The sequence below is a fragment of the Capricornis sumatraensis genome, chromosome 2, assembly GCF_032405125.1.
Source record: "Capricornis sumatraensis isolate serow.1 chromosome 2, serow.2, whole genome shotgun sequence".
Lineage (NCBI taxonomy): Eukaryota > Metazoa > Chordata > Mammalia > Artiodactyla > Bovidae > Capricornis > Capricornis sumatraensis.
In genome coordinates this window covers 37,552,316-37,694,523 of record NC_091070.1, presented here as the reverse complement: position 1 = coordinate 37,694,523, position 142,208 = coordinate 37,552,316, and the positions used below count along the sequence as shown (strand labels likewise).

The window sequence follows — 142,208 nt, the reverse complement described above, 5'->3', positions numbered from 1 at the left end:
GATCATACAGGATTGCAGGGTTCTGCCCCTCTTGGGCTCAAAAGTTTTCCCACGGAGGAATTATCCAGGCGCCTGTGGGTCAGGGAGAGTGTGGAGCAGGCCTGGTTGCCAGCATTCTCAGACTTGAGTGGCAGAAGGGGGCTGAGACATCACCATCTAACACTGACATTAACTTGGTTCCCATTTTCAGTACGGTATTCCTGTACTAGCTACGCTTTTTGTTTGTTTCACTCACACTCTCTCTTTCAGGGACATCTGGTACTGCCACCACCTAATCTTTCCTAGGGGTTCTAAAAATTGGCTTGTGAAACTTCCCTGGTTGTAAGAGTCCACCTGCCAATGAGAGGACACAGGTTCAACCCCCGGTCTGGGAAGATTCCACATGCCGCGGAGCAACAAAGCATATGTCGCAGCTACTGAGCCACGCTCTAGAGCCTGTGACCCACAAGGAACAGCAGCCCCGCCTCGCCACACCTAGAGAAAACCCGAGCGCAAGAATGAAGACCCAGCACAACCAAAACTTTTACATCTTAAATCTAAATAACTAAAATAAATGAATTAATTAAAATAAAAATTGGTTTACTATGGCTTCCTCCACTAATAGCTTAGGGGATCATTACTCTGCTAAGTCAGTTTCCACAAAATGTGGTTGCTGTCATCTGCTTACCCAGGTTCTTTGTCTTGTGGGTTTATACATTTTTAAGTTACTGTGCTTTCAGAAGACTTGGGATAGGCAGCAGAGATAAATGAATAGTGTTCATCCAACTCTGACTTCCCTGGTGGCCCAGATGGTAAAGCGTCTGTCTACAATGCGGGAGACCCAGGTTCAGTCCCTAGGTTGAGAAGATGATCTCCCTGGAGAAGGAAATGGCAATCCACTCCAGTACTATTGCCTGGAAAATCCCATGGACAGAGGAGCTTGGTAGGGTACAGTCCATGGGGTTGCGAAGAGTCTGACACGACCGAGCGACTTCACTCACTCACTCATTCAACTCCATTTAACTAGGAGTCTGCATTATATTCCTAAGGTCCCCTCCAACTCTAAATTCTATGATTTTTAGTACATTTTCATTAAAGCAAGAGTGAACATATTTGGGAATAATTCTGAAGCAAGAATAGCAGGATTCTCATGTCCAAATGTATTAGGAGAAGAGAGGGAAAAAACAAAAGAAGAGAGGGAATTTGTTTTGTTTTTTTTTTCCTTCCCAATAATCAATTTGGGAAGGCTTCATGGAAAAGGCAAAATTTATGGAACTATTTATATGATAAGAAATACACATTTTGACATGGAATAGATGAAAAAAACTTTAATAACTAAACCTGAAAACTTACTTATTTACACATTTTGAGAACAGCAGAAGTGAAATAAAAAAAGAAGTTGGGTGAGCCTACAGCAATCTTATTTTTTATCCAGAGTGCAACAAAATGAGGGAGGAAAACAACAACAACAAAAAAACCCAACAACAGAAATTGCTTAAAGAAATGGAAAAGCCAATCGTATAAAATTCATAGGGAAATGCAAGGAGCCTTGATCAGCCAAAACAATATTGAGAGAGAACAAAGTTGGAGATCTCACTCCCAATTTCCAAACTTACTATATGACTATGTGCTAAGTCACTTCAGTCATGTCTGATTCTGTGCGACACTATGGACTGTAGCCTGCCAGGCTCCTATGTCCATGGGATTCTCCAGGCAAGAATCCTGGAGTGGGTTGCCATTTCCTTCTCCAGGGGATCTTCCTGACCTAGGTATCCAACCTGCGTCTCTTGTATCTCCTGCACTGGCAGGTGGGTTCTTTACCACTAGCGCCACCTAATCTAAAACAGTGTGGCCCTGGCATAAGGACAGATGTATAGACCAACAATATAACTGAGAGACCAGAAATAAACCCATACATCTATGGCCAAAAGATGCCAAGACGATTCAACAAGGAAAGAATAATTTCTTTCATAAATAATGCTGGGACAACTGGATATACCCACACTCCTACTTTGTAAAATATCTCAAAAATTAATTCAAAATAAATCAACAGGCTAAATAAAGGAGCTAAAACTACGCTTCATGACTATCTCACACACATATACACATGTACAAGTTTCACACTGACCTCAACTCTAGCAATATCAAATACAAACACTTCATATTCTCTCATGATTCAGTACCATCTTGTATATTCCCTGCCCCACCCCTGGAATCAGCCATTTTTTTCAAGGACTCCTAGTATATTAGAGAAGGATGGTATTTCGAAAGCAAGATCTGGCTACTAGATGCGCTTATTGCTGCTACTAGGGCATCACTGCTTCCAGATTTTTTTCAGAAGACAGGGCTGGGACGTCTATGAATGTAAGTAGGTGTGTTTCTATGAATTCATACCAACACTTCCAACACCAATACAACACCTCGGGGTTCTTTTGAACCTTGCCTCTTTCCATGTTTCCTTCTCCAATGGTGAGAAATCTGGCTCTCATAATCCCAAATATATTATTTGCTCAATCGACTTTCTTATTTGCTCAATGTAAACAGCCTCCCAGCCCTGTTGTTTGCCTCCTCACCTTGCTCTTGGACATCACTAGGCACAACACCAAAGTGCTCTGCTCAGTGCCTTCCTCTCCAGTGTGTGTCCTGGGGTGCAGGACAGCTGCCACGTCACCACCATGCCACTTACTCCCACCATGCCTCCACCTCACTGCCTCCATGCTGGGGAGGAAAGCAAACGAAATGAAAGAGAAGATTGAGGGTTGGGGATTGAAAGAGAACAGCAGATGTTCTCTCATTAAAAAAAAAAAATATATATATATATATATATATATATATATATATATATATATGTAGCTCAGGACCTCCCTGGTGGTCCAGTGGCTAAGACTCCAAGTTCCCAATGCATGGGGTCCAGGTTCAATTCCTAGTCATGGAACTAGGTCCCACATTCCCCAACTAAGAGTTCATATTGATGCAACTAAAGATCCCACATGCCTCAACTAAAACCTGGTGCAGCCAAATAAATAAACTTATTTCTTTTGAAGAAAAGCTATGACAAACAAGACAGCATACTGAAAAGCAGAGACATTACTTTCCTGAAAAAGGTCTGTATAGTCAAAACCATGGTTTTTCTAGTAGTCATGTATGGATGTGAGAGCTGGACCATTAAGAAGGCTGACAGCCGAAGAATTGATGCTTTTGAACTTGAGAGTCCCTTGCACCACAAGAAGATCAAACCAGTCATTCCTAAAGGAAATCAGTCCTGCACATTCATTGGAAGGACTGATGCTGAAGCTGAAACTCCAATACTTTGGCCACTGATGTGAAGAACTGACTCATTGGAAAAGGCCCTGATGCTGAGAAAGATTGAAGGCAGGAGGAGAAGGGGACGACAGAGGATGAGATGGTTGGATGGCATCACGGACTCAATGGACATGAGTTTGAGCAAGCTCCCGGAGCTGGTGATGAACAGAGAAGCCTGGCATGCTGCAGTCCATGGGGCTGCAGAGTCAGACACCATTGAGTGACTAAACTGAACTGATTTCTTTTAAATTTCAGATAAACAGCAAAAAAGTCTTATTAGAATAAATACATCCCCAATAATTGCATGTGATATACTTTAACTCCTCAAATTGATTGTTCACCTAAAAACTGGGCACCTTGTATTTTTATTTGCTCAATCCACCAACCATATGACCATACTGTGAAAGGTTTTAATAAATATAAGAATTCAGACTTCATTCCATAGCTAACAAGGATCCATGAAGACTGTAGCACAAAGAAGTGGCCATAGTAAAATGGTATTTGAGACCAGCCAGAAGACATGATGGACATGAAATTTTAGCAAGCTCCGGGAGTTGGTGATGGACATGAGTTTGAGCAAGCTCCAGGAGTTGAAGATGGACATGAGTTTGAGCAAGCTCCAGGAGTTGGTGATGGACATGAAATTTTAGCAAGCTCCGGGAGTTGAAGATGGACATGAGTTTGAGCAAGCTCTGGGAGTTGGTGATGGACAGGGAAGCCTGGCATGCTGCAGTCCATGGGGTCGCAAAGAGTTGGACATGACTGAGCAACTGAACTGAACTGAACTAAGAAGACAACAGCAACTGTCCTGGTAGGAAATTCTGAGATATAAGACAAGGATGGTAGAAGGAAAGAAAAAGGGTAGGATCTTGTGACTAGTTACAAATAGGCAGATGAAGAATGAGGAGAAATCCAATGTGACAGATGTTTAGTCTGGATGTCTAAAAGAATGACAGCTACTGATGGAAAGAGACAGATCTGGAGGAGGAACTGCTTCGGGAAGAAACAAAACTAGGCTTTGAGATGATGCTTGTATATGTAAGTGAATGTTAAAACAGGAAAAAATAAGTTACCTCTTCTTCAGCACCTTCTCCCGGGCACTGCAAAGATGGGATGTTACTCCTTATCCTCACAGCCACCTTGCGGGGGAGGTATTATCACCACAGTTTTCTTATGGACAAAACCGATGTCACCGGCAGGCGGCAGAGTTAGGATTTAAAGTCCCAGGTCATCTAACTAAAGTCTGGGTTTATTTCCTCTACTCCACACTGCCTGGGATTAGAGATAGAGAAGCAGAACTCCAGAGTAGTCAAGTTCTCTTGCTCCATCAACAATGCCTTGTTTAGACCCTTGGCTATCACTTCCCCTCCCAGTACCCTCTGTGAAAATGTCCTTCCAATGATGCAGTCATTATTGATGGTGATCACTTAGACTTCCAATGGTGGTCTTTGGGGTCCAAAGACTACACAGAGGCAGAGAAGAAAGGGACAGAAAGAGTAACCTGTTCTTCAGCTCTACAGCTACATTTCCCCCTCAGTTTTGGAATATAGTCTCTTAAAGTTTTTCACGAATATGGAACTTTCTTTTCTAAAATCACACCTTTCTAAAGAAGCTCAAAACTTGATCATTGGTTCTAGCTGATGTATAAGCTTGTTGTTACCTCATTTTTCTCTTGCTCCCCATCCCTGACACCTTGGCCCCAAACTCCTCCCCAAACAGTGGAAGTCCTCTTGCATGTCATTTCACGTGTGAGGCTTACCAAAGTCATCCTGTTCCCACTGATTCTCTGAAGTGCCACTGACTTCTCTAGCAGGGCAGTGGTTAAGACTCCCTGCTCCCAACGCAGGGAGCACAGGTTTGATCCCTGGTCGGGAACTAAGATCCCATGTGCCATGTGGTGTGACCAAATGATTCTTAAAAATAAACAAAACAGTTCTAATATCAGTGCTTTTTAACATAGAGTCCTAAGAAAACAAAGCTTGAAGCAGAAGATTATGTACAGAAGCTTTGTTGATGGGTGGAATTCTAAGGAAGAAAGTGTAAGAGAAAAAAGAAGTGAGGTAGGGAAAAAGTGAAAACAACATAAAGGATGTGTTACCAAGATGGCCATAGCTTCACCGCAAAGCTGGCTGCTTGACCATGGCATCGTGTCTCCAGGGAAGGGGCACTTATGAAGCCATTATTTCTCAGAACAGCCCATCACACAGGAGGAGTGAGCAATGCTGACTCCGTTCATCTCCTGTCTCTCATGGGCTACGTTTTATCCATCCCCAGACAGAACTCCCCTACACTTCTGGACTGTATTACTCAACCCCCACCCCAACCCCTCCCAGGTAGCTTCTTGGGAAGCCAGAGCCTCTGCAGTCCATTCCAGCCAAACTCCAGGCTCTTTAGTTCTTCCTCCTGGTCAGTACTACCTGTGGGGAACCCTCAATTTGTGAGGGCTAGACGGGAGCAGGGGCTGTTGCTCTATGACTGTAGGATAACTGATAGGGTTTCTGTGAGAACTCAGTCAAGTAATACCCAGTGCCTGGCATTCAGTATGCACTCAGCAAATGTTAGCTACTCTTATTAATAGCAATTAAGTGAAACTTTTGTGTATGATCATCTTGTGATCCGTACACTGTTATGAACATCCTCCTCCAGTCCCTCCCCCTGCTCTAAGCCTTTGTTAGGCACCATGGGACTCAGTCCTCACTCTGATACAGACACATCTGAGTGGTTCAACAATGCCATGGGCAGTGGTCCACAGCAGCGGGGGACAGTCGAGCAGCCAAATGGATCTGCAACAAATTGACAACAGTGGTGGCCACTGGCCAGGCAACACACAGCTATGCAATGGAGCTGAGTATCTTACCTTTAAAATATACGTAACTAGCAATAATGCCTTTCATTGTTTCGCCACCTTAAAAAATTATTTTAAACATTTAACTTGTCTCTGAAATCCACTAAGGAAATAAATTGTTATTTTGTTGTTGTTGTTTATAAATCATAGCCATGTAGCTGAAGGATAATTTGCCCATTCATGGAGTCATAAATTTGTTTCTGAAACCATGAATACAGGAGACCTCAAATGTCAAATGAATATCTGAAGGATAATACTTTCTTTGGGAAATTTGCTACATGATCCTCTAAGTTTGGTTAATCATAAATAAATATCCTTCACTTAATGATTAATTCAAACCTTAGTCTTATCACTGTGGAAAAGAGGGCTCCCTTCTCTATGTTTTCTTTATGAGACAGTCACTGCCATGGACATAAGGCTTGCTTCCCTCAATGGAACAACAGCTCTTGACAAATGGAAATATGATTTCAGCAAAGAAATTGCTGTTCTATGTGTTAAAAATGGCTTCAATATTTTGTTTTGATTCCTGTTTAGAATATATGGAAAGGATTTTTATAGTCAAGGTAAATCTGTGTGATGAATGTGATAGACATGAGCCTTGAAACAGTCAAAAGTGAATTTGGGGCTTTCATAAAATATGCTTTTACTGTTCTGGATATAAGAGCTGAACTTTTAAAGATAAAAACTGATAGAAGTTATGATCTAATAAAAAAATATAAGTTGTAACCTGGGTGGTTTCTAGTGAATTTCCTAAATCATGCTTTTCTTAGTGATGATAACAAGTGTTTATCAAGAGTGTCTGGTACTTGTTTGAAACCTTTTGATGGCCTAGTTGCCCCTGTTCCTGGATCTACATCATCTCCATTACCTGAAAACAGCTTTGGCTCCGTCATTTCTGATCTTCGGTGTGGTACCTTAAATTTGGTACCCTCAGGCCACCCTCAGCAACTACCAGCCAGAACTAACCCAGTCCTTTGCCCCATCCTTCTGAGACTACCTTTGGCCTCAGGAGAGGAGTTGGGACATGCACAAGACATGAAGCCAGGTGCCACTGAAGCTGCAGAGAGATATAAGAATATGTGGTAGAGTTATGCAGAAAGTACTGAACTTAAAGTTGAAAGACAGGAAAGAGAAATAAAGTCAGGGAATCAAGGAGAGAACATTCCTTAAACATCTCTGTGTTTCGATGCCTTAAAGTTAGGAAATATAATCTCCACAACGACCCTTTAATGAAGTCATTAATCTTCATTAGTACGACTGTGAGAACAGCGGCTCTGAGAGGTTAGGTACCTCTTTCAAAGTCACTGAGCTATAGATTTCTTAGGAAAAGCCTGTAGATCTCTGTGGTCACTGTGTACATGGATGAGTGGCATGAGACAGTGGTAAGGAGACTGGATGAATTCCTACTCAACTATTTTTTAAAAAAATGAAAATTTGCCATTTGCAACAATGGACCTGGAGGGTATCATGCTTAGTGAAATATGTCTGATAGAGAAAGACAAATACTGAATGTTATCACTTACATGTGGACTCTAAAATATAAACTAGTGAATATAACAAAAAGAAAAGGACTCAGAGATACAGAGAATAAACTAGTAGGGGATCGGCCATTAAGAGGTACAAACTACTATTCATAAAGTGAATAAGCTACAAGGATATATCGTATACAAGGAATATAGCCAATATTTACTTGTTATTTATTGATTTTTTATTTTTGGCTGTGCTGGGTCTTTATGATGCCATGATCTTCGTTTTCTGAATGTTGAGCTTTAGGCCAACTTTTCACTCTCCAATTTCACTTTCATCAAGAGGCTTTTTAGCTCCTCTTCACTTTCTGCCATAAGGGTGGTGTCATCTGCATATCTGAGGTTATTGCTATTTCTCCCAGCAATCTTGATTCCAGCTTGTGTTTCTTCCAGTCCAGCATTTCTCATGAAGTACTCTGCATAGAAGTTAAATAAGCAGGGTGACAATATACAGCCTTGACGTACTCCTTCTCCTATTTGGAACCAGTCTGTCGTTTCATGTCCAGTTCTAACTGTTGCTTCCTGACCTGCATACAGATTTCTCAAGAGGCAGGTCAGGTGGTCTGGTATTCCCATCGCTTTCAAAATTTTCCACAGTTTATTGTGATCCACACAGTCAAAGGCTTTGGCATAGTCAATAAAGCAGAAATAGATGTTTTTCTGGAACTCTCTTGCTTTTTCCATGATCCAGCGGATGTTGGCAATTTGATCTCTGGTTCCTCTGCCTTTTCTAAAACCAGCTTGAACGTCAGGGAGTTCATGATTCACGTATTGCTGCAGCCTGGCTTGGAGAATTTTGAGCATTACTTTACTAGCATGTGAGATGAGTGAAACTGTGTGGTAGTTTGAGCATTCTTTGGCATTGCCTTCCTTTGGGATTGGAATGAAAACTAACTTTTTCCAGTCCTGTGGCCACTGCTCAGTTTTCCAAATTTGCTGGCATATTGAGTGCAGCACTTTCACAGCATCATCTTTCAGGATTTGAAGCAGCTCAACTGGAATTCCATCACCTCCACTAGCTTTGTTCGTAGTGATGCTTTCTAAGCCCCACTTGACTTCACATTCCAAGATGTCTGGTTCTAGATTAATGATCACATCATCATGACTATCTGGGTCATGAAGATCTTTTTTGTACAGTTCTTCCGTGTATTCTTGCCACCTCTTCTTAATATCTTCTGCTTCTGTTAGGTCCATAACACTTCTGTCCTTTACCGAGCCCATCTTTGCATGAAATGTTCCCTTGGTATCTCTAATTTTCTTGAAGAGATCTCTAGTCTTTCCCAATCTGTTGTTTTCCTCTATTTCTTTGCATTGATTGCTGAAGAAGGCTTTCTTATCTCTTCTTGCTATTCTTTGGAACTCTGCATTTAGATGCCTATATCTTTCCTTTTCTCCTTTGCTTTTCACCTCTCTTCTCTTCACAGCTATTTGTAAGCCCTCCCCAGACAGCCATTTTGCTTTTTTGCATTTCTTTTCCATGAAGATGGTCTTGATCCCTGTCTCCTGCACAATGTCACGAACTTCATTCCATAGTTCATCAGGCACTCTATCTATCAGATCTGGGCCCTTAAATCTATTTCTGATTTCCACTGTATAATCATAAGGGATTTGATTTAGGTCATACCTGAATGGTCTAGCAGTGTTCCCTACTTTCTTCAATTTGAGTCTGAATTTGGTAGTAAGGAGTTCATGCTCTGAGCCACAGTCAGCTCCTGGTCTTGTTTTTGTTGACTGTATAGAGCTTCTCCATCTTTGGCTGCATAGAATAGAATCAATCTGATTTTGGTGTTGACCATCTGGTGATGTCCATGTGTAAAGTCTTCTCTTGTGTTGTTGGAAGAGGGTGTTTGCTATGACCAGCGCATTTTCTTGGCAAAACTCTATTAGTCTTTGCCCTGCTTCATTCCGCATTCCAAGGCCAAATTTGCCTGTTACTCCAGGTGTTTCTTGACTTCCTACTTTTGCATTCCAGTCCCCTATAATGAAAAGGACATCTTTTTGGGGTTTTAGTTCTAAAAGGTCTTGTAGGTCTTCATAAAACCGTTCAACTTCAGCTTCTTCAGCATTACTGGTTGGGGCATAGACTTGGATAACTGTGATATTGAATGGTTTGCCTTGGAGATGAACAGAGATCATTCTGTCATGTTTGAGATTCCATCCAAGTACTGTATTTCGGACTCTTTTGTTGACCATGATGGCTACTCCATTTCTTCTGAGGGATTCCTGCCTGCAGTAGTAAATATAATGGTCATCTGAGTTAAATTCACCCATTCCAGTCCATTTTAGTTCACTGATTCCTAGAATGTCGACGTTCACCCTTGCCATCTCTTGTTTGACCACTTCCAATTTGCCTTGATTCATGGACCTGACATTCCAGGTTCCTATGCAATATTGCTGTTTACAGCATTGGATCTTGCTTCTATCACCAGTCACATCCACAACTGGGTATTGTTTTTGCTTTGGCTCCATCCCTTCGTTCCTTCTGTAGTTATTTCTCCTCTGATCTCCAGTAGCATATTGGGCAACTAATGACCTGGGGAGTTCCTCTTTTGGTATCCTATCATATTGCCTTTTCATACTGTTCATGGGGTTCTCAAGGCAAGCTCAACATTCAGAAAACGAAGATCATGGCATCCGGTCCCATCACTCCATTGGAAATAGATGGGGAAACAGTGGAAACAGTGTCAGACTTTATTTTGGGGGGCTCCAGAATCACTGCAGATGGTGACTGCAGCCATGAAATTAAAAGACGCTTACTCCTTGGAAGAAAAGTTATGACCAACCTAGATATCATATTCAAAAGCAGAGACATTACTTTGCCAACTAAGGTCCGTCTAGTCAAGGCTATGGTTTTTCCAGTAGTCATGTATGGATGTGAGAGTTGGACTGTGAAGAAGGCTGAGTGCCAAAGAATTGATGCTTTTGAACTGTGGTGTTGGAGAAGACTCTTGAGAGTCCCTTGGACTGCAAGGAGATCCAACCAGTCCATTCTGAAGGAGATCAACCCTGGGATTACTTTGGAGGGAATGATGCTAAAGCTGAAACTCCAGTACTCTGGCCACCTCATGAGAAGAGTTCACTCATTGGGAAAAACTCTGATGCTGGGAGGGATTGGGGGCAGGAGGAGAAGGGGACGACAGAGGATGAGATGGCTGGATGGCATCACGGACTCAATGGACGTGAGTCTGGGTGAACTCCAGGAGATGGTGATGGACAGGGAGGCCTGGTGTGCTGCGATTCATGGGGTCGCAAAGAGTTGGACATGACTGAGCGACTGAACTGAACTGAACTGAACTGGGTCTTTATTGCTACTCATGGTCTTTTGCCGGGGTCCAGCCCTGGTGGATCCAGGGAATTCGAAGCGGGGACGGCGTTGGCGTGAGAAAAACTTATTTATTTATTAATATAAGATTAGATTAGGAAGAAATAGTGTAGTAAGAAAATTAAGTGGACAGAAGAGGCTGATTAACTTGGGTTACGTGGAAAACCAATAAAGTTCCAGACAAGGAGCTTGCACCATCTATGTTCGGCCGCTGGTGCCCGTTTGAATATCGGAGAGTGCCCCGCCTTGGGCTCTCTCTCTTACGGATCTTAAAAGCCGGGACAAGTAAGTAGACATAGTGAGCCTCCACGCCCCAGATGGGAATTCAGCCTGAAATTAGAGTAAAGAGGAGACACGGGGGAAACCAATCCAGCGACTGGCTCTCCTTCTATTGTCCTTCAAGGCCTTTTATACTTTTGATTATACATAGAGATCAATGGGTAATACAAAATTATGTAGTGTTCCCAGCCCAGACTCTTTCTGTATATCTTTTCGCATACAAAAGGTCTCAGGTGATTTACATTATCTTCTGGCCAAGAGGCTTGTTAACACTTTTTGGCTCTCTTCCTTAATGAATGTTAATTTCGTTTCCCCTAAGTGTTTTTCTGTAATCTGCATCTCCTTAAAGTGCTTAAGTTACATCTCTATAGAACAAAGGTGCAGTGGGTTATAACAAAGAAGATACTTAACTCAAAGATCCAATGTTGCTAATACCAGGTCTACTACTTGTTTTTCTATATACCAACTATATCTAAAAATAAAGGATATGAAAATTTGGCAGCAAGTATTGGCTCAACAAATGAAACCTTTAATCAGTCCTATTCTAATGATTTTTGACTCCTCGGAAGCCCCTACATTCCTAGGATGTTTTAAGCTTCCTGTGCCTCCTGCAGTCAGGAGGCCTCAAACAATCACAGACGCAGCTGTATGAGTCCTGCAGGCAGGCTAGAAAGCCATCAGAGGGGTTTTTGGATTGAAACACTCTTTCAAATGCAGAAGACTAAAGCCCTGAATTGAGTTTTTCCAGAGAATGTCAGAAGAGTGGAAAAGCAGGCAGATTCTTATTTTTGGGGGGTGGATGCTCAGGAAATTCCAGGGGGAAAACCTGAGGTCTGATTAGCCTTGCCATCAGAGCTCTGCCGCATGACCTTGTCACGGGTGGAATTCCTCACACTGGCTCCCGGCAGTCTTTCTCTAGTTGTGCCAAGCAAGGGCTTACTCTCTAGTTGCAGTACCCAGGCTTCTTCTTATGGCGGCTTACTTATCTTGCTGTGGAGCACAGGCTTTAGGGAGCACAGGCTCAGTAGTTGCAGGATGTGGACTCAGTTGTCCTGCGGGACGTGGGATCTTAATTCCCAGACCAGAGATCAAACCCATGTCCCCTGCGTTGGCAGGCAGATTCTTAACCACTGGACCACAAGGGAAGTCCCACCCAATATTTTCTATTAACCATAAATGGAGTATAAAGTATAAAAATTTTGAATCACTGTTATATACCTAAAACACCTAAAATATAATATTGTAAATCAACTGTATCTCAATTTTTTTTAAAGACAGGAAAAAAAGAGATTGGAAAGTTAAATTTCACCCATATAGTGAAGAGTCTTATTACACTATGTCTTTTCACTAAACTATACTAGCTTAGGTACTTGCTAGCTCTGTAACCAAGGGCAAGTGGACTTATCCTCTCTGTGCCTGAGTTTCCTTGTTTTAAAATAGAAGGGAGAAGAGTGATGCCATCATACATACCACAAAAAGTTTTGTTAGTTCCAATGAACTCATGTTAAAAAAAGAAAAAAGAAAGAAAGAAATTCATTAGCAGAAAAATGCCATACAAACTCAACTCAGTTCTCCTCTCTAGATGCAAAATTTCACAGTCCAGCTGCGAAATTTCACAGTCCAGGAGGATACAACATAAACACAACTTACAGAAAATAACCACAGCAGTGTAACTAAAGGTTTAACTGTCTTGGTATATCAAAAGTCCTCCAGCCTACTGGAGAATACCCCAATTGCCACAATTTAACGGAAATGGTCTTGAACTCCCACCCTTTATAAAATGAGAAAAACCAGCATTGTTTTCAATGTTTCTGAACTTCCTTGGACTATTTCTCTCCTTATAATTTTTAGCTCTGTTTTACTCCTGATGATTGCTCTTTCTCTGCTGACTCAAATGCTTATAGCACACCATCTGTACTAGATACCATCTGGATTCTTGAAGTGATCAAAATACCACTGGTACCAGATCATATATAGAGCAGACTTTTACTACAGGTTTGGGGGCAAAGTTCATGGGGTTAAATATTAAGTATCCCTGTTCCTAAATGACCTTTGAACTTTTCTTCCTGTAAATTTCTCACTGGACATCTATTCACAAACTAACCAGCATCATTCTGCTCCTTTTTATTTTCTTTGGATTTCATTTTCTACCTGCTACCCATACCCTTGCCAAACCTATTATACATATGTAGCAATAATAATAACACTGTACCAGGCAGTATAAGTGCTTTATGTATGTTCTTTCATATAACAAACATTTTCTTTCCCTGTGTTTGGCCCCTAGGTATCCAGGCCAAAACCCTCAGAGCTTCATCTTTTTTGTCTCAACAAATATTAAATGCATTTTTTGCTTGCTTGTTTGTTTCATTTTGCTAGCACAGTGCTAGCTCCTAGAGCTTTGGTAACATATAAAACAGACTTAGTCTCTGACTAAGAACTCCATGGAACTATCATGGAACTCCATATTCAAAGAGATGATAAAAGTAAAGACAATTCTGTTTTAAGAGACTTGTCAAAAACCTTGAGGTTTTTATAATAATCATTTTTATACTTGCTGCAATAGATGACAACAAAAAGACAAATAGCAAAATAAGACAAAAATACAAAGGATGGCACACAGCGGGACATGATTGGCACACAAGTCTTTCAGAAATAATAAATATTAATACTTTAGAAGCTGCTGAGATCATCTGGATTAAACTGGTAGACCCTGAGGCACTAGATTAGAGAGGTAAGGAAGGTAGGGAGGGCTGGGATAGGATGAAAATAGACATAGTGTTTGAGACCCTGGGTCAAATCATGATTCTTTCACTTACTATGTGACTCTAGGGAGCAACTCAATCTCTCTAAGTGTATATTTCCTCCTTTGGAAAACTGTGATAACAATAGTAACTTTCTTAAAGGATTGTTTTAGGAATTAAATGGAGCCGGGGAGCAGGGGGAGGGTTTGGGGGAGGGTACACTCCAATCTCATTAAGCAATGCCAGAAGCCTGATAAATGCCAAGCAAATGTTCATGTATAAAGGAGCAAATGCTTGCATTTAAGATCCTTACACTTTCACTTATGTAGTTTTTTTCATATACATTATTATTATTTCAAAATTTCTAGCAATTTATAAAGTGGATATGATTATCATTATCTTCATTAAGCAGAATTGGAAGTTGGGCTTTTCAGATATTAAGAACTTGAATAGGGCTTGAAAGAGACTCAGGCCAGGCCTCTGAATCCAGATCTCCCAGCTCCTAATCTTTTCATTCCTGTCTTAAAAGTCAGTTATTCCCACAGAATATGGGAATATTTAAATGTTTAAATGTTTGACAACCGATACCTCAGGCAAAGACTCTCACCAAGAGTAGGTCAGGCATGAAAAGGAGAGTCAGAGTGGGAGTCAAACACAAACTGTCTACCTCAGCTCTTGTTCTGTTAGGTCACTAAGTCGTGGTCCTACTCAGTTAGGCCTTTAGAAATAATCCGTCAAATATAAGTCAACCTGGTGAAGGTGAAAGTCACTCAGTCGTGTCCAACTCTTTGTGACCCCATGGACTCTACAGTCCATGGAATTCTCCAGGCCAGAATACTAGAATGGGTAGCCTTTCCCTTTTCCAGGGGATCTTCCCAACCCAGGGATTGAACCCAGCTCTCCCATATTGCAGGCGGATTCTTTACCAGCTGAGCCACCAAGTCAACCTAAATGTGCACAAATAGGGGTACCTCCTTACATGGTATACCAGGTAGCCAAGAAAACGAATGAGGTAGGTCTATATGCACTGGTCTAGAAAGATGTACACACACAAAAACAAAAATGGCATGCAGTGGAACAATATACACGAAGGAGGCTTTACGGTGCAGTGTTTGAGAGAACAGATTCTACTCATTGGGTGACCCAGGCCACCACTCTCCTTTCCTTATTTCCACATCCTAACCAGCCTCTTCCATAACCTCCATTTCTCCTGGTCCTCCCGATCTTTTCTCTTGCCCACCCTTCCTCAGCCTCCTGTCTCCTCTCTGCCTGGGGCTCCTTAACTGGGGATGGAAACTGGGAGACGGTTGTGAAAGTCGCCAAGTGCGTGCTCTTGGGGTTGACCAGCACTTCACACACATCCTGGGCCCGCCCAGCCTGCTTCCACCTTCATCAGTTCAGTCCAGTCACTCAGTCGTGTCCAACTCTTTGTGACCCCTGGTCACTGCTGTGCTAGTGTGTGAGTGCCTCTTGGCCCCAGGAGGCAGCGTTGCATTTGTCCTGATCCCATTCAGTCTTCACTTTTCGTTCTTTCTGCTTGTGAGACTCTCCTGCTGATGGTGTTGTCACACTTACTGCTGTTACAGTGCGGTCCTCTTGTGTGCCAGAGTGTAGATCAGATTCACTTCAAACAGGAGACAGAATGAGAATGCCAGCCCTTACCCCTGAAAGAAGATAAGGAGAGCCCTCCATCCCATACCCTTCCTTGTGTGAACTAAATTTGGCACAGAACGCAGTAAATCCCTGGTTGTGAATTCAGCTCCTTAAATGGTAATGATAGTAGCCATGATCTTCGTTTTTTGAGTGTTGAGTTTTAAGCCAGATTTTTCACTCTCTTCTTTCACTCTCATCAAGAAGCTTTTTAGTTCCTCTTCACTTTCTGCCATTAGTGGTGTCATCTGCATATCTGAGGTTGTTGTTATTTCTCCCAGCAATCTTGATTCCAGCTTGTACTTCATCCAGCCCAGCATTTCTCATGATGTACTCTGCATAGAAGCTAAATAAGCAGAGTGACAATATACAGCTTTGTCATACTCCTCTCCCAATTTTGAACCAGTCCACTGTTCTATGTCCAGTTCTAACTGATGCTTCTTAACTCTCATACAGGTTTCTCAGGAGACAGGTAAGATGGTCTGGTACTTACCAAAAATAAGGAAGAGAAGATAGGAAAGGAGACAAGAAGGAAGGCCAAGAGGTTCTGAGCTCAGATAATTGTGAAGTGGAAGAAGGCAGATTCGCTAAGGGGACATACAAATAGTATTTTTATATATATATATATAATTTATTGAGGGGAAATTCACATAACATAAAATTATACATTTGAAAGTGAACAAACCAGTGACATTTAGTACATTCACAATGTTGTGTAACCACCATTTCTATCTAGTTCCAAAACATTTCCATCATTCCACAGTAAAACCACGTACTCATTAAGCAGTAACTCCCTACTCCTCCTCCCCAACACCTCCCCTTGGCAAGCACCAATCTGTGTTCTGTCTCCATGGATCTATCTATGCTGAATATTTCATATAAAGGGAATCATACAAAATAGAATCATATAATAATAAGCCTTTATGTCTGGCTTCTTTGTCTTAGCATAATGTTTTCTAGGTCCGTCCATGTAGGATATATCAATACTTCATGATTTTTATGACTGAATAAAATTCCATTGTATGTACATAACACTATTTTTTTATCCATTCAGCTACTGATAGACATTTGGACTGTTTCCACCTTTTGACTATTGTGAATAGTGCTACTATGGGCATGCATATACACATACTTGTTTCAACACCCGTGTTCTGTTCTTTTGGGTATACCAAGGAATAGAATTGTGGGGCCATATGGTTATTTTATAACTCTTTGAGGAGCTCCTACATTCTTTTGAAATTCTTCCTTAAGGTTATAATATTATAAATAATATTAGATATAAGAAATATTCTAAGTCAGAGTGTCTCAACTTGAGCACTGTTGACATTTGGGGCCAGAGAATTCTTTGTGGTGGAGGCTGACCGTGCACACTAGAATGTTTAGCAGCATTTCTGGCCTCTACTCAATAGAAGACATCAGTAGCATCCCCCAAGTTGTGACAGTTAATTATACCTCAAGACATTGACAAATGTCCTCTGGGAGGAAAAAGTGTCATCTCCCCTGAAAACCATCCTTTCAGAAGAGTCAGTAAACTTGAAGCAAAATGGCACTAAAGCAGAATACTAAAATAAAACAAGGGCCTCTAAGAAACAGACATTCCTTATAAGTCTGCATACAGGAAATATTAGTATGTAATGATTTTAAGGAGTTTTCAGGTTTACAAATGTGTGACAACCAGAAAAATCTTATCATTCAATACTCATATAATTTTCATGTATACCTTTAGTATCATAAACCCAGCTCATCCATAGAATTTCAAGAAATACAGCTTTTTTACCTCAGTACTCATTACATACCAAATCACATTTATAGCATACTACATCATATAATTCTCAAGATGGCAACTAGAAGCAAGGTTTGTAAGATATTTTTTGATGTGGTAATATTTATTATTTTGACTCTAAGCTCAAACAGAGCCCATAAGAAATTTCTTATTTGGTTCAGCCAAATAATGGAAAAATGAGTGCTAGTTTTCATTACTGACATATAGTGAACCAAAATGAAAATTTTATGTTTACTGGTAAAGATCAAAGTGCATTAGTTATAGGATGAGAACTCTGAGTACATAAATACCTTTGCCATCAAAAAGCCATCCAGATTAGGACTTTTATGGAAATGAACCAGCTTTAGACACAGACAGCACTGGTGTAGAGATCACAGCAGTTATCAAGGGCGATAGGACTGAATTCTTTATCTTCCCAGGGACCAGAAAAAGAAGGAGGGTTGTAGGTCCCATTCAAAGAAGTACTGAAATGAAAAACCAGAGAGACACACAGTGGGTCAGATAAAAACAATGCAACAAGATGTATCAGTAAGTTCTACCAAGCAGGTGAAAACAAAAACAGAAACCTATTAATAAATCCAATCACAATGACCAATAAAGTAGGACAGAATTAAGTGTATTTTTTCATTCATGCCCAAGATAGTACTAGCAAGAAACCCTATACAATGTGTCTGCTTCTGTGCCCAATTCCAATTCCTAACCATAGTCCTTTGCAAACATCACTGAAGCAAAATTTATGCTTTGTAATGTGATTTAGAATTGAATGTATTCAAAAAAGTGAGATGATATTCCAAAGCCACTTCCCTCTTAAGAAAGGAAAACACTGGGAAGGTCATGTATACACTGCTATATTTAAAATGCATAGCCAACAAAGACCTATTGTACAGCACATGGAACTCTGCTCAAAATTATGTACCAGTCTGGATGGGAGGAGGGTTTGGGAGAGAATGGATACATGTACATGTATGGCTGAGTCCTTTCTCTGTTCACCTGAAACTACCGCAACATTGTTAATAGGCTATACTCCAATACAAAATAAAAAGTTTAAAGTTTGGAAAAAGAGAAAACAGCTCAGGCTTGGTTGTATATGTATGTGTGTTTCAGCTTTACTGAGGTATAATTAACAAATAAAGTTGTAATATATAGAAAGTGTACAGTGTGATGAGTTGACATTTGCATATATTGTGAAAGAATTCCCAACATTGAGTTAATTAACACATCCATCACCTCACATATTTACTTTTGTGTGTGTATGATGAGAACACAAGTTCTACTCTCTTAGCAAATTTCAATTATATGATACAGTATTATTAACTATAGTCACCATGAGATACATTAAATTCTCAGATCTATTATCTTATATCTGAAAGTTTGTACTATTATACCAGCTTCTCCCTATCCCCCCAGCTGCTAGGCACAGGCAACCACCATTCTGTATGTCCAATTTTTATTTCTTTTTTTTATATTTCACATATAAGTGAGACCATGCAGTATTTGCCTTTTTCTGGCTTATTTTGCTTAGTGTAATTGTTCATCCACATTGTTGCAAATACCAGGATTTCTTTTTTTTTTTAAGGATGAATAACATTGCACTGTATACTTCTACAACATTTTATTTATCCATCCATCTGTTAGTGGACACATAGGTTGTTTCCATACCACAGCTATAACAGTAGCCATAATAATGCTGCAATGAACATGGGATTACAGATAATGACTTTGTTTCCTTTGGATATATATCCAGAAAGGAGATTTCTGGATAATATGGTATTTCTATTTTTAGTTTCCTCAGGAACCTCCAAGTGACTGTACCATTTTACATTTCCACACACTGTGTAAAAGGGTTTCCTTTTCTCCACATCCTTGCCAGCATTTGTTGTCACTTGTCTTCTTTATGACAGCCACCCTAATAGGTGTAAGGTGACACTTCATTTTGGTTTTTATTTGCATTTCCTTGCTAGTTGGTGATATCAAGCACCTTTTCATGTACCTGCTGGCCATTGACCATTTGGGTGACTTCTTTAGAAAAATGTCTGTTCAATTCCTCTGCTCACTTTTAAATTGGACTATTTGGGGGTGGTTGCTATTGATCTATATAAGTTCCTTGTATATTTTGTATATTAATTCCTTACTGGATATGTATTTTGCAAATATTTTCTCCCATTTCGTTAGTTGACTGTTCATCTTTTTTTTTTTTGCTGTGCAGAAGCTTTTTAGTTTGATGAAGTCCCAGTTGGCTCTTTTTTGTTTTTGTTGCTTTTGCTTTGAGTTTCAAATCCAAAAAAACCAAAAAATCATTATTAACAAAAACAGAAGTACAGATCAATGGAACAGGATAGAAAGCTCCAGAGATAAATCCACACACCTATGGTCACCTTATCTTTGACAAAGGAGGCAAGAAAATACAATGGAGAAAAGACAACCTCTTCAATAAATGGTGCTGGCAAAACTGGACAGCTACAAATAAAGGAATGAAATTATAACGCTTCCTAACGCCATTCTCAAAAATAAACTCAAAATGGATTAAAGACCTAAATGTAAGGCCAGATACTATAAAACTCTTACAGAAAACATAGGTAGAACACTCTTTGACATAAATCACTGCAAGATACTTTTTGACCCACCTCCTAGAATAATGAAAATAAAAACAGAAATAAATGGGAAATAATTAAACTGTTTATAAAAGCTTTGCACAGCAAAGGAAAACTATAAACAAGATGAAAAGACAACCCTCAGAATGGGAGAAAATATTTGCAAAAGAAACAACTGACAAAGGATTAATTTCCAAAATATACACACAGCTCATACAACTCAATATCAAAATAACAAACAACCCAATCAAAAAATGGATGAAAGATCTAAAGAGACATTTCTCCAAAGAAGATATACAAATGGCCAACAAACACATGAAGAGATGCTCAACATCACTAATTATTAGAGAAATACAAATCAAAACCACAGTGAGTTAACACCTCAAACTAGTCAGAATGGCCATCATCAAAAAATCTACAAACAATAAATGCTGAATAGTGTGTGGAGAAAAGGGAACCCTCTTGCACTGTTGGTGGGAACATAAATTGATATGGCCACTAAGGAGAACATGCAGAGGTTCCTTAAAAAAATTAAAAATAGAATAACCATATGACCCAACAATCCCACTACTAGGCATATACCCTGAGAAAACCATTAATTCAAAAAGATACATGTACCCCACTGCTCACTGAAGCACTGTTTACAAAAGCCAGGGCATGGAAGCAACCTAGACGTCCATCGACAGAAGATGGGATACATATACACAATGGAATACTGCTGCTGTTGTTTTGGTCGCGAAGTCATGTCTGACTCTTTTGTGAGCCCATGGACAGATTGAATCAGCGTTGCCTGTGGCTCCTGCATTGGCAGGCAGATTCTTTACCACACAGAGCCACCAAGGAAGCTCCCAGTGGAATATTACTCAGGCATAAAAAGGAACAAAGTTGGGTCATTTGTAGTTACATGGATGAACCTAGAGTCTGTTATACTGAGTGAAATCAGTCAGGAAAACAAATATCGTATATTAATCTAGAAAATGATACTGATGAACATATCTGCAGGGCAGGAATAGAGACAGAGACATAGAGAACAGACTTGTGGACACAGCAGGGAAAGGGGAGGGTGGGACTAATTGAGAGACATATATATGCTACATACACACATGTGTGAAATAGCTAGTGGGAAGCTGCTGTATAGCACAGGGAACTCAGATGAGTGCTCTGCAATGACCTAGAAGGGTGGGATTGGGGGTGGGGTGGGAGGGAGGTTTAAGATGGAGGAAATATATGTATGCATATAGCTGATTCACTTTGCTGTACAGCAGAAACTAACACAACATTGTAAAGCAAGTATATACTACAATTTAAAACTTTTATTTAAAAAAATCATTACTAAGACCAACGTCTAGGGCTGTCTATGTTTTCTGCAAGGATTTTCAACGTTTCAGGTCTCATGTTCAAGTCTTTAATCAATTTTGAGTTGACTTTTGTGTATGGTATAAGACAGGAGTTCAGTTTCATTCTCCTACATGGGTAAACATGAAGGGGTAGGGAGGTAGGCAGAGTGGAGCTTTAAACACTGGGGCCATAGATGTGTAGTCTAAACCCTTCACTGCTTAGGGGGAAGCTTAGAGTTGGGAGTTCCTTTCCATTACATGGTGCTCTGCCAGGGGTGGGGTATATATTGAGAGTATGTCTCGGCCTTTCCTACCCAGTTCAGTGTAGGTATTTTCTCAGTCATAGGAGTTATTCAGCTAGTTTCTTGATTTTTCTTAGAGGAAATTATTCCACATGTAGCTGTACACTTGGTGCATACATAGGAAAAGGGAAATTCAAGCCTCCTTTGTTGCCATCTTGGTCTGGAGTCACTCCAAAGATTTACTATGAATGAACTGGACAAAAACATTCTCTTTCAGATTCTAGATACTAATGATGGTCAGTAAGTGACTTTAGGCAAAAAGTCAGTTGCATTTCTGAGGGCAGAAATGAGCAGGAAAGAGTATTCTATTAATTCTTTAGTGAGGTTCAGTGATGTACTCATCATTAAACAAAAATTAGCAATTTTCACCTTATTCATTTACTTTAGATTATGCCTACAATGACATCTACTGAACTGCCACAAGAACAGAGGAATCATAACTATGCCAGAGCAATGATCTATCTAGATTATGATTCATCTTTATCAGTGCAGCCAAAAGATTATTTTTCAGAAGATATTGGTTGCCTTCTCTGGTGAAGGCAAACCCTCCAAACCCAGGAGGGTAATATCTGTCCACATGGCATAGTTACCTGTTAAGGAGCTAGTACCCAAGCCTCTACTTGTATAGTGGACATATGTAAGATCACATACTTAATGACAACTTCCAAATCTATCTCCAGTTCTTATTTCTCTCCTGAACTCCAGGCCTAAGTCACTTCACATGATGTTTCCACAGGTACTTCTAAGTCAACATATTTACCTGAATTAAGCCATAATCTCTCCCCTTTACTCCCATTCCCGGAATCAATCCCCTTCTTGTCAGTTAATATATGGCAGCCCTTAGATCTACTTGCCTGAGCCAGAAAGGGTACAGACATTTGAGAGTCCTTTCTCTTCCTTACCCTTTTCTTTCCTTCAATAAACAAACCTATTGATTCTCCTTGGTCTAATGTGTCTTCATCCTCACAACTACTTAGTATCAGCTCTCATCATCTCCTACTTGAGAGTATTATAGCAATGTGTTTATTGGTCTCCTCAACATCCAATTGGCTACCCAACATGATCTTTTGAAAAAACATCTCAGCATGTGTTCAGAATTCTGTAAGCCCAAATCTAAATTCCTTAGCACTTCATAGAAGGCCTTATAAGATCTTTTAGCCTCATCTTCCAGAACTCTCTTTATTCACCCATATATCAGTACAGGTACACACACCTTTTGCTTTTGCAGAACCAAACATTCTAGTTCCTCAGATCTTTCCTTTCTTTTAGGTTATGATATACTCCCCTTAGTTTTCAACTGACTTCTTTTGGTATTTTTTCTTCGTCTTTGATTTTCTATTGTTTGAAGATGATATGTTTAAGTATAGTTCTCTTGGCATTTATCCTGCTTGATGTTCTCTGAGCTTCCCAGATCTGTGATTTGGTGCCTGACATTAATTTGGGGAAATTTTCAGTCATAATTGTTTCAAATAGTTCTTCTTCTGCTTTTGGTATTCATAATACCTGTATGTTACACCTTTTGAAGTTGTCCCATAATCCTCGAATGTTCTATTTTAGGGTTTTTTCCGGTCTTTGCTCTCTTTGCTTTTCAGTTTTGATGATTTCTGCTGATATATCTTCAAGCTGGAAGTGCTTTTCTCAGATGTGCTTAGTCTACCAATAAGCTATTCAAAGGCATCCTTCACTTACGTTACAATGTTTTTGATCTGCAGCATTTCCTTCTGGTTCTTTCGTAGGATTCCTGTATCTCTGTACTTCCGTTGCTCATCTGTTCTTGCACGCTGCCTACTTTACCCATTAGAGCCCTTAGAGTAGTAATCATTGTTGTTTAGTCTCTAAGTCATGTCCAACTCGTTTGTGACCCCATGGACTGTGGCCCTGCAGGCTCCTCTCTCCATGGAATTTCCCAGGCAAGAATACTAGAGTAGGTTGGCATTTCCTTCTTCAGGAATCTTCCCGGTCCAGGGTTGGAACCCATGTCTCCTACATTGGCAGGTGGATTCTTTACCACTGAGCTACTAGGGAAGGTCCATATTAATCATAGCTGTTTAAAATTCCCACTCTGATAATCTGAAAATCTCTGCCATGTCTGGTTTTGATGCTTGCTCTGTCTCCTCAAATTGCGTTTTTTCCTTTTAGTGTATTTTGTAATTTCTTCTTGATAACTAGACATGACATACCCATAAAAGGAACAGCTGTATATAGACTTTAGGAATGTAGTGGTGAGATGTTGGGGAGGGAAGGCATTCTATTGTCCCGGGGTTAGGTCTCAGCCTTTTAGTTAGCCTGTGCCTCTGGACTCTGAACTTCACAAGTGTCTCTCAGTCTTTCCTCCTTCCTTGAATGGGACAGGATGGCTAGAGTGGGCTGAAGTTGGGTATTTCTCTTTTTCTAGGTGAGGTGGATTCTGATAATACCCCAGGTGGTTAGGCTTTGGTTAATTAGTTCTTCCTAAAGGCAGGTCTTGTTTAAAAGAACAGAGCGCTTTGGTGTATTTCAAAATAGTTCCTTTTCCCCTCCACCTGCCAGAAGCATGAGGGGGGTTTTGTCCGATATTTACTATGAGAACCTAGTCTAGTTCCAAGAGGTAAAACTTCCAAAAGTGTGGGGTTTCCCCTGAGAAGTGGGTCCCCTCAGAGTTTTGAACACTCAGCCTTGTCCTCCCTGAGGCTTCAGAAACTGCAGTTTCAGGTTTTCCTGCCCCTGCACAGGTTTCTGTGGCTCCAGTAAACCATGACTCCCTGTGTTTGCCTGTCGCTCCAATCTTGGGGTCAGCGGTTTGCCTTGTGTTTCTTACAGATTCAAGAAGAGTTACTGATTTTTTCAGACTGTTCAGCTTTTTTTCACTTTCATCTTAAGATGGAGTGGTGACCTCTGAGTTCCTTACTATTCTAATAATTTCCCACGAATTGGTAAACAAGTTCATTTTTACACTACCTGAATGCATCATGATTTTGTCAATTTCAACTTTATTTCTCTCAGTCTTCATTTCTGTCTGAAGAAGCTCTTAAGTTTTGGGCCACTCAGGACCATTGTCAACCTTCACCTACAACCTATCTATATTCAAATCACAATAAATACTTCATTTCTGATCAAGGAAACCACCCTCCCTTACTTCTTCTACTACCCCTCCACTTCTCTGTACTCCATCAATACAGGGTATTGTCATTTGTAAAACTGATGATTTGTCCATGCTAGAGCTAACAGTGAATATGCATCTAATAATAGAAAAGAAGAGAGATCTAGACCACCACAAATACCTATCCCCCTTCTTATATGCTCTCTTCAGTATCTATGTGATTACCCTCAAGACCTTACTTTTCCCCAATCCTAGAAATTCCTGAGTGAAAGAGCGCATAAAAGAGGAGACTCGAGCAGGGATCCAGTGCTCACTCACCTCTGAAAGAGCTCTCTGCAGCACATATAGGTCTCATAGGTTCGGTTGGTGAAACTCGTGTTTAGGAAGGAGACACAGTCAGTTTCTGCTCCCCTGGGGACATAGAGGATTCCTGGATAAAGGAGACAGAGATGCTAAGGGGAAGGTTTTACACATGTTCCTGAAGGCTCTTTATTCTCTGGGTATAAATTGAAAACACTGTACATTTGGAGCCTTTTCCATGCATATGTGAGACAGATGGTTAAATCAGGTATTCTGAGACTAAGCTGGGACACTTACCTGCCACACAGGCACTGATAAGGGATACACAGGCCCCTGTGAAGAGGGCACTGACCACAACCTTGGACAAGTCACTCTTCCGGTGGGGTACCATTGATGCTGCAGATAACAAGACAAAACAATTCAGTCTCTTCCCTACCAGGCAACTGGGTATACCCATGAGTCCTGATTAGAAGAATGCTGAGCATCAAAACAGCAGATGAATCGCATTCTTACTGCCAGCCACCAGATGCTTGCCAATGGGGTGCTTAGAAGTATATGTATTCCTAGGTCACTAACTTAGACACTCCCCAGGTCAAGGATGGTGTGTCTGACTCTAACTTCGGTGGTTCTGTGAACATTCCTAAGATGTATCTGAACCAAGAAAAGCTCTGCATTGCTCCAGACAGTGCAAATGCCTTGGGTGTTCACTAGAAATTGGCATGCTTAGGGTGGACAGAATTAGACAATTTTGAGCCAGAGAGATGAGACCGGCAACATTCATCTAAGCCTTAGTCATGTGATGCGTATTCTACCACTAGATGGCAATCTCACAATCAGGTGGTAATCGGGCATCAGAATTAGAAGACAGACAACTGGGTGACACAAGGGGAAAAGAAACTGAAAGGAAACTGTTTCACCTTTAAATTGTTTGATCAGCCACCAAGTACATCAACTTCATGATTCTAGCCCAGAACATGAGTGCAATAAAAAATACTAAGCTGTATTTTTCTTATTTGTTGTTCTTTAGTTGCTCAGTCGTGTCCGACTTTTTGCAACTCCATGGACTGCAGCACGCCAGGCTTCCCTGTTCTTCACCAACTCCCAGAGCTTGCTCATACTGAGTCGGTGATACCATCCAACCATCCTGTCCTCTGTCATCCCCTTCTCCTCCTGCCCTCAATCTTTCCTAGCATCAGGGTCTTTTTCAATGAGTCGGCTCCTCACATCAGGTAGCCAAAGTATTGGCCCTTCAGCTTCAACATCAGTCCTTTCAAATGAATGTTCAGGACTGATTTCCTTTAGGATTGACTGGTTGGATCTCCTTGCAGTCCAAGGGACTCTCAAGAGTCTTCTCCAGCACCACAGTTCTTTGGCACTCAGCTTTCTTTATAGTCCAACTCTCACATCCATACTTGACTACTGGAAAAACCATAGATTTGACTAGACGAATCTTTGTCAGCAAAGCAAGGTCTCTGCTTTTTAATACACTGTCTAGGTTTGTCATAGCTTTTCTTCCAAGGGACAAGTATCTTTTAATCTCATGGCTTCAGTCACCATCTGTAGTGATTTTGGAACCCAAGGATCTTCCAAACTCTTGGAATCCACCAGTTCTCTTTGCCCCGCCTTCAAGGACAGCTCCACTTTCTTCATATTATTTCCTCCAACCATTGCCAGTTAGCAATATTCTTAGCAATCTAAATGTAATCTGTGTATGCTTAAAATACTCATTCCTCCTACACCTGGTGACTTGTAGCTTAAATTCCAACACTTCACAGAACTTGCTCTATCTACCTTATATGTCTCTGTTTTTATTTGTTCTATGATTCCTTGCACAAGGCCTATTTCTATAAAGTCAACTGGTGAGCAGCATAATTTCAGAAAGTACCTTCACTACTGAACAAAAAAACAAAGTACTTTTAATTATTTATGTACTATGTCCATTTAATGGCAAAATAAAAATAATACCATTATAGTGTTCCTCAGAGGAAAAAGAAAAATAAAATTGGTTTCTTGGGCCTCCAACAGGGAGGAAAAAAGATAACAGAAGTTGAGATTCTAAACCCAGCCTTGGCTCCACACATAGCCAGGTAGCATGATTACCTGAACTCCAAATTAACTGCCAGTGGAGAGGACCATTTCACATCAGCTTCTCTATCTGGGCTCAACTTGTACTGAAGCACCAGGGCTGCCTACTATAGATGCTGGGACCTGGCCGGCATATTGGGTAGGTGGGAAAAAGAATTAACTTACTCAGGCCTCCCAGTGTGATTCCTATGGAACTAAGATTGGCAAATCCACAGAGTGAAAACGTTGTAATGATTTCAGCTCTCACCTAGGGAAAACAAAAATAAATAAACTCAGTCCCATGTGTGCAGTTGTATAATCACGATAGAAGTTCCAGAGTACTTAGAACCCCCAATCTTGTCCATACCACTCTAAGGAATGTGGAAAGAATGCTCAGAAAATAACCACTCCCTGAGTTATTACAAGGATAATGACATAAAAACCACCCTGGTTTCTTGCCCAGTGTTCTCGTCAAAGTCTTCAGAGCCTATGAAATCTATGAGAGAAACTGGGTCAGTGTGGAGCGGGGTGGGGGAGGAGGGGAAATGACCTCAGGGCAGCTCAGGCACAGAAGCTAAGCACACTGTTACTCTCTTGCTTTGGGTCAGACTCTGCTTTGACTCTGTCTCTTCCTAGGGTCAGGCCTGGGACCCTGGAGAGGGATCTGTGTGTGTGAGACAAACTTTTGTGTAATACTTTGTATCTGTCCACAGACTGTTTATGCTTTTCCAGACTGGCACTTACAGAAATCCACTGCTTCTTGCCTTCGATCCACTCCTCCACTCCAGAGAGACGCTTGTTTTTGTACTGAGACAGTTGCTGATAGGCCACAAACTCGTTCGTGAAGAATTTTATCCCCACCATCTCAGCCACCATTGGACAGTCTGCCCACTCGACACCCATCATGAAAACCATGGGCCTTAAGACATAGGAGCAGATGACCTGGATGAGAGAAAGAGATATCTCACATCAGGAGGCCAGGACTTCTCTGGAACCTTGACTCAATCCCCTAACCCCTTCTCCCTGCCATGCTCCCTTAGCTCACTATGGGTCAGAAGACATGTGCAATTCAAGGACTTCTTAAATACACCCTAGAAGAACTGCCCAGGTAAATGGAATCCATTACCTGAAAAGTGAGTCCCTGTATGTCTACCATTTCCCCTAGCCAGGAGAGGGCAGCATTGATGAAGGCCAACACGGCCAAAAAGGCAATCAGGTTGGCTGCTACGTTAGTAGCAAGGCCTACGGCATCTGTGGCTCCATTGCTGGCAGCTTCCAGGACATTCTTCTCCTTCCTGTGGTTATTGGGCATAAGGGAAGAACACGGTGTCTAGAGTAATCTCAGCCCCTCAGAAAAGAGATGCCCCAGTGCCCCAGGAGTGAAGGAGTGCACAGGAGAGTGCAAGAACAGTTTAAGAGGTGATGGGGGTTCCTAGTGACCCTTTCTGTGGAAATTACTAATTTTCACAGTATCAAATTCAATCACCATGAAAATGTACTGACACAAAGAACAGAGGATAATGGCATGCAGAAGGCAGAGGAAATGGCAGGGTTAAACAAAAGAAACAAACCAACATGATTAGCTAGAGGCAAAGGTAGACACAAGGAGATATGGAATCATATTATTCCCTCTCCGGGAGACTTGGAGCCTGAACCACAGCACCACTCTTGATTCTGCATGTGACTTCACCATCTCCCAAATTATATGCTTCATTGGACTCACCCACGGGGCAATTTTACCCCCTCCTTATTCTTGAACTTGGACTCTTCCACTTCCGGATATACCAGCTTTGACAAAGCAAGAGCAGAAGGGGCAGCCATCACAGAGGCAGAAATCAAGGATGATGCATCAATCTGTAAGGCCAGACTTAGGAGTCAGCATCTACAGAACCCAGACTTGGGCTCACCCAGGAGTGATCAAACAGACTACGCTTACCCCAAAGGATATGAAGGCTCCCAACACAGTGCCTGAAATGGTGGCAAACCCTCCAGTCATCACTGCATGGATTTCAGACAGCGTCATGTCTGCAAGGTATGGACGGATGAGCAGAGGTGCCTCCGTCTAAAAACAAGATGGAGAGAGTCATATTCAAGAGGGGTGCAGTTTCCCACCCCAGAGTGCCCATCCTAGCCCTGGGCGCATATCCCTCCAGTGTGGGTGCCCTTCAAACTCTGAGCTCTGCTTTTAGGCTCTCCTAATGTCTAGCTCATTCCCTGTAGCACCTAATTATATCCTGGCTGGCATTGTTCTATGTGTTTTCATATGTATTTGTCTCATCTACTTAAAAATTAGAATTCTATAGATGAGAAATGGTATATTTCTTCTGTAGGTTCTCAGTCTAAAACTGTATACTTAATGGATGACTTTATGGAGTACAGTGTACTTACTAATAACTATTAACTGCTTAAAAATTATTCATTAAATGAACTGCTACATGAATGAAGCCCAACGTTGATGAAACAATCAAAAGAAATAACATTTGTGAAAACGATATGAAATTATGAAGGCCCAACGATGCAAACTATATCTAGTATTGTAAAATAGGTAATATTTACTACTTAAAGAATGACAACCATGTGCCTAGTGTTATAAGAGATGACAGGGACATTTTATAAACAAGGCAAAGTTCCTGCTCTTAGGCCTTCATAGTCTAGCAGAGGAAATCAAATTGATTATGCAGAATTTCAGCAAAATGTTGCATGCTATGCTAGAAATATATGGAAGTACTCTGAGACCATTTCAAATACAGGTAATCAGCCTAGGACCTTAGGAGAGAAAAACTTCAATACTAATTTCTTGTCAGTTTGACAGGCCATTGTCCCTAGTGTTAAGTTGATCAGTCAGTAGCAAATACTGAGCACCTACTCCATAGAGACTAATGTATCAAAAAAGTATTACGGGGAAGAGCTTTGGTGTTGGCCCTGAGCAAGGCTCCTTAGAGACCCTGGAAAACAAAGGTCACTGGAAGAAACCAGAATATGAAAGAGACACCTTTCATAGTCCCTGAAGGGGGATGATTTAGACCAGGACATTTCCCTAAATCCCTGTGTAAGAAGTTAGATCTGTGGTTAAGTATGTCCCCATTACACACATCACATAAGTATTATTAGAGATGAAGGGTGAAAGCAATGAGTTGCATTTCCTTTGAGCTTCTTAATTTTGTTTCATCAGAATGAGTGGCTCCCCAGTCTTCATTTATCTGACTTTTCAAAAGGAAAGCATACATTTCTCAGCCCATTGTCTGCCATACTTTCTATTCCCCGGAGAAAAAATCAAAAGTCCTCAGGATGCTTACCATACCCACAAAGATGTTTCCTGCCACAGCCAGGGTCTCTGTGGCAGTGGTGCCCATGGTGATTTGCAAAAACCAAGCAATCTAAAGGGATCCAAACACCCAAAACATCAACATTAGCAGAAATCTCAGAGTGTATCCAGCAAAACCCCTCCTCCATTAACACTGGTAATGAAATTAAGGCCTAGAGAAGAAGAGTGACAAGGCCGAGACCACAAAGCAAGTTACAAACAGATTCTGGACCAGAACTCAGGGCTCTTTGCTTCCAGAAAAAATAAATTAAACTCAGTATGAAATGGTAGCTCAGCCCATTTTTTCTCCCTGCTGTGCCCCTCACCCTGCCCAGGACCTGGTCCTGATCATCTGATATCAGGCACGCTTGAAAGAGTGTGATTTTCACATTGGTCCTAATGCTCAAGATATGAAATGCTGCTGCTGCTACTGCTGCTAAGTCGCTTCAGTCGTGTCCGACTCTGTGCGACCCCATAGACGGCAGTCCACCAGGCTCCGCCGTCCCTGGGATTCTCCAGGCAAGAACACTGGAGTGGGTAAGTATCATCTTCATGCCTCTTGACAGATCACACGATAAAAGCCCACCTCCTTGCTGCATAGCAGAATGACTCACCTTCTGAATAACCCACTGCACAAGGCCCAGGTAGTAAAGGATGGACATCACACATCCAAAGAAAAGGATGATTGGTAAGGCCTGTAATGAGAATGATGGGGCAGGCAGTGAGATCCTACAGTGAACATGTCATAAGCAAACTGTTTCAGGCATGTACACAGGGATGATAACTTCCATTCATCCCAAGTGCAGCTGATACAGTATAGATACTCAGTGGATATTTAAACACAAGCTAGTTTAGGAATAAATTTTAAGTGTATTGGAAATCTATTATGCCATCAATACTAAGCCACAAGAAGATGTTTTCTGAACCTTCCTCTCCCACCCCTATTTTATTCCAATTTCAGTAAGGCACTGAACAAAGGGCAAGAGATTGACGCTGCTTCCTATATGGATGGGATCAAATCCTCTTCTTAGGGTCATTGGTATACAGACTGTCTGATTTCTTGGAGATACGTCTTCATCATCTGTTTTATCCCTCTTCCCACACCCCACCCACCACCAGTGACCCTCTTTCTTGCTCATGAAACAGACATGACCTGAAAGGCGAAGACATCTTTGACCAGAACATCCCCAAAAACAAAACTGGAGCCAGCCACTGTATAGCTGAGGAAAATCTGAAAGAAAAAGGAGAGAGAGATAATGAGAGTGAAGTCACGAAAGACACAAGGAAGATAAGATCAGCCTCATGTATGACTAGAACCTACTGCTGCTACTGAAGTTGGCCTCCCTTTAGCAGCATGGGAACCAGGCTATGTCCCTGTGAGTTACTCAGTGAAGGACAGAGGACTCAGCAGTTCAGTTCTCTTCATTCCCATGCTTAGCTGTACCCCCGTGTACTCTCTCCTTTCCTACCAGATCTCATTAACAAGACACAGTGTGATCTCATGTTTTCCCCCAATCTTCTTTCTCTAGAGTTTGCAAAGAGCAGTGCCCTCACATTCGATTTCTCATACCTGAACCTGTTCTCCCAGCCACTGAAATGCATTAAATCCAGGATCAGTTCTGATGACCAAGATCCCAAAGACGAACTGAAGACCTAGGCCCCAAAACACTGCTCTCCAGGACACCTGGGACCAAAAAGAACAGTATTCCAATGTGAGTTCTAAATCAGACTTGTTAATTACCTGGCTGGTGTTTTAAACATGGGTATATGTACTCTGGAACCAATCTAGGATGTTAACAGTAAATCTGGGGTAAGATGGGCGTAGAGAGAATGTGGTACAGGGCAGTGATATACAAAGAGCCACATACATATATATGTTTTTTAAACTTACACCTACAGGTTAGACCTCACACAGTCAGACACACACACATATACATATAAAAGTATCATAAACCAATACTTTAATATTACTATGTGCAGTACTAGTTGATTCTCTACGGTATTCTTTTTTCTTTCTTTCCTTCTTTATTTTTTGTTTTGTTTTGTCTCTAACACCGGCCTGCATCCACAAAATTGATATCAAGACTCAGTTTGAAAATAAGTGGTCCAGGGCCTCTTAGAACCTTAACTTAAGAGCAAAATTATCAAAGGAGAAAATTCCAGAGATTGTTAAGAACTTAGTTCTGTGCCTTTGTAATCAATACTTGGCACATGCGCTTTGTAATTAATAACACATGGTCCTTGGCTAGGTATTACTATGCCCACCCCTGCATAACCCAAACTCACTGCACTATGGTGTTTGGAGCAGGCAAAGAGGATGATGATGAACATGCAGATTCCCGCAAAGGAGATCAGCTGCTCTGGCCTTTGGGCTGTGTCCAGAGCCAGCCATAGGATAAGGCCAATCAAGGAGACTCCTGCCAACACCCTGGAGAGGGAATTTCAGGATAATGCCATCAACTCAGTGAATGAATAAGAAAAAATCAACTTAACCTCTAAAAAACAGAAATTCATCAAACGGATAAATTCATCAAAAGGATAAACACAATAGGTTAGACACAGAGACATGTCTTATGATCATTCATCTGGTGGTTTCCCAGTTACCACCTCTCCCCTCCCCTCAACTCTTTTACTCACAGATGGAAGGTCAAAGAGTCCAATCTGAGGACGCAAATCTCATGACTTCCTCAATCTATCATATCAGTAACAAAAAGACTTATTCTTCAAGATTGCTCTAATGCAAAACCAAAATATTTTCGAAAGAAGAAGGAAAAGTCTCCTATGGATCTCCACCCAGTTTCCAGCCACTTGAAGGGGCAGAATAAAGGCTAAGGCTAAGCCACAAATCAACGACTTATGGCCTTATGGTCCCTTGATGTACCAAACATGCACAGTCAGTACACAAACTAGTCTCCTCAGGTCTGAGTGTTGGAGTCATTTCAGTTCAAGGAGTAAGAATTAGAGGGCAAATCACATGTGAAAAGAAAAGAAAACCAAAACACACACACACTGTCCATTGAGATGCTGCGGGAACAGCAATGACAACAGGATAGAGGACAGGTCAGGGTTGAATACTGGGGCTGTTCTCTCTGTGAACTCAAAGTGAGTTAAACCTGGCTTCCAGAATCCATCCTGCTAATGAAGAAAGTACTTCAGCTCTATCTCTTCAGTGTCAAATAAATGCATGATCCAAAATTTAGGCTGTAGTCTGCGGTGTTTCTCCAAATGATCACTGTTGCAAACATTCTGAACAGCTATTTTCTGTGCATCCATTGGACAAAAGGCAGAACAAAGGAAGATACAGGGAGTCTGAAAGTCATTCTCTCACCCCAGGTCTGTGATCAAAGGACACGTGCATGCCATAGTTAGTTAGATGAGCTGTGGCTGCTGTAGCATTTGGTTCAGTATACACTAAACAGTGCTAAACTCAAGGGAATTATAAGACACCTGTGGGTGCAGGAAGTCTGGAGGACTAGAGGGGGAAAAGAGCATAAAAAGTATCCAGAAATTAAAGGAGAAACACATGAGCACCAAATCAATTTGAGAGTTTAATGCAGCTTTGCCTTGATTACTTCTGTGAAGAGGAATAAGGTTTTTCTCATTTCCAACACCAGCCCTGACAATAAATAGACTAAAACCCTTCCCTGAAATGTAACCCCTCCTGACCTGCAAGCAATATTAAGATAGGAGATTTTAAGAAACTGGACTAAGTTCAGTGCTCAGGGGCCCACTGCTATTTGCTTTCTGAGCCTTGGTTTTGTAAAGTATAGGAGAACTTTTCTCAGACAGCTCAGAAACCAGGAAAGAAGGAAAAGGATAATGGATTGGGGTTTAAAGGGGTAAAAGGGTAATGGGTTGTGGGATCTGGGTCCCACAAGTTGTGGGACCAGAGATATTGAGATAATCTTACCATTTCATCCAAAACTTCAGGCGGGAGTTTTTAAGGGGCTTGAGACATCTCGTCAATTTTTCACCAAAGAGCCTTTTCAGAAAGTGGTGAACCAGGACCAAAAGCACCAAACAGGTGAGGACGAACAAGGCCAGTGCTCTATGGAAATCCAAGATGCAAGCTGCCAGGAAGTAGGCAGCGTAAGCTAAAAAGAGAAAGTACAAAGTAAGGATCAGCAAGGCAGAGACCCTAGGAACCAATGAAGACTGAGTCATGAATGTCTGGGTGAGGCACGAAAAGCCCTCCAGCAACCTCACCACCAGCCCTGTCAGACTGAGCTGCACTTCCCAACGCCAGGGTAGATGGCTAGCTGTTTTCTTGGGGGATTTGGAGTAACCAACTTAGTTTGAATGCTGCATATTTTAATTTGTCCCTGATGAAATCTCATTCCTATTTTATCTGGTATCCTCTTTCTATTCCTTGGTATGGGCTTCGTCAGCACCTACTTTTATACACTTAAAAAAATCATCTTTTCTCAAAACTTTATAACCCCAGTCATTTTAACCTTTCCTCTTGAGCAGAGGCATGGAAGCAGGCTACTGCTAGGAAGTACATAAAAGTCCTCATTTTATGGCTCCCTGACTCACCCCAAAATATAATTTTTATTTTCACGATCCCAGCTGCCTCTAATATTGACGTCAAAGCCCCATACATCATTGACAGCATATTTTAAACAGAGGTTTCCTATGTGTTTTGTTTGTTTATTTGGTTGGCAGGGTTTTTTCGCTGTGTCTCATGGCTTGCAGGATCTTAGTTCCCAAACCAGAGATCAAACCTGGGACCCCAACAGTAAAAGTGCTGGGTCCTAACCACTGGACTGCCAGTGAATTCCCAAAAGGTTTGCTATGCTTTAGAAACATTTTATATCATTGGTCTTATTGGCAAACCAGCAAATAAGTAACATATACTACAGGCTTTTTTCATAGACTACAAGAACCACACCCTTCATCTACTCAAGACACTGCAATAGAGACAAGCCTAGATTCTTAGAAATATTTAAGTCTATTGAATAGTACAGTTTGAAAAATAGCTTATTCTCAGATTTTACTTATTCCTAGAAGTACAACTCTATACATTACAATTCACTACAAGTAGTTAATAGCTATACATCGTATAGCCTTTTAGATCAACTTATGAATAAATAGCTTATTTCCATCTAGGAGTAGTCTTGACAGAAGGTCATATTTCTGAAATGACTGTGTCTCTCACTTCCACGGGTTCTCAATACCTTACCCAAACACAGCAGGCTCAGCAGGATCTTCTTGAACAAGCCAGCATGTGTTTTACAGAAACTTCTTGCCCTGGTGAAAGGCTGTAGGGTCCTCCTGATGAGAAACCAAAAGTTAAGATAACAAAATTTACTACATCTTGTTTGCATCAATTCCCAGAACTTAGATGGTCCAGCCTGAGGAAGAATTTTCTCTTAAGAAATTCATCCAGGGGAAGTTAGGCAGTGTCCCAGCAATGCCAAAAAGGCTGGGTCAACCTTGCCAATGGGCAGCAGCTCAGGACATTCCTACCCAGCCTGGACTAACAATATCCCTGATATCGTTAGTCAAGGGGGAGGAACAGGAAGACACTCTTGGACCTTTCTGTTCTCTGGAGACAAGGGACTGCTCAGCTTCCAAATTCAGAAATGGGCCCATCATTCTGAGAGAAAATAAAAACCACACAAATCCATAGCCCTAAACAGTCAATCAGACATGAACTGACGGACCAGAAGGAAAACACTACCATCCCCAAGAATCCCACCCCCAAGAATCCCTGGCTGAGAGGACCTGAGAGGGGACATCTGGCAAGTAGGTCTTCTCAAGTTTAATTTAACAAACCTTTATATAGTGTTTTCTATATGCTGGACTCTTTCTAGGAAGTTTAAAAGTAGTAACTCATTGACTCCTAATAAGAACTCTTGAAGTGGTTACTATTATCATTCCCATTTTACAGATGTGGAAACTGGAAAGCAGAGAAGTACCTTTCCCAAGGTTGTGGAGGTTGTAAGGAGCATAGACAGAACATAAACTCAGGCAATGCGGCTTCAGAATCTGAGCTCTTAACCTAAGCCTCAGGCTCACCTGTCTCTGCTATTACTAAATGTCCTCAGCACACTGGAATCATATGAGCATAAAGCGCTAATTTCCAAATTCTCAGAAGATCCAAAGAAGATGAGTCCAGCAAGAAGGTCTCAATTGGCCATCATGCTGAGACAGAACAGCTTAGCCAGGGCTGGGACCAACCACTAACTCCAAATGCCTTGAGGACTTGGCTCACAAACGTCTATGTTCTATGGCTGCCTCTCCTATCTAACACACTCCTCTCTCTTTCTTCTTTTTTCTTCTTTCGTCAAGGAGTCCAACACTATGTTAGTTGAGTAGAGTGAATATTATCAGATATAGGTAAAGGAGAAAATATTCCTTATCACCTCCTGACTTAATCAGTCCAAGAGGATACCTTGCCATCACCTTATGACCACATTCAATCATTTCCTAAGAACTACCAGAAATCAGTGAACAATACTCATTTCTGCAAAACCCATGAAAAATCTAATTCGAAAACATCAATTTAGAGCTGAACTTCTGTTTTTAAAAATAAGGATTGAAAAAAATCATAAGGGACATTTCAAAGAAAAAGAGAAAATAAGATCTCAGTCTTTTTTACACCAACTGAGAAGCAGTGGATAGAAGTATGTGCACAGGTATTCATGGTTCTGGCGTCTTGCTTGGCCCACGATCTTACTAACATGGCCAAGCTCTTTATATAATGGTTCAGTTTGAGAGTTAGTAACTGTGTTATATCCAGAAGCTGAATTGAGAAAAATAATCTGTCTGATAGATGGTGACACTTGATACTTTGTCCATAACTTGCTGTGATGTCGGTACCCAATGATAAATTCTTCAGGTGTGTGTATGGAAGGCTTTCCTGACATGGACTAATAATAACCTTCTCATTCACGTGCTTACTGCCTGCAGCCTCAGGTGACAGCGTGAGAAAAAGTAGGGTAAGGATGTTAGGTAGTGCTAGCTCAACACTGCATTAGTGGGCACCATAGGTCAGGGCTAGCAGCAAAAGTGTTCATGCATTTTTCTCAGTGACCCTTTCTACAAGATGTGGAAACTCCCCTTCAAAAAATTCATCTGACTGTTGACAGAGAGGCTCTGGGCATATCCTTGCTTGCTCGAGCTTGAAGTAAGAACCAGAAGGAAGGAAATGAGTCACCCAATATGAAATGATGGTCTGAGTAAAGGGCAAGGGTTCAGGTAGAAGTGACCAGAATCTCTTCAAGGAGGCCAAAGTTTCGATTTGATAATAGCAAAAAAAAAAGAGTTCAAGAAGGCAGAGTAGAAGGATATGCACTCATCTTCTTTGAGAACACCAAAATTGTGTTAAACAACCACTGACAGGAGAACACTGGAACTCACCAAAAAAACAGATACCCCATTTGATGACAGCATAAAAAGAACTGTACTGGGTACCACTTTGCCAGATTCAAAGTTGTGCATACAACTGGTTTAAAATTGGATGTGCAAGACTGCTGGAAGTGTTGCAGAGTTCAAGAACAGTTACCAAAAGTGCCCAAGGGAGAATGGTGACTGAGAACAAAAAGGCTATTAACAAACTAAAGTGGAAAGCCAAACAGGAGTTGGAAAACCAGCAAAGGCAAGAGAAAGGTCTCTCAGATGGAGGTCAGCAAAGCTACAGTGGAGGCAGAGACTCTGTGCGCCTGGGGATGACCAGTGCTGAGAATCATCAGCCTAGGTAGAGTGAGAAGGAACTTAAATCAGAACACAGATGGGCTTAACTGCTCAGTTGTGATGGACGTGTTGCCTTGGAAAAGAACTCTCTTTCCACACAGGACCCAAATCTTTACTTGACACACAATAAAAAGTCAGATTTCTTCACACTAAGAATAGAAATTCAATGCCAACAGTCCAGAAAAACAAGAGGGACCTAGTTAGTGGCATTTTCAACCAGCTATTCTATCTAGCCTTAATTTCTTCCTTCCAGAGGTCTTATCCCTCCAATTTAGAGGTAGCAGGGGTTCTGAAAAGCAGGGAGTCTTCCCAGTAAGGCTCTCTCTCATTAGAGAGAGTCATGACTCTCTCCCCAGTGGCCTTTGTGGGCCAGCCCTTTAGTTCCATTGTTAGAAAAACTTTCTCCAGGTTTCTATCATATGATTAATGCCCATCATAGAGTCCCTATGCTATACAAGCTGTCCCTATTTACACCTTTTAATGATTTCAGTAGGAATTTGAGGACAAAGGAGCTCTGGTTCATTCAGCAGTTGAATTCATGCTCAGGTTCTAATGAGAAAAACAAAAGAAAACTGGAGGGATCGGGGGAGGAGTTCCTAGGAAGGACGGGCTGCCTAAAGTTCTTCACACAGGACTTACATTGACACGCAACTTAGTCCGCCCAAGATGTCCTTCCATACCTCCCTCCCAGTAACTTGTGCAGTTCACACCCACCCATTTATCTTGCCATTCCCACCCATCCCTGTCAGGCTTACCACCATCCTCCCAGGAAGTCAGAACAGTCACTCTGATAAGGCAGCCAGAAGAAACAACAGACTTAGTAGGAGCAGTTGGGCAGCTAGGAAGAAAAGCGAAAAGGAGAAATGATCAAGGAGGAGGCAAGGTTGACGACACTCAGTGATGTGTAAAATCAGGTTGCATGGCAAATAAGATGGCAGTAAACAGATGACTGGTTCTGTTTGAAAAAGCCATTTATGGGAGAATGACTAGATGAAAACAGAATTGCAGGGGACCGAGTGAGTGTGAGCACATATGGACTACTTAAAAAATAATAATAACTGCCTCCGAAGGAAAGAAAAACCAGATACTGTTTAGTAAGCCCTTTTTACCAGGTACTGCAAGAATCTGTCAATCACCCACCCCCCAAAACCACAAGGCTGATGTTATGCTCATAAGCGAGGAAACAGCCTGCTAGCAGAGTTAGAATTTAAAACCCACCTCTTTCCATTACCTCATGTGACTTCTAATTAGACACGTAAGACTGGAATACCAGAGGGAGGGACCATTCCAGAATTCCAAAGTTATAATTGCTAGGAGAGTAGAGGAGAAGGAGCAGGCAACCATGCCAGTGAATGTCGAACAAGCTTTCACAAGAAGAGGACAGATGAACCGATCCGAAGGTTTGCCAAGAGGAGATGTTGCAAGGAGTCAGAAGAAAAGGCTGGGGTACCTCAAGAGGAGGAAAAGTATCCTTGAGTGAGCTTAGCATTTTGAAAGAACAGTATGATTTACTATTGCTGAGAAGCAGGGAGCATGTGGACGGATGGTGGGAAGAAAGCTTGTAAAGAAAACAGAAGCCAGGTCATTTAGATTTTGTCTTGTACAAAGGAGAGACCCACTGAAGAACTTAAGCAAGGTAATAACATAGGCAGGCTTCCTCTTTGTCACAGTGGTAAAGAATCCACCTGGAATGCAGGAGAGGCAGGAGATGCAGGTTCGATCCTCTGGGTCGGGAAGATCCCTTGGAGTAGGAAATGGCAACCCACTTCAGTATTCTTGCCTGGGAAATCCCATGGACACAAGAGCCTGCCGGGTTCCAGTCCATGGGGTCGTAAAGTATCAGACACAACTGAGCATACACAGCAGAATAACAGCAGATATGCATTTTCTAAACCGAAGCAAAAAGGCAAATTAGTTGTCTGAGAAGGCCTTACAAATGGCTGAGAAAAGAAGAGAAGTGAAAGGCAAAGGGAAAAAAAGGAAAGACAAACCCATTTGAATGCAGAGTTCCAAAGAAGAACAAGGAGACATAAGAAAGCCTTCCTTACTGATCAATGCAAAGAAATAGAGGAAAACAATAGAATGGGAAAGACTAGTGATCTCTTCAAGAAAATTAAGAGCTACCAAGGGATATTTTTCATGCAAAGATGGGCACAATAAAGGACAGAAATGGTATGGACCTAACAGAAGCAGAAGATATTAAGAAGAGGGCTCAAGAATACATAGAAGAAGTATACAGAAAAGACCTTCATGACCCAGATAATCACGATGGTGTGATAATTCACCTAGAGCCAGACATCCTGGAATGCAAAGTCAAGTGGGCCTTAGGAAGCATCACTACCCAACAAAGCTCGTGGAGGTGATGGAATTCCAGCTGAGCTATTTCAAATACTAAAAGATGATGCTGTAAAAGTGATGCAGTCAATATGCCAGCAAATTTAGAAAACTCAGCAGTGGCCACAGGACTGGGGAAGGTCAGTTTTCATTCTGATCCCAAAGAAAGGCAATGCCAAAGAATGTTCAAACTACCAAACAATTGCACTCATCTCACATGCTAGCAAAGTAATGCTCAAAATTCTCTAAGTAAGGCTTCAACAGTACATGAACCAAGAACTTCCAGATGTTCAAGCTGGATTTAGAAAAGGCAGAAGAACCAGAGATAAAATTGCCAACATCCTTTGGATCATCAAAAAAGCAAGAGAGTTTCAGAAAAACATCTACTTCTGCTTTATTGACTGCGCCAAAGCCTTAGGCTGTGTGGATCACAACAAACTGTGGAATATTCTGAAAGAGATAGGAATGCCAGACCACCTGACCTGCCTCCTGAGAAATCTGTATGCAGGTCAAGAAGATATGGAACAACAGACTGGTTCCAAATAGGGAAAGGAGTACATCAAGGCTGTATATTGTCATCCTGCTTTTTTAACTTATATGCAGAGTACATCATTGGAGAAAGAAATGGCAACCCACTCCAGTGTTCTTGCCTGGAGAATCCCAGGGACGGGGGAGCCTGGTGGGCTGCCGTCTATGGGGTTGCATAGAGTCGGACACGACTGAAGCGACTTAGCAAAGTACATCATACGAAATGCCACCCTGGATGAAGCACAAGCTGGAATCAAGATTGTCAGAACAAATATCAATAACCTCAGATATGCAGATGACACCATCTTTAAGGCAGAAAGCGAGGAGGAACTGAGAAGCCTCTTGATGAAAGTGAAAGAGGAGAGTGAAAAAGCTGGCTTAAAACTGAACATTCAGAAAACTAAGATCATGGTATCTGGTCCCATCACTTTATGGCAGATAAATGGGGAAACAATGAACACAGTGACAGACTTTATTTTGAGAGGCTCCAAAATCATTGCAGATAGTGACTGCCACCATGAAATTAAAAGGCGCTTGCTCCTTGGAAGAAAAGCTATGACCAACCTGCTGCTGCTGCTAAGTCGCTTCAGTGGTGTCCGACTTTGTGCGACCCCAGAGACGGCAGCCCACCAGGCTCCCCTGTCCCTGGGATTCTCCAGGCAAGAACACTGGAGTGGGTTGCCATTTCCTTCTCCAGTGCATGAAAGTGAAAAGTAAGAGTGAAGTTGCTCAGTCGTGTCTGACTCCTAGCGACCCCATGGACTGCAGCCTACCAGCTCCTCTGTCCATGGGATTTACCAGGCAAGAGTACTGAAATGGGTTACCATTGCCTTCTCCGATGACCAACCTAGACAGCATATTAAAAAGCAGAGATGTTACTCTGCCGACAAAGGTCCATCTAGTCAAAGCTATGGTTTTTTCAATAGTCATGTATGGATGTGAGAGTTGGACTATAAGGAAAGTTGAGCACTGAAGAATTGAATCTTTTGAACTGTGGTGTTGGAGAAGACTCTCGACAGTCTCTTGGACTGCAAGGAGATCCAAACAGTCCATCCTAAAGGAAATCAGTCCTGAATATTCATTGGAAGGACTGATGCTGAAGCTGAAACTCCAACACTTTGGCCACCTGATGCGAAGAACTGACTTGCTTGAAAAGACCCTCATGCTGGGAAAGATTAAAAGTGGGAAGCAGAAGGGGACGACAGAGGATGAGATGGTTGGATGGCATCACCCACTCGATGGACGTGAGCTTGAATAAGCTCCGGGAGTCGGTGATGGGTAGGGAAGCCCGGGGTGCTGCCACCCATGGGGTCGCAGAGAGTTGGACATGACTGAGTTACTGAACTGAGCTGAGACAGATCACTCTGGAGTCAGTGGGATGGGTGACAGGCTGGGGCCGGTAAGGAAGTAACTGATGGTGCAGGGGAGGTGCGTGCACAGGGGGTGAGTGCGCAGTTGTTTGAGAAAGAGGATCAACATCAAGTGGAGAAAAACTGGGATGACGAATGAGGTTCCTGTGGGGAGTGACTCAGGCAGGACACTAACACGCACCCAAAGAGAGGAGACAGGAGGAGGAACAGACCCGAGGAGGAAATGTGAGTTTATCTATCTTTGCATGCCTAAAGCCCAGGCAGGGCCTGACTTAGTAGAAAAATGTCACACCTATGCTGAGAGGAATTTCATTTTAATGTTAAATATGAAGTATACACACCACACCTAGATGAAGATATTTGGTAAGTGGTTAGATACATAGGTCAGAAGCTTAGAACAAAGATGCAGACATCAGACGTGGCTTTATGTATCCAGACATTAAGTGTAGGAATGAGACGAAAAGACAAAAACAGGCTCTGCAAAACAACAGACAAGAAGAAACATCCAGAGTGGCAGGAGAATGAGGAGGGTACAGTGCCATTAAAATCAGTAAGTGGGGACTTCCTTGGTGGTCCAGTGGTTAAGAATTTGCCCTGCAATGCTGAGGATGAGAGTTCCATCCCTGGTCAGGGAACTAAGATTCCCCATGCCATGGAGCAAGCAAGCCTGCGCGCCACAACCACTGAACCCACGAACACTGCAATGAAAGATCCTGTCTGCCATAACTAAGACCCAACACAGCTAAGTAAATAAATATATTTTTTAAAAAATCAATAAATGAGTTTCCAGAAAGAAAGGATCAGAAGGCTCATGCTGCACAGATGACCAGTGAAAATGTGTATACATTGGACTTGGTAAGTAGGTTTTCACTGCTCACTTAAATAAGAGAATTTCAGCTGAGCAGTGATGGTGAAAACTAGATTGCACTGGGCTGCACTGAACGGAGAGGTGAGAAAATGGAAACAGCAAGGAAATCCCACGTTTCCAAGAAACTTGGCCATGAAGGAAAATGATATCACAAGTTTGAGGTAAGGTTGATTTTTGGTTTTGTTTGTTTTATTATAAGAGGAAAGAAATTTGAGTACACTTATAGATTGGGGGAGGGTCTAATGGGGAAGGAGTAATTGAAGAAGTAGAAAACAGGGCCCTTAGAAGGGGATAGAGAAGGATGGATAAGGAGATTAAGAAGATGGGTAAGGGGCTTCCCTGGTGGTCCAGTGGTTAAAATCCCCCTTCCAATGCAGGGCACTCGGGTTCCATCCCTGCTGAGAAAACTAAAAAGCTACTGAGTCCACATACTCTAGAGTCCATTTTCTGCAACAAGAAAAGCCCGTGCACCACAGTGAGAAGTCCCTGCCCACGTGCTGCAACGAAGAGCCTAAGCAGTCAAAATAAAAAAAGAAGAAAGGTAAAGAGGTTAGCTTCCAACTCAGGGAGAGTAAGCTTTCTGATAAAGGAGGGGAAAAGATAGGGATTCATGCAGGTGCAGGTATATTTAAGTTAGAACATACAGGAAGATAACAATGTTTAAACAAAAATAATAATATTATAGTATGCAGGACTGATGCTGAAGCTGAAGCTCCAATACTTTGGCCACTGGATGCGAAGAGCCAACTCATTGGAACAGACTCTGATGCTAGGAAAGATAGAAGGTAGCAGGAGAAGGGGATGACAAAGGTTGAAATGGTTGGATAGCATCACTGATTCGATGGACATGAGCTTGAGCAAGCTCCGGGAGATGGTGAAAGACAGGGAAAGGACGGGGAAGCCTGGCGTGCTGCAGTCCATGGGGTTGCAAAGAGTTGGACACAACTGAGTGACCGAACAAAATGTAATTTATAATGTATGGAAGCAAAATGTATAAACAATGGTAATATAAAGGCTGGAAAGGGACAAACAGAAGTAAACTATTATAAAGTTCTTACACTATACATGATGAGGTATAATATCCCTTGAAGGTAGACTTGATAAGTTGAACAAACCAACCACTAATATAGCAAAACAAAGAGTTATACCTAATAAGCCAACAAAGGAGATAAAATGGAAACATTGAAAAATATTCAGGGAGTTCCCTGGTGATCCAGGGGTTAGGACTCCATGCTTTCACTGGTGAGTGCCCAGGTTCAATTCCTGGTTGATTATAGAAAGCTTACTGTCAACTCATAAAAATGTGATACATAAAATAAGTGGAAAAACAAAAATACAAAGTAGCAATGTCCACACTGATGTATATCAACTGATATATATCCATTTGAATATAGAAGTGAGATTCTGGAGAAAAGAAATTTTAAGAATTAAGCTTGCTTTCTCTATGAAGTCACTGAGTTAACTCTCAAAAATAAAGAGAAGAAAGAAAACATATATCCATATATTCCCTTTAGAAACTATCCGATATCCTCTTCTAAGCTTCTCAATGTATGGCTTCTGTGTTTTTTTTTTTAATAAATACAGGCTCTTTTCCACACTAGGGAATATGGCTTCTATCTAACCTATGTTACCCCAACAACTTCTACGGACTTTACTTCTGCGACTACAACCATGACCAAATTCAAAGACTGTTCCTACTCCTTCCTTGACTATTACACAGAACACTTAGATTAACTGTACCTTCATCGTTGACACTTTTTTCTCTTTTGACTTCAGAGATTGTATTTTTTTAATTTTATTATCTCTCTTGGTGGTTCCTTCTCTGTTTTTTTAAAATTTCTGATTTCTCTTTTTCCTCATCCCCAAATCTGAGTATTTCAGAAGAGCTATTTTAAAAAAATTCTATGTGGGAATTCCCTGGAGGTCCAGTGGTTAGGGCTCAGCACTTTCCCTGCTGAGGTCCTGGGTTCAATCCATGGTCATGGAACTAAGATCCTCCAAGCTGTGTGGTGCAGCCCAAAATAAATAAATGATTAAAAAATTATAAGCCTCAATTTTCTAATTGAAAAAGGGGATGAAAATTAGTATCCACCTGTTGTGAAAATTAAATTAATTAATTACCAAAGCATTCTGTACAATAGTAAATACTCAACAATTGTTGGTTGTGGTTATTCTCATTGTTTGCCAGTCCAACCAGTGCTGATACTACTGAACTCATTACTTATGGCCCAGGTATATTTAACAATTAATTACATAAAAATAGATAGGTGCACATGGTAATGGCAGATGGCTATGAATCTTATTTCCACAATAAGATCACAAGCTCTTGAGAACAGGGCAAGCCTGACCTCCTCTAAATCCGCTGACCACACTAGCCAACCCTAGCCCCCAACTGAATCAACGCTAGAACACCTGTACCTCAGTTGTGTGGGAGGTTCTAATCCACCCCTAAGGCTGTGTCCTCCTTCTTCAGTCCTCTTGCTTCTCTCCGGACTTATCCCTTCTTCCTGTAAGCAGAGGTAGAATTGAGGTCAGTCATAACGCCCTGTCAGGGGTGACAGGGATTGCGAGCAGCCAAATACCCTATGTGAGGCCATGTGTCAGTCCACAGAGACGTGCAGAAACTAAACTCGTGAATTACCGTGAGTTCCAGCCCTGGGTTCTCTATGCCAGTCTCCACAGTGGTCAGAGCAAAGGCCTCTTTTCCATTTGTTTTCTCCATCTCCTGTTCTCCTGAAAGACGAATTCAGAGCCAAGAGTGGAAGATTAGTTGTTCTGTAATGTGAGACTGGATAGAACTTTTAGGGCCAGTTAGCCACAGGAAAAACAAAACTAAAAATATGTAGAGATTTAGCTGACTTCTTTAAGGACTGAGAATCGAGAAGATTGGAAGCATAATTCTAAAATAATGAACAATGAAATATAGACTTCTACTTTCTGTTGTCAATAGCTAAGGAAGGGGAAATAACATAGAAGAGAAATGAAAGGCAGAGGAATTAACATGAATCAATGGCTCACAAAGGGCTCCAGGACCTGGACTAAAAAGGACTGTCTTCAGTTCCCTTGAGGAAGAGCGAGAGGGCAACTACTCCTGTTAGCCTCCAGGAGGCCCCACTGAGCTGTACTAAGAAGAAAACAAGGAGGCAGAGGGCTGGGAAGACCAGGCCCACAACACATTACTGAGAAAACCAAGATGAACAGACTTTCAAGTTCCTGACCATAATGCAGCATGACAGTCATTTCTGGAGTATCTAAGAGAGTTCTTCATGAGAGAAAATAAACCTACACATGGAATACTCAGGATGAGTGTTAATTATCCGCAATAAAGAAAGTTTCAAAACAAAATGAGAGAATAAAGAAATAAAGCAGGACTTCCCTGATGGTCTCCTGGTTGAGAAACTGCCTGCTAATGCAGGGGATGCAGGTTTGATCCCTGATTTGGGAAGATTCTACTTGTTGCAGAGCAGCTAAGCTTGTGTGACACAAGAACTGATCCCTTGCTCTAGAGCCTGAGAGCCACAACTACTGAAGCCCTTGGGCCTAGAGCCTGTGCTCCAAGAGAAGCCACTGCAGCAAGAAGCCCACGCACTGCAACGAAGAGTAGCCCCTGCAGGCCACAGCTAGAGAAAGCCTATTTAGAACAGTGAAGATCCTGCGCAGTCAAAAAAAAAAAGGTACAAGCTCATTTACTGGAATCATCCATTTAAGAAAAAGAAACAAAAGAAGCACTCGAGCTCACTATAAGCAACCTTTATCTAAACATTCAAAGTCATAATACAGGTTCATCTGAGACATTTTTTTTACTTTGTAGAAATTTTCCTTCCCTATGGAATTGTGTTTTGTTTTTGTTTTACTGTGATCCTTTCAACCATTTAAATATAATTTCATTAAGCATCATAAATCATATAAATCATTATAAAACATATAAATTGTTTTATAAATCAGGGCCTTCCTGCATAGATATAGACCTACTTGAACTTGGTCTCAGTAGGCTCAATTAAAAAATCTGGCAAATCAGGCTCCTGACCTCCCCCAAGATGATTACTTACTCCAGTTTGTAGACTTCTTCTGGTGCCTCAGAGAGGACAGAAAGAACTCAGTTCCATGCCACCCTGACTCTGAAGTCAGGGCTGGGAATGAGGGAGGGTGATTTCCTGATTGGCTCATTTTGCCCTTGGGCCCTCCTTTGCTGTGCTTGCCCTTGCCTGTAGAGAAGGAGTGCAACTCTCAAGTTAAATATTTATATGCTTTAAAGACTGTTTTGCAGGGTCAGGTCTAAAAATTCTGCACGAATTCCTAACAGGCACTTCAGTAAAAGCACTGCCCAGTACTGAACTAGGCACAGGGGAGAAAAATAAGTAGAAGACAAGTAAAAGAAAGATCTCTGCCCTCAGAAAATGGATCATCATTTGGTACTGGAAAGACAGTTCCTAGAAAACAACAGAACACAGGACTGCACAAGATTTGATTCCAAATGACTGCTAGGAAGTCTTTTGCTGCGTGGCTCTGGGTGATGAGGACACAAAGATGAATGGGATACTGTCTCTACTGTGAAGGAATTACAAATCAGTGAGCAAAGACATGTGTTAAAAAAGGCTTTACACAGCTGGTTCCATTGGTCCTCAGCTGGGAAAGTCTTGAAAGGTAAGCAGAGAATCACTGACAGAGAACAGGAAAGATATACTACAAGAGGGAGAAACACACCAAAAAAGGCACAGACATGAAGCCTTCTTGGCATACTAACAAGGCTGTAAAAATACAGCTAAAGAATAAGGGGATATTTTTTGATAAATTAATGAAGGAAGGACAAAATAAAGTAAGAAATTAGTTAAGGAATGAATGGAGAAAACATGAAAGAGATCGTAATGGTTTATCAAGAGATATCTGGAGATGCAATCAAGTGCATGCTGAACGTTTGGGCTTATCTGGAGCCAAGTGGGGAGGCAGGAGGAGGGACTGGAAGGATGCCTGTTGGAGACAGGAAGACCAGTCAGGAGACAAAAGCTGGTCCAGACATGCTGATCAGACAAGCTGGTCAGACATGGAGAGGCTCTAACCAAAGCAGTGGATGCAGAGGAAGAAACAAATCTATAAAGAGTGATGACTGGTGGGGCATGGAGGGAGTGAATGAAAGGGAGGAAGTAATTCTCCAAAATTGTTCAAAATAATCTAACTTCTTCCTACTCCTACCTACTCCTAGTCAGTAATACTGAGCTATATGTTGTTCCCTAAACACTTGGTGTTTCCTTCTGCCTGTATAGTCATATGTTTGTGGATGCTGTTCCTTCTGCCTCTGACATACTACCACTATCTATTGCTGTTGTTGTTCTTCAGTTGCTAAGCCCTGTCTGACTCTTTGTGACTCCATGGACTGCAGCAAGTCAGGCTCCTCTGTCCTCCACTATCTCCTGCAGTTTGCTCACATTTATATCCATTGAGTTGGTGATGCTATCTAACCATCACAACCTGAAGCCTTCCTCTCCTTTTGCTTTTAATCTTTCCCAGCATCAGGGTCTTTTCCTATGAGTCAGCTCTTTGCATTACGTGGCCAAAGTATTGGAGCTTCAGCTTCATCATCAGTCCTTCCAATCAATATTCCGAGTCGATTTCCTTTAGGATTGACTGGTTGGATCTCCTTGCAGTCCAAGTGACTCTCAAGAGTCTTCTCCAGCACCATAGTTCAAAAGCATCAATTCTTCGGTGCTCTGCCTTCTTTATGATGCAACTCTCACATTTATACATGACTAGTGGAAAGACTAAACCTTTGACTATAGGGACCTTTGTTGCCAATGTCTCTGCTTTTTAATACTGTCTAGGTTTGTCATAGCTTTTCTTCCAAGGAACAAGCGTCTTTTCATTTCATGGCTGCAGTCATTGTCCACAGTGATTTTGGAGCCTAAAAAATAAAATCTCACTGCTTCCACCTTTTCCCCTGCTATTTGTCATGAAGTGATGGGACCGGCTGCCATGATCTTAGTTTTTTTCAATGTTAAGTTTTGAGCCGGTTTTTATTTATCTAGCAAATTCCTGTCTGAGAAGGCAACGGCAACCCTCTCCAGTACTCTTGCCTGGCAAATCCCATGGACAGAGGAGCCTGGTAGGCTGCAGTCCATGGGGTCGCTGGGAGTCAGACACGACTGAGCGACTTCACTTTCACTTTTCACTTTCATGCATTGGAGAAGGCAATGGCAACCCACTCCAGTGTTCTTGCCTGGAGAATTCCAGGGACAGGGAAGCCTGGTGGGCTGCCATCTCTGGGATTGCATAGAGTCGGACACGACTGAAGCGACTTAGCAGCAGCAGCAGCAGCAAATTCCTGTACCACCAAATCTCTGTTGCAAGGCCGCTCTTTTCAATGAAGTTTTCCAAATTCTCTCCAGTTCAGACTTCAGACCCCTTTCCCCACACTCCTGCTGCAACATGCTTTTGCAAAGGTCTACAGAGCATTTAGTGCTCTACATGTCTACTTGTTTCCCACCAGACTATGATTTCATCAAGCACAAAGTCTCTTTATCTTATCTGCCACTGTAACCCTGGTAACCGCACCTTCCCTGGGGGCCAAGAGTATGGGTGGGAAGCTCCAATATTTTGGCCACCAGATGCGAAGAATGGACTCATTAACAGACTCATCGGAAAAGACCCTGATGCTGAGAAAGATTGAAGGCGGGAGGAGAAGAGGATGACAGAGGATGAGATGTTGGATGGCATCGCTGACTCGATGGACATGAGTTTGAGCAAGCTCTGGGAGTCGGTGATGGACAGGGAAGCCTGGCGTGCTGCAGTCCATGGGGTCACAAAGAGTTGGACATGACTGAGCAACTGAACTGAACTGATCCCTAGTCTCAAGATCTGCCACAATATTGTTGTTGTTGTTGTTATTTAGTCACCAAGTTGTGTCCAACTCTTTTGCAACCCCATGGATTACACCCTGATAGGCTCCCCGTATAGTGGGTTACCACTTCCTTCTCCAGGAGACCTTCCCAGTTCAGGGATTGAACACACATCTCCTGCATTGGCAGGTGGATTCTTTACCGTTGAGCCACAAAAGAAGCCCGCCACAATTTTAGGCAATCAATAAATATTTGTGGGGCTTCCCTAGTGGTCCAGCGGTTAAGAATTCACTTTGCAATGCAGGGGACACCAGTTCAATCCCTGGTCCAGGAAGATCCCACATGCTGAGAAGCAACTAAGCCCCCTTGTGCCACAACTACTAAGCCCACGCACCTTAAGCCTGTGCTCCACAACAAGAGAAGCCACCACAATGAGTCCATGCACTGCAACTAGTGAGTAGCCCCTGTCTTGCTGCAACTAGAGAAAAGCCCACATGCAGCAATGGAAGACCCACCACAGCCAAAAAATAAAATAAATACATGAATCTTTAATATATAATATTTATAAATAAATATTTGTAAAATAAGTGAAACAAACAGATTTCTGGCATTGGGTGTGAAGATGATGATAACAAACACCAAAACAGGAAGATAGATCTCTATTTCCCTAGCTCCATGCATTTGTGTACATATACACACACACAAAAGGCCTAGCGGAGTACATGTGTGTTATATTCTGTAACCGAGAGCAACTCATTTTGCCTCTCTGGACCTCTTCTGTTATTCCTGCCCTGCCTAATTGCCCAATGCTATTTCACAAGATTATTAAGAAAATTTGATATACTAATGGAAAAACAATTTGAAAAACAGTAGGAAAACTTAGAATTGTAGGCTATTATTGTAAGTCCCTATAGAAACTCAGGAAAATTAAAGATATTGTCAAGGTCGCATCTGACAACAGTCTTAATATGATTATGAAATCTCTCAAACTCATTCTCAGTCAGTTCAGTCACTCAGTCATGTCCAACTCTTTGCGACCCCATGGACTGCAGCATGTCACACCTCCCTGGACATCACCAACAGTCAGAGCTTGCTCAAACTCATGTCCATTGAGTTGGTGATGCCATCCAACCATCTCATCCTCTGTCGTCCCCTTCTCCTCCTGCCTTTAATCTTTCCCAGCATCAGGGTCTTTTCCAGTGAGTCCGTTCTTCACATCTGGTAGCCAAAGTATTGGAGCTTCAGCTTCAGCATCAGTCCTTCCAATGAATATTCAGGACTGATTTCCTTTAGGATTGACTGATGTCATCTCCTTGCAGTACAAGGGACTCTCAAGAGTCTTCTCTAACATCACACGTCGAAAGTATCAATTATTCGGTGCTTAGCTTTCTTTATGGTCCAGCTGTCACATCCATACATAACTATTGGAAAAACCATAGCTTTGGCTAGATGGACATTTGTTGGCAAAGTAATGTCTCTGCTTTTTAATAGGCTATATAGGTTGGTCATAGCTTTTCTTCCAAGGAGCAAGCGTCTTTTAATCTCATGGCTGCAGTCACCATCTTCAGTGATTTTGGAGCCCCAAAAAATAAAGTCTGTCACTATGTTCATTGTTTCTCCATCTATTTGCCATGAAGTGATGGGACCAATTGCCATGATCTTAGTTTTCTGAATGTTCAGTTTTAACCCAGCTTTTTCACTCTCCTCTTTCACTTTCATCAAGAGGCTCCTCAGTTCCTCCTCACTTTCTGCCATAAGGGTGGTGTCATCTGCATATCTGAGGTTATTGATATTTGTTCTGATAATCTTGATTCCAGCTTGTGCTTCATCCAGGCTGGCATTTTGTATAACGTACTCTGCATATAAGTTAAAAAACAGGATAACAATATACAGCCTTGATGCACTCCTTTCCCAGTTTGGAACCAGTCTGTTGTTCCATGTCTGGTTCTAACTGTTGCTTCCTGACCTGCATACAGATTTCTCAGGAGGCAGGTAAGGCGGTCTGGTATTCCCATCTCTTTCAGAATATTCCATAGTTTGTTGTGATCCACACAGTCAAAGGCTTTGGCATAGTCAATAAAGCAGAAATAGATGTTTTTCTGGAACTCTCTTGCTTTTTCATTGTTCCAACAGATGTTGGCAATTTGATCTCTGGTTGCTCTGCATTTTCTAAATCCAGCTTGAACATTTGGAAGTTCTCAGTTCACATACTGTTGAAGCCTCACTTGGAGAATTTTGAGCATTACTTTACTAGTGTGTGAGATGAGTGCAATTGTGTGGTAGTTTGAGCATTCTTGGCTTTGCCTTTCTTTGGGATTGGAATGAAAACTGAACTTTCCAGTCCTGTGGCCACGGCTAAGTTTTCCAAATTTGCTGGCATATTGAGTGGATCACCTTCACAGCATCATCTTTAAGATTTGAAATAGCTCAGCTGGAATTCCATCGCCTCCATGAGCTTTGTTTGTAGTGATGCTTCCTAAGGCCCACCTGACTTTGCATTCCAGTATGTGTGGCTCTAGGTAGGTGATCACACCATTGTCGTTCTCTGGGTCATGAAGATCTTTTTTGTATAGTTCTTCTATGTATTCTTGCCACCTCTTCTTAATATCTTCTGCTTCAATTAGGTCCATACCATTTCTGTCCTTTATTGTGCCCATCTTCGCATGAAACGTTCCCTTGATATCTCTTAATTTTCTTGAAGAGATCTCTAGTCTTTTCCATTCTATTGTTTTCCTCTATTTCTTTGCAGTGATCACTGAGGAAGGCTTTCTTATATCTCTTTGCTATTCTTTCAAACTCTGCATTCAGGGTATGTCCTTCCTTTTCTCCTTTGCCTTTAGCATCTCTTCTTTTCTCAGCTATTTGTAAGGCCTCCTCAGACAACTATTTTGCCTTTTTGCATTTCTTTTTTCTTGGGTCTTGAGCACTGCCTCCTGTACAATGCTACAAACCTCCATCCACAGTTCTTCAGGCACTCTGTCTAGAGATCTAATCCCTTGAATCTGTTTTCCACTTCCCTTGTATAATCAGAGATTTGATTTAGGATTAATCAAACTCATTCTAGCTCACACTTTATCTCTGTTTTCATTTTTACTTTAGATAACTGCCAGTTCTGGAGTCAAGCCCAGGCATAGTTATAGGCACAGATCCTAGCCTTCAGTCCAGGTAAGATGATGCCAGTGATCACATCTGTCTTCTCTTGCCCTTCCTCTTCCCTCTTTCTTTTTCTGGTAAAAGGTGTAAAGAATAATCCATATTTATCTTCTAAATGCAGGCTACAGCATTCATCTCACTTTTCTAGCAGATACAAATTTCCTTTAAATACAGGTACAATTAATAACTGGAGAAGATTTCAAAATGGCAACCCACTCCAGTATTCTTGCCTGGAAAATTCCATGGACAGAGGAGTTTGGCAGATTACAGTCCATGGGATCACAAAGACTCCACCATGACTGAGCAACTGAGCACAACTGATAACACCCAACTGCCAAAAGGGAGAGAATTAATCTGGCTGGTCAAAGTGAAGTGAAGTCGCTCAGTCATGTCTGACTCTTTGCGACCCCATGGGCTCTAACCTACCAGGCTCCTTCATCCGTGGGATTTTCCAGGCAAGAGTACAGGAGTGGGTTGCCATTTCCTTCTCCAGGGGATCTTCCCAACCCAGGGATCGAACCCAGGCATCACAGGCAGACACTTTACCATCTGAGCCACCAAGGAAGCCAGCTGGTACTTCCTCTCATTGCCCCAAGGGCTCACAGACTTGGGCGTCATTGTTCAAATGTTTTCTTCTTGTCTTATCACTTAGAGTTTGATAAGTTGTCTCAAAGTGCAGATGAGCAAGAATGAAATGATTTACCCAGAGTCAACAGCTAGTTAGTGACTAAGAGAAACCAATATTCTGAATTCCTCACTTCTGTTTCTGTATTATTTGTGGCCTGTAGGGTGAAAGATAAGAGATATTTCTGTTTCTTCAGTTTTTTCAAAAGATTTTCCTGTACTTTCACAGTTCATCCTTATAACATTCTTATAAGCAAGTCAATTACTTACCCTGTTCTAGGTACAAAGAAAATTATATTCAAAGAAGATGAGCAGGGTTTCTGTGGTGGCTCATTGGTAAATAATTCACCTGCCAATGCAGGAGACATGGATCCAATCCCCAGTCCAGGAGGATCCCACATGCCGCAGAGCAACTAAGCCTGTGTGCCACAACTATTGAGCCTGTGCTCCAGAGCCCAGGAACCACAACTACTGAAGCCCACACACCCTAGAGCCTGTGCTCTGCAACAGGAGAAGCCATCGCAATGAGAAAGCCAAGCACCACAACTACAGAGCAGTCCCCACTCACCACAGCTAGAGAAAGCCCAAGAGCAGCAATGAAGACCAAGCACACCCAGAAATAAATAAAATAAAATAAAAATGAGCAGTTTGTCTAAAATCATACAGCTGATTAGGGCAGAGCCAGGACTGGAGGTTTGCAATGGTCATTACCATGGACGCTTAGCCTCATAGCTCTCCTAAAGTCTAAGGGTTGTTCCTAAAAAACCAGATGGTCTGTCACAACCCCATCTGAGAAATAAGTAGGGTATAAACAATAAACGATTTTATCCTCTCTGCTTTCACCTCTCCCTTCATTACTAGTAGAAAGCAAGCAGGACTAGAGAGCATATAGAAATTTCCAATTTTGGTCTTGAAGAAGTAGCTTGTATTCTACTAACCCTCCTGCTGAGAACAAATAAAAAGGCTAGAAAGTGAAAGTGAAAGTTGCTCAGTTGTGTCCAACTCTTTGTGACCCCATGGGCTGAAGCTCACCAGGCTCCTCTGTCTGCGGAATTCTCCAAGCAAGAATACTGGAGTGGGTTGCCATTTCCTTCTCCAGGGGATCTTCCCGATTCAGGGATCAAACTCAGGTCTCCTACATTGCAAGCAGATTCTTTACCAACTGAGTCACTAGGAAAGACCCCCAAAAAGGCTAGACAGATATTTAAATCAATAGGGGAAAACATTGGAGAGCAACCAGTGGAGGCAGAACTTGAAGGCCTATGATCCTTGAGAGAAGAGAAGCGTAACAGTTGAGTTTCACATTCATCCTAACTCTTTTTCTGAGGACATTTTATTTTCCAAATCACAAGCAGTCTTTTTAAAAGGGAAAAGAAAAAAGAAAAAAAAAAAAGAACCATGAAGAAAGAGCCTAAAAACCTGCAACCAAATTTCAAAGTCATTGGCCAACTCAAAAATTTTAGATGTTCAAAATAAGAAACCAAGAAACTCAGTGAAAAACAATATTTGGAGTGGTTAAAGACCAGAGATATCAGCAACTATGTGCTGCCAGATAGACAAATGTTTGTTTTGGATCTTGATAAACACATCAAGTTTTCTATTGTAGACCCTAAAGGCTCCATAGCCTAGTAATAAGAAACATGTCTAAAGAATAAATACTATGCCCTAGGGGAAAGACATGGCACCCCACTCCAGTACTCTTGCCTGGAAAATCCCATGGATGGAGGAGCCTGGCAGGCTGCAGTCCATGGGGTCACAAAGAGTCGGACACGACTGAGCGACTTCACTTTCACTTTTCATTTTCATGCATTGGAGAAGGAAATGGCAACCCACTCCAGTGTTCTTGCCTGGAGAATCCCAGGGATGGGGGAGCCTGGTGGGCTGCCATCTGTGGGGTCACACAGAGTCGGACACGACTGAAGCGACTTAGCAGCAGTAGCAGCAGCAGGGGAAAAACAAAGCTGAAATAGCAAGCTTAAGACAAAGCCAATCCACTTCTACCTTATCTGAATGAGGAAAGAAATGCTAATCCTCTACAAGTACATATAACATCATCCAGAGCCCCTACAAATGTTCAATTACAATGTCCAGCATCTAATTTTAAAATATAAGAGATTCTAAAACGAAAAAAAAAGAAGGATCAAATGACCAACCCCCTAAAAAAAAAAAAAAAAAAAAACAGATCATAGAAGCAAATCCATAAATGATCCAGATATTAGAAATATCAAATAGGGCCTTTAAAATAACTATGATTAAACTTTCAAGAAAATAAGGGGAAAGGTGGAGAAACAGATGAAGAGATGGGAGATTTAGAAAAGACAATTAAAATCTGTAAAAAATAAATGCATATTCTAGAAATTAAAGGCTAACTGAAATGGTTTCATGAACTACGTAAAGCAAAAGACAGGGTGAATGAACTCAAAAAGTGATCAACAGAAAACATCTGAACAGCATAGAGAGAGAAAATTGAGGGGGAAAAAAAAGAGAATAAGACTTCCATCTTCTATTAAGGAGGCAGAATGCTGGAGAGTCTTGCTCCCCTCATTAAAACAACAATTTCAAAAATCCAGATAATCTGAAATTTTACAATTTTTGTTTAGCCAATCAGTAACCTGGGTTACAAGTCACCCACCCAGTCTATGGCATTTTGTTATGGCAGCCTGAGCAGATTAAAACTGAGGCTTATTATGAAGAGACAGTAATTAAGGCAGTGTGGTGTCAGAAAAAGCACTGACACATAGTCAATGGAATAGGGTCCAGAAATAGACCCACAAATATATGGTCAGCTGGTTTTCCACATGTTATAAAAGCAACTCAATGTTAAAAGGATAATGTTTCCAACAAATGGCACCACAGCAACTGGGTATCCATATGCAAAAAAGAAAAATTAATTTCAATTCATAATTTGTGCCCTGTTTTAAAAGCAACTCAAAATGGATCAAGGACTGAAATCCCAAATCAGAAAGTATAAAGTTTCTAGAGAAAAAAAAAACAAACAAACAGCAAATCTTTGTTATCTTGGACTATACAAAAATTTCTTGGATATAATGTAATGTCAAAAGCATAATCCATAAAAGAAAAAACAATAAAATGAATTTCCTCAAAATTAAGAACTTCTGCTCTCCAAAAGACACCATAAAGAGAATGAAAAGATATACCACAAATAGGTATAAAATATTTGCAAATTTCACATCTGATAATAAACTTACAACCAGAATATTTTTAAAACTCACAAAACTGAATATTGAGAGAAAAAAACAAAAAACAAGCAAACAACTTGATAAATGGGCAAAAGGTTTAGATATTTTACCAAAGAAAATATCAGGTGGCAGAAAAGCATACGGAAAGATGCTACCTCATTAGTCATCAGGAAAAGGCAAATTAAGACCACAATGAGATACCACTGTATACCCATTAGAATGGCTAAAACCAGAACGGCGGGGGTGGGGGGCGGGGTGTGCGGAGGAAAAGAAAGGAAAAGAAAGAAAGAAAAGAAAAAAAATTACAATACTAAGTACAGATGAGTTTGCAGAGCAACTGGAATTCTCACATGCTGATGGAGGGAATGATCTCTACAAGTGTATACAAAAACAAATTATAAAAATCAACTATATTTCTATGTATTAAAAAAATGAATTTTAACAAAAGATACCTTACAATACAATTTTTTAAATAGAGTATCTTCAAATACTTCTCTGTCTCCCCCATCTGTTCTTTCTGGGACTCCAATCAGATTTGTAGCAGGCCCTTGATGATATTCCACAGATTTCTAACACAGTGTTATGTCTCTCTCTTCTATGCTTATTTCAAATAGTTTCTATTGCTATGTATTCAAGTTCACTAATCTTTTCATCTGCAATGTGTAAGCTGCTACTAACCCCATCCAGTGTACTTTTCATTTCAGATGATGTATTTTTTTAATCTCTAGAAGTTTAATTTCAAACATATCTTTTTTATATCTTCTTTTTTTATACCTCCTATTTCTCTCCTACTTAAGCTCTCCTACTTTCTCTCCTACCTACTTCTTCCATCTTCTTGAACAATATTTTAATACATATGGGATGGGATACACAATAAATATTAAAATACTTGCTTCAAAGGTTTTGTCTTCTATATCTATCATGTGCCATTTCTGTGTTTTTTCTATTGACTGATTTCCCCTTTTGTTACAAGCTCTATTTTTATGCATTATTGCATAAAGTAAATTTAAAATTTAAAAAAATGGTAATTTCAAGTCAGAGGACAGTTAAAATGAGTTTTACACATTTGGGTGCTGCATTTTTTTTGCATTCCTTTAAATACTTTTGGACTTCATTCTAGAATGCAGCTAAGTTATTACCTGGAAACAGTTTGAATCTAGCAAGTCTTGTGTTTTTTTTTTGCTTTGTTGCTGCTGCTGCTGCTGCTAAGTCGCTTCAGTCGTGTCCGACTTTGTGCGACCCCATAGACGGCAACCCACCAGGCTCCCCCTTCCCTGGGATTCTCCAGGCAAGAACACTGGAGTGGGTTGCCATTTCCTTCTCCAATGCATGAAAGCGAAAAGTGAAAGTGAAGTCGCTCAGACATGCCCGACTTCGCAGCCCCATGGACGGCAGCCTACCAGGCTCCTCCATCCATGGGATTTTCCAGGCAACAGAGGTTCAAAGCAGCCTTTAAAGGGACTTCCTGGGCAGTTCAGTGGTTAAGACTCTGAACTTCCACTGCAGGGAGTGTGGGTTTCCTACATGGAACTAAGTTCCCACCTGTCTTGAGGCCAAAGAAAAACAAAACAGCCTTTAAACTAGGACTAATTTGGCTCTACTACTGAAACAATCCTTTGCTGAGAACTTGACTCAATGCCCCAAGAGTTAGGTCTTTCCACTTGGGTCAGTAGTTTCCCAGTCCTGTGCAAGCTCTAAGGATTTTTCTGATTGCTCTTTTCCAGTTCTTCTTTCTCAGATCTCAGTGGTTTCCTCACATGCATGTCCTTATCAGCCTTCTCTCTGTTACTTTCTCCTCCTCTGTACTCTGTCCTGTGAATACCAGCCATCTTGAACTGAACTCTGAACTCCATGAGATCATCGGGCCTGGAAACCCTTTCCAGGCAAGCTAAGACAATCACAGGGTTCATCTTATTGCCCTTTCAAGGATCACCATCCTGTGCTGTCTGTTGTCCAATATCTGAAAATCTTTTCAGTTGTTTACGATGAGAGTGAATCTGGACCTTGTCACTCCATCTTGGCCAGAAGTGGAAATCTATGAGTAATTATGAGTACCGACTATTGTGCTGGATGCAGCCTTAGATGCTGAGGACACAGTCGTGACCCACACAGACAAGGGTCCTGTCCTCCTGGAAAAAAGCTTTTTTGAAAAAAGAAGAAGAAAAAAAGGACCTCCAGGGAAGCCCCTATAGCATCTTTTTAATCTTATTTATTTTGCCTGCAGTGGGTCTTCGTTGTTTTGTACTGGCTTTCTTTAGTTGTGATCAGGGGTTACTCTTTATTGTAGGGAGTGGCCTTCTCTCACTGTGGTAGCTTCTCTTGTTGTGGAGCACAGGCTCTAGGTGTATGAGCTTAAGTAGTTGCAGCACACGGGCTCAGCAGTTGTGGCTCGCAGGCTTAGATCCATAGCATGTGGAAACTTCCTGGACCAGGGATCGAACCTGTGTCCCTTGCATTGGCAGGTGGATTCTTATCCACTGTGCCACCAGGGAAGTTCCGGAAAGAAGCTTTTTAATAAAGGCCTGTGAAGATCAGTATTGGGTTCTACAGCAGGGATAGATACAATTAAAAAGTCTTCATTCTGCCTTTCAGGACTTTCAGATCTACAGCTTCAAAAAATAGCAGATTACACTAGAGGGCAGAGGATAGGCAAAGAGGTGAAGCAGACATCTTTATAAAAATTTTGCCTATCATTTTTTTTGCTTGTTTGTTTGTTTTTGCTCTATTTCTTTGTGTGATTCTTTTCATTATTGTTGTTTTGTACTTTTTTTTATTTTTTGACTACCATTTTGTAAACAGAATGGTAGTTGGCTGTAACAAATGTAATTGAGCATGGGAGGAAGGGGAGGGCTGCAAAGTTTTTTTCCTTGAAACTCAGTTTAAGAACGAATATGGGTAACTATTCATGGAATGTGGGTGTCCATTCAACAGAATCCTAAATCGAGCTGACTTATATGAAGTGTTTACTTATGTCAATGCTTGATAGGGACAGCTTTTTCCCTAACTTCAATTCAACAAATAATTATGGACAAATTCACAGCTCAGAGTAGTGTATGGTACCTTTTCGTCCACTCCTATGCAACTTGTATTATTATTCCTATAGTCTTCTGCCCTCAGAAGAATCTCGTTTATTCAAGATCACCTCCATAATTTGTGGGGCCCAGTGTGAAACTAAAACATGACCCTCCTTGATCAAAAAAAGAATTACCAGATGTTGACAGCAGAGCAAAGCAAGCATGGGACCCCTCTGAGAGTGGGCCTTGTGTGACTCCCTAGGTTGCACACTCATGAAACCATTCCTGCTCCCGTCTCACCTCCAAACAAATTCCTCTATGATGCCCTCAACCATCTGTCAGACAGACAGGAAAGCTCTCCAGCAGCCTGGTAACACAATTAACACAAACACACAAACAAACAAACAGTCAAAACATTTGCATCATTTGCAGATCGAATGCACAGTGCTTCTCCTAGGATTGAAACACAACAGGAAACACTTGGTGGATAACAAATAATGAAGAAATCATGCCCTAAGAAAAGGAGTTAGTTAGCATAGCTTTGATCATCAGGACCTTTCTGGCACCCATGAAATCTTCCCACATGGGTGATCCCTTCTTGAACTCTAAGGATAAGTCTACCAGTGTTCATACCACACTAACGTCATTTAGCAATCTTTGGAGGAAAACTTTAAAATGAAGGAACTGGGACCTCCCTGGTAGTCCAGTTAAGACTCCATGCTTCCACTGTCAGGGGCGTGGGTTTGATCCCTGGTCGAGTAACTAAGATTCTACATGCAGCATGGCTTAAATAAATAAATAAAATGAAGGAATTATATTTAAAGGAAAGGCAGAGAGCCAGCAAACTGAAAATTTCAACTTTCCAATCATTAACTGAGCTACTGTTAAGTGGATACAGATCTACATTATCTTGTTATCAGCTAAAGAAGAGAACAGATTGAGAAATTATCCTGCTTCCAGAAAGGTAACTGAAAAAAATCAGCCCTCCCCTTCCTCCCATGCTCAATTACATCTGGCCTTGGCGCCAGCCAGGATCATAAAATAGCTGCTATCTGGAGGAGTGAGGCAGGTTATCTTGTAGAATCTAACAGATTTTTAGAGCAAAATGGACCTTTAAGATTGTCTTGTTAACCACAACTGAACTGACTGTGAGCAGTGCAGGGCATCAAGCTGCAAACAACTGCCTGATCGGCACGGGGTGAGGACTCTGTGCTCCGCTGGTCGTGCACTTGGGCCTGCAGTGAATCTGACAGTCTATTATACACCTTCCACTTCATGAAGATGACATCCAGTCCCTCTCTCTACCTGTGATTTGAGAAGTCTCCCCTCACTCTCCTGTCTTCCCAAAAGCCTGAAGGTCCTTTCCAATTAGATGATTCACTGATGTCTCAGCACCAATTGTTCTAAACATGAAATTACGCTTATCTTGTCAGATGCCATCTCCTCCCAAATTCCCTCTGTTACCCTCTAGGTAAAGCATTCCTTATCCTTACTTTCTCCTTCTGTCCCCGTAGTGGTACTTTCCTCACTTGGCCTTGTGTAGAGCTAGGCATATGCCCGAGCCAGGTACAGGGTCTGGGCTAGAGCTAGGGCCTTTGTTCCCTTTCATCAGAGGGGAAGTTCCCTGAGAGAAGACCTTGTGAAGGAGAAAAAAAAAAGACACAGAATAGGGTGCAAAGGAAAGCATTTAAAGATCCATCTCTTCAAAGTCACAATTTTGGAAAGCGTGGACCCTAAACACCAGGCCATGAAAATCACTGGGGACAGCTAATGGCAGATTTAAAGGAGTGGTAATGACAAGTGTTTTCTAAGGACCCCTTCATTTTTTAATGTTTTCTATATTCAACTATGATTTGTTTTTTGAAATGTTTGACATTTCTTATGGAATTCTGCTGTTTTTTAAATTTTGTCTATGAGAAATTAAAGGTCTTTTTCTCTTTAGCGTTGTCTCCCACACAGGTTCCCTTCAGAGTAATGAGACATTGAAAGTGTAAAGGGTGTGAAAATAGAGGAGGGAGATGGTAAATACCCTTCCATACCGCAAGCATTGGTCTTGGCCAATTCAAAGACCAAGCACTAGATAACCCGTTCTTTCGGTAAAGAGTTTCTAGAAATACCTAATTGAAAGATCAACCAAATGTTCTCTCACCACAGAAAGCAGAGTGAAACTATGGTAAGTCCTAAGGAACTAAACTTTCTGCTCTGTTGTTAAGAAATCTTATTCCTAAAGATTCTTTCTCGATATCCTGTTTGTAATTTCTCTGTCTCTTTGACTCTACTTCCCTCTCTCTTTCATCTCTGTCTGTCTCTCATACCCTTTCCTCTCTGTTTCCCACCTCTGTTACATCTTGCAGTGCATTGCCTAAGAAAGCTATGATAGTCAGAACTCTGGGGAACAGCTTCCCAAACTCCTATGGGGACCACTTCAGTCCCTGCAGAGTGGAGCTGGTGACTGAGACAGGCAGAGATGAGGGTGTGTGTGTCAGGGAGCAGGTGGGTGAGCAGTCAAGGCTTTATCCTGGGAGCGACTTCCCTGGTGGTCTCATGGTTAAGATTCTATGCTTCCAACACAGGAAGCCTGGGTGTTTGATCCCTGTTTGGGTAACTAGATCCCATATGCTGCAACTAAGAGATTCTGCATGCCCCAGTGAAAATCAAAGATCCCATGTGCCACAACTAAGACCTGGTGCAGCCTGACTAATTAACTATTTAATATTTTGTAAGGCTTTATGGAGGAATGAATGAAGCTCATGAAGAACTCAGTGAGGCCCTGCAAGCACAGTCATGTGGTCTAGAGATTCGGCATTAACAACAATCTCCCACAATTAGTCTTACAGGACTGTGACTAGAATCTTTATTTTCTATTTGCTGAACTTCTTGGGAGACTTTTGCCTTGGATTCTGATTAGAAAAACCTAATCTCTAGTATTCCTTATTGATCTGTAGTTAGCTAATTATTTCCCATGGTTAAATTGTGAGCTGGACAAAGTCTAGGAAACCTGGTGTTCATTTCTCACTTCTGACCCTCCTCCTAGGTGCTCTAAGTATACCTTATTGGTGAAAGTCTATTCTTGTTTGAAAAACAAGTTATAAGGAAGTAATCCTTGGCCAAAATATTTGTTATTAAGCATTTCAAGGTTTTTTTCTACCTCTCTTTCTTCTTCTTTTTTTTTTTTTTTTTTTACTTTTAAGGCAGGATTGGAGAGATTTGGAGTCAGAGACTCCACGAGAAATGACTTCGTGCCTTTAGGGAAAGTATTTTAACCATCCTGAATCTCGAGTTCCACTTCTGCAAAATGGAAGTGATAAGTTAATCTGCCTACAAGATTGAGAGTCTGCTTACTAAATGAAAACAAATGGGAAAGGAGAAAAAATGTTTGTATAAATGGTAAGATGTTCCCAAAACTTTAGTACCTGAAGTATAAACATCCTAATATGGATCCTTTTGCTTTTTTTTTTAAAGCTATATTGTTCATTTATCATATTTCAGGCACTATTCCAAGCCTGACATGTATTTCATTCATTTTCTCATGTAATCCTATCCACACACCTTTGAGGAAAGTACTATTATTATCCCAGTTTTCCACACAAGGAAACTCAGGCTTAGAAAGATGAAATACTTAAAGAGGTTAAACAACTTGCCCAACTGCTGATAAGTGGAAATCTTAGTTTTGAATCCAAACATTGGGTATTTCTCAAGTAGAGCTGAGAACTCCCAATCCGTAGGTTCCCAAATCCCCTTGTCTCCCCTAATCAGAGGGTGGTGATAGGGTCATTGCAGCTGGGGCACTGATTCAGACCCTCAGTTCACATCTCCCCCAGGAAGCTGTTTCAGTTCCTGATAAAGCCTTCTAGAAGCAAGTATTGCAATAAAGATAAGTTTTGAGATAATGGCATTCTCCAGAAAGGAATTAAGGCAACTCTGACAGTAGCCCAGATGCACTAGCTTTGAAGTCTGTAAACTCTGCCTGTGATTCAGTCCATAGGTCAGTTCTCAAGAACTCTTCCAGGCCTGTTGACCTCCAGGCCTAAAAGAATAGAACCTGCCTGCAAGAAAGATGGAAGAGAGTGCTGGCCACCATCTCATTTCCATCCTATCCTCTCCACCTCTGCAAGCCTTTCCAAGGAAACCACTGACCATATCACAAAGAATAGGAGAAGGGGCCCTGCCTGGGTCAGATAGGGGCATGGAAAGGAGAGGCCATGTCTGAGACATGCAATAAAGGACAGCACAGACGACTGGGAAGCCAGTCTTTGGCACTAAAGCCCCCTCTCTTCTCCCTTTTCTCCATCCTGTCTTCTTCCTCTCCAGCCTGATCAAAATCTGTCCTCAGGAAAAGATCAGAGATCGGCTGCTTCCCTGGGAACCAAAGTCAGAAAGTAACCATGTAGTTTCTGTAGTTTCTGTGCCCTGAAAAGGGCTTTGCAGAATTGGTGAGCAAAAGAGGGAGGTGGGCTTTGTCATAGTCAGGTTTATTTTCCCTGTGCCTAGATCAGTCCCTGGCTCTTTAGTTGTTGACTGAACAAATTTTGGAGGCCAGGGAGTCCTTTTCACAACCCTTAAACTGAACACCTATTGGCCCTGGGCTGTGGACCTGTGGGCCACAGAACTTAGATCTTCTGAGCAGAGGAACTTTGGATGTTAAGAGATCCAGGCCTGTGTGGATGTGAAACCAACACTAAATACTGTATCACTACACGTACCCAGGGTGCCCTTCAGCTCCTAGCAGAGATTTATAAGCCTCACTCCAGCCTCCAGTCCCTGCTTCCAAAATTCCAGAATGCTGGCTCTACCACTGGAGGACATGCCCCCACCTTTCTGGGGCACAGAGCAAGGGGTCTGGATTAAGACCTCCTCACTGCTAATGCACTGAATCGTGCCCCCCTCCCCCCATTTCAGGCTCCTCCTGTGGCTCAGCTGGTAAAGAATCCACCTGCAATGTGGGAGACCTGGGTTCGATCTCTGGGTTGGGAAGATCCCCCAGAGAAAGGAAAGGCTACTCACTCCAGTATTCTGGCCTGGAAAATCTCATGGGCAGAGGAGCCTGGTGGGCTGCAGTCCATGGGGTCACAAAGAGTTGGGCATGTCTGAGTGACTGACTAACACTTACTTACTTAACCCCCAATTCATATGATGAACCATTAAACCTTAATGTGACTACATTTAAAGTAAGGAAGTAATTAGCTTTAATGAGGTCATAAGGGCAGGACCCTAATCCAATAAGAATATTGTTCTTATTACTGTTGAATACTTTGGGCACCTGATGTGAAGAGACAACTCATTGGAAAAGAACCTGATGTTGGGAAAGATTGAGGACAAGAGGAGAAGGCAACAACAGAGGATGAGATTGTTAGATAGCATCACAAACTTAATGGACATGAATCTGAACAAACTCCAGAAGATAGAGAAGGATGGGGGAGTCTAGTGTGTTGCAGTCCATTGGATTGCAAAGAGTAGGACATGACTTAACAACTGATAAACAAACAAACAAAAAAGTGTTCTTATAAGATAATACACCAGAGTAGTCACTCTCTCTCTACCATGTGAGGACAAAGCAAAAAGATGGCCATCTGCAAGTCCGGGAGTCCTCATCAGAAAATAAACTGGCCAGCACAAATACATACATACATTAGGTTTAAGCCACTCAGTCTATGGTATTTCATTATGACAGCCTGAGCAGAACATGACACCTGCTTCCTCTATAATACTTCAGATGTATGCTCAGAGAGGTTCCGACGAGCAGAAAAACCTTCTAGGCCCACTCTCCAGTTCAGTTCAGTTCAGTTCAGTCGCTCAGTCGTGTCCGACTCTTTGCGACCCCATGAATCGCAGCATGCCAGGCCTCCCTGTCCATCACCATCTCCCGGAGTTCACTCAGACTCACGTCCATCGAGTCCATGATGCCATCCAGACATCCCATCCTCAGTCGTCCCCTTTTCCTCCTGCCCCCAATCCCTCCCAGCATCAGAGTCTTTTCCAATGGGTCAACTCTTCGCATGAGGTGGCCAAAGTACTGGAGTTTCAGCCTCAGCATCATTCCCTCCAAAGTAATCCCAGGGTTGATCTCCTTCAGAATGGACTGGTTGGATCTCCTTGCAGTCCAAGGGACCCTCAAGAGTCTTCTCCAACACCCAAGCCAAATTCCTTCCTGTTATATATCTTTTATTCCACACAAATGGACACAACACTGCTTTTTCTTATACTCCATTTCTCCCTTGCCACATCTTAGATATTTTTTTAATGGTAATTTTTTTCCCCCAACTTTGAATTTCAGATTTCTGCTTGTTTTTCCATTTGGGTTTTTCCTTTTTTTTTTTTTTTTGCCTCGCTGCATGGCGTGTGGAATCTTAGTTCCCTGACCAAGGATGGAACCCATGCCCCTGCAGGGGAAGCTGGAGTCTTAACCACTAGATGACCAGGGAAGTCCTGCCACATCTTAGATATTGAGTCGCAAATGAGGCAGATTTTGCAGGACAAGAATGCTTTGAAGATCCAGGCATACCATGGGGCCCTGGTGGTACAGAGAATCTTCTCTCTCTTGGTCTGTCTTGGTCTCATGGTCTCAGCATCAAGAAATTGGGCTTAAGATGTCTCCATTAAAATGGTCATGTTACTTTGGGGTAGGAGGGTAATACTTTTAACACTCTTCAACCATTTAGTAGGTCAGCTGACTCCTGAAGGGAACTGGATAAAGTTCTCTTAAAATAATTGTAAGAAAGAAGGTTCAAGAGTCCTGAGAGGGAAAGCTTAGGAACCAAAGCTTATGTCTAAAAGAGAGTGAAGCTAAAATCAGCAAAGCATGTGGCTTGCTAACATGATAGTGCTTCCCGTTTCCCAGGAGAGAGAAAACTAATAAAGCCCTTGATGCTGGCACAGCATAAACCTCAGCAAAGGCTAATAAACACTTATAAAGCATTTAAGATAAGACCTTAAATGATTAACTGATTATCTTGGAAAGTAAAGAACAGGACCCCAGGGTATGGGACCTGATTATGAAGTCATACATATATATGTGAGGTGAGGCCAGAGTAGGAAGAGGGTGGCAGGAAGGAGCCCTATTAGAATAGACTGAAGGAGAAGGGGAGGAGTGTGAAGATCAGTAGTCAGAGACAGGAAGTGGGAGAACTATGTTGACTACAACTGTACCTGTATCACTGCCATGTCTTGGGGTAGTCATGGACAAAAAGCACAAAGACTATTGCCCTTTCCAAAGAGATACATAACCAACTGCCTAGGAGGAGCTAAAAAGAGACCATTGGAAACCTATAAGTTTTTCTATAAAGCTGTTATGAAGTGTTATCAGACTCATTTTCTGCATATTTTCCAATCCCAACATTCTGCCTTATTAAAATGCTGGGCCTTTGCATTACCTTGAAAGTACCTTAGGGCAAGTCACCAGCTGTTCTGTACAATTTCAAGATGCACTGTTGTCCAGTGACTGAGCTTTCATTGCCTTGCTGGTTTCCAGGAAAGCAGACCCCTAAATCACTCAGAATTGACCCAACAATTTTTTTCTAAAAATTGCCAGGGTTTCCACTGTCAAAAAACTGCTCACATATATCTAAATAACTTTAATATAAATAAAGCATTCCAACAATTTTCTTTTTAAGAACCATAAAATCACCACAAACCGTTCAGAGGAGAATCTCTCTTTAGTTCTTTGTACGGAGGTGAAAAAAACAAAAAGATCCTTCAAAAATGGCAATGGTATCTGAATTCCTCAAGCAGGCCTGGTTTATTGAAAATGAAGAACAGGAATACATTAAAACTGTGAAAGGATCCAAAGGTGGTCCTGGGTCAGCAGTGAGCCCCTATCCTACCTTCAATCCATCCTCGGATGTTGAGGCCTTGCATAAAGCAATCACAGTTAAAGGTGTGGATGAAGCAACCATCATTGAAATTCTGACTAAGAGAAACAATGCACAGCGTCAGCAGATCAAAGCAGCCTATCTGCAGGAGAAAGGAAAGCCCCTGGATGAAGTTCTGAAGAAAGCCCTCCTCGGTCACCTTGAGGAAGTTGCTTTGGCTCTATTGAAAACTCCAGCCCAGTTTGATGCCGAAGAGCTCCGTGCTGCCATGAAGGGCCTTGGGACTGATGAAGACACTCTGAATGAAATTCTGGCATCAAGAACTAACAGAGAAATCAGAGAAATTAACAGAGTCTATAGAGAAGAACTGAAGAGAGATCTGGCTAAAGACATCGCCTCAGACACATCTGGAGATTATGAGAAGGCTTTGCTTTCTCTTGCTAAGGGTGACCGATCTGAGGAGCTTGCTGTAAATGACAACTTGGCTGATTCAGATGCCAGGGCCTTATATGAAGCAGGAGAAAGAAGAAAAGGGACAGATGTGAATGTGTTCACTACCATTCTTACCACCAGGAGCTATCCCCATCTTCGCAGAGTGTTTCAGAAATATTCCAAGTATAGTAAGCATGACATGAACAAAGTTCTGGACCTGGAGTTGAAAGGTGACATCGAGAAATGCCTCACAGTTATTGTGAAGTGTGCTACAAACAAGCCAATGTTCTTTGCTGAGAAGCTCCATCAGGCTATGAAGGGTGTTGGAACTCGTCATAAGACACTGATCAGGATTATGGTTTCCCGGTCTGAAATCGACATGAATGACATCAAAGCATGCTATCAGAAGTTGTATGGCATCTCTCTCTGTCAAGCCATCCTGGATGAAACCGAAGGAGATTATGAAAAAATCCTGGTGGCTCTCTGTGGAGGAAACTAAACATTCCTTTGATGATCTCAAGCTTTTTGATCAGAAGACTTTTTCATCATCTTTTCATTCCATATCATAGATTTAAATAGGAAAGTTTCTTCAATAGGAATATAGTCTAGTAACTTCTTCCTGAAAAATATAGCCTATAAATCATTTTTTGTATTACAACTCTACAAAATAAATACAATTTTTAAAAAAATATATAGTTATTCCAAACTATAAAACCCTACAAAGAGGTTGTTCTGGTAGCAATGCCTAAGAAAAATATTTACCTTGCAGAAAATAAAATGATTTTACAGGACAAAAAAAAAAAAAAAACCCATAAAATCTGTACTATGCCTTCTGAGACCCAAGCAAATTAAAGATAATAGGATTGTTAGGGAATTGTTGACCAAAACTGCCTGCCCTGGCCAGGCACAACCAGTTACAGGTTTGCTTAAGTCTCCCACTTCAGGATGCTTCAAAAGGACACAAAACCAGTGTGGGGCCCAAAAACAATCCAGAGAAAACCTAAGAGGGGCCAAGAAGGGGAGGAGATATCAGTTAATAATATGTCTCGCCAACCTCTCAGAAATCCTTGTGCTGAAAACCATCATGACTGAGAGATGCACACACTACCAGGAAGGGCCTAAGTCAGACCAAATGAAGGCACAACCAAGACGATTGGCCAGAAACAACCCAAAAAGCTAACCCTACCACCATAAAACCTGAGACTGTGAGATACACGTGGCAGAGCAATTCTTCCTAGTTCCTTTACCCTGCTGCTCTCTGCCTGAGTGCCCCTTTTCAATAATGCATCTTTTGTTTTGTCAGTATGTCCCCTTTGACAATTCATTTCCAAGTATTCTAAAGTGGGACCCCTTCAAGAGCCCATTGTCAGGCCATTGAAAGAGTCCCATCCAGTTGACAAGATGATGCTGGCAATATATATTTACAAGAACAGAGGCTTCCAAAAATCAGAGGTAAGATGAAAACCAATTTTATTCTGACCAACCTTTTAGTTAAATCACTGAGGGTGTGCCCCCTGCACTGGAAGGGTGGAGTCTTAACCACTAGACCACCAAGGAAGTCCCCAGATGCTCTAGATCTTGATTGTGGAGGTGGTTATACAGTTGTGTATATTAGACAAAAAGCACAAATGTGTGCAATTTACTATTATCAGTCATCATACTTTCTATAGACAAAGGAGCTGAGGGGATAATAGGCGGGGAACAAGAAGACACTATTAACACATTATTTTCCATTGGTACAGTTTCTTCTGTTTATTTTTTATTTAATTTTCCTTTCTGATTCCTGCACTAGAATACAGGTCTACAAGAGCAACGTATCTGTCTTATTCATTACTATAACCCCAGAAACTAGAACACTACCTGGCACATGAAAGTGAAAGTGAAGTTGCTCAGTCGTGCCCGACTCTTTGCGACCCCATGGACAGTAGCCTGCACCAAGCTTCTCTGTCCATGGGATTTCCAAGGCAAGAGTACTGGAGTGGGTTGCCATTTCCTTCTCCAGGGGATCTTCCCAACCCAGGGATCAAACCCAGGTCTCTCACATTGTAGACAGACGCTTTACCGTCTGAGCCACCAGGGAAGTCCATTAATAAATAGCTGATCAAATGAATGAGAATTAATGTGATAAGGACAACATAAAGAGGTGGAAGGGGATCAGAATGAGGGAAGTGCTGGATATAAACTTGAATAATTTTACAATTCTGGAAGTTTATGTCAGTTCTTCCTTAGAGAATTTCCTTCCACTGCAGCAAGAGGTGTCTTTCTTCTATAGCATTTCTTGTGTCATTTCTGACTCTTGCTATAGGCTAGTATTTTCTCCCAGCTAGAAAATAGCTTTTTGGGGCAAGAAGTATCATATACAGCTTTGCAGTTCCCCCATGATGTACAGCACTTTAGCTACACTATGCTAGTTTGTTGAATGAATGAATAACTGAAACTTGAGTCCTGAATGTCCAGAGAATCCCTGAGGAATGGGCTCAGTGTTATAGGGGCTAAAGTCAAAGTGGTATATTCGTAAGTTTCATCTGGCCTCAGCATTCTACATCCACTCCCTGGGGTGCAGTACCTCCTAGTGGAAGTCCAGGGCTGCTGCCTCCTTCCTAAGTGCCCCCAAACATGGGCCCTCAGTGATTCCCTCCCAGAAATCCACCTTCTCCTCCTCAAAACTTCCCTTTCACCCCCACCAATGAAGCCCAGTAGACAATGAGGCCCAGCAGACTCAGGCAGGTCCCTTCTGCTACTGCTGCTAAGTCACCCCAGTCGTGTCCGACTCTGTGCGACCCCAGAGACAGCAGCCCACCAGGCTCCCCAGTCCCTGGGATTCTTCAGGAGTGGATTGCCATTTCCTTCTCCAATGCATGAAAGTGAAAAGTGAAAGTGAAGTCTCTCAGTCGTGTCCGACCCTTAGCGACCCCATGGACTTGCAGCCCACCAGGCTCCTCCGTCCATGGGATTTTCCAGGCAAGAGTCCTGGAGTGGGGCGCCGTTGCCTTCTCCGAGGTCCCTTCTACTAAACCCAAAAATTCACAGCATAAATAATGAAGGGCTCCATTAGAGTCAGGTGGTTCTCTCAATCATACCTGCACTTTTCAAACGCTATGGTGCAAATTAATAATCTGTGGAGAATCCTGTTAAAATGAAGATTCTGATACAGCAGTTCCAGTTTGTGGATCTTCTGCCAAGGTTCTGAATCTGAACTAGCTTCCAGGTGACACCAAAGGATGCTGGTCCAGTCTGTACTGCACCCGTGTGGTGACTGGCAGCTACAGCAGTCACAACTCCAGATGCACCAAGTCTGACCAGAAAGCCATGGGGGTTGATTGTTTAAGCAAACACTGTGAAGCATATAAACATATGTTCCCTTCAAGGTTTGCCCCTAGAAGGTTTGCTTGCTTCTTTCCTGATGCTGAGACCCTAGAGAAGAGCTCTGCCTTCCAGCTGGAAGGGGTAGAGGAAGGACCACATTCCCAGAATCAGAAACAGAAAAATGTGGTTTAAATCAAGAAGTCAAGGGGAGGGAGCTGAGGGCTGAGAGAGGGTGTCCCAGAGCAGTAGTCTCTATGAGGTCATCCCAGGCCAGTGTCTCTAGCTCTCAGCTTTGCCAGTCTGGAAACTCCACATTTTGTCAGCACACCAAGAGATAAGCAGACTGAAGGGAAATGAATCATACCAACTAGACTCAAGGGTCTAAACCAAATGGCAAAGTAAGAAAAACAAACACCAACTAATCAGAAACTTGTTCAGAGCAATGCTTTTCCCTGCAGGAATGTCTACGTGGGCTGGCATATCATTACCAAAAGTCTGTTTTATGGGCCTGAAAGCAGAACAAGAGGAATCGAGTGAAGGGATATTATGTCATTTTGATAGCTGGATACACCCATCTCCAGGATATTTGTATATCTGCCAAGAAGGTCCCCCACTCCAGTACTCTTGCCTGGAAAATCCCATGGACAGATGAGGCTGGTAGGCTGCAGTCCATGGGGTCGCTAAGAGTCGGACACGACTGAGCGACTTCACTTTCACTTTTCACTTTCATGCATTGGAGAAGGAAATGGCAACCCACTCCAGTGTTCTTGCCTGGAGAATCCCAGGGACAGGGGAGCCTGGTGGGCTGCTGTCTCTGGGGTCGCACAGAGTTGGACACGACTGAAGCGACTTAGCAGCAGCAGCAGCAGCCAAGAAGGTCAACAGTCAGAAGCTAGGAGAACACACTGACCCTCTGTTAATCTTCCTGCACCTGGAAACCTTCTGTTCAGCTTTCTTTACTACATTCCTGACCTCAGAAGACACTTCAGTTGCCTTGGATTGGACGTGAATGGCTAGAACGGGTTACGTCCAATGATATATGTTCGTGGGTTTTATTTTCTTGGTTGACTCCTTTTGCTCTTAGAAAGTGATTGCACCAGAACTTCTCTTCAGATTCTGAGAGCAGCTCATTGTCCAGCACTGAAGCACCAGCAGGAGAGGAACAGGGGGTTGGGAGAGAGGGCCACTGGAGAACAGCTGGATCCTTTCATTGCTTCCTACCCTAACACCTTATTCCAGGTTGCAGATTTTAAAACCTGTGTAGTCATTTAAGTGGTCAGAGGAACATTCCCGTTGGCTGGTTCTTTTTCTGCTCGTGATGTTGATTTTCTATATGGACAACACTTAAATCAGTGTCCAAAGTTGGGCAAGTTTCTCAGGCTCACCTTTCCTCATTCCATTCTCTTGTGGCCTGAGTTGTCCTATTGTGTGGCTTTACACTCATCAAATTTAGGGAAGTGGCAGTAAGGAGACCTGGAAAATTATAGCACTCCACAGTGTCCTGCTTTTACAGGGTTCAGTATGCCTTTGTAGACAGATTATCAGTAAAGGGAGCAAAACCCCACTTCTTCCTGAGTTACTCTGCCACTCCCTGCCCTCCCTGCTCCCTCCACCCCCAGGTCCTCTGGGAGAAGCTGGAGGGACTCATTGTTCACTGAGTCCTATCTCATTCCCTCCTTGACAGTGATACAGCCGCTGCCCAGCCACCTGAAAGCTAACTCCAAAACTTACTCCGTTTGCCTGTTCCCAAATGACATACTCAAATTTGTTGAACCTGGATAAAGTGCTCACAAAACAAAGTAACGAATAATATTTGCTTTAAACCTGAGGTAGATTAGGAAAAAAAAAATCCTCAAGGAGAAAAAGCCCTCCCACCTAGAAGGCTGAGGAGGAGGCCACAGACTCTTCCCCAACCTCATAGTGGCTACCGGTACCAATTCGTCCAGAGCGGTCAGATTTTTCGCTAGTCACAGTGTATTGTCTAATCTGCACTCTTCTAATTCTTAATAAACGTTGGCACAGTGTTCCTATAATCCCTGCACTCCAAAGTATTGACTAGCAAGTGTGAGGCTTTTTTTGAGAACCCAAAATATGATTTCACCACTGATAGCAAATGAGGAAAGAGAATGAGCAGTACCACACGGAACAACCTCCCAAAATTAAACAGTCTCATAACACAGATGACGGCTGGCTGACTCACTGAAGCCCCTGGGTTCACTTTTTGCCTAGTTATTAATATAATTTCAGCCCTGACCTAATGTCCAGAAGCAGTTAGGGAACAACCGCAGAAGAATACGGCTTCCCAAATCTAAAAAAGACGTCCCTGCCGTGCCATTGTTGCCACAATGCCGTGACTCGGATTCGAACCGAGGTTGCTGCGGCCACAACGCAGAGTACTAACCACTATACGATCACGGCGAGCTACTGGGACGCCGCGAGTAACGCGTCACCCAGTGTCGTCCTCGTCTAGATGGCTGCGGCTCTCGCCTGCCCAAATCGCTCATCATTAGCCCCTCCGGTTCTGGCATAAAGCCTGAAGCGGAGTTGAGGAGCCGTAGACTCCGGGCCGAAGTCTCTGTTGGTCGTCCGCCTGGACAGTTAAAGTACTTTGCAAACTAAAGGACCCCTGGGACGCCGGGCCTGCGAACCGGACTCTCACGCAGCCTGGAGGGGATGTGAGGCCTGCGAAAGCGGGTTGCCCGAATGGCGGCGCCAGTCTCCTCTCACGCCAATTGTGCCCTGGCGCTCGTGCTGTCTGAACAGGCGGGGAATGGGACTGTTTCTTTACTCTCACAAGAAGGAAAATCAGTTCGGGCCCACACCACAACTTTCTTCGAGATGCGGAGTAAAATAACTCCAAAATACCTCGCACCGCGGTAGTGAAGCGGAAAAGATCTGACCCGCAGGCGAGTGCGGACTGATACTGAGACAGCTGAAAGACAGTGCGCCTGCGTACGCACCGGCAGAGCGGCGAGGTTTGAGATGGGCGGGAACCAGCAATGTCACAGCCAGGGGGCGGGACTTTAAACAGAGAAGAGCTCAGGAGAGAAGCGAAAGACACAGGTCCCCAGTAGCTCGCCGTGATCGTATAGTGGTTAGTACTCTGCGTTGTGGCCGCAGCAACCTCGGTTCGAATCCGAGTCACGGCATTGCGAAAGCAGTGGCACGGCAAGGGGGCTGCATTTTAGCGTTCTCCTCCATTTTTTAAATCTTCAGTTTGTGACAATTTCCTCGAAAATGGATCCCAATCCCCTTGTGACAGAAACGATATTTACGCCAGGTCTGGCTATACTGGATTTTGGAAGAATATAGGCTTCCGCTTACCCTAGGCTACGCACGTTATCCGGCACAACCCAAACAAAGCACAGAACACTCAAGAGGCAAAGCGCTAAAATTGACATGTACAAATTTCCATAGCAGCACTGGAAATGGGCTTCCGGTAATAGAAGTCTTTCGCAGAAGAAGTGACCTTGGAAGTAACTCTTACAGGCAGAAAGGGAATTTGTCAAGCAGCAAGCAGCCAGGATAATCTCGTGAACTAAGGTCTTGAAATGCAAAGAAGAAAATTCCTCTTTGCAGGTCTTCTCTTTATCTCATCCCCACGACGCTTACAGGCCCTGGTCGGAAAGGTAGTATTAAGCCCTTCTCAAGGACCTGTTGAAAGCAAGTAACTAAGAACTGGGAAACGACACTGAGGAAAGTCCACAAGATGAGCTGTTAAAGGCTCCGCGTTCGAGGGGTGTTGAGAAGAGAAGGTAGAGGAGTGAGATTCCATTCGGGTTTAGCAGGATCCTTCCGACTGCTCTGCAGGGGGGGAAGTGGGGTAGTGACTAGAGCAGACGACAATGGAGAATGACGGGTGGTCTCTCTGGATTCACTCATTAGAACCAGTGGCACGTTCTCAGTTTAGCAAAAAGGCACTGCCTATTGTGGACTCAGCCTGGTTCTAGGCGCCTTGCGGACGAGAACTCCGATGTAACCACAAGGAAAACCGGGCTCCCTCCCTGCTGCGCCCAGGGACATAACAGAAGATGGCACCGCCTCCGGCGGAAGCACCGGTGAGTGGACGAGTCAATGCCGTCGGGGGAGCAAGGGAAGCAAGGAAGGGAGTGCTGCAGATAAGGGGAACAGCAGGTTGAGATACATTAATGGAGTCCCTTCTAAGTGGCCAGTCCAATTCTGGGGGTGTTCTCCTTCAGAGGCAGCGTTCGGTCACTCGGGGAATCAACAAGGAGAAGCCCTGAGGAGCTCCCCTCTGCCGGTCTGCGGTACTGGAAGGGTCTCGAGGGCACAGGAGATGGGATTCCTCCAAGGAAGGCGAGTTACACAGTTTATGAACATTCTGCGTTCCGGCCAGTCCCGTCCCTGGATGCCCAAGTGGTACCCCCTAAACTCCCACCTCCCTTACGTGGAACTCACTCTTTCCTACTGCATCATCACTATCTCTGGTAGCTAATGGACCCAAACTGGAGGGAACCGGAGTATCTGGCAAAAGAGCAATGCGCCTGCGCATTCTCAGATTCGGCCTTAGGCCTGAACCCGCCCCATAGGTGGACCCTTTGGTGACGTGCAGAATGGGAAGGCCTATAACTGTTGAAGAAGACAATCCGAAAGTTCGCTTGGCAGGTCTCCGGTAGCTCGCCGTGATCGTATAGTGGTTAGTACTCTGCGTTGTGGCCGCAGCAACCTCGGTTCGAATCCGAGTCACGGCATTGTGGCGACAATGGCACGGCAAGGGGCCTCTACTTTTAAATTCCTTTTCCCACCCTAGTCCACGACGCTTTATATAAATCATAACTCACTTTTTTGAAACGAAACGCTGCATCTCTCTACTTTAAGAACTGGGCCACCTCTGATCGCCACCTTCAATAATTCTCATTTAATCCTCTGAATGCAGCATTAGAGCAAACAAATTGTAACCCTTTCCCTCCTGAAAAAAAATAGAAAATCAGTGTCAAAATCATTCTTCTACACCAACAAAACAACGACCCTGTGGCCTCGTGATTTCTTTCCTTTTCATGCATTAAAAAAAAAAAAGTGTTCATTTTCAAATAGAGAATACAAAGCACAAGCCCAGTGAAAACTGTCTCCCTCTTATTCTTCACCCTATCTAGCAATCATCGTCAGTTTCTAATGTATTTTTCTGTGGCAGTCTTTGTATAAATAAATATTTGTATATGTATGCGTGTGAGTCCTAAGTCGCTCAGTCGTGTCCGACTCTTTGCGACTCTATGGACTGTAGCCCTCCGGCTCCTCTGTTCTTGGAATTCTCCAGACAAGAATACTGAAGTGGGCTGCCACGCCCCCCACCAGGGGATCCTCTGACCCAGGGGTTGAAACCTCTTCTATGTCTCCTGCATTGGCAGGCGGGTTCTTTACCACTTAGGGTCATCTGATATATGTATGCACATACATTCCCGCTTGCTTCTTGCATAATACAGGTTACATCTTCTCTTCTTCCTCCTCACCCCCAGAAATCATACTAAACTTGAAGTCTTAGATATGCGTTGGTAGCCTATCTCCCTCTTCAGGATGAGTATACATACCCCAGGGGGAATCTCCACCCACCTGATTCAGTCCTTTTTCTCTCCAGGCACAGGCTCCTGGTTGGGGAGGGTGGAACTCTGGGTTGATAAGATAAGGGAAAGGAATTCCTTACCTTACCCATAAAAAAACATTTGGATGGGAGCCTGGGCTCTGCTGGGAATTGGCCCTCTTTTGATTTCAGGTTGGAAGGTCAGATTGGAAGGTCAGAATTCATTTGGAGACCCTCTGAAGGCAGGAGGAGGAGGGGTTGGATGGCATTACCGATTGGATGGACATGAGTTTGAGCAAGCTCGGGGAGTTGGTGATGAACAAGGAAGACTGGCATGCTGCAGTCCATGGGGTCGCAGAGTCAGACACAACTGTGTGACTGAAATAAACTGGACTTCCATTTCTTCCTTATCTTATTGTAAGAATCCAACTTAAATCACAAACCACTCAAGTTAGAAAATTCAAGTTCAGTGAAGGTAGAACTGTATCCTACTATGTTTGTGTTCCAAGAATACAGCCTCCCCATAAATACCTGAACAGAGATATCTTATGGAGTCCATAAATGAGATACGTGGCCCAGTTTGCTGTATGGCTGCATTTTAAGTTGTATTCTTCCAACACAGAACCATGTTATTTTTATACCAAACAAATAGAAAACATGACTCAAATGAAGCTCCATCTACATGCAGAATATCTAAGAACAGAATTCATATATTTGGGATATGTTTGTTTTCTCAAGGTTGTGGACAGAGATGAAAACAAGGCAAGGCTGGAAACCAAAGGCAAGAGCCAGACTTAGAAGAAGACAAAACCAGAAGGAATGAGAACTCAGAATGGGACTGGGCATTCAAAGGCAAGCAAATAGAAGTAAGGACATCCCACGCAGTACCCAGCAAGAGAAGTGAGCACTAAGGACTAGGCTTTGGGACATGTGCAAATTTAGCAGGTAGGGGAGGAAGAGAGGATTTGTCTTGAGAGAAGAGAGAACAGTGTCATTTCAAGAAAAGTTTGGGAAAAGAGGGTTTTAAGCATAGAGGAGGTCAGCAGACAGGAGAAAGGAGAAAGAGAAATGAGAAATCACTGGTCTTAACACATAAAAGTCCTTGACTTTTAAAACCTTCTGTGAGAGCAAACGGATAACGTGTAACAAGAGTCAGAAAAAAATATACACTCTTGCCCCAGTAACTCCACTTTTGGGAATCTTGCCAAAGGAAATAATCCTAAATTTGGAAAAGTTATCCACATAAAGATGTTTGTTACAGTTATTTAGAAGGGAGGAGAATAGAAATAGCCTAAATGCTCAACAAATAAAGTGATAAACTAAACTAAGGTATGTTCATTTGATGAGATATTAAATAGCCATTTTTAAAGTACAAAGTCAACTTTTAACTACCATCTCCAACTAAAGGGAGTAAACCCCTTTAAAGAAATTGATTATAAGTACAAGCACCACAGACCTGTAAGTACAATTTGTGTCTGGAATATCTTATGTGAGAAAGCAAGTAAGTGTTTAAAGTCTGGCAAGACAAGTCAACAGAATCCAGAAGCCTCTTGAAAGGGCTCTTACTGGCCCAATTTAGGACAGTTTTGAGCATTAAAGAAAATGATGGTAAGGGATTATACATATTAAATTTTTAAAAAATAATTTTTGAGACCACAGGCATTGGGCAGAGGGGTGTAGGGAGGAGAAACTCTCTCTTTACAGAAGAATGCCAGATAACAAATGCAGAATGACAGAATTAGAGTCACCTTTTGCAATCCCCAGTGTAATAACAAATGTAAGCATAGATCATCAATGGAAGCTAAGACCACTGGGTAAAACATGATGGGAGCTAATAGTCTTAGGTTATCACACCACAACTTACTCTAAAATGTGAAATGGAGAGATCTGATGGACTCCAGCTTAACCAAGTGATCAAGTCTAGCATCGCCAATAAAAGACAATGAGCACTGTTGACTGGCCTGCCAGTGTAACACACTGGAAAGTCCACATCATCTCAAATGTAATGGTCTTTTTTTTAAAAAAAATGTCAAGCCTGAATCTAATCATGAGAAAACTATGGAAAAATCCAAAATGTGCGACATTCTACATGACAACTGCCCTGGACATTTCAAAATGAGCAATGTCATGAAGAACAAACTAGCAAGAAAAAAAAGGGAAATATTTCAAGATTTTAAAGAGAGTAAAGAAACAGTGCAACAGGGAAACCCTAGTAAATCCTGAATCATGACGGAAAAAATCCCATATATATATATGTATGTATGTGCACAGTCGCTCAATCAAGTCTGACTCTTTGTGATCCTATAGACTGACTGTAGCCTGCCAGGCTCCTCTGTCCATGGGATTCTCCAGGCAAGAGTGCTGGAGTGCTTGCCCTATTCTCCTCCAGAGGATCTTCCTGACCCAGGGATCAAACCCACATCTCTTGCATCTCCTGCAATGACAGACTGATTCTTTACCACTGAGCCACCTGGGTAACCCAAGTAAATGACATTTGGGGGGAGGGATGGAAAAAAATTAACTGTATAATAGACAATGCTATTAATGATAATGGTTTGTGGCCCCATAGAAGGATTCCTTATTCTTAGGGAATGGCTGCTGAAGTATTTAGAGCTGAAGCATCATGACAACTGAAACTTGCATCAGACCGTTAAGGGGGGAAAAAGGCTGAAGGCGTAGAACAAATGTGGCAAAATGTTAAAAAGTAGTGAATCTAGGTGAAGGGTATACAGATTTCCCCTGTACTTTCTTTGAATTCTTCTGTAAGTTTGAAATTAAAAAAAAAAAACTGGAAGAATAATAAAAATGGGGAAATTATGCAATGTTCAGTGAAAAAAATAAGGATACAAAATTGTGTCTACCACAATTATAGCTATATAAAAATAACAAGAGAAATGATCTTTATTCATTTCAACATTTGTTAAGCTCTTGCCACATGACAGGCTTTGCACTGAATGATGGGAACACCCAGATCACCTTCAGAATCCTGAGTCTATGGTGCAATGCTTAACAGGCTAAAGTACAAGACTTTGGATCTGGCAAACTCCACCCAAGTCTTGAGGGCCTCACATCTGTACCCTTGGTTCCTAGCAAGCTACCTGGCCCCATGAGGTGCTCAAAAATGCCTGATTCTGAAAGTACATTAACAGAAGTTTAAGACAAAAGTAAGTTCACAGTGTACATAAAGTATTAGAGCTCTCTAATTATCATTTAAACTATCCTTATGATATCCTCCCCCATCCTCATGTGACTTTACTTCCTAATCTTCCTCACTATGAATTCACCCCTTCTTAATGATATGCTGGCTTCCCTGGTGGCTCAGATGGTAAAGCTTCTGCCTGCGATGCCTGGGTTTGATCCCTGGGTTGGGAAGATCCCCTGGAGAAGGAAATGACAACCCACTCCAGTACTCTTGCCTGGAAAATCCCATGGACGAAGGAGCCTGGTAGGTTAGAGCCCGTGAGGTCGCAAAGAGTCAGACATGACTGAGCAACTTCACTTCTAATGATATGCTGGTTCACTCAACCCATGCTGACCTCTTGGCTTGGAATAACCATTTACTCCTTTACTTCATCTGTCCACACCCTACCCAGTTCAGGTCTACCCCCTGCGTGAAGCCTGACAACTTTTGTGCAGACCTTATTTGATTCCATTCCTCTGCGCTGTCAGCAGCTTAGCTCTGTATTTCTTAAACATAGGTGGCTTCATTTGACACCTACCATTGTAAGCACTTTACAGTTTTCAAAGCCTGTTCCATCATTTCCATCATTCCATGTCCATGATTTCCCTTAATCCTCACACAGCAGTCATCATGCCCTTCGCAGATGTGAGGAAGGTAAGAATCAGTGGCAAGAGGAGGGTCTTGCCTTTGACCCTGAGATGTGTCTGGAGCCCACAATTACTGTTAAACACCTGGTGATTGAGGAGACCCTCCAATATGAATCTACTGGATCATCCTTCTAGAATTTATTATCTTTATAATAAATAAAGGTATTTATTTATATCTTTGCTTTGTTAGTCAATTTTAAACAAATATCTATTTATTTATTAGGTTGCACTGAGTCTTAGTTGCAGAATCTTCAATCTTCATTGTGACATGCAGGATCTTTCAGCTGCAGCATATGGAATCTTTAATTGTTCCATGTGGAATCTTTAATTGTGGCATGAGGGATCTAGTCCTGACCAGGGATGGAACCCAGACTCTCTGCTTTGGGAGCACAGTCTTAGCCCCTGGACCACCTGGGAAGTCCATTAGTCATATTTGAAGCTGCATATTTTTATGATGTGCATGATATTTTCTCTATTATACCTCATGAAACCATACACAATATCAGACATTTCAGTATCTCCTACAGTCCTGCCCCTCAAAGAGTGGAGGACCAGCTGCATTTGTATCACTTGGAAGCCAGTTAGATTCCACCGAAATTCCATCCCAGCTAGACCACAGAAACTTCAGTTTAACAAATTCCCCAGGAGATTTGTGTTCATTTTATAGTTTGAGAAGCACCGTCCTGAGAAGCACAAAACAGAAACTCAGCAAATATTTTGAGACCTGGGGCCCTGGGAATCCTAGGAGATTCTCAGTTTTGCCATCACATCTTACTCTACTCCAGTTTTGAGCTTCCTTCCCTTTGGGGCCTCAGGTGGCTCTTTGCTCCCTCACAAAGCAGATATGAGCCTAAGAGCCAGGGAGACGTTGAGGTGGTGTCAGAGGGATGGATGCTGATGAAGTGAAGCGGCTGTCTTTCCAACAGTCAAAAGCAAGTGTTGGAGTCGGGCCTCAGGGCTACAATATTTCTGGGGAGAAATTGGCTTTCTTTCTAAGACAAAAATGCCTATCGCTTCAGCATTCGAGCCTCTGGGGATTAAGGGGTTGTGACAGACAACACTGGAACTGTTTCTTGACTTGATTTATTGACTTGTCTGTTTCTATTCTGTCACTAATCTGATGGACAAGGAAAGCCGGGACATGAAAGGATTTCTGCGTGTTTGCGCTCTCTGCCATCAGGGCCGGGTCGACCTGCTCAGAGTGGGTGAGCTCAGGGGTGGGAGGCGTTTGTGCAAGGGCTGTTTGCCTGTGAGGAGGGCGTGTGTGGAAGCCACTTGGGAGAAGTGGGTGCCTCTAGGGAGCTGATTGTGATGTGAGATGTCCGCCTGGAGTGGGTTAGAGTATGTGCAGTGAAAGCGGCTGGATGGGAGGAGGTAGGTGGGGCTCCCATAGCAGCACGCCGAAACCGGTAGTTACAGACTGGTCCTACCGAGCACCCCCCATCTCGGCCTTCCCGCTGCCTGCCCCCAACCCCAGCTTTTCCTCCTAGGATAATATTCCCCAGTTGGGAGGCCTTGGGGAGGGGCAGAAGGCGCTGGAGGGCCAGGAATCCAGGAGTCTAAGGACTCCCCTCTCGGGGTCGCGCTAGGTGGGAGGTGGAGGGGGGGGCGGGGCGGGGAGCAGACGTGGGCAGGTGAGCCCCTGCAGGGACAGGCGTGGAGACACGTGGCGGATTTATCCTCAGTCCATCCTCAGGAGTCGGATGCCCTGCCCTGGGGTCGCCACTTCGCGTCTTCGGGGAGCACACAGGCTGGAAGCCCGTCCCCCTCCTCTCCGTGGGGCGGGGTGGGAGGTAGACCTCTTTAGGTAGCGGAACCCCGCCTCTCCCTTGTTACCGACGAGCCCCGCCCCCTCTCGCCGCCCGGCGGAGCTCCGCCCCCTCCCCGCCCCCCGCCCGGCCACCTCTCTCCCCTAGCTCAGTCTGGCCGGCCCCATGTTACTGAGCGGAGCTCCTCCGGCCGGCTCCGGCCCGGGGCCGCGGGCGCAGGGGAACGCGGGGGGCGGCCCGGCAGGATCGCGCCGCGGCGCCGGGGGTGCAGGAGCGGGCCCAGGAGGGGGCGGCAGCGGCGGAGTGGCCAAGTGGCTCCGGGAGCATCTGGGCTTCCGCGGGGGGGGCGGCGGCGGCGGCGGCGGCGGAGGTGGGGGCAAGCCGGCGCCCCCTGAGCCGGACTACCGGCCCCCCGCACCTTCCCCGGCGGCGCCCCCCGCACCTCCCCCGGACATTTTGGCTGCCTACCGGCTGCAGAAGGAGCGTGACTTCGAAGACCCCTACTCCGGGGGGCCGTCCGGCACCGCTGCCCTAGCCACCCCCGCCGCCCCCGGCCCCACGCCGCCCCCGCGCCACGGCTCGCCCCCCCACCGCCTTATTCGGGTCGAGACCCCTGGCCCCCCAGCTCCTCCGCCTGAGGAACGAATCTCTGGACACCCCGCCAGCAGCGACAGGGTGAGTGCCACGCCGGGCAGGGGGCGGCCAGAAGGAGAGGTGGTCGGAGGTCTGAGGCTTACGAGAGGGACAAAGGTGGCCTGACCGGGGCCGGGCCCCTCAGTGTCACGGTTCCTGGAGGACACGATCTTAGTCTGTGACCCCGGGGCTCGGAGGCTTCATCCACCTTTGTTCAGATTCTCGACCTTCTAATTTGGGACGTGCGCCCCAAACTCTGCTGCTTTCCCTTATTATCGCCCCGGAACTAGTGACCCTCCCCCTCCCAGATTCTGCTCTCCTCATCTCAGCCCCCGGAGCCTAATCAGAGAGCCTTTTTCTAACGGGATTTGAGCCCTGCTTCTCCCCAGTTTATGGCCTTTCAACCCTCCGGGAGCAGCAGCTTACTGCCCTTTGATCTCTGACCCCTCCCTCTGACACCCCCCCCCCCCCCGAGGGCAGAGTGAGCACAAAGCTCCTTCCCACCTTCTGTTAGCATCTTTGCAGGTGCTAAAGCGCCAGGAAGGAGGTGAAGGCTGGTTTTCTCCCGGACACAGCAAGAGCTGGCTTTTGCCTTAACCCGTGGTGCTGGAGACGAGTGGTCTGTTGAGCAGGGTAGACTGTTGTTCTTAGCAAGCCAGAACCAGCAGTATGCATCTCTTCACCAAGGATGCTGACCACTGAGGTACAGGCAGGGCCACTCCTGCTCTCCTTCCCTATTTCCTCAGGTATGGGGACAGTCGGGCTTTCCTGGTGGCTCAGTGGTAAAGAATCCATCTACTAATGCAGGAGGCGCAAGTTTGATCCCTGGGTCGGGAACATCCCCTGGAGAAGGAAATGGCAATCTACTCCAGTATTCTTGCCTGGGAAATCCCATGGACAGAGGAGCCTGGTGGGCTGCAGTCCATGGGATCATAGTCAGACACGACTTAGCAGCTAAACAACAGCGTGGGGACAGTCAGTGCTCAGAACCTGTTGCCCAGAAGGGACTAAGTAAGCAACTGAGCCTACTCCTTCTCTCTTCTTGGCCTCGTCCTCCTGGTGTCCATTCTAAGGATGGCTAGAGCTTTTCATGGATCTTCAAGCTTAGGGTTCTCACCATTCTCAACAACATGCATTGTGGCTCAAAGCCCTAGGTAGAGCCCAACCCCAGTGTGGCCTCAGAGCTGAAAGCTATCCTCAGGCCCCCTGTGGCCCTAAATTCTAGGAAGGTGACTCTGTGGGGGGCCCTGGCTCTGTTGTCCCTCTTCACTGACCTCTGGGAGCTTGTTCTGGGGCTTACTCCCCTCTCCTCAGCAGAGAACACTGTTTTTGATTGGAGAGCAAAGTTACTGTCTGAATCCAATGGCTCCAGTATTGAGGTTTTCAGCTGAAAGTGTGATGCTGTTCTGCACAATTTCCTGGGTAAGAGAGATGTGTCGGGGTCAGAGAGAAGCCTCAGGAATGTGAGTTATTTTTCCCTGAGTTCCTGCCATGGGGCACGGCTGCCCATCCTGCCCATTCTGCAGACCCTTCGCCTGCAGAAGGCGGCTGTGCTGTCCCCACGTGTCCTTAGGTTCCTCTTCTTCCTAATTTTCCCTGTTGATGGTGGTGGTGGCAGCAGTGGCTTTGTTCTTACTAGTGACCAGTTAGTCTCCTCCTCCCTGACCATTGCCTATGCGCATGCAGGCCTGGACTGTCCCTGGCCCTCTTCCTCTCTGCATCCTCTTGGAATGGCATAACAGGCTGCCCACCACGCCATGGGCTCCTCCAGGACGAGGACCATGTCCTCATCTTATGTCTCACAAGTGCCTGACACAGAATTTGGGATAAAGAGGGGTGGGGCATAAATAAGTCCTGAGTGGTGACTGTCCATTGCCATAGTGACCTGAGGGTGAGCAATTCCCCTAACTAAAGCTCCTCGTGTCCATATTCTCACAGAGACCCCAAGAAGGGGCTGTGCCCACACAACCATGTGGAAACCCACAGCCTCTTCTCACCGAGGGCATCCATCCTTCCCCTAGTCGGCTCTGTGATCTGTGGGCTGTTCAGACCTTGTGGGCTAAGCGGTGTCTGACTCCTTTGTCAGTTGTGGGGACAGAAATGAAATGGAGCACTCAGTGGTTTAGTGAATGTGTGAGAAAGACCCAGGAAGCTATCTGAGCTGGCCCCAGGGCAGGGATGCTGACCTGGGGGTGCCCCCCCTCCCCGCGCTTTTCAGAGAGAGCAGCTCCACTCCCTCAGGAACAGAGTTTGGATCTTAGGAAGAGCCCAGACTGCACACCTGAGCCCCTTACCCTAAACCCAGGTGTCGGCCCATGCTTGCAGAGCTTGCACAGAGTTGTGGCTTCTAGATAGTGAGCCAGCCTGGCCCCCTGAACCCCTGCTCAGCCAGTGTTTCTCTTCCGCGTGGCTGCTTTCTCCTTAGTCTCTGTTTCCCCCCGCCACCCCTCTTACCCCTGCAGGTCCCCTTGGCTTGTTGCTTTTGGGTTACTTCCTGAGGTGCGATGAAGCTGGGCCCCAGGTTTTGCCTTGGGCTGGCTCATTTCTCTCCTGCAGCCCAGCAGAACCCTCTGAGAGAGGCTGGATCATGAGGTTTGATGAAATGGGTGGAAATGCTTCTGTGATGAGCCAGAGAGGTTGAAGAGGAATGAGCCCAGTGGATGTGGGGGCAGGAGAGAATAGGCCTTCAGACAGGACCCTGAGAGGCCTGGGGGCTCAAGACCATTAGCCTTCTCCCCATGCAGGGCTCTGGCTGCTGGCCCACCCTGAGACCCATGGCTGCAGTTGGCAGGGGTGTGCAGGTGGCCATCTGGGCAGGCCTGGCAGGGCAGGTGTGGGAGCAGCAGGAGCCGCACCCTGCACCAGGCAGGTGGGGCCTCACCATCTGGCTGCAGGAAGGCTCCCTCTTGGTGCTCGGCCCTGTCTGGCCATCAGTCTGCTCTGGCAGAGGGGCTAGAGAGCTATACCTTCCCTTGCTTTGCTCCCTTTTCTCAGACTTTGAACAGGAAAAACCTGATCTAATTAGCAAAGGGGGCTGGAGATGGGAGAGGGGCCCTGATTAGATGAAGCTTTGAGTTGCCTCTGACCATCTGCACAGTGTGTCCTTTGCCTCCATCATGCCAAGATACATGTGAGAGAGACGGATAGAGATAGAGAAGGAGTGAGTGTGAGAGCAAAACAGAGAGAGGTGATGTGAGCAATAAGACAGGCACCTTGTGTGAACTGAAACTAAAGTTCTTGTTCCTAGCTCAAAGAGGGGCCTCTAGGGTTCACGAACCTCCAGAAATAGTGTGCAGATATTTGGGTGAGCATTTTTCTGCGAAAAGGCTCACAGCTCTTGGATTCTCATTGGTGTTCACAGGGCCCAAAGTATTAAGAACTTTGAAAAACAGATGCTATACCTCATAGATGGTTTTCATGTGGACTTTGGTCCTCCAGGCCCAATTTGGAAATGAGTGAACAGACAGGCAGGAGGAAGGAAGTGAGGGATATATTCCAGGTGCCATAAGATGAACAAGCTATGCCTGCCCTGGGGTTAGGAGGGCAGGTAGGGGCCCTCCCTTGGCCGGTGTTTATGGAGTGTTTGAGTATCATTAAATGACACTGGCCCAAGCACCGCCTGGGAGGCTGAGGTTTGCCTTTTTTGGGTTTGTTTGCTTTAATTTTCCTTCTTATGACTTGCACAGAATCTGGAGGTCTGATCTGTTTATCTTACACCTGTCCTCATGTCCCCAGTGATGGAGGAAAAGAGAAGGGTCCAGGTCAAGGGACCTCTGTGGACTGGTTAGACCTCTGAACCCGCTGTGGCCCGGGCTGGTCATATGTGCTGCTGTTGGTCCCCCTGCCATTGGTGCGTCAAGGAGGGCCGAGGCCCGCGGTGACTGTGGGATGGTGTGGCAGGCCTGTCCACTCTCTTCACTACCGCCTCCTCACGCTGCGACACTCCCTCCTTTGGAAGACACCTGTGGCTTGTTGGCCAGTGACTCAGTGACACCACAGACCTGGTGCTTTCCCTTTGGGAGCCAGGAACAGGCAGGAGCCTGTGACCGGAATGGGAGCAGCTGGCTGGGGTCCCGGGCTTGGAGGGGTACCTGGAGCCAACACCAGCTGCCCTGGAGAACCAGTGTGGTATGATAGGAGAGCGGAGAAGGGGCCCAGACGCTGCATACAGTGAGCCTGTCATGCTTCCAGAGCCTGGGGCCCAGCGGTGTAGCTTCATAGTGCTTCAAGGCGCTTCTCTCTTTCGGAGCTTGTTTTTTGTGTGTGTCACTGTGAGCTCCTGAAGGATCCCGAAATTTGTTCTTTTCGCATCTAACAATGTAATCATGGACGTTTACTGAGCCTCTACCTCGTATCTAGCACTGTTTGAAGCAGCTCACGTATATTAGACAGTTGATCCTCACAACAACCCTATAAGGACAAGTCTGGTCTGTTATTATTCCAGCATTACAAATAGGGAGACCAGGAATGTTGAGTCACGCTCACTTGGTTTCACAGCTAGTTAGGAAAGCTCAAGTTCCCACTGGGGCAGCCTAATTCCAGACTGACTGCCAGCATCTTGCATAGGACCTTTGCACCTGCCTCAAGGAACCCTGCGAAGAGAGAGGAAGTGTCACTAAGCAGTTGCTAATGAACAAGGGGAAGGAGACTCTAAAAGAAGGAATGAGGATTGCATTCTATGCTGAGTTCACAATTTCCTGAATGCTGAAGGCCAGCACTTGCCCCTGAATCCCAAAGTGGCCTCAGACAGACCTTTGTCTTACAAAGGTTAGTAGCAAGGGTTAGTTAGTACGTGTCTGTGATATTTGAATGTTTTACTGGCATGGCATTGCTTTGTGGTTAGAAAAGGATAATAACAAATTTGCTTCATGTGAGGGCATTTCCCTGGCAGATAATATTAGGAAGGGCATTCTGGTAAGTGGGAACAGAAAGTGCAAAAAGTTTGATCTTTAGGAAGGTAAATATCAGCAGTACACCATTTCCAAAACTGACAGATTTTCAGTGGTAAAAGGATTTCATGGTTAAAATAGTTTGGAGAAATGGTGAATTAGACAAAATTAGTTTATTCTTTTGACTGTAGGACTTCTTATAGCCTTTAACATGCTAAGGTGTATTTTACATCTACAAGTAGAGGAGGGAAGATGCTACATTTGCCAATTCTTCTGGAGAATCTATGGCAAGGCACTGAGTCAGGAGACCTGGGTCTCTGACTTTCTTGTCTCCACTGCTGCAAACTGTGCTCCTTGGACAAGCCTGGACTCTGGGGCCCCAATGCCTGTGTACAAGAGATTATCATCAGGGCTAAGACTGATGGAGCACTGGACTCCATGCCAGCCTCTGGGCCAAAGACTTTTTGTATTCATTGTCCTTTACCCAGTCCTGTGAGACAGATACTAATACCATCCCCATTCCACAGATGAAAAGACCAGAGGCTTCCAGACATTAAATGTAAATGAAAGAAATAGAGGAAAGGGACAGTGGTAGACTTTGGAGACATTACACAGCCCAAATCCTGTGACATATGTTCCCCCTTGCTCCCCTGGCCTTAAGAACCCCGTGGATTGGCTCAGGAACTCCTAGCAGGGTCCAGCTGCAGAGTGGGAGGGTGGAACCAGATGGTGGGCCTGCCAGCTCCCTCAGGAGAGGCCTGGGGAGGAAGGAAAAGCAGAGCCAGACAGCTACTTTGGGAGGGACACTGCCCAAGTGAACAGGCCCAAGAGCAGGGTCTTAGAGCCACCCTGCCAAATGGCAGGAGGGGAAGGAGACCTGGTTGGCAGGGGGCCCTCTGGGCAGCAGCTACTCATCTATTAGTTTAGAAATATTTCAGCATTTCAGCAGCATTCCAACTACCAGAGGGTTTGCCTAAATATCAGCCCTGTTTTAGGTGCCTTCCCTGTCCGTTCCTTCCCTCTGTCCTTGAGCCAAAAGCTTTGATCCCCATCAAATATCCATTCTCCTGACTGGCTGCTCCCACAGCAGCCCCTACTGGTCAGTCAGTTAGGATGAATGGGGGACTGAGACTTGGTGTCTCTCCAAAAGATGGAGTCTGGGGAGCAGGAGGCCTTTTGAGCATCCAGAATGTGCACTGAGCAGTTACTGTGTACCAGGCCGATACCATATACCACAGTGAGCACATCAGAGTCGGGTTCAGTTCAGTTCAGTCACTCAGTCGTGTCCAACTCTTTGCGACCCCATGAATCGCAGCACGCCAGGCCTCCCTGTCCATCACCAACTCCCGGAGTTCACTCAGATTCATGTCCATCGAGTCAGTGATGCCACCCAGCCATCTCATCTTCTGTCGTCCCCTTCTCCTCCTGCCCCCAATCCCTCCCAGCATCAAAGTCTTTTCCAATGAGTCAACTCTTTGCTTGAGGTGGCCAAAGTACTGGAGTTTCAGTTTTAGCATCATTCCTTCCAAAGAAATCCCAGGGCTAATCTCCTTCAGAATGGACTGGTTGGATCTCCTTGCAGTCCAAGGGACTTTCAAGAGTCTTCTCCAACACCACAGTTCAAAAGCATCAGTTCTTCGGCGCTCAGCTTTCTCCACAGCCCAACTCTCGCATCCATACATGACTACTGGAAAAACTATAGCCTTGACTAAACAGACGAATCAGAGTCGGATAGAGGGCCCATAAAGTAAGTCTTGGTGGAGCAAAGGTGTCAGAAGCCGGCAGAGGCAGCTTTTCCGCACCTGAATGGTTTGCCTCCTCACATGACCTGGAAGCCACTGGGAAAGCAGGTCTGGTCTCTGGTGGGGGTCCCCCATGTCCAGGGCAGGTGCTTGTCCTGCCAACCTCCCAGCAGGCATCTCTGCTGCTGTTCCTGATCCCGGCCCTGTGGGTGGCTTTTCTGGGCACCTCCGCCTAGGGTGAGGGCTGGCACTTCCTGGAGCAGGTGTAGAGCCAGGAATGGAACAGAGGAGCCATTGAGCTGCCTGCAAAGCTGCCACCTGGGTGCCCATGGGCCCTGCGGGCTGGTGCTGTGGAGGCCCACGCCAGCCTGGGAGGGGTCACAGCACCTGGCCCAGGCTCTGGTGGGAAGGGCCAGCCTGCAACTCTGACAGATCTTGGAAAGCCAGGGCATGGGGGGCTCCGTGGAGTTGGGGAAGAGGGGCCTGGGTTTGGGCCAGGTGCTTCTGCTCCCAGAGCAGCTTTTGGGGACTCATACCTTCTCTCTGACTCCTCACCCAGATTCCTGCTTCCTCTTCTGAACAAGGAAAAGTGCTTCCTTTGTCCTTTCTTCCTGTTTATATGAACTGTTTCAACACATAATTACTGAGCTCTTTAGACATTGGGAATTTAGCAGTAAACATGATTCCTGCCCTCAGGAAGTTCACAGTCAGCAAGAAGACAGATGAGAGGACAAGTCTGTACTAGACAATGTGATGATAGCCCAGCAAAGAGCCCCTAACCAGACCTGGGGGGAGACTGACTGGAAGGCTTTCTAAAGAGAAATAAGCTGATCCAGGTAATTGGCAAGCCTTAGAGATAAAAAAGAGATTATAGAGCTTTCAGGACTTCCCTGGTGGCTCAGATGTTAAAGTGTCTGCCTGGAATGCAGGAGACCAGGGTTCCATCTCTGGGTCAGGAAGATCCCCTGGAGAAGGAAATGGCAACCCACTCCAGTACTCTTGCCTGGAGAATCCCATGGAGGGAGGAGCCTGGTAGGCTACAGTCCATGGGGTCACAAAGAGTCAGACAGGACTGAGCGACTTCACTCACTCACTTCACTATAGAGCTTTCAGGTAAGGAAGTGACCTGAAACTTCAGGGAGGGAGAGAGAACCCATAGAGGGAAGTGGAATCTTTACATTTCTTTAACTTTGGACTTTTATTTTTGGTACTGGAGAGCCATTGCAAGGTTTGTTGATTCACTTACTGTTGAGTAGCTGCCACGTGTGAACATGAGGCTAGGTGCCAGCTCGGGTGGGTACCCAGTGGGCTGGCCTCAGAGCCCCTTGGTTGAGTGGGTGGGACTGTGGGTGCCTATTGGCCTGGGATGAAGCAGCTTGGGGTGGGAGTGGACGTCTTTTCTCAACTTGTTGGAGGAAGGAGGACTAGGAGTAGAGGCTCTGAGGGGAGCTAGGCAGTGAAATAGAAGAAACACTTGTTGTTTTTTGGCCACACCATGTGCTTTGCAGGATGTTAGCTCCCCAACCAGAGATCGAACTTGTGCCCCCTGCATTGGAAGCGCAGAGTCTTAAACACTGGACCACCAGGGGAGTCCCTAGAAGAAACATTTTTCTAGTGCCTACTGTGGTCCAGGTGCTTATTGGAGCTGGAGAGAGAAAAATGACAAAGAGCTCAGGTTACAGGATGAGCTGGTGGAAGTGATAGGATGATCTGAGATGTGGGCCTTAAGGGCATGCAGAGATACAATGGAGATAAAGGAGCTGGGGGTCTTGACTGGAACGAGGTGAAACAAGTGGGAGCTGAAGAACTGAAGGATGGGAGTTCAGCTAGGAGCTGTTGGGATGCATGTCAGAGACCCCTGGAGGGGCCCGTGGGAGTGCTGCTGCTGCTGCTAAGTCGCTTCAGTCGTGTCCGACTCTGTGTGACCCCTTAGAGGCAGGAACCTGCGGAAAGGGGTGTTTGAAGTGGGAAGTTTTCTTTCTTCATTCCGCCTTGCTAGGGGTCTCAGGTCCTATTACCCAGGCCAGGGTGGTCATCCCCACAGCCCCCCCGCCCAGCCGACTCCCAGAGTTCTGATCTGTACCAGAAGGAAAGTCTAGAAGAATGGGGGAGAGGCAGGAGCAGCCCCTCCCCTAGGCCGCAGGCCTCACAGCTACCTTTTGTCAATGCCTGGCATCCCAGTGTGCAGTGCTCCCCTGGGGCTGTTGTCACAGGGCTGACTGGGCTCTGTGTCTGCCTCAGCGGATCCCCCCACCCCAGCCTGTGCCCAGCTTGGAGAAAGGCTCTATTGTCCTCAGTGAGCCCCGCCCCAGCACCTTAAGCTCTTCCACAGGGTGTGTGGTTTGCAGTTCACTCTGCCTTGACTGGAGGCAGGAACAGAAGGGTGGCCATGAGCCGCTTGTGTGAGAGAAAGGGGGCAGCCTAAGTATGGAGGGCCAAGGCCAGGGCTGTCCTGTCCCTGCCCTCCAAGAGCCCAGAGGGGTTCCGCAAAGCCCAAATCATGGTTTTCTTAGAGCTGTCCTAAGGTGGTCTCTCTCCCAGGACAGCCAAGATACCCATGGTAGCAGGTTGGCAGCATGATTTTGCACAAAGGGCACAGGTTCCAATCCTGGTTCCTCCCCTTACCTGAAACAGACTTGGGTGTGTTGTTCCCTACCTGTCCTGAGCCTCCATTTCCTAAAAATGGGGATAATAATTCCCATATGGCATTGTGAAGGGTAGTGTGAGGATAAACCAGCGAACTGTGACATAAAGTCAGTGCTCAGCCCTTCCTTCCTTGATGTTCAGCAAATATTTTCAGCATCTGGGAGTGCAATGGTAGACATGAACCAAGCTAATCTCGTTGCCTGCTGTTCCCTGCTTATTCTTAGGACACTCCCAACACCTTTATAAGCAGGTCTCTGAATTAATTCCCTCTGTTAGGTCATCTGGTCCTGCCTGGACTCTGAGGCAAACCTTAAGGCCCAGAGCCTTATCCCGGCCATCTTGCCTAGGGGATGGCCCAGAGGTGCACAATTAAGAGAAAAGGAAGATGGCCCATTCTGTGGGCAGCCTAGTGGGGGACCCCGGAAAGGAAGAGCCAGAGCTTGTCTCCATCCAAGCTCCTGGTCAGCCAGGACTCTTGCTCCCATGGACAGAGCAACCGGGGAGAAGCAGAGCTGTCTCTCAGATGTCTGAAGCCTGCTCCCCTCACTCTCTTCCCACAGTTAGCAATTCTAGAAGACTATGCGGACCCTTTTGATGTTCAGGAGACTGGCGAAGGCCCAATAGGTGCTTCAGGAGCCCCAGAGAAGGTCCCTGAAAATGACGGCTACATGGAACCCTATGAGGCACAAAAGATGATGGCCGGTAAGTGATGGAGTTGGGGTTGGGAGCAGGGTGGGGGACACTCCCTGAGGCCTGAGTATTCGCAGAACAGGCTCTGGGACCCACAAGTGTAAGGACTGATTTCTTGGTCCCAAGAAAATAGGGAGAAAGCCTTTGCTGGGTCCTTAGGGAGGGTGGTGGCCATTGCCTTCAATATAGTCATTTTGGAGGAGCTGGGACTTACGGAACCTAAGACCTAAGGCACTGGAGAAGGTCATACAACCAAAGGTCAGACAGTAGAAGCATTTGGGATAGTCAGGAAGGGCAGGCTAGTGGTATGGGCTGGGCTGGGGGTCACTGATCCCAAGAAGAGAATCACTAGCTTTAGGGAAGGTGATGGGGTCGAAATGATGGGGTGCTGAAGTGAGCACCTTTGTGGCAACTAGAAACACATAACTAGACATGCAGATGCAGCGTACAGGAGAAGTGGGTACATAGTTCAAGGAGTGAGGGCAGGGAGAAATGAATAAGACCCGGCCCTGGGGAACAGAGGTCGAGAAAGCATAGAGGAAAAGGGACCAACAGGGGAGGATGTGGTGAATCAGTGTAAGCCAAGGCGCCAGGGCAGGATGAAAGGAAGGCTTGTTCAGGGGCAAATAATCTTAGTGCTAGGCATACAGCTAAGCCTAGCTAAGAGCTAAGAGGGGCAGTAAAGGATCGCAAAGGCTCGAATGAGGCATTTGAACTTGCTCCAAAGTGGGGAGGGGAGCCATTATGTATTCTTGAGCAAGAAAGAAACAGGATGAATATGGCATTTTAAGAGGATTACTGAGGCTTTGGTGTACAGAACAGGCTAGAAGAACTGGGCATCAGGAAGATGAGTTATTAGGCTATTGTGGAAATTGTTGAGGCTTTAAGAGACCAATAATTAACACCTCTTTCTTCCCCTCTGGGCTTGGAAATAACTGAGAAATAGGATTAAGGAAACAGACAGATGGAGATAGCAATGTCAGCTTTATTACTGATAAAGTTGATTGGAGAACATTACTTAGCTATGTCACTACAATGGGCTTCTTAGTACTTCACCACAGAATTAAACTTGCCCACTCAGGCTTGGGCAACACAGGACAGCTGTAGGCCCCTGCGTGGGGGCAGGAGGAGAAAGAACCAGAATGTTCTCTCTCTGTAAGCAGACAGATGTGGGAAAGAAAGGAAGCATCCACTGTCCAATCAGATAAGCTGCTCTCCCTCCCTGGGTGAGGTGGGTGAAGGGGCAGAGAGAAGTGCGGAGTGTTATTCCATGGAGACCATGAAACATGAGCCTGTAGAATGGAGGTTCACCCTAGCCGTAATCTAGGTGAGGAGACCTGGCCCTGTGGAATGGAGGTCAAGATAAAGTGTCAGAGGGAAAGGGGTCGTGGAGAGTTGAGAGCGGAGAGTCAGCAGGTGTTGGCACTGAACATGTGGGATTCAGAGAATGAAGAGGGGCCAGGACCAAGGAGAGCAGTGTAATTGCCAGCAATGGAGAAAACGAGAGGGTGGCTACTGTATTTAGATCAGGGGGGTGTGGATACCTGGGAGGTCTAGGAGTGCCCTGGAATTGTATGAGAAAATTTGCACATTTTTCTTGGGGAGTAGCTCCATAATTTTTATCAAATTTTCATTGGGGTCAGTGATCCCTAAAAGAGGATCACAGAACAGACTAGAACTTTGGAAGAAAGCAGTGAAATTGACTCATCCAAGGGGACAGTTTCAAGGAGGAGGAGGTCAGCAGTGCCTGAACTACAAAGAAGGATTTTCTGACTGTGAGATGACAAAACTTGGGGCACAAAGAAATAAATGGATCTGGGTAGCAAGGAGGAAATGGACTCTGCCTCAGTTTCCGAAATGAGTAAGCCTCAGCAACCGACTCCTTGCTGGCCATTACAGGACCTCTTTTCAGTCTTTCCCTTTGGTGCTTCTCTGCCCCTGCCTCTGTGGGGTCCCATGTTATTGGAACCCCAGGGATGTTTTGAGGGGCCTCTGGTCTCCTCGCAGAGTCAGCAGCCTCCCCTCTGAAGTCTTGTAGCTGGAGGGTGCTGCCTGCCAGGGGAGCTAAGCCAGGCAGCCAGGACTGCTCACACCTCCCCTCCTGCCTTGCCCTGGCAGAGATCCGGGGCTCCAAGGAGACAGCAGCTCAGCCCCTGCCTCTGTATGACACACCCTATGAGCCAGAGGAGGAGGGGGCCACCCCAGAGGGTGAGGGGGCCCCCTGGCCCCGTGAGTCCCGCCTGCCAGAGGATGATGAGAGGCCCCCCGAGGAGTATGACCAGCCCTGGGAGTGGAAGAAGGAGCGGATTTCCAAAGCCTTTGCAGGTGAGTCCTGGGTGGAGAGAGCAGCTCTGCTGGGGCCTCGGAGCACCTCTGCTGGGGCCTCGGAGCAGCTTTCCAGGCTCAGGGGAATGGGAGGACTGGGTCCTGGGGATGGAAGTGATGAGTTGGGCACTGTGAATACGAACTGTGTGCAGTGTCGGGGGATGACTTCCTGCATCACCACCTCTCAGGCCCCCATCTTTTTGGAGGCAGGATAGACCTAAAAGTAAAGAAATTCCAAACAAAATGCTCAAACGTGTGGCCTGTGTTAAAGACTTACATTTAACAAAACAAAACACAGAGTTTGTGCGTGGGTGATGCAAGAGCCTGGATCCTTGATTCAATGAGAACATCAAGGACTTAGTGCCGGTAGACCTCATTCCTGCTTCTGTGTCCTCCTCAACCCTCCCTGGGCAAGGGGCTCATCCTGGAGCTGCACTCGGCTCTCTGCTCTGTCCCCTCAACCCTGGCAGTCAGACTGAGAAACCACAGCTTTCTCATTAGTTTCCGGTAAAGCATGCAACACTGAGGATGGGCCATTTATCTCCAGGAGTCTCCTTGGAGAATCAATACTGTTTGGATTGCTTAATGGGAAAATCTATGCTCGTCATTAGGAAACCTCGTTAGCAGTCCTGCAGCCGCCAGTGGCATGGCTCTGCTAATTGTCAAGGCTCAGGATTGAGAGTGTGGGGGGTAAATTTCAATAAAACATCTGCCCCCGTGTCTGAGCTTTCCTGACACCCTGCGGCCAGACTGTCTGGGTCTTGCTGCCCATGAGTTCCCAGGCTTCAGGTGAAAGGGAGAAGAGAGGCAAGGTGGGAGGTGCCAAGAGGCTGTGGGGGTGCCTGGGTATGGTGCTGGGTGGTGTGGACAGCCCTTTGTCCCACTTTTTCTTCCTGCCCAGTCCCTTTGGGCCCTGGAGGCTCGAGAGACGTCAAAAGGGACCTGTGGGGCTGGCAAGAGCAAGGCCCTGTATTCTGCGGTTGTCACTGGAGCCTCCCACTGGAGCGGTCAGTGTGGCTCCATCCAGTCCCCTGAGAGTCCTCTTCTTCCCCCAGAAGCCGCCCCTGCCTCTGCTCCCTTTCCTTTCCAGGCTGTCCTATGTCCTGGCTCTGGTTTCGGTGTCTCAATCTCTGCCTCTCTCTGTCTCTGTCTCTGTCTGTCTCTCTTCTCCCGGCTGCTCCTGGCTCCAGTTGACATTAAGGTCATCAAAGACCTACCTTGGCCTCCGCCCGTGGGACAGCTGGACAGCAGCCCCTCCCTGCCCACCGGGGACAGGGACATCTCCGGTCCAGCCTCCCCCGTCCCCGAGCCCAGCCAGGAGGATGGCAGCGGTGGGTCCCGTGGGGGCTTCTGGCAGAGGGCCAGCCCGTAGGCCCCGTGGGATTGGGTGGGAGGAGCTGAGAGGTGGGGTGGAGTTCAGAGAGCCCAGGAAGAATGCCTCTGGCCCTGGAGGGAGAGGAAAGGGACAAAGGACACAGTCCTCGCTCCCCAAAGTCCTGAGAGGGGCCCCTTCCAGATATCTTTCCCACCAAGTCAGGTAAATCCACTCTTCTAAATTCACCTTTTGGGGCACAGCTCTGCCTGACTGGATCCTTCAGCAGTACAAATAACCCTGAGGCTAGGTGATACTAGCACAGGAAGGACCTGACTCCTTAAAGGAGAGATCTGATTTGCACCTGGTGACTGGAGGCCTTGAAAGTGCTACTCAGAGAGAAAAAGAGCCCAAATGGGGAGAAAGAAGACATGGAACCCTTCATCTATGTTCAGTTTTATGCACAATGGGCAGCCGGGGTGGGCTTGCGGCTGTGCATACACACACAGGCCTGAGCACTTGTTTGTATATTCGTGCCTCTGTGTGAGTGGGCATTTTGTAAATACAGGCTGAGGGAGGGACTCTGTCACCTGTGCATGCTGGCTTTACCCGTGTGGGCTGCCGGCTTCAGCCTTCCCTGGGCAGGCTGCCCAGGGTCTTGGAAGGGCTCTGGGGTCTGGGAGGGCACTGCTGCCTCTGCTGGGCTTCTGTCGGGGGCGGGGGGTGGCGCGGGGGAGCCTGTGGGCAGCGACCTTGGGGGCGGGGGCAGGCTGGTGGCTTTGGGCTTTTGGCAGGGTTAGCCTGTCAGGATGGCACCAAGGGAAATCAGATAATTGTTCTGGGATCGATAAGTCATTTCTACAGAATGGCTTGGCAGGGTGATTTGGAGAACCGTAATGAACTCTGAGGAGGAGAAAGAAACAATATTATCAGCGCTGAAGCCACCCTGAGGGGGATGGGATGAGGGAAGGCAGTCATCTCCTCCAGAGGGAGAGGCTTAAGTGGTTTCTCATGTCATTTCTCTCCCCTCTCCTGCCACAGAATGGGGACCAAAAGGCCCTGTGTGCACGAGAGAGCTGAGCCCCACCCCCACCGAGGAACAGACCCCGGATACTGTCCCTAGAGCTAGTCAGGCTCATGAGCAGGCCCCACCCTTGCAGAACATTCCTTTGTTCCCTTTTGGGTGGAAATGGGGATGGAGCATTGGGTAGTCTATAGGGCTCTACCTCTAGGGTCCTCAGAGTCTGTGACTGGTGTGTTCCCCACAGCCCAGTTTGAAGGATCTGAGAAGAGCTGTCTGTCACCTGGCCGGGAGGAGAAGGGGCGCCTCCCTCCCCGACTCTCTGCAGGGAACCCCAAATCAGCCAAGCCCCTAAGCGTGGAGCCCAGCAGCCCCCTGGGGGAGTGGACAGACCCAGCACTGCCTCTGGAAAACCAGGTGTGAGTGTCTGTGTCCATTTGGGGACTCTCTCCTCCCTTCCCTTCCTGGCACTGACTTGCCTGCAGGGAACACTAAGAATGGGTGGGCCTGGACAGCCAGGGACCCAGCAGCGATGCCCTCCTTTCTTTCTCTTGTCCTCAGCTGGTATCACGGGGCCATCAGCCGAACAGATGCCGAGAACCTGCTCCGGCTGTGCAAAGAGGCCAGCTATCTGGTGCGCAACAGTGAGACTAGCAAGAACGACTTCTCCCTGTCCCTCAAGTGAGTGGGGCCTGCTGGCTGGGGGCTCTAGACAAGATGAGCCTGTCAGGATGAGTCCAAGGGGAAAGAGTGCAAGGACTACCGGCAGGACAGGAGGAGTCTCCATTCTCTCTCCTGTGCCCAGCCAGGCTGGAGAGAACTTCATCCCCTGTGAACAAGTGCTGACTCTGGGCCAAGCCCGGGCACCTGAGGCTTGACTGAGGCTTAGCCTCTGCTCTCGAGTAGCTCGGAGTCCGTTGGGGAAAACAGTTAAGGTATTGAATCCAGCTTAGAAGTGTTCTGTCCCTTGCTAGCTCTGTGACCTGGAGACCCTTAACCTCTCTGGGCCTCAGGGGCAGTAACGTATCTGCCTTATAGGGAAGGATTAAATGAAATAAGCACTTAGCATAGTGCTGAGTGCTTAATAAATTATCAGTGTCGTCATTATTAATGAAAGTCCAAGATGTTCTAGAAGTACAGGGGAAGAGATAGGAACTTTGCCTGTGGAACTCAACAGGGTGAGATGGAGGCTGTCCTTGGAAGAAAGTGGAGTGTTGGACACAGAGCTGTTCTTGTTCACTCTGAGGAGGTGGGCAGAAGGTCTGGGGGCTGGCGGCTGACAACTGAGCTTTAAAGGGTCCTGAAAGAGGCAGGGGACTCAGGGCACCTCCTCCTCCTCAGCCTTCCACTCTGGGCACAGATATTTTACATAGACCAGCATCTGCCTCCCAGGTTCTACTGGCAGGGTGGCTAGTCTCCTTGGCGCACAGGAGTCCTGTCTAGTAGAACCCCACATGGCAGCCTGTCAGAGCGCTGTGTCCATTCACATCTCCTTACTGGGCCACCTATACCACTTCTTACCATATTTCCCAGGGGGCATTAGAGTACAGGTATACCCCACTTCACATATCCAATATATGGAAATTTGGGAGTATTGAACACACACATTTGAGGATAATTATTCAACTTCACTAAAAGATAATGGGGAAAAATGCCAAACTAAAGTCAGATAACCTGAATTTCATGCTTGGTTTTTAGTAAAACTACCTGTGTGACCTTAGGCAAATCACTTAACCTCTCAGGACTTTCTACATTTGCAAAATATGTCCAATGGCTATCTCTTAGGTTTCTTCCAGCTTTTATGCTCAGGGGGGTCTGTAAGTTATGAAAACAAAGGGACATTCAGGAAAAATTCATTTGTCAAAAATTTGATCTACATAACTTCGGAAATGTGTATTGCTTTTAAAATCGTAGTCATGATTCCTAGAGCATCTGCTAGGTGCCAAGCAGCATATACACCATCTCCAAACCAACTGCGATCTGCAAGATCAATCTCTTTTTTTATAGAAAGAAAACAGATTCAAAGAGGTATGTGATTTGCTCAAGGCGAACAGCAAATAAATTGCCCAAAGCGGGCTCTGAACCCCCCTCAGGCTGACCCCACGAACCTCACTGTTCCATTACACAGTTCCACCCCTGTCGAGGCTGGTATGGTCCAAAGCAAGGAGAGACATCGGGGTCTGGCTCCCAAACAGAGCAGAGTCTGGAGTGAAGGAGGGGGCCGGCCTGGACACTGCTCCACCCCAGGCTGATCTGGGCCTGCCAGCATCTGTCTGCCAGAGTCTCGTTTGCATATAAATGGCTTCTCTGAAATACAATTATAGTTTCTCTTGTCTCTGTAATGGAAGGGCTTTCACTGGTAATTAAACAGCTTCCTCCAGAAGCCTTCCAGCCCTCACGCTGTGGGCCAGCAAGTCCCACCCTGGTTCCCAGAGGGTCAGGCAAAGGCTCTGATGTGTCCAAATGGATGCTTGGGACTTTGTCCCAGGAGGTCAGTTACCCACACGGAGGCAGAGCTCTCAGCTGCCACCTCAGTTCTTTGACAACTTGTTGCTCTTTTTGGCCAGACCTGTCCCTCAAGGAGAAGATATAAGGACAGTTTTCAGGAGAGGTAATCCCCCCAAGTGCACTGTGGGGAGGGGGCTGTCCCCTAACAGTGAGAGCACAGGGCCCACCTGCTGCCCACCGCCATGGGCTGGGCTTTGGGCGCAGGAAGGACAGGAGAGGGTGACTACTCACTGCTTCTGCTCTCCATTGCCCCAGGGACTGTAACTTTTCTTAGGCCCTTTGCTCTATGCTCCTGCATGCTGTCAATTCAGCCTTATTTCACACCTGCAGATGAAAGATGGCCCCACACCCTGACACACACCCAGGCTTGAGGGCACTCCACCCTAAGCATGAAGGGAAGGATGGATTTAAGGGCCTGTCTTTTTCTTCCCATCCCTTTTTTCTTTAGTTTCCCCATTCTCACTGCTTTCTCACTGTAGGCCTAGTGCAATCCGTCCAGGCAGAGCCTTCTTTGTATGCAGATGGGAAACAAGTGGTTTGCCAGCCTCAACTCAAGGGTGGGGCCTCACGAAGAGCAGCCCCCTTGCCAGCCCTGCCTCTCACCAGCTTCTGAGCCCTACCCTTGTCCCTCCAGGGGCTCAGACCAGCAGAAGCAAGTCCTCAGGCTTCAGGGCTCTTCCAAGGATTGTTTCTCTGTTGCTTGTGTGTGCATTTTAGAGCTGGGGCCTGGCCAAGCAGGCTGGTGGTAGTTTGAACAGACGTTCTTGCTGGGAGCTGGCCAGAGCTCAGCAGCATGGTCTTCGTCTTGTGGGCAGGGCTGGGCACTAATGCTGATTTCCTGGACTGTGGTGGGTAGATGGGAGAAGCAGTGGAGCATGTCATCTCTGAGGGAGGGAATGAAGAGGCAGCCTAGTGATGATGTCATCTCAGGCAGAAGAGCTGGATAGATGAGGGGGGGTTGGGAGATTGGCCCAAGGCCTGGTTAGCAGGAGGGTGAAGGGATGTCCTCAGGACCAGGCAGTTGGGTGTTCCCAGATTTGGAGGGATGTCCAGAGCAGCTCACCCCCTCCCCAAATCATTGCAAGAGAGAATCCCAACCAAGATTCACTTGGTTGTCGCATCTGGCCACCCACTGTCCTGCCAAGGGTGTCTGTTACTGAGCCAACAGGATCTCCCCCTATACGGGTGTTCTCCCCCACAGCTCAGGGAGGGGGAGGATAAACTGGCCCTAGCTAGGGGCCGGGAGAGACTGGATCCCAGGGTTGGGGGGTGGTGCTGATAGCTTGTTTCCACCTGCACACACCCCGTACACTCACCACACACACATTCTTGGCACACCCAGTGCCCTCACCACAAAGTCAATGCCTGCTGCCGCCTACTCACAAAATCCCCTCCATCGCCTCCCGCCTGCCCTCCATCTCAGCGGCCTTGGAAGAACCACTGCCAGGGTGGGGGGTGGGGGGAGCGGGGGTGGGACGGGTGGGTGCAGGGACTGGAGAGGGCCCTGGCTCAGCAGGGTCTCCCCTCCTCTTCCCAGGAGCAGTCAGGGTTTCATGCATATGAAGCTGTCCCGGACCAAGGAACACAAGTTCGTGCTGGGCCAGAACAGCCCGCCCTTCAGCAGCGTCCCAGAGATCGTGCACCACTACGCCAGCCGCAAGCTGCCCATCAAGGGCGCGGAGCACATGTCCCTGCTCTACCCCGTGGCCATCCGGACTCTGTAGGGGTGAAGCCTGGGCCTTGTGACAGATCTGGACCCAGCCCTGGGCAACCTCTCCCACCTTTCTTCCCCTCTTCCAGGAATCAGTGGAAGCTGTGATATTCCTTAATTTATTCTAAAGGGGAAGGGCTACAGGGACCTTGGAATTAGAGGTGGTCGGGAGTTGAGGATTGAAGACTCCCTGGGGAGAAAGGATAGCCCCTGGAGGAAGGAGACTTCAGAATCACTGGTCTTCCGAGGGGTTTAAATCGACAGCTCCAGCCCCTTTCTTCCCCTCGGGCAGAGGTGGCGACCCCTTTCCCCGCCATCCTCTTCCCCCTGGGGTGGAAGGGTGAATGAGGGATGCAGCTGGACGCGGGCCAACGGGGCGCCCTGGCCATTTCTCCGCCTCCACTCCAAACGACCGGCGGGGGTTCACCCAGAGTCTGGTGCAGCGCTTCGGGTAGACTGACCCCTGGGATGGAGACGGCATTGGGGGTGGGGAAGGAGGGGAAGGGCTCGGCCGCAGAGAACTTGTGCAGGCCCCGGGCCGCCCCGGCTCTGGGCCAGAGGCAATAAATAAACTCCGTCCTGCCAGGCACAGCCGCGTCCGCGCCTCCAGCGCCGCCGCCGCCCTCCGGGCCGACGGGGGAGGGAGCGGAGCGAGCACAGATTCTGTTTATAAATCAGCTCTGGAGCAGCAGGCACGGGGCGTCTGTGAAAAGCAGTTTCGAAGCATCAAGTTCCTTCCTTTGACGAGATGTCAAAACATCCCCCGGGGCCCCCACCTCCGCCCCGGCTCGCGTGGGGGGGGCACCCGGATCCGGGCGGCCGCGCGGCGCCCCCTCCCCGCCGCCCGGACGAGCGCGGCTCCCTGAGAGCGCGTCTAATTTCCTGCCAACAGCCATTTGTCTGGGAGGAGGGGAGCCGCGGAGAGACAAAGAGGCAGCGCGCCAGGCGGGAGGGAGCGGGGCGGCCCTGCCACGCGGAAGCCGCGCGCCGGCGGAGGCGGGAAAGCTGGCGCGGCCGACCGCGTTTCCTTTCCAGAGGAAGCGAGGGCCTGCCGCGCCTCACCCGGCCCCGGGTCGCTGGGTCAGGTCCCGAGACCTGCAGGCGGCCGGTCCCGGGCGCGATTTCCGTCGCGGCTGCGGCGCCCGGCGGGGTCGTCCGCGCGCGCCGCCTGCTGGCCGCACCTCCACGAGCCGGGCCAAACCTTCCACGTCCCTGGTGGCCCCGCAGCGGCAACCCACCCCAGGATACCACTGGGCCGCCAGGCGGAGCTGCTGTCAAACCAAGCGCAGGCCCGCCCTCCCGCTCCCATGGGCCAGCTGGGCAGAAACTCCTGAGGACAGGCGGAAATAACACCCTGGGGACGGCTGCCCTGAGGGGGCAGCCTGAGGTCCGCCCCCACCCCCACCCGCCACCGACACCTGCAGCTCCCAAGCGCGGTGTGAAGCAGGGGAATTTGGATTTTCTAACCCAGTGGTTGCATTTATCAAAACAGAGGATCTGTGATCAGACAAATTCAAGAATTCTGTGGGGACAGCGGAAAGGATGACTTGAAATTGAGTCCTGCTTCAGAAATTCTCTGAGAGGTTGCCCTATCCTGAAGTAGACTTGGGAGGGCATGCAGTCATTTTGCAGATTAGAAAACAGGCCCAAAGACGTTAGGTGATGAGCGCATATCTCCTCACTGCCATCTCACTCCATAGGAGACTCACGTGGGCACAGGTGCTCAACCCTTCCACTGCTCAGAAGAGCTGGGAGTTAACTGAGGTCTTGAAGCAAGTCAGGTGACCTCTGGCTCCCTGCAGATTCCTGCAGTGTCCTGCTACACTGCTTACCACTTTGTGCCCAGCCCACCTTCTCTAGAAGCCCCCACGTCTCCCCCTGTCCCTCCTGACCAGGCTCAGAAGCCCCACACCACCTGGCCCTGAGAGGCCTTCTGTCAGGAAAGGTGCCGCTGAGCAGGGAAAGGGGTCTCTAGCCGCGGCAGGTGGCCTTGTAGGGGTTCCTTTATTCAATGGGTGCTGGCAAGCTCAGAGACAATGTCTGAGCCAGCCATGGTGAACTAGCCACATGAGTGGCTCTTCTGCCAGTACCTACCCCATCCTGGAGCAGAATAAAGAAAGCCTTATGGCAGAAAAGTGGTTTATTTATAAAAGAGACTATTAGAGCAGGAAGAGGGGAGGAGAGCAGAGGAGCACCCAGACATGTTGGGCTGGGTTCTGACGACAGTACATGTTTAAAAACTTGGGGAAAAGATCAGTTGTACTGTTGGAATGGGGTCCTCAGGGGGGCATTCCTGTAAATTGCTCTCTGTGTCTCTCTACCCTCTCTAAGGCATTTGCTATCCCTTTGACAGTGGAGAGCTCAGAGGAGAGGAAGTTTTGGGGTGGTGGTGAGGGGTTTTAGGATGCCAGAATCTATCTGTGCTCCCACTTCATCCCTAAACTCACAGCCCCCTACACACACACACACACACACACACACACACACACACACACACACACAATTTGTCTGCTCAAGCCTTTTGATTTTGTTCCTTATTTTGGAAGAAGAGGTGTCACTTTGCCGCAAAACAATAATAGATCTCCTAGCTCCCAACTTTTAGTCCCTACACGGTGCCTTGCATTTCTCTGGGCTGAGACATTCTGGACCTGGGAGTCCCTGAACCCACATGGGGTGCCTGACCATGGCCACCTGGACCAAGGTTGGGAGATAGAAATGGGGAGATGGCTGAGGAAGCCAGAAACAGGAAGTCTGGAGGTGAGGTGTTAGGCCGAACCTCTGCTCAGCTAGACAGTGGGCAGAGCCCCTGGACAGGAAGCCTAGAAGTTCTCATAATGGTGGGAGAAATGAGTCCTATCCTGCCTGTTGATGAGCTGACAAGCCTTTTCTACATTCTTGGTCATGCCAGGGGGGCCGCAGCTGAACACCCCAATCTTCCGGACCTGTTGGAGAAAGAAGTGGCCAGCTCAGCGTTTAGAGGGAGTGTCTAGCTCAGTGTCACTGTCCAGCTCAGTGTCTAACTCCATGCTCATGTGAAAGACCAGCAGGAGTCCTTGGTGAGGACTCATTCCATGATCCTGTGAAGGTTTACTCCATACTGTGCATGGTGAGGGCTGGCTCAGGGTTTATAAATCTCGCTGAGTTTTGGAAGGCTTGTTCTCTGTGGGGCCAGCTTTGACTCTTTTCCCAGGCATTTGCTAGCTTCAAGTATAAGCCCAGTGTTTGTCTGGATAGTATTACTGGTAAGGGTAGCTCTGAGTTTATGGTGAGGACCAGCTCCACCACTGAGCCTTTCCTTCGTGACAAGGCATCATGGCTTCAGAAGTAGCAAGTCCCTGCTGCCTGTTTCCTCCCTTGGCCCTTGAGTGACCCTCACCTCTCCTTTTCCATTCCATCACCCCACCAGACTCCTCAGGGATGGGTCCTCCTCCCTTTATGGAGCAGGTTTGGGAGCTTTGCTCAGGCCTCAAATGATAAAGGTGAAGAAAACCTGAACATGGGGTGGGAACTGACCTGTGGATGGACCTTCTGCAGAGAGTTGAAGAATGCCTCGAAGGGGGGGCGGCCAAAGTGGGTGATGGAGCGCAAGCCCGTGAACAGACTCCGGTTCAGCACCTTCTGGAAGTGCCGCTCACAGATGTACTGGGGGAGGGAGCAGAGGAGGAAGGTCACGGCCAGCAGACTCAGGGTCAGCTTCTCATCCAGAGGCTGGTCCGCCCACCCGCCTTGGCCATCCTGGTTTGCCCTGCCCCCCCACAGAGTCGCCCCCTGGCCGGCCCTGACGCACCAGCATGGTGGTCCTGAGGTCGAACTTCTCAGCCAGCTGGGTGATGTAGATGTGCACGGACACGAGGTCCTGGCGGTCATTCTCCTCCACCTCCCGGATGATGTCAGCCAGCCACTCAAACTGCCGCTGGGTCCGCGTCACCCAGATGAAGTAGATCTGGGGACATGGCTGGAGCTTGGGACCCGGCTTGTCTCAGAGTCCCTACCTCCCAGGAATCGCCACTCCTTCTGGTCTCAGAGCAGCTTGTGCGGTCTCCCCAGGGAGCCAGGGGAGGTGAGTGTGTGGGGCCATGCTCTGAGGCCCCAGAGCCTGAAGTGGAAGTGAGCAATAGCCTGGGGCCATGAGAAAGGAACCCTGTCAAGTGAGCTGAAGGTCTGGTGGGATGGGAGGCAGCCTGCCCTTCCACTCAGTCCAGTGGGCCCTGTTCAAGCTGCTAGGCTTCCAACTTACAGGCTGCCCGAGGGGAGAGGGACCAGATAAGGGGTGTGTCACACAACGGCCTCTGGAAAGACTGAGTTGGCTGCCTGGAGTGGATGGGCATGGGCTCGAAGAGAGACCAGGGAGGACTTCCTGGTGGTCTGGTGGCTAAGGCTCCATGCTCCTAATACAGGGGGCCTGGCTTGATCGCTGATCAGGGAACTGGCTCTCACATGCTGCAACTGAGTTCTCAAGCTGCAACTAAGACCTGGTGTAGCCAAATAAATAAATGGGTCCCTGGGGGACCCATCTCCAGCTTCTGATGGGGAGAAATGGAGCTGTATGAGTTAAGGAGCAGAGACAGAGCTGGCACAAACAGGGGAGCCAGGTAGCTGTCTGTCACCCTCCGAGTCCTGGCAGCATACGGGCTGGGCCTCTGCCCGCTGCATTCTTGCACCCCTGACTCACCTGCCGGGCCGAGAGAGACAAGCAGGGGCCCGCCACCAGTGCTAGGCTCAGGTGAAGGGGCCTGGTGTGGAGGGGCCCGAGGGCCTGGGCTGTGTTCCTGGAGCCGACCAGGCCCACCAGCCCTGCCTTGCAGCATCTCCTCCTCTTCCTCTTGAGAGCAGGGCCGGTTTTACCGGTGCCCCACCCCAAGTGCTCCCTTCCCTCTCCCCGCCCAACAGTGCTTGAGCGGCGGGCCCCCTCTCCAACCCTGGTTGGAGGGACTCTCAGAAGCAGATTCTATGTGGGGCACCCCATAACTGAGGGAAGAGCCTGCAGGCATCAGCAAAACCACTCTGTCCTTTAGGGTCCAGGAATAGTCTGACTGTGCTATATGCTGCGGTCCATGGGGTCACAAAGAGTCGGACACGACTGAGCTACTGAACCAACAAAAATATCCTGACTCCCTTGGTTCAGGCCAGCTCAGCCTTGCCTAGTACAGGGAGGCCAAGAACAGAGACAGGGGACAGGCGCAGATGGACACAGTGACAGGGGGCAGGGGACCACAGCTGGTGAGAGGAGGGGACACTCACCTTCTTACAGAACACCTGGCAGCTGACTGATGACTTGAAGACCAGGTCTTTGAGGATGGAGGCAAAGGGGGTGACCCCAATGCCCCCTCCCACCAGCACTGACACCTCAAACTTATGCCACTCTTGGTGGCCCTCTCCAAATGGCCCATCGAGGTACAGCTGCAGGAAAGGGAGTGGGTTAGGGTTGAGTTCGGCTACCACCACAGTTCTGAAGCCAGAAATGGGAGGCAGGGAAATGCAGGCAGGTTTATGGAGTGAGGGAGCAGTGGGAGCCTTGAAGCATCATCTGGGAGAATCAGTCTCTCAAGGAGGAACACAGTGGGGAGTCTGGAGCCGCAGGACCAATGCCTGCTAAGGGGATTCGGGAGCGTGTGGTACGCCTAGCCTGGGTCTGGGCACCTTTGGATATTTGGCACAGCTGTCACCCGTCGGAGGTGAGTAGATCTCCCTGAGGCGGGTGGTCCAGGGCCCCGCTGCCCGGATATGCAGGCTAAGCGTCTCCTCGTGGGGTGCTGATGTCAGTGTGAAGGGGTGGTACTCGGTGGTCCCCAGAGCCAGGCAGGCGATCCGCACCCACTGTCCTGACTTGTACTCAAAGCCTTGGGGTCGCTGGAACTCCAGGTGGGTCACTCCTGAGGAGGGGAGGTGGGCAATAGCCCACTGTTCTGAATCCGGCAACAGTGGGGCCCCCCGAGAGTTTCCCCACCTGCAACCTCAGCTCTGCTTTTAGAATATGACAAAGGAGGCATCCCCTCATCAGAAGTAACAACACCCCCAGGCCGTGTCTACCCTGAGCAGGGTTTGGGCAGCACTGGGGCTGGTGGGCAGCAGGACAAGGAGTGGCCTGGCCCAGGCTCCTCCTCTCTCTGGTGTGAGAGCAGCTTAGGTCCCCTGGCAAAGAGCCTCTTGTACTCACTCCCTCATCCCTACCACCTCAAGGGCCCTGCTAACTCCACTGGGCCGGGCTTTGTCCTGCCCTGTCAGCATCCACAGAACCACCAGCCTGCTCCCCCGACAGCCTCTAGGCTGGTACCTGAAGGCAGCAGCTCCGCCTTCACCACGCTGATCTCCACCTTCTTCCGGCTCAGGCTCACCAGCTTGTCCCCCACATAGATAAGTGCTGGGACCAGGAAGAAGATGTGGAAACGGGGTAGCTGGATCAGGGCGAAGCTGCCATGGATGATGAGCTGGAGAGAGCAAAGAGTACAGCTGAGATCAAAGCCACACCCACAACAGGGTCTGACCCCTGCATCCTTCCTCAACTGGCCTATCCAGTCCCCACCTCATCAAGTGCAATGCTCCCTCCAGGCTCCAAAACCTAACCACTCCCAACCCATCCTCCATAGCATCCATCTGCATCTCCCTGATACCATCCTAGACTAAGCCACCTGCACTCATGCGGTAGCCTCCGAACTGTCCACGGGCTGCCCTACTGTGATGCGTTCTTTCCAAGACAGTCAGTATGACTTTTTAAAGTTCCTTTTATCATGTCATCCCAGCTCAGAAAACCTTAGAGGATTTCCCACTTCACCACAAGGGCTTGTGATGCTCTGTTTTCTGCCTGGCAGCATTCCCCGCTCCCTGTTTTTCAAACACAAGTCCTTTCTATTTCTGGACTTTCCACCTGTTGCTCCCTCTGGTGGGAAGGCCTTTCCCCTAGTTCCTCCCACCACCTCATTTTTCAGGTCTCAGCAGAAAGGCCACCTCCTCAGGCCTTCTCCCTTCCCCCAGCACACTCTCTATCCCGTCTTCCTGTTAACTCCATTCACTGTCGTCATCTGCGATATTTGTGTTCCTTCATCCATGGATATGTTTACTGTTGTTCTCCTCACTGGACTGGAGAAGTAGGGACTACATCCATTTTCCACAACACTCTCAGCTCCCAGCAGTTTCTGTCTGGCACATGGTAGGTACTCAATAACCAGTGAGTCAGTGGAAAGGGTTTCCCCAATTTACCCAATTCCTTTGGAGACTAAGACACCTAATCAGTCCTCTTTTTCCATGAAGTAACTAACAGGTATTGTCCAACTCTGGTTCTTTCCCCAACCAGCTGGTCTAACATGGTCAGACACGACTTGCCCCATTTTTTTCCCCTTGCTTGTTTGAGTCTAGTCAGTCTGGCCCCCGCCTCCACCTCTTCTGAGGACCTGCTCACAGCAGACTCACAGTGGCCAGTCCCCAAGGTCTCCCTTTAGATGGCATTCACTCCCACCCTCCACAGCCTATGGCTCTAGTGAGCATCCCTGCCTTGCCTCTTTAGCAACAATGCCCTGCTGGTTTTCCCTCTTTCCCTCTCTGTCTGTTCACTTTCTATCTCCTGCACTGGCTCTGCTCCTCCCAACTCCTAATCCTGTGTGTTGCCCAAGCCCGATTTCTTCACCCTCTGCTCTCCTACAATCTCCCACACAGTGGGGCCTCTCAGCTGAGCCACAGCCCTTCAGCCTCGAATATTCTATTGTCATTCGCACCTCTCCACCAGTGCTCCAGCCTTTCTTCTTCTTTTTTTTTTTTCTTGATCAGGGATTGAACCCAGACCTCGGACCCTTGGCAGTGAAAGTGCAGAGTCCTAAGCCCTGGACTGCTAGGGCATTCCCTCATAGGTGCCCTTCCTTCCACCTAGAACGCTCAGTTCCCACTCTGCCCTGTTAAACCTTAGCTTATCTCTCCTTCAGGCTTAGCCCAAGTTCCATCTTCTCTGTGAAATCTTCCCTAACCAGTTTGGCCCAAATGAGGCTCCCTTCAATGGGCTCTTGTAACTGACTGACTGGAACATTCAGCTCAGCAATTAATCCCATATTATCTGGTCATTTTGATCACCGCACGTGCATGGCACTAATCTCTGAAGCTAATCCTCAGTTTCTGAGGGCAGAGCTTAGAGTCTCCTCTTCCTCTGCTGGGCCTGTGTGTGTGTTAGTCACTCAGTTGAGTCTGACTCTTTCGACCCCATGGACTGTAGCCTGCCAGGTTCCTCTGTCCATGGAATTCTCAAGGCAAGAATAACGAAGTGGGTTGCCATTTCCTTTTCCAGGGGATCTTCCTGACTCAGGGATCGAACCCAGGTCTTCTGCATTTCAGGCAGACTGTTTACGGAGCAAATATATACTAGGCCCTCAACAGATAACTGTTCAAATGAACTCAGTCCCTCATTCAGCTCTCCACTCCTCCAGCTGAGTGTTCCCCAATTCTTCAACCTCTCCCCACAGAGCTAACTTGAACCTTTTAGGGCTGTGAATTGGCTCCAGTTTTCCCAAGATTCTCTTTCATTACAGAGCCCACGCCCAATCTTGAGGCTTTCTGAGCATCTACCGGCTGAGAACAATGTCTGGATGACTTCATACTCCTCTGTTTATACACCTTGCTTGGTGTTGGCTCTACCTGGAAACCGCAAAGCTGCTGCAGAGTCATGGTTGATCAGCCATGGGGAACAGCCTGCCAGCTCAGCTTCTGCTGCACTAGCTCCAGCCTCTACAACCTGAATAGGGAGCCTAAACGCCTTTGCCCAGGGTCTGCTCCACACTGGAATCATTTACTTGTAACTTTCTGTCTGAGGGCAAGTGGCCACATCTGAGATAAATGGAAAGGCAGCTGGTGTTTTGTGCCTGCATGCTAAGTTGCTTCAGTTGCGTCCAACTCTTTGGACCCTATGGACCATAGCCCACCAGGCTTCTCTGTCCGTGGGATTCTCCAGGCAAGAATACTGGAGTGAGTTGCCATGCCCTCCTCCAGGGGATCTTCCATGACCCAGGGATCAAACCCAGGTCTCTTATGTCTCCTGAGTTGGCAGGCAGATTCTTTACCACTAGTGCCACCTGGGGAACCCTGCGATGCTCCCAGGCTGCCAGTGCTAGGACTTCCCAGCTGAGGGTCCTGCACCTTGCTTAGCTGCTGACTTCCCTGTTGGCATCCCCAGTGATCCCCAGAACCCAGGGATAAATCAGAAACCAGTCTTGCTCTCAGAGAACAAGGCTGGCCACTCTTCTGGATCTAGTTTTTTTTAAAAAGCTGCTTTATCAGCAGGAACGAAACTATCATCTTCACCCCTAACAGTAACAGTAACCCAGATTCTAGGGCTCTACCCATTATCAAGAAATTGGTGAGGGAGGCATAAATTAGCCACAGCTTCCAAAGAAACAAACTCATGAGTTCTCGGAAACATCTAAGCTGAGGCTGGGTAGTTATCTCCAGAACCATGACGTGCTGAGCCTCAGGCAAGATGGAACCAGACATTCTTACCTCTCAGTGAAGACAGAGCTGCACCTGGGAGGGGGCAGGGCGGACAACCAGTGCCATCCGGACCCAGGCAATGAAGACCTTTCTCCCTTTGTCTTAGGACAAAGAAGACCCCTATGTGCAGTTGTATCTGGAGCCAGGTGACCTACAGGGCAGCCGTGTGTGAGCTCTGCATGTCTTGAATCCTGGCAGCCAGGCTATCACCAGTGGGGACGTCAGAGCTTTAGGACTTGGTTTACCTTCTCAGCAAGGCCCTCAGGGTGCCCTTTGGGGAAGTGCCTGTGTCTGTGAGGAAGGCAGGCCAAGCAGACCCATGCCACAGCAGTACAGATCAGAGTCATCTCTGGAAACAGCCACTGAAGTAACAGAGAGCAAACCCAGGGAAAGAGGGAAAGGGAACAGGAAGGAGAGAGGCAGGGAATCTGAAGGAAGGGAGGCAGGAGTCCAGGATAAGAAGGAAAGGGGAGAGGTGGAGTCTCAAAATCCATTTTATCAATAATCCAAAGAAGACATTTTGAGCAAGTTCATTGACATTACAAGTGGCACTTAACTAACTGGATGGGGTAGCTAACACCCCAGAAACAAAATAGCAGAACCTACTTAAGGGTGAGTTTCTCTTTAAAAAGATAATGCTCCCCTGAGTGAGTTCACCCAAGAGCCCAAACCACCACCCAAAGAGGGGAAAGACTGGCTGGGCAGAAGTGATGTGGGGGTGTCTGGAAGGAATGTAGATCAGCCTGGTAAGGCTGCTACTGCAAAACACATGCCAGGGAGTCAGCCTTCTGAGTGCTGCATGTTGGGTCAGTCTACCTGAGTGCCCCATACTATAATCTCCATCTTTTAAGGTGGATGTCTCGGCCATCGCTGCCTCCCTGGGAACATCCACCCAGACTCTGCCGGCCTGGTTCATATCCAAAACCCCTCACCAGCACATAGAGCAGGATGTAGAGGTGATGGGTCAGCCAGAAGCCCCGGAAGCTGCAGCGCCGGAAGTGGCGGGAGGCGAAGACGTACATGATGGCGAGAATCAGGAGCAGCATGACTCCCGTGAGACCTGCAAAATTAACATGGGGTGAGGGCAGGGGAGCAGGGCCTCACAGAGCCAGCTGTTCTGAGGCTCCCAGGGTCCCCTCTCCACTCCGCAGCTCTAAGCGAGTGATAGAAACCCATCATCCTTCCCTCTTCCTCTCCCTGACACCACCGATAACAGGCGCCTTTCACTTCACCCGACCCTGCTTGTCCTTCATAGACCCTGTCACGATTGTTATGTCTCAAGCACCCGTGTCATTATTTGTTTCATATCTGTCACTTTCTCGACTCTCAGGTCCACAAGAACAGGGCTAGGCTAGTTCACCGCTGCACTTGGGTGCCTAGTGTAAGGCCTGGCACACCATGGGCCTTAGGAAAATATGTGCTGAGTTTATGAATGGACAGGGCAGCTACTCTGAGTCCTCTGAGTAGAACTCCGGATGTTGTAGGCCCTACCCTTGGGAAATCAAGGCTTGGTCAGGGTCCAGGTAGTACTCTACCTGGCAGCCACATCACAGAGCATGAACACTGACACAGTGAATGAGTGGGACCACACCATCACTGCTCATCACCAGGGCCCCCCTGAGTTCCACCCACCCAGACCTGGTGGGAGACCCCTCCTCTCACAGAGGATCCTAGGCAACACTAGAGCCATTCCAGAGAATGGTCCCTCAAGTGATCAAGGAGGAGGAGGCAGAAGTGAGGAAGATTAGAGCCCTGTAGTGTGGAAAAGCAGAGATTAAGAAGGGATCTAGCCAAAGCCTAAAAGTCCTGAATGGAGAGGAGAGCGTAAACACGGCTTGATCCACTAAACCCCAGTGTGCAGGATCAGCAAACACTCTCTGAAGTTCAAAGCAGATCGTTTTAGGGTTTAAAGAAAAAAAAAAAAACATGCTGTGCTTTACAGAAAGGAATGTAGAAGATGTGTTACCCTAAGGAGGGAACAGACTTAAAATATAAATAGCTTCAAGAAGCATTTGAATAGATTCACAGCTAATAGCTCTAAAATGGGTGATTATGGGGAGTGGGGAATATGCCCTAAACGGCTCTTGTCAAGACTACAGAACGGAGGGGGAAGGGTATTTGCCAGGAGGGGGAAGGGGTATTTGCCAGGCTCCATGAAGAGCCCAGCCCCTCCCCCATGTTGCTGGGGCACAGCATTCCTCAAAGTCACTGTCATGGTAGGTGTGTGTGTTCGGGTGGAGGGGATACACTGCTGTTCCTCAGAGGGAGTAACTAGCTCAGAACTGGGGGAAGAGCCTAGCTAAGCTCTTGAGAGAAGGCCTGGAATGCAGTCCCCTACAGCCCAGGAAAGCGCTCTGGGCAAGGACAGAGCCTGGCTCACGGTCAAGGCCAGGAGCACCAAGCCAGAGTGATTGGGCTGCCCGTGGCAGGCAGAACCCAGAGCCTGGCAATCAGAGCCAGGCCCAGAAACACATGCAGCAGAGAGGGCTCTCACCTGGCACAGTCTGGAAGAACCACCAGTAATACTTCTGGGGGAACTCAGATCTGTGGGGAAGGCAAAGCAAGTGAGGGGATGTCTAGGACTTCCAGAAAGGACCCTCTAGAGGAGGCACCCCAAACCAGCCACCAGTCTCCCTTTCTGCAACTTGGGATTCGGGGCTCAGGATGATCATTGTGCTCTAACCTGGAGGGGGACCCACTCCTGAGCCAAAGAAAATTTCTTTTTTTTGAGCCAAGAGAATTTCTGCAAAGAATTTCACCCTCTTCACCCCCAGGCCAGGCCACACACACTCTCTCTCTCTCTCTCTCTCTCACCCATTGTCATGGAAGAGGCCGGGAAAGAGGCAGGAGAGGACGCTGAGCGGGCTGATGGAGAAGAGGTACACGTTCACCACATGGCCTGCACTGTGTAATACTGAGGAAGACCAGATAGGGTAGGGATGAGCCAGGGGCCACCCACTGCGGGTGCTCAATGCATTCAACCCCAGCAGGAGGACTCCAGCCAGCCAGAGTTGGGAGCCTGAAGAAGCAGCCTGGGGATCTAGATTTCTGTTTTCTAATCAGCCTCCTGTTCCTCCCCTGCCTCACGTATACATTATCCGTGAAAACCCCACAGGTCTGAAATTATACTATTAGAAATTCATTCCTTTGGTTTCTCTCGCAGAATTATGTTTTAAAACATAAAAGCTGGGGGAGATCACACACTATTATGTGCACTCATTTTGGGGTGTGAGTAATTTGTCATTGGGAAGGGTGACGTGGACTTGACAGCCTGGGGCAGTGAGGGGCTCCTGGGCTTACTTCACACCACCACGGGAGCCACCGTCATCCTATGAGAAGGACATCTAAGACGGTCACATTACACGCGGGTGGGGAAGAGAGGGGCTCTCAGAGGAGGGGGAGGCTGCCAGGGGCGAAGGGGGTGGAGAGGATCCCTGAGACTCCCAGGCCCTGCCTGTGAGGACGATGGCTGTAGAGGCAATGAGGCGATGGAAGTCCACGGCGGCGTCGAAGGGCACGTAGCGGTTGAGGAAGGTCTCTCTCAGGAAGGTGATGAGGTTGCGGCACATGGTGAGCAGGATGTAGGAGAACATGAAGGAGATGCTGGCCGCCGTGCCGCGCGACAGGATGATGCCCACACGAGTGGTGTCCGTGATGCCCTTGTGGTGAGCCGCAAAGGCGTAGTCTGCAGAGGGACCCGGCGGGTGAGCTCAGCGCAGGCCCCGGCCCGCGGCCACAACTGCGGGCCACAGCAAGCCTCCCGCAAGCTCTAGTCTGGCGGGCACTTCGCTCCCCTGAGGCCCCGCCCCCAGGGCTGTCACTCATTGCCGCCCCGCCCCGGGGCTGTTCGTCACTCGCTTAGGCCGCACTCCCAGGGCAGTGGCTTATTGTAAGCCCCGTCCCTCCACGGCTGTCACTCACAGTAGGCTCTCTCCAGGAAGAGGCCCCCCGCAATCGCGTAGAACACCGCCAGGCAGCCGATGTGGCGCCGGTAGTTCTCAACGAAGCGCTTGAACTGCTGCACCGTCTGGTGACGACGGCTGCGTTGAAACTTCTCTCGGTGAGCCTCGGTGAACAGCAGGGGCTGGAACGATGTCACCCTGGAAGACAGGAAGTCTTGGTTTTCGGCTAAGGACCCGATGCTAATATGGACCCGTTCTCCAGAGGGGAGAAAGAAGCATCAAGTTATTCAAGACAAAGTAGGGTGTAGACCTCAGTTCAGTTCAGTCGCTCAGTCGTGTCCGACTCTTTGCGACCCCATGAATCGCAGCACGCCAGGCCTTCCTGTCCATCACCAACTCCCGGAGTTCACTTAGACTCACGTCTATAGAGTCAGTGATGCCATCCAGCCATCTCATCCTCGGTCGTCCCCTTCTCCTCCTGCCCCCAATCCCTTCCAGCATCAGAGTCTTTTCCAATGAGTCAACTCTTCGCATGAGGTGGCCAAAGTACTGGAGTTTCAGCTTTAGCATCATTCCTTCCAAAGAAATCCCATGGCTCATCTTCAGAATGGAAGTTGGATCTGTGTAGACCTCAAAGGCTCCTTAATACCACCCTCCTTAAGCGGGCTGTCAGTGAGGGGACGCCCTTGCAAATGGTCACTCGGTCACTCTTTTTCCAGTTCGTAGCTTTCAATTCCCACCAGCTCCATTCTCATCCTTTACTGGAGGCCCAATGGACTCTTCCTCCAGGAAGCCTTCCCTACCTCCCAGGCATAGATGACTACTTCCTTGAGCTCTGAAGCCTCCTGTTCTTACCACTATTATAGCATTCATCAGTGGGACACTGTAACTATCACTGTACCAGACTATCTCAGCAGACTGTGACATTCTTGGGCAAGAATGTCATCTTGCCCATACCCCCAATGCCAGCACAGTGCCTGGCGTTAATAATCAATGTGTGCATGCCACAGGGATGGGTGAACTGCTTGGGCTAAAGGGAAGGAGCAAGCGTACTTCTTGCCAAACCTCCGGCGAATCTCCTGGGGAGGGTCTGTGTCGTTGGGGCATGGCAGTCTCCGTGGTGTCAGCTCCACCTCGATGTCAGCATGCTTTCGGGGACAGCGAGCATTCACTCTGGGAGAAGGACTAGGACAGGAATGCAGATTAAGATGGGACCTTGGCCACCTTAGCCACCAGATTCTCTGCTGCCCCTCCCACAGGGTTTTCTCTGCCCTTTTCTAATTTGCAGGAAAGCACTACTTGGGCTAGTGAAGGTCCTGATCCCAGACATTCTGGAGAAATAAAAAGCACCTCCCTGACCCCAGCTCTCCCTCCAACATCCCCAGATGAGGGCTTACCAGAGCTTCTCCTGGCTGATGTAGGAGGCTCGCCGGCAGAGGTCCTTGATGACTTCAGGTACCTCCACCCCTGCAACGCAGAGCCAGGCTAGCTAGAAGCTCAGGGTCCAGGGCCCAGGAGGACCTATCTCAAATGCACACCACTCACCCATGTCCGGACACTGTAGAGGGCCCCTGGCCAGTACACTGCCTCTGGGTGAGCCAGCCTCAGTCTGTGATCCCAGTGGTAGCTGGACTCAGCCATGAGGGGTTAAGGGAGAGGGTTTGAAACCAAGGTGGCCAGGCAGGCTCCCTTGAGTATGTGTCCAGTTTCAGTCCCACACCTGAGACTGGTATCAGGCTTGTGGGCTAGGGTTCAGGAACTGTACACAACCTGCCTGCTAAGACTACTTAGCCACAAAACCCTGCTAAAGACCCTCTGGCTTAAAAACTCCCTAGAGTTAAGTGTAGACTCTAGGTAGTACATGTATGGGAGATGACTATAAAATTCTTTCCTCTTTTCTGTGTTTGAAAGTGCTTGTAATAAAATGTTAGGGGTTGGGAGGAACCCTCCCAGAAGCTGCCAGCGCTAAGGGGCAGGGCAGCACTGAGCTGCAAATCCAGGTTCTCACAGGAGGCCTGGGAACGTCCAGGTCACTTTCAAGTGCAAAACCAGCCTTGAAGATTACCCTGGTCTACAGCCCAGAGGCCAAAGTGACTAAACTGAATTTAATGAAATGAGTGTTTTAAAACAAAGTATAGATGTCTGTCCTCTCAACTGGTTCAGCAAACAACAGATGTGGGAAAATGGTAACAAATGGCGAATGTAGGTGAAGGGCAAAGGGATGCTCCTTGTACCATTCTTACCCCTTTCCTGCAGGTTCATTATGTTTCCAAGTGAAATACAGAGGAAACAGCAAAGCACAACAACAATTAAAAACCAAGCAGAATAGTGCTCAATGCTAACACTCGACTTAATCCTCAAGCCTGGTCCTGGATGTCCCCAGGATTCTGGTCTAGGCTCACTTCTTGGCACCTGTCCCTGCTTTCCCCTCAGGCCCAGGTGCCTGTCTGGGAAAGGTGGGAAATTGAAGAATCAGGAGTTCTGGGTCTGTGCTCTACCAACCCCCCTCTCACCCTGGGGACCAGAAGCCCTGACCAGAGGCCCAGCTGTGTCTTATACAATTCACCCCTCACCCCATCTGGGCTGCTCAGCCCCCCAAATTCTCATAATACTGGGAGGGACTGGGTGTGGTCTCAACATGTCCCAGTGAGAATTCCAGGCTATGAAGACTCTGTAACAGCCCAGAGGAGGCCACAGGCAGTCCCTCTGCCTGCTACCTGGCCCCTCCTCACCCTGACTCTAGCCCCTACTCACCTGAGTCAGACATAGGTGGGGCAGGTAGTCAGGGGGAGGGAGAAAAAATAGAATGGGACTCCATATACTCAGCAAACATTTAACGAGCACTCCTCCAAGGGGTAAGGTGGGAAACAAAACCAGCAGCCCACTGCCACCATCAGACACCCCCGCTGAGATGGGTATGGCCAGATACAAGGAGACACATCTTCCCTCCTGACGTGTGCACCAGGCACTGGGGCCTTTGACAGGAAAGAATTCCAGCTGCAATCCCCCACCCTATCCTGACCCTGCCCACCCCACCAGCAGGGTTGCACTATGACTTTTCTGGGCCATGGGCACTACTGCCTTTCTGCATTAAAAAATATATATTTTAATAATTATGTTGGTATAAAGAAGAATATAATCCAGGCTGGATACATAACATATTTATCACCATTATTATATTAATTCTTCTGACTGTAAAAAATATATAAACATTTCCATGGCACCTCAAAGCATGTGGACCCTAGGCAGGTAAATGCTGTGCCTACTAACTGAGTCAGCCGTGCCCAACCAGCTGCCCCACCTTTGACACAGAGCTGCGTGAAGCGGAGGTCGCTGTCGTGGTCCCGCAGCATGAAGTGGAAGTCCTCCCACGTTAGCTCCTGCTTGTCCTGGAAGCCTGACTCCCGGAACATGGACTCCACCACCTCGGCCAGCTGGGTCTTGGTCAGGCAGTTGTTGGAGATCTCGATGAAGGACCTGGGGCCAGGGGGAGGGAAGCCTTCAGGCCCCAATAAGCAGCCTGCAGCTTAGATGCAAGGCCATGCCAACAGGCCTTCAGAGCTGAGCCAGCATGGAAGGGTCCTGACTGACTAAACGCCAAGCCCCCTCCTAGCTACAGCAGTCTCTGGCTCTATGGACTCTATATCTGCTGTTTACCTCCTGCTCCCTCCTTCATGGCCCCCTTCTCTTCCCCACAGTTCCTGCTCTGGCCCACTCTCCCAGCTCTCCTGCAGCACCAACCTCAGCATTCTGATGAACTCATCCTTGGAAATGAGGCCATTCCCATCAAAGTCATACATGCGGAACATAAGGCGAGACTTCTCCTCGGGGGAGCCTGGGAGAAGAAGGACTCTGTGAGAGCCTCGGCCCACCTGCCTACACCCCAGGCTGGCCAGGAGGAGTGTCACACTGGATCGACCCGCTGCTTGTCGCAGCCAGGGTTTGCTCTGCTTCTTGACCCCTACCGGGGCATTCTCAGGTGTCTGCCACGACTGGAGACCCGGCCCCAGTACTTCCCCGTGTCTTAACAGGTCAGCTGTACTCCAGCCTCAGTCTCCAGCTCTTCTCATCTCTTTCTGTCTAGGTAATCACTCCCTCCTCCCTCACCTTTCATGAAGACCACCAGGATATCGAGGAACTCCCGGAAGGACAGGTAGCCATTGCCGTCTTTGTCGGCCAGAGAAAACATGGACTCCACAAACATGTCCTGGGGCTTGAGGCCCAGGGACTCGGCAAACTCGGCCCGGCTCAGCTCACACGTCAGGGCCTCCTGCACCTTCTGCGATGAGTCCAGGGGCAGGGCCCCTGCATCTGCCTGGTCGATGTCCAGCACCTGTACTTGGGCAGCAGCAGAGGGGGGAGAGAAAAAGACAAGGCTTCCTTGACTTGAAGGCCAGTGCAGGCTTTTAGTGCCACCTTTTAAGGTGACTGCTCAGCAGCCCCACCACTAAGCACTAGCCCATCAGCCCTGTGGGTGGTCTCTGGGCCTCTGTATTAGCTGATTGGACCAGGGACGCACACTTGACCCAAGAAGAAGGTCTGAAATTGAGACTGGGAGGTCCCAGGACCATCTTGACCTGAGTGTAAGAAAACAACCACACTGCTCCTTCATGTGCTCAAAGACACAGAGACAGGAGGAAGTGGGGGACAGGGGGTTGGACTTGCATGGTGGTTCAGTGGCTAAGACTCTGTGCAGGGGGCCTGGGTTCGATCCCTGGTCAGGGAATTAGATCCCATATGCCACAAGTAAAGTTCTAGCATGCCTCAACTAAGACCTGGCACAGCCAAATAAATAAATAAAAGGAAGCAGGGGCATGGAGAAAATGGAGGCAGACTGAGACAAAAGAGGCCTTGTTTGATGACAGCTTTCCCTTTCCTGGTCCCTTTCTGGCCAGATCACAGTCTTCCCTTTGGACTTCCTGAGACACCACTATGTCCTCAGAGTCACTGACCCTTTGTCAATGCTAGCTTGAGCAGGTGTCTCTTATCTCCAAAGGAGTTTTGACTGAGAACATCCTCAGCTGGGCTGAGAACATGTTGGGCTGGGGCAAGGGGAATTCTCATGGCAGGTCATCTTCAGCCCACCCTCCCAGGGGCTGCCCGATCATAAAGACAGACAGTGAGGGAAGCAGGCTACTGCACCTGTTCTCCCTGCCTGTCCACTGGGGGCCTCCAGGTCCAGGGCCAGCTGTGATTTCACGAGCTAAACCTCATTGCTTCAAGCAAGGTGCTGTGGTAGAAAGAGCCTGGGGCTGGAGGCAAGAGATCGGGGTTCATGTCCCAACTCTGCCACCCACTCACACTGCATGACCTCAGGTAAGTCTATTCAGCTGTCTGGCATTCATTTCCTCACCTGTCTTTCTTATATCACAGGGTTATTGTGAGAATCAATGAGAGGTTGTGTGGAAAATGTTTTGAAAGCACTGAGCAGATAGAAAGCGTTGGCAGCTACCCGCAGAATACAGTAACACACCTTTGACAGTTCCCAGCACAGGGAGTTCCCAGAGCACTTTGGGTTCTAAGCTGAGAGGAGGTGCCCAGGTCCTAGCAATGAGTCACCCCAGTGGGGGTCCCTCCACTCTCCTGCACACTCAGGTTCAGCTTGTTGGAGGAGTGAATGACATGGCATGTGCCTGGCATGTAATGAATGACCATTAAGTAGTACCTTCCTTCATAAATCCTTTCCCCAGTCAGCCAGCCCTGCTCCTTGACCTCAAACATTCATTTTTTTCCCCTCTACTAGGCATCTCTGCTCAGCCCTTCATGCTGCTTTCTTCTGAGACAAAATTTTTCCAACTTTTTTTGAGTGCTTACCAAATCTCACCTCCACCAAGACTACCTTACATAGGCCTGAAGCCTTGCTACCTTTTCTAAACTCTTAGACCACTTACTTCCTGGATCTCTTTTGTAGCTGTCACTCTTCCCAGTTATCTTTCTTCCTGTGCTCACACCATCTTCCTGGTGGGATGATAAACTCCACTGGTGGGGGCCCATGCTCTATTTATCCTTCATCTCCCAAGCTTCTCCTCTCCACTATTCTGCTCCCAGGCTGCCTGCATTTCCGTACCAGATAGGGACTCAAGTCCTTGCAATTCTCTTCCTATCTTGTTTACCCACATCCTCCCAATAGACTCAAAAATCTGCAAGGTGGACACTAATGTCCCATCGAGGCCTCTGACAGCTGTGCTTCCCCAAGGACATGTGGCCAAGGGCCCCCATACTGCTCATCTCATCCTAAGTTCCTGCAGCCATAGGGGCAGGATGAGCTGCATGAGGGCAGCAAAGTGGTTAGCTGTGAGGAGTGAAATAAGAAGTGACACATTCAGATAACCCCCTTCCTGGGCATTACCTCCCTGGAGTCTTACAGACGAGGGTGGGCGTGGGAAGGGGGCAGGAACATCTCCTTAAGCAAGGTCAGGTAACTTGCCCAAAATCACAGCAGAGTTAATTGTTAACTAAGAACGCGGGGCTTCTAAACTTCGCTGGTGTCAGCCCCTGACCTCACACAGGTATACCACTACAGGCAGACCCACGTGGACAGAACCGATCCCACATACACACCTGGGAGAAAAGGTGCCTGAAAAAGGTCTCCAGGAGGTGGCTCCGCTGCTCCCGTGTCACTGCGCCCCTCATCAACTCCTGCTCTCGCAGCTCCCACTCCTGGAAGCTCAGCCCACTCTCCTTCAGAGCGCCCCGCAGGCTCTCCACCATCACCTGCCGTTCTTCCTCCAAGTCAAATAGCAGCATCTATGGAGGAGCCATCAGGAGAACAACCACGTGTCAAGGCCTTGTAAGGCCAGAAGGTTTACGTGAATCTTGGTGGTTTTTTTTTTTGGCGGGGGGGAGCGGGCAGGGGGCACTGGAAAAAGCACCCCGGCCAGAGATATTGTTACTCCTGGGCTCCATGGAGTTAGGTGGCTTGCTTGTACGTGCAGAGGTAGCACGCAAAGGCACGTGTGCAAGACTATTCTTCCTCTCTGCTCCATACTGGAGAAGGGAGGGGAAGGCGGGAAGGGCAGAGGATGGAGAGGCCCTGGAGCGCGACGGAGTCAGAGTCAAAGACCAGCATCTGACTGAGCTCCCCTCCAAATCTCTAATTCACCAGATCCTGCAGCCAGGGACAGGAAAGAGGGCCCAGCTTCTTCTAAGGACACTCAGCTAGGGCCTGCCACGGCATTCATAGAAAGGAAGGGGACAGACTGAGTCTGCAGGAGCAAAAGGGACAGTTGAGACTGTGGTATCCAGCAGACTCAGCAGCACAGACTCATTCCAGTTTATCCCACTATCCAGCACTCCACCCAGGGACTAGGAGCCATAAACCCTGCCTGGCCCGGAGCCCTCCCCTCCACCTGGCTGCCCCCATGGCTGTGGCTGCAGACAAAGAGCCAGGGGCCGGCTGGGCCATACCAGGTCATACTCCTTGGGGATCTTGAGCAGCAGGGCACGGCGTCCGTGGTTGCTGGACAGGATGAGGTTGATCTGCTGTGGGGGTCGCAGCTGGACGGTGCGGAGCACGGAGAGCCTGCCGTCCACCACGTGGATCTGCCCAGGCTGCAGGTGCACCAGCACAGGCCGGCAGGGCTCCTTGTGGCCCTGCCATTCTATTGCTGGAGAGAGATGAGGCTGGGTCAACTGGGGGCTTCCTCCTCACGCCCCACCCCTCTGCCGCCTCTGGGAGGAAGAGGGCTGGCTCAGGGCAGGAGTTAGATCAAGGCCTCTGAGCTCCATGTCCTGTCCTGGGTACTGGCAGTCATCCCTTGCCGACAGTCGCGCCTCTAGTCCATGAGCAGCATAACTACCATGTCCCAAGTATTGACTATGTGTCCAACACTGTACTGAGTGCTTTGCGTGAACTACTTTATTTAATCTTCACAAATCTATGAGGTTAGTGCTATTGCTATTATCATGTTACAGATGAGAAAAAAATAGGTTGAGACAGATTAAAATTTGCCTGAAGTCCAATAGCCCATAGGGGTGGAACCAAGATTCCAATCCTCAGTGAATGTGATTCTAGACCTTCTTTAATGACTTCCTGTTGCCTGAAATTCCAGTGTGAGACACTGAAAAGCAGCAGTTCTTGGGGATTTGTGCGTCACAATTAGCCTGTGAAATGTAGGCAGGGTCCCGTGACTCCTCCTTGTGAGTCTATCACATTCTGTTTTTTGGGGGGACCATCGGGAGGAGCTAAGGAGGATGGAGGACTCCTGATCCGACTCCTCCTAATGCCCCAGTGACTCTTCCCGCCTGACCAAGCCTGTCCAGAGGCCTAGAAAAGGAAAGCCTTTGCTCTAGGCTGTTGAGGGATGCAGGGGCTGTAGCCTGGAGTCATGATCTCCCCTCCCCGACCCTGGCCATCCCCGAGCCTACCTTTTATGCCCCCCACGAGCTTCTCACACATGATGCTCTGGCGGTTTTGGCCCTGGAGTCTCTTTAAATTTCTCCTCCGGAGCTGGGCAACGATCCAGGCACTGAGCAGGCTCACTGAGAGGCAGAGGCAGTAGGATGCTCAGAGGAAGGTAGAGGTCTGGGGAGATCAGTGGCTTCTTTCCCAGGCTTCTTTCCTTGGGAAGAACCTCTGCTGTCCTCACCTCCTATTCAGTTGTCTCAAATTATGAAGTGCCCTGGGAGGGAGGTGCTCTGCATCCCACAGGAAGCTTTGTGGAGCATCTAAGGTGCCTGCCTACGCTTGTCTGCTTCTACCACTCGGGTCCCTTCCCAGCTAGAAATTGGTCTTTGTGCCAGAGACTGGACCCACTCTACCAGGCTGCTGATCGATCCACACACTTAGTCAAAGATAAGTCCCAAGCTATTGCCCCAGCAGCTACATCCCAGACCTGCTCCTCAGGCAGGCATTTGCTTCTGACAGTTTCCCATGCCCAGGCTCCTGCAAATTGCTGTGGATTGTGGGTTGCCCATGGCTCCTGAACCAATCTGGGCCCTGCAATGGACCCCAGAAGAACAGGAAGACAATTCCCCCTGGAGCTGACTTATGTGTAGCTTTAATACTTCTCACGTCCCGCCTGCTCTGATGTTTTCATCTCCTCGGAGGAACAGTACTCTGCATTGGTTGGTTGTCATAGATGCAGCTGACCCCACCCCCAACTGACACCTCTCACCCAGCCCCACCCTGCCCATCACTTTTACCCAAGGGGAAGCAGCACAGAGTCCCGATGGTGACCCCGAAGCCAAATCCACTGCCTTCAAAATAGTCCCGCATGATGGGGGGAGCACAGGCTGGCAGGCCTTCAGTGCTGAGCTGTCCTGGCTGTGGGCAGGGGTCTCCTGGGGAGATAGACGAATGTACAGGCCTGGGGGTGCTGGGCCACAAGCTCAGGACAGGATCACTGAGGAGGTTAGGGTGGCAGAAAGAGTTTTGGGGAGCAGAGGAGAGGGGGCTTCTTACCCCTGCCATTGTACCAAGAATGTGGCATCTGCCTACTTGGGTAACATGTGGGATAAAAAATGAACCTCAACCTGTCTCTCCCCAACATGCACATAATACACACCCACACACACATAGAGCCCTTCCCTCATCACTGCAGTGGGATTAGGATATCCTTGGCCACTTGATGCGAAGAGCCAACTCATTGGAAAAGACCCTGATGCTGAGAAAGATTGAAGGCAAAAAGAGAAAGGGGTGGCAGAGGATGAGATGCTTGGATGGCATCACTGACTCAATGGACATGAATTTGAGCAAACTCCAGCAGGTAATGAAGGACAGAGGAGCCTGGTATGTTGTAGTCTCCATGGGATTGCAAGGAGTTGGACACAACTTAGCAATGCAACAACAACAACAAAGGATAGCTTGGCCTCTGCTATGCTATAACCATCCTGGCCAAATGTGAGCCTCCTCATCAGGTCTCTCTGCATCTCAGTACTACCCTCGCTTTGGGTACCTGCTGAGGTTTTGCAGAAGGGACGCTACATGGCTGTATGTGGCCACCTGGGGCCCCAGAACCCAAGTCTTTGGGGGCAGAATCAGGGTCACTCCCCACACGAAGTCTACTACCCAGCCACCCTGAACCAAGTCCCCAGCTTGGGAGGGCTGAGGCACCAGATCCCAAACCCCACCAAGTGCCCCAGGCCACTCACCAGCATGCCAGAAGAAGACACCGGGCTGCAGGGCACCAGGGTCCACCTTGGTGACAGTTACTAGGACATCCCGTAGGGAAGTGTTTCTAATCTCTGCAATCTCTCTTTCAGAGAACAGCCTGGGAGTGGGAGAGGTGGGGAGCTGTTGAGATGGGTGAGAGAGGCAGGCCCCTAGGCCCAGGAGCCCAGATGAAGGAAAAGACCACAGAACATTGTGGTGGGAGTGGTGGGTCAGCTGGGAGTCAAGGGCCCATGAGGGCATTCATGGGCAGAGGGTCTGGGACCCAGGCTGAGGTAGAGTCTGAGGCAGGATCCAGGCAGGCCTTACCCATTCTTGCTGTTCTCAAACCAGTAGCGGTCGCCATCCCGCAGTCGCACAAACTGATCAAGGACGATGGTGCTGAAGAGGGGTCCAGGGTCCCCGTGGCTCTCCAGGAGCCCCCCGGGGAGTAGCTCCAGCCGGGATAGGTCCTGGTTGTACAGGGCCGCCGTGGCCTCCAGCACCTGGAGCCAAGAAGGGAGAGGTGCTAAGATCGAGTACCTGCCCTCCAGCCAAGAACTGGCTCCCAGAGATCAGCCCCAGGGATCATCATAAAAAGGTGACAGTGACAATAACTCACTCATTATGCCCTGGGCACTGCTCTGAATGCTTTCTATAAGTTGACTCATTTATGAGAATTCTCTCACAGACTTAGCTGCTTATTTTATCAAGTTAAAACAGGCAGGCAGTCCCCTAGGTGACTTGTTCTTGAAAAGGTATGACAGTTGAAGGGTCAAAATCAGCACAAAAGTTGAATGGTTGAATGATGAGTCAGAAAGAGCTTCTAATCTTTACAGGTTAAAAAAAAGTTTGGAAAATCGAATCCCTTCATATCCATTGCCTTTTAGAGACAGTATACGAACAATGTCGTCCCCCCGACTTTTACTGTGGTTCTTTTCTCCACAATGTAAATAAACACTGTGTGCTGTGCTGTGCTTAGTCTCTCAGTCGGGTCTGACCCTTTGAGACCCCATGGACTGTGACCCGCCAGGCTTCTCTGTCCATGGGATTCTCCAGGCAAGAATACTAAAGTGGGCTGCCATGCTCTCTTACAGGGGGGTCTTCCCAACCCTGGGATTGAACCCAGGTATCCTGCATTGCAAACAGATTCTTTACCATCTGAGCACTGGACCAGCTTAATTCCAATGAGGCACAACTCAAGTTAAGGATTTGCTGCCTTTGGCATAGCTGGTGATTCCTATCTACATGTTGATTTTATAAAGGTTTCAAGCTTCATGGACATATCACTTCTTTATAACCTTTCAATTCTCTGCTTTCCAATAATTTTATAAAATAGTGAGGGCAAAAGCAATAAAATAATTATTTACTGCTAGCTTCCCCAGTGGCTCAGAGGTAAAGAATCCACTTCCAATGCAGGAGAGGCAGGAGATGAGGATTCAATCTCTGGGTCAGGAAGATCCCCTGGAAGAGATATGAAAACCCACTCCAGTATTCTTGTTGGAAAAACCTCATGGACAGAGGAGCCTGAATGGCTACGGTCCATGGGGTTGTAGAGTCAGACACGACTGAAGTGACTGAGCACAACTGTAGAAGCAATGCTGTGCCCAAAAGGTAAGGCAGCCAGAACTGGTCTGCTGGCTGGCAGGCCACGCTGTTTGCCCAGGTGATAGCTCAGAGTGTGATAGCTGACTCTCCAAAAGCAGCTTGAATATTGGCATATGAAAGTACAGTTTGTTTCTGAATTAAGGACCTGGTAGGCAATGGCACCCCACTCCAGTACTCTTCCTGGAAAATCCCATGGATGGAGGAGCCTGGTAGGCTGCAGTCCATGGGGTTGCTAAGAGTCGGACATGACTGAGCAACTTCACTTTCACTTTTCACTTTCATGCATTGGAGAAGGAAATGGCAACCCACTCCAGTGTTCTTGCCTTGACAATCCCAGGGATGGGGGAGCCTGGTGGGCTGCCGTCTTTGGGGTCGCACAGAGTCAGACATGACTGAAGTGACTAGCAGCAGCAGCAAGCTCATTCAGGGAGTTGTTGGGAAGAGTAAATGAGATTAACCCTATCAAGTGCAATAGATGTTCTCTAAACATTTGCTGGATCTGCACAATCACAGAGTCTAAACCTGATCCTGCTGGTCTGGTAACTTCCATTCTGGTGTGTGATCCTGGGAAAAGCAGCCTGGGTGAGCTCTGCCCCTCTCACCAGGTGCTTGTCTCTGGTGTCTGTGTCTTGCTGTCTGTCTTCTGTGTCTCAACTTAGTGTGCCCTGGACCTCCCTCCTGGCCCCACCACCAGGGGCCCAACCCCTCCTCACAGTGCCATCACTCCCGGAGAGGGCTGGGTTGATGTCCTGCCATCTGGTAACTGGAGGCAGGCCCAAGGTTGCCCTGGCCTTGGTGTAAGAGGGCAGGCCCAGATCTCGGCCCCGGAGCAGGCAACTGGCCAGGTGGTCTGTGCGGGAAAACTTCAGGGGCCCAGGCCAGAAATCTGGGGATGAGATACCAAAAAGTCTGAGGGAGCTCCTGGACCTCATGTCCAGGTTCCCACCAGCCCTGGGACCCCAGCCATACCCACAGAGGGAGCTGTGGTCTGCAGGTCAGAAGCTCTGTTAGCAATGAGAGATTGCAGGTTTCCCACCCCCCGTCCCCCCGACCCAGCATGCCTCCCTGCCAGGTTCTGGAGCTCCCACTGAACTTCTTCCCGGGGGCCAGGGCTGCATAGCCTGCAGGGACAGCCTCAGCCTCACCTCGCACGTCCTCCACCACCACATGGTCCTCTCGCTCAGCGATCTGGGAGGCCATGCCCAGCAGTAGCGCATCCACATCTTCAGCTCTCTGTAGGCTGGGGTGCTTTAGGGGTGGGGAGAGGGGAGAGGTGTGGCTAAAGGAGCCAGATGTTGGGCAGTCAGGCTCCCTCAACCCCACACTTTGGGTCCTGGGCCCACCCAGTCCTGCTGTTTGCTCCCAAACTGGAGGGTCATTCCTCCTCTACAGCTTGATCCCCTACTCAGGATGAACAATGTCTCCATCCATCCAGAGCGCATGCTGCTAGGACACAGGTCTCCACAAGCACAAGGGACCTAAAACATTACTTCTGTCTTAGGAAACGTGATGGTATGGTTGCCAAAGGCACTAGGTCAAGGTCTTGGCCCTTGCTCTGTTAGCAACCAGTTGTGTGACAGGACCTCTCTGAACTCAGCGTCCTGCCCTTAAGAAAAGGGCCTTATTAATAAAATAAAATAAGTAAAATAATACAAAGATATTAGCAGGACACTGACGTCTCTTTCAGCCCAGATATGTGACTCTGCTTTCCTCTTCCCTCTTTCCTCTTACCTGCCCTCTATGAACATACTACATAGAGTATCTGATGTTGCTTTAAACGAATGGTTAATGCTCCTCACCCCTAGTGGCCTGGACAGATGATTCCTGTTAATCTCTCAGAATTCCTCCCTCCACCTTGCCCTCCTCACACATGCACATTCACACGCTGCCCAGGTGTGTCTAACTGGGAATTTTCCTTGGGGGAAGGGATGGCTGGAGTACTCCAGTGCCTACAGGGGGGAAGGAAAACCTAGGAAGAAGTGATGCATATAAAGCCACATCTGCACAGCCCCTCAACTCCCCTGAGGTGGGGGAGGAGGACTGACGTTTGACGTGCACAGCTACCTGGCCATCTCAGACATTGGTAGGGGAGAAGGCTGAGGTGCCCTGGGCTGCCTCCTCCACCCCAGCCCATCCCAGCTGGCTGCCTCAGTCCACTGCCCACCTTTACCACACACCCTCAGAAACACACACACACACACCCTCAGTCCTGACCTCTCGGCTCCAGTAGCTGTTGCAGACCCGGAGAGCTCTGGGGACACTTGAGTTCCTATTGATGACCCCCTGGAAGTGGCAGCTGGCATTTCTGAAATGAAAGGAGCAGGTTAGTGGTGACTGAGGCTATGAAGTCCTAATGTCAGGCATGCATCAGCTCTGGTCTCCAAAGCTAGAGCCAAGGACCCAGGTCATTGTTTCCCTAAGGTGGTGTGTGGTCAGGTCCTGAACAATCTGATTTTTGGAAGGTCCCTCTCTCCACATTAGACCAAATTTCTAAAACTGTATCCCATATTTTGCCATGTTTCATTCTCTCTCACTCTCTCTTGACAGATAAAGATATGGATATGGATATAGACATAGATACAGTTATAGATAAACTGTCAACAGAAAAAAAATGCAGAACATAAGAGTTGTGAGTTCCAGCTTTATTCAGGGAACTTAATGAGGACTATAGTCCAGGAAAGAGTCTCTGAGTAGCTCTGAGAGGACTGCTTCTAAAAGGTTGGGAGAGAAGCTAGTGTATATATATGATCTGGGCTAGAGAATGGGTGCAAACACTCATCTCTGTAGAAGGTTACTGCTAGTCATGAGGAGCAGTTATCTTGGTTAATGGTTTTTGTGTTTTTCTATGTATGGGGAGATAAAAGAATATGGGTTCATTAAAAACTTTTTTCTGAGATATCTCTATCTATCTAATGAGTCTGTTTTTCCAAAGCAGAGTGCCTTATTCTTTTTTTTTTCTCCCAAATTCTTTTTCAGGGTATACTGTTGGAAGATAGCTGCAGTGGTCAATTCCACAAGCGGTTCCTTGTGGAACTGGATGGTGGGCAACATTCTTTATATATATATATATATGTATATTTATGTATGTAAATTAAAACATATAAAAGGGATTATTAAACATTTTTTTGAAATTAGTTGTCTATGGATAACTCAAGTACTACAATTTCTTAGCCATCATCAGCCATATCCAGAAATTGTTTTAGAGTAAAAAAATCTAATCCATGAATTGTTTTCAATTATAACGCAGCTGGAAAAAAAATAGACTGCCATGCTTTGTTTTATATATTTTTAACTTAATATGTATGTTTTTAAAGTTTCCCTCTCGTTATTTTGGAGCCAACACTTTTCTTCAGCTCTCACACATTTTTATTGTAATGCCCTCCAAAGGCTTATAAGCCCCATGTTCTGTTCTTATAGCTAAAAATGCCCCCAGTGTAGTGTCAACACCTGAGGTGCAGACCTGGGGGCTTTGTGATTCCCCCAATGAACCTCAATTAACTGGTCTTTAATTGGGGGGATTAATATCTACACCGGTTGCAAAAAAGTGGACATTAAGGTGCTTAAAAACCGCTGAAGGGGACTTCCCTGGTGGTCCAGTGGCTAAGACTCTGCTCATAATGCAGGGGGCTCGGGTTTGAGCTCTGGTCTGGGAACTAGATCCCACGTGCTGCAACTGAAATATCCTGTATGCTGCAATGACGACTGAAGATCCCACCTGCCGCAACTAAGACCTGGCTCGGCCAAATAAATAAATGAATATTAAACACACACACACGCACAGTGATGTATTTTTTAAAACAATTGTTGTCCTTCTTTCCTTCCCTAGTCACTGTTCTCTGGGGAATGGGCATACTTCAGATTGATAAGCCTGTCCTGAGGGCAGATTTTTCTCAATATGTACCGCCAGCCCTCCACACACAAACACCTGAGCCCCTCTCTCACCTCATGTAGACGCCAGGGGGCACCATGGTGGAGAAGAACTGCTCAGAGGCAGCCAGGAACTCCGGAGAGATGCTGGGGTCCAGGAAAGGGCGGTATCCTGGCCGGAGCGAAGAGGAGATAGCATTGGTAAGATTTAGCCCTTAAATCACCCAACTTCCCCCGCCCCCACCAAAAAAAGTTCCAGCAAGCTCTCCCTTCCTTCCTCCCCATCCCCTCACCTGCATATTCAGGGGGCATTTTTCGCAGGAAGCTGGGCAGCCACTCATACATGGCGATGTTCTGAGGGTCAAGAGAGGGGAAAGGGGAGGCCAGCGCTGGAGCAGCCAGGCCACGGGGGATCTGAGCTCAAGGAAGCCTTAGGAGGAAGATGAGCACCAGGCAGGGGCAGTCACGGGAGAGACTCTCAGACAGGAGAGGTGCGGAGGTTCCTCCTGTTCCCCACAGGCAACCAGGGCAGGTGGGTGGGGAGAGGGCTGCGAAATAATCATCAGAAAACCTCCTGCATGAGTAGCGCTTTGCCTGCTTATCACCCTCAGGGGCTTGTCCTAGATGGCGGCTCTCTGGGGAGGGGGTGGTGGTTTCTGGCGGGGTCGTCCAGGACCGAGGGCTCTGGAGTCTCCCGGGGACCAGGCCGCGGGGGACCCACCTGGTAGGTGGCGATGACCCTCTTGCGCGCGTGCTGGAACAGCTCCTCGTCCCCCCAGAGCGGGTACCGGCTGGCCAGCTTCTGTGCCCACAGGTTGTGATAGCGGAACCAGAGCAGACCCAGCGCCTGCAGGAAGGGCTCGCGGTTCCCTCGCTCGGCCCCGAAGGCTGCACGCGCCGCGGGAACGCAGGGAGGAGATGAGCGCGGGCTGGACCGCGGGGCGCCCCTCGCCGTCCCTCGACCGCGCCCCGCCCGGTCCCCGCCGCCTCACCGTATAGCCCCCGCGGCCCGCGGCGGCCAGTGGTGGGATCTGGCGGCGTCCACATGAGCAGCGGGGCCTGCGCGGCCCGCGGGAAAGCGGGGTCGGGCCCCGACGCCAGTTCCCCCCCGGAGAAGCTCCGCAGCTCGTCGCTCCAGGAGTGCGAGGAGCCATAGATGGCGCTGCCGTCCAGCCAGCCGGTCACCTCGTTGGTCTGCGGGGACGGCGGGAGGCTGAGCCGGGGGTCGGGAGGCCAGGCGGGTCTGGGAGGGGTGAGGGCCCGCGGGTGTCGTGGGTGCGGCGGGATGGGGTCCTCTCCGCGGTTGCCTCGGGTCCCGCCAACCCCCCATCCCCGCCTGCCGCGCTCACCAGGTCCCGGGGGCTGCTGGGGCTCTGTCCGGTCTCGGGGTCCCAGCGACTCCTCTGGAAGGGCAGGACCACGTCCCCGCTCTGGTCGCGGTCGAACACCGGGTCTCCGGGCGGGATGTGGATGTTGAGGAACTCGGCTGGGCAGCCAGACTTGTCCACGCTGACCAGGTCCGACAGCACGTGGTAGCCTGCCAGCAATTGGGGAGGGCTTGGTAGGGCCAGCAGAGGGCCCCTCCGGCCTTGAATGTAGACCCCCATCTCCTCCCCTTCAAGCTTTAAAACACTCAGAAGCCATTATGGGCAAGTCTAAGCCTTGACCTCCCCACCCCTTACAAACCCTTTGTCCAAACTGTTTTCATTGTCAAGTTTGGGCTTCTCCTTGGTAACTGGGAGGTGCCCGTGACTGTGCCTAGACAGCAGGGTTGGCAGCACGGGCTGTGACATGCAGCTGGGAGCAGCCTGCCCAGAGGGCCTGCCAGCCTCAGTGGGATGCTGCACACTGGAAAGCAAGTATGGGCACCAGGGATGGCCAACAGGAGCTGAGCACTCCTGCTCAGAGCTAACAACCCCCAGTCAGTGGGGTCAGACCCACCTAGCACCTCTATCCTCAGCCTTCGTACCAGAATCAGCACCCTGCCCTGAAGCTGTCCTAGGAGCCACAGGGGCAGAGTGAAACAGAGTCCCATCATGAGCCCTTCAGGATTATGCCCATGGTCCTCTCTTCCCACTCCCATCAATAGCTTAAGGTGGTGCAGATTTATGCCTCTCTCTTTTCCCCCTGCTCCCACGCCTACCCCACCACCCCATTGACTCCTCTTCCATCTCTCACACCCTTCTCTCAGACCTTCCGTCACTTCTCTCTGACACTCCCTGATGACACAGAGGTGTCCAGCTGACCCCGCAGACCTCCCTTCCCCAGAGGTTGAGGCCCTCACCAAAGAAGACCCCCAGCACTGTGCGGTTTTGCACTGAGGCCAGCCCTGCGGGGCCCCTCATGGCGGTGTTGCTCAGGGCCCGGGGGTTAGGCAGGTGAGGCTCTCCCAGGGGCTGGTACACACCATCTGCATAGCTAGCTGGGACCAGACGCTGTAGCCGAGAGCCTAGTGGAGGAGAGGGAAGCACAAGGATGAATTCTCAGGGGGCTCCCGGGCCCCTCTCCCAGGTTCCTCTCCAAACCACAGATTCTAAAACCTTAGGAATGAAGCTTTTCCAGGTACCAGCCAGCCCTTGCCCTTTAGTGGTGACTACTATCCTGACCCTGCAGCTCTGGTCTCCACTTGGCTCTCACCTACCTTTGCTGCCCCATCTGTGCTCCATGAGGTTGTTGTACCACCCATCGAATCGCTGCACCTCCCATGAAATGGAGTTCTGAGATCCTGTGTGAGAACAGAGGGAAGGGGGAGCTGAGCAAGTCAGTGCACGAGAGGACAGGCTGGGTATGGGTCCAGGGAGCCTGGCACTTGGAGCAGCAGAAAGTGGACACCCAGCACAGTGCAGGAGGAAGGGTACAGAGGGAAATCACCCAGAGCAAAGTGATGTCCAAATTCAAGCCCAATCTTTAAGCTGCTCAGTGGGAAAATATGGCAGGGAGCACTAAAGTTGTGTAACTGGTGTCTACTGATAAATGGCCTTAGAGAGGAAGAGGAGGGTGGAGGACAGCAGTGGCGATGGGGCAAGGGCGGCAGGAATCTTCTACTGCCCTCACACCTCAGCTCCCTGGGGACAGAAACTCTTCCCAGCCCTAAAACATCACACAGTGCAAGAGTCAGCCACTCTTCCACCCAGGGAAGAATGTCATTCTGTGACTCACCTGTGGACAGGGGCAGAATGGAGAGGGGCTTGGCCCTGTCCCGTTGGGCAGAGCTCAGAGCAAGGGTGTGAGCCATGGGGCTGTGGCTTTGGGGCCTGTTGCTACTCAGGTCTTTTCTCCAGTTTCTTGGGTGGGATCAGGGACTGACTGGTCGTGTGGATAACCTTGTTGCCTCCTCTTCTGGGGCATTATGTTCCCCACATAATTCCTCCTGCTGATTCTATTTTATTCTCCAAAAACTAGGATCTAGGAGGAAGCACTCAGCTGTTGAGGGAAGAATTCAGGCAATGGGGGCAGAAGGAAGAGTGCAGATGTGGAGCAAGGATGCTTCTGGTCAGTAGATCAGATGACCAGCCAGATTCCTTCCCTTAGACTAGGAGGTTACAGGGCTTAGGCTCCCTCTCTGCTCACGTCAGAGAACAGAGGAAAGAAAAGGACTCTCATCATCCAGAGAGAATGTCGTTCCACTCAGACCAAGGACAGGATCTCAGGGCTACCTTCCTGCCCCATGACTGCAGACACATAAACTCAGCAGGGGATCTGAGATGGAAGATGACTCAGGCTGTGATGTTTGAGCAAAGAATTCAACTAAGGATCCAGGACTTGGGGCAGGAATTAGGGCGGCCACACACAAGTGATTTCTAAAATATGATGAGCCAATGGCAGAACAAGGAGGCCACCTCTTGGGTAGGGCATGGGGGAGAATGCCTCTGGGAATAAGAGGCAAGAGCTGGGGGAAAAAATGGAAAATGCAAGGCCCAGGGAAGGAGAGGACTGGGAGGAATGGGACTGTGAGCAGCTTTGGCAAGGGAGAAGCTGCAGGGGCTGTCTCACCATCCTATGGCCTCCAGCCAAGACCCATCATTCCACAGATATTCTCTTCTTGCATCTCCTACCCCTGATGATCAGGGACTTGCCCTTTTACACCTAATTTGTGGCACCTTAAGGCCACTTTTCTCTGCAGAGACATAGACTACAGAGAATGGCCTCAGATTCTAGTAAGAGGCTGTCCAAAGCTGAAGTAACAAGATGAAACTCTCATGGAACTTATTGGGCTGGTGTTTTTTTCTGTTTTGTTTTGTCTTTTTTTTTTTTTTTTTTGGCTGCACACCAAAACTTGCAGGATCTCAATTTCCTGACCAGGGACTGAACCCAGGCCATGGCAGTGAAAGCCAGGAATCCTGACCACTAGGCCACCAAGGAATTCCCAGATCTTAATGGGTTTTGTTTTTATCATATTGTTTTAAGACACTGGTGACTTCGCTTCAGCTTTGGGTCCAACCTGAATCCAAGATTCTTTTTTGTTTTGTGCATCTGATCAGTCATTTCCTCTATGAGGTGACTTTATGAAGAACAAGAGAAGACAGACGAGAGAGAAAGGGCCCCCAGACTGTAAGGAATACAATAGGAAGTACTGACACAATTGAAGGCTCTCTAGTTCTGTGTGTTTGGGGAAATTTTTCATTCCATTACCATTCATCTAATCAAGAGGTTTGAAATGAGCACTCACTGTGTGCAGGGTGCTGTGTTAGCTAGGGACTAGGGATACAAAGTGACACAGCTTGAAAATGACACAGCTTCTGTCCTTGGAGGATCCTGGAGAATTCTGGGTTCCTCTGCTCCTAGCCACGCTTCTCTAGTCTGTACTCACCCATGGGCATCCATGGTCCAACCAGGAGTGTCCATACCAGAGCAAAGTGGAAGCTCATGATGAAAATGTTAATAGGGCTCAGGTGTTAGAACACCCTAAAACAGAGACCCTAGAAAAAAGACAAAGGATGGAGAAAATGAGCTCTAGCAGTTCAGGAGAGTCGGGATCTCTGGAAGCCCTTTGAAATCAAGGCATGGGAGTGGGCTAAGCCCAGGGTATATAGCAAATGGCAGGAGACTCACTCTCTCCCAAGAATCTTTCATTCATTCAATGAACATGTGATAAGCACCCACTACATGGTGGGCACTGACCTAGGCACTGGAGATTAAGTGATATAGCAGACAGAAATCTCTGCCTTCCAGGACTTTAAAGTAAAATTAGTTGGAAACCTTGCTTTTTTTTTTTTCGTCCATGCCACACAGCACTCGGAATTCTAGCTTCCTGACCAGGGATCAAACTGATGCCCCTTGCAGTGAAAGTGCAGAGTCTTAACCACTGGACCACCTGGGAAATCCTGGGAAACCTTGCTTTGACTCGTCTTCCCACAGTATGTGTTCCCTGGACACAGTCTTGCTTGTCGGCCAGAACACTGGGTTGAGGCCAGGATGCTGTGCAGCAGCCAGTCCAGTAGTGTGATCTTAGACAGGTCACTTATCTGCTCTGGACCTTGGTTTCCTCTTCTGGCTATGAGAATATACCAGCCTAAACTGTCTACCTCCTAGCCTGGTCACCAAAATCAAATGGGAGAATGAGGTTGAATTCAAGGCAAGAAAATTGACAAATGTTATGTAAATATGATATAGAGAGGGTAGGCTGGAGCTTGGCTTCTCTTGGCAGACTCAGCAGGGATGTAGCCCCAGGTGCTTGTGTTTGGTGCTGCTCTCTCTCTCTCTCAGGCCAGCACATCACCCGGGAATGATGGGGAAACTGAGGCAGCAGGGGGACTCAGGCTGCTGAGTCTCTTGAGAAGTGCAAGGCCAGTGAAGACCTCCTAAAGGCAATCTGGAGATTAAACAAACAAACAAACAAAACCTAGGCCCAGTCATAATTCAAAAGCTCAGCATGCCACTCTCTCCACCCCCAGTGAAGGGCTTTGAATAGTTAAAGCTAAAAGGCTGGACCCGCTGAAGTGGCCACAGTGCCCCTTCCCTGATCTAGGATGCCTTGTCCCTTTCCCTCAGTCACCAGTGTACCACTCAACCAGTGAAAAAAAGCATGCAGTGAGCTTTCAGGCCAGGCTAGGGAAACACCTGAAGGGCAAAGTGGACATGCTTCATACCCACTCCTTCTGGGTGGGTAGCCGCAACCACTTACTTCCCAACAACCTTGAAAGGAAAGCAGAGCCTCATGACAGGGCAGTGAAGCCCCAGGCAGTGGTAGAACCTGGAAAGAACGCAGGTGCCTAGTTCTTTCCCCACATGGCTGCTTTTCAGACCCAAAGTACCAGAGCGGTGAGTTCCCTGGGGTAGGGGAAAGATGAGTCAAGGCCATAGGTATTCCATCTTGGTCCCAAGGGTGGGCCAAAGGGGAATGCCTGGCCTCTAAAAGCCCAAAGTTCCCTCCCTGACACGATGCAGTGGCACCAAGAGGCGCTCCAAAGACAGCCCCTACGTCCAAGCGAACTAGGCCACCCAACATTCCCATTTCCCGAAAAACCCGGTCTTCCCAAGCCGTGGAGTATAGGTCTTCACAGGCTAATTTTAGCCTCGGGTTAAGAATGGAGGCGCAGCGGCCCCAAAGCTGGAATTCCCCTTCCCTCAGACAAGCGTGGCGGTGTCACCGCAGTCACCTTCCCCTGAGCGCCCGTGCACGCGCGAGCCCTCCTGGGTCTGACCTGCGGCCGCGGCGTCTCTCGAGCGCTGAACTGCTGCTTGGCTCCCGCCGGGCTCGCTGCTGGGCTGGCGACGCCCGCTGAGTCCGGCGCCTTCTCCCTCTCTGCGCGGGGACGAGCAGGCTGGGGAGTGAAGAGGGGACTGCGCGTCCCAGTTCTAAGGCGGGGCGGGGCGGGGTGGAGTGCCAGGACCCGCCGAGGTGCTCCGAGGAGACCCGGGCGCGCAAGGTGAGGCTGCACGGGCTCGCCCAGCTCAGATGGAGTAGACGTCCGGTCAGTGGCGAAGCCACGTGAGCGGAGAAAAGAGCGAGTCGGCTTCTAAAAGGTCTGCTAGGGATGGGAGAGGGTCGAAGAGGGGACAGGGTGCAAAGGGACAGGGGAGACGCTGCCCAATCGTCTCCACGCGGGCGGATATGTGCTCTAAGACCAAGAGGACCGGTCAACGCCCGCAGAACCAGGCTAGGCGTTCGAGCAAGGCATCCGTCCTAAGACCTTTTAAGAGTCCGTGGTAACATCCACCACCCGGAGTTCGTCGTGAGATCTCGGGGCTCTCACTGCCGTCGAGCCCCGTCCGCGCCCCTCTGGACCCCGGATTGCATCGCTAGGTTTGTGCTAGAACTGCCCGGGGTTGTGCGCCAGGGGCGAGGGGAAGGAGGAGTCGGAGGGCTGCCTGCGGAGTGGACCGTTCTCGCGCACCCGTCCCTTTTCCGTCCCAGGCTGGGTGGGGGCGGGCGCAGCGCCTCAGAGACTTGGGTGCGGTCTGAGAAGATTGAGAGCTACTTGGAGCGGGGCGGCGGAGGGGCGGGAGGGCGGGACAGCATCCCAGACCTGGTTTGTCCGGTCATAGTCTACTTAAGTGCAGTAGGAGAAGAGTAGGGGTTGCAAAAGAGCCCCGCCAAGAGAAAGGGCGTGCGCTTTTGGTGACAGGGCGTCCGGACCTGGTTTCTTCTTTATCCCATCCCTGGGAGCGCTTCGTGTGAGGTTCCATTACGAAGAGGCGAGCGGCGCCGGCTGCCAGGCACATACTGTTTGGAAGAGGCAAAGGTAGGAAACAGCAGTTCGGGTTTAAGTGGCGGGTATACTGCTGCGGTCTGTGCGGTCCGGGTGGGTGGTCGAAGAGGGCCTTGAAGTGCTGTCCCCGCCCCGGCCCCTAGAGGCGCACTTCCCACATCCGCCCAGGTTCAGATCAAGTGGGAGTTCAAAGTATTGTGAGAAACTGAGAAGAGGCAAAGAACAAACAAAACAACAAAAACTTACTAAGGCCACGAGGTATACAGATGTAGAATCCTTACCTCGGCTTAACTGGAGTCTAGGTAATTCGGCTGGCAAGATTCAGCACCCCTAGGCTCCTTAACCACCTCAGCCCTTGTTAAGGATTCCTCCCCCAATCCACTTTTCAGATCTTGTTCTATTTCTCCACTTAACGGCCTTCTTTGGTGCAAAAGCACACGTACACGTGACCACACACCTTCTTGAAGAAAAGAGACCGGGACAGGAATTCTGGACAGGGTCCTTTTAGCCATCCAGAGCTGTGAACTTTGAGTGGGGTCCACCCCAAACAGAGAAATCAACCATCACATTCTAGCAACTGGTATCACTCGTCAGAGTTCTTGACAACCCCAGGCAAGTCACTCACACTCCCTTTGTAGAGAATTGGTCATCTTTACCGGTTCCAGAAGAAGCAGGAGGCAATCAAAGACTTCAGGAAGAAATCCCTGAGAGGCCACAGAACATTAAGAATGTACAGAAGAACATTGAATGCAGAAGTCTGGAGCTTGTACTAGGCTGTATTTCCTTGAAGACTGCAGCTTTATTTCTTGGCCACCCCTAATACACACAAAAAGGAACCCCACTGTATCCTGTGGTAGGTAAGGAATGGGTAATCTGTATCTGAATTGCAACTGAGCATGAGAAATACTTAAGTATTTTAAGAGGAAAGGTGTCCCTTACCTCTCAGGCCATGTGGCAAAGGAGAAAAGGACGACCCCAGAATGTGGAAATTGGCCCACCCAGTGAGAAAACACCTCAACTTTGTCACAGGGGCCTCTGATGCAGGATTTTTGTGTCTAGATGTTTATGGTACTGAGAACTCCTTCCTTGTTTTGTCTATATTTCTATTTATATGAACCTGTAGGTATGTATATCTGACCATGCGTGCATGCATGCTCAGTTGCTCAGTCAAGTCCGACTCTTTGTGACCCAGTGGACTGTAGCCCGCCAGGCTCCTCTATCCATGAAATTTTCCAGGCAAGAATACTAGAGTGGGTTGTCATTTTCTTCTCCAGGAGATCTTCCCGACCCAGAGATGGAAACTGAGTCTCCCGTGTCTCTTGAGTTGGCAGGCAGATTCTTTACCACTGAGCCACCCGGAAAGCCTATATCTGACTGTGTCTTTCTTGTGCTTATTTATATTTATATATATTTATATCAGTATAACAATCTGGTAGTCAGCTAAGGGAGAAGTGGTGGATTAAAGATTGACATGAGATTTTTCTAGAAAAAATTCTACTGTCAGATCCTCCTTGGCAAGCCAGGAAGGAAGATGTCCCCAAGGGAAGCCACAAACTTCATGGAAAAAGCAGGATTGTTGGGTGTGAGGACCTTTCATTTTCAGTCTGACTTTTTCATGCAGGAGGCCTATTAAGTTAATGATTAAAGCCAAATTAGGATCAGGGTTATCAAAAATTAACTTTAAATTGGGTGATGTAGATTAAAGAAGACCTATTCACTAAACTGAACTAGAAGGAACTAAACAAGGCAAGTTTTATTCACCAACTGTCTTTTTGTTTTAGTCATCTTTAATAAATATTTTGGAGAATTGGAAATAAATTAGTGTTGTTCTTCTATACTTGATCCAGAAACCCTTTTGTTAGTGTTTCTTTGAAGCACAATGTTAATAGGGATGAGCCATTCTTATAAAATATTTTATAACCTCCCTTTGAAATAAACTGGAGAAGGAAATGGCAACCCACTCCAGGACTCTTGCCTGGAAAATCCCATGGATGGAGGAGCCTGTCTGGCTACAATCCATGGGGTCGCAAAGAGTCAGACATGACTGAGCAACTTCACTTTCACTTCACATTGAAATAAATGCAGGAATAATGCTAATACATGACCCTAATCAAAATACATTGCATCATCATTATTTCTTTATACTGCAAATATTTGGTTTTGAAATTCCAACATATAACATGTACTCTTATTTGACTACTATGTATTCAAACTTGGTTTATCTTCCTATCTTGTTAACCAAGATAGTCTACATTTTATACCATTTCCTTAAAAGTATAGTCTTCCATCAAAACTGTAACGGCTTCAGTCTAGGTGTCAATAAGTTAAAAAAGTCTTAGACCAATAAATATCTGTTATAAAATATTAATAAAGTATCACCATCACGTATTTTACAAAGTAATTTAATCCTAAAACTCTTACTTATCTTTAGCTGGAGTTGGAATGTATGTTTCAGATTCAACTAAACATGAAAATTCATGCTTTGGAGACTCCAACTGTTGGAAGAGGCTTTCTAAAAATTTTGTGAAGCACTAAAAATTGACAGCATGGGTCAAATCCATTTCTGTCCAATCTTTAGCCTCAATGTAGGTGATACTGTTGTCTGAGTACAGTAGAGGACAGTGAGGAAGCATAGCTCCCTCTTGTGTGTGAAACAGAAGATCCCACCTGCAGGGAGAGGATACATTCATACATTCATTCATTCCATCCACAGACTGATTAGCAAGTACATGCTGCATTAGTAAGTTTATCCCTTGATGTAAAGACGGAAAGACAAAGCCCTTGCCCTTTAAGAGATTAGAAGCTAATGGGTTCTAGATGTTCAAACAGAGTGCAGTGTAATTACTGTGATTGTGGAGGTATGTTCAAAATGCCATCAGAACACTAGGGGTGGGAACATCTACACTGGCCTGATGACATCAGGAAACTTCACAGAGGAGGTAACACGAGCTGAGACTTGAAAAGTGAAGAAGAGTTTGCCAAGAGAGCAAGAGCATTCCAGACATAGGAAATAGTATATACAAAGGCATGAAGGCTTGAAAGAGCATGTCAGATTCAGAGAGATGCCAGTAGTTTACAATGGCTAGAGATTAGGCTGCATAAAAGATGGAGAAGGAAGTATAGGTGGGACTGGATCAAAAAGGACTTTGCATATGATGGTGAGAAGATTAGATTTAACACAGAGCAAAGAAATAAAATGATTATACTTGCTTGTTAGAAAAATTGTCCTGGCACCAGGCCAGAGAGGATGAGACGGAATTAGGGCAGAGGCAGTAGTAGAAAAGGAAATACTTGGATGGTTTCAAGAAATAGTTAAGAGGTAAAATGGTCCAGGTCTCTGGCTCATTTGATTGATGAGATGGTGATGCCACTGAAGAGACAAAACAGAATAAAAAGCAGAGTGGAGACACTGAATTCAGTTTGGGACCTGTTAAATCTGAGGCA

The 142,208-nt window shown here is 46.9% G+C and overlaps 3 protein-coding genes, 3 non-coding genes and 1 pseudogene across 11 annotated transcripts; 4 read left to right on the top strand and 3 right to left on the bottom strand.

Annotated features, from left to right (window-relative positions):
- Positions 1–17,771: 17,771 nt before the first annotated feature.
- On the bottom strand, positions 17,772–36,810 carry SLC28A2 (solute carrier family 28 member 2). Its single transcript, XM_068992316.1, has 16 exons — positions 36,803–36,810; positions 35,588–35,679; positions 34,316–34,499; positions 32,692–32,833; positions 31,976–32,089; positions 31,559–31,636; positions 31,020–31,100; positions 30,398–30,478; positions 29,038–29,163; positions 28,825–28,955; positions 28,228–28,396; positions 27,846–28,043; positions 27,288–27,369; positions 25,335–25,433; positions 25,056–25,167; positions 17,772–17,892 (listed from the first exon to the last, which is right to left on the bottom strand). Exons 1-16 carry the CDS (start codon positions 36,808–36,810, stop codon positions 17,772–17,774), a joined length of 1,818 nt encoding a protein of 605 aa, XP_068848417.1.
- A 30,841-nt stretch (positions 36,811–67,651) lies between these two features.
- LOC138073336 (annexin A1 pseudogene) lies at positions 67,652–69,033 on the top strand (annotated as a pseudogene).
- Positions 69,034–73,916: 4,883 nt separating this feature from the next.
- On the bottom strand, positions 73,917–73,988 carry TRNAH-GUG (transfer RNA histidin (anticodon GUG)). The gene has a single exon. It is a non-coding gene; the product is annotated as a tRNA-His (tRNA).
- A 659-nt stretch (positions 73,989–74,647) lies between these two features.
- TRNAH-GUG (transfer RNA histidin (anticodon GUG)) lies at positions 74,648–74,719 on the top strand. The gene has a single exon. It is a non-coding gene; the product is annotated as a tRNA-His (tRNA).
- A 1,491-nt stretch (positions 74,720–76,210) lies between these two features.
- Positions 76,211–76,282, top strand: TRNAH-GUG (transfer RNA histidin (anticodon GUG)). The gene has a single exon. It is a non-coding gene; the product is annotated as a tRNA-His (tRNA).
- A 6,586-nt stretch (positions 76,283–82,868) lies between these two features.
- On the top strand, positions 82,869–102,656 carry SHF (Src homology 2 domain containing F). Of its 6 annotated transcripts, XM_068964729.1 has the most exons (7): positions 82,869–83,378; positions 93,174–93,315; positions 95,422–95,628; positions 96,819–96,959; positions 98,209–98,380; positions 98,523–98,642; positions 102,007–102,656. In XM_068964729.1, exons 1-7 carry the CDS (start codon positions 82,869–82,871, stop codon positions 102,191–102,193), a joined length of 1,479 nt encoding a protein of 492 aa, XP_068820830.1. In that variant the 3' UTR covers positions 102,194–102,656. The 6 variants fall into 6 exon arrangements, with proteins under 6 accessions (XP_068820830.1, XP_068820831.1, XP_068820833.1 ...); XM_068964730.1 differs by lacking the exon at positions 96,819–96,959; XM_068964732.1 differs by lacking the exons at positions 96,819–96,959; positions 102,007–102,656 and adding an exon at positions 99,969–100,086.
- A 2,343-nt stretch (positions 102,657–104,999) lies between these two features.
- DUOX1 (dual oxidase 1) lies at positions 105,000–135,980 on the bottom strand. The gene is made up of 33 exons (XM_068966514.1): positions 135,923–135,980; positions 133,754–133,837; positions 133,397–133,561; positions 132,462–132,649; positions 132,105–132,306; positions 131,834–132,000; positions 131,406–131,466; positions 131,188–131,284; positions 129,460–129,550; positions 128,391–128,493; positions 127,959–128,131; positions 125,968–126,143; positions 125,640–125,758; positions 124,692–124,829; positions 123,915–124,028; positions 122,955–123,154; positions 122,109–122,294; positions 119,655–119,880; positions 119,289–119,382; positions 118,849–119,024; positions 116,945–117,014; positions 116,601–116,732; positions 115,567–115,745; positions 115,100–115,330; positions 114,460–114,559; positions 114,140–114,189; positions 112,578–112,705; positions 108,455–108,608; positions 107,821–108,053; positions 107,422–107,580; positions 105,968–106,123; positions 105,694–105,822; positions 105,000–105,122 (listed from the first exon to the last, which is right to left on the bottom strand). Exons 1-33 carry the CDS (start codon positions 135,978–135,980, stop codon positions 105,000–105,002), a joined length of 4,662 nt encoding a protein of 1,553 aa, XP_068822615.1.
- Between the last annotated feature and the right edge of the window lie 6,228 nt (positions 135,981–142,208).

What these genes read in the sequence shown, in the direction of transcription:
- SLC28A2 (XM_068992316.1), bottom strand. An exon ending in GCTCCAAACACCATAGTGCA is followed by an intron (nt 32,090 to 32,691) that starts GTGAGTTTGGGT and finishes TTTTGGTCCCAG; the next exon opens with GTGTCCTGGAGAGCAGTGTT. An exon ending in GGGGTAAAATTGCCCCGTGG is followed by an intron (nt 28,397 to 28,824) that starts GTGAGTCCAATG and finishes CAATAACCACAG; the next exon opens with GAAGGAGAAGAATGTCCTGG.
- SHF (XM_068964729.1), top strand. Translation starts at nt 82,869, where the DNA reads ATGTTACTGAGCGGAGCTCCTCCGGCCGGCTCCGGCCCGGGGCCGCGG. An exon ending in GATTTCCAAAGCCTTTGCAG is followed by an intron (nt 95,629 to 96,818) that starts GTGAGTCCTGGG and finishes TCCTGGCTCCAG; the next exon opens with TTGACATTAAGGTCATCAAA. An exon ending in CAGCCAGGAGGATGGCAGCG is followed by an intron (nt 96,960 to 98,208) that starts GTGGGTCCCGTG and finishes TGTTCCCCACAG; the next exon opens with CCCAGTTTGAAGGATCTGAG.
- DUOX1 (XM_068966514.1), bottom strand. Translation starts at nt 135,980, where the DNA reads ATGAGCTTCCACTTTGCTCTGGTATGGACACTCCTGGTTGGACCATGG. An exon ending in ACAGCTACTGGAGCCGAGAG is followed by an intron (nt 128,494 to 129,459) that starts GTCAGGACTGAG and finishes CCACCCCTAAAG; the next exon opens with CACCCCAGCCTACAGAGAGC. An exon ending in ATCAGCCAGGAGAAGCTCTG is followed by an intron (nt 116,733 to 116,944) that starts GTAAGCCCTCAT and finishes TTCCTGTCCTAG; the next exon opens with TCCTTCTCCCAGAGTGAATG.